The sequence below is a fragment of the Netta rufina genome (genome assembly GCF_964035555.1).
Source record: "Netta rufina genome assembly, chromosome: 2".
Taxonomy (NCBI): Eukaryota; Metazoa; Chordata; class Aves; order Anseriformes; family Anatidae; genus Netta; species Netta rufina.
The window spans coordinates 144,283,299-144,426,781 of NC_140124.1; the positions used below are offsets into that span (position 1 = coordinate 144,283,299).

The 143,483-nt window shown below is 41.1% G+C and overlaps 2 protein-coding genes across 2 annotated transcripts; one reads left to right on the forward strand and one right to left on the reverse strand.

Moving 5' to 3' along the window:
- Positions 1-29,004: 29,004 nt before the first annotated feature.
- EIF3H (eukaryotic translation initiation factor 3 subunit H) lies at positions 29,005-112,182 on the reverse strand. The gene is made up of 8 exons (XM_084281509.1): positions 112,049-112,182; positions 91,522-91,678; positions 45,682-45,849; positions 44,104-44,203; positions 42,579-42,728; positions 34,576-34,696; positions 31,769-31,901; positions 29,005-29,267 (listed from the first exon to the last, which is right to left on the reverse strand). The coding sequence occupies exons 1-8, from the start codon at positions 112,166-112,168 to the stop codon at positions 29,170-29,172; spliced, it is 1,047 nt and encodes a 348-aa protein (XP_084137635.1). The 5' UTR covers positions 112,169-112,182; the 3' UTR covers positions 29,005-29,169.
- Positions 112,183-122,874: 10,692 nt separating this feature from the next.
- UTP23 (UTP23 small subunit processome component) lies at positions 122,875-126,639 on the forward strand (the record flags this gene model as incomplete). Its single annotated transcript, XM_084282857.1, has 3 exons — positions 122,875-123,062; positions 125,061-125,235; positions 126,150-126,639. 3 exons carry the CDS (start codon positions 122,875-122,877, stop codon positions 126,528-126,530), a joined length of 744 nt encoding a protein of 247 aa, XP_084138983.1. The 3' UTR covers positions 126,531-126,639.
- Positions 126,640-143,483: the final 16,844 nt, after the last annotated feature.

Genomic DNA, 143,483 nt, shown 5'->3' on the forward strand with positions numbered 1-143,483 from the left:
GGCTTTGGAGCCTACAGACCCCCACAGAAGGAGAAGACATGCTTTAGGCCTCATGGGAGGAGGAAGGACACCAGTGGGAGAGGAAATGGGAAAGAGGGCACAGCAGGGAGACATCGCTCCCTGTCTGTGTGCCTAAAGCTGGGGAAAGGGAGGGTCCAAAGGCAGCAGCAAGTGAGGAGAGGAAATGGGAAGAATATGGGGAGGAACACATTGATGGCAGAGGTGCCACCACGACCAGACAGCTCCTACACTGACATCTTAGAAGGTGGTAGGACATTGGCACAAGCACACTCTGGCAGCCAGCAGGACAAAACAGTCCAGGGGTGGCCTTGGAGGGATAGGATCTGGGTACGTGAGCAAGCAAGGAGGGTAAATAAAGGGCTTGGCCAGGGAGCCAGGCCCATGAAGCTTCCACAGCCCGTGGCCTGTAGCACTTTCCTACCTCAAAACCTGAAATAAACTTGGACACCACACCTTCAAGAAAAGATACAACTATTTATAAACATTCCAGCTATGCTTTGATGCTATTTCAAAACCCTAAGATATAATTTAGTTAAAAAAAAAAAAAAAAAAGAAAGTATGAGAGAAGAGGGGAAAAAAAGAGTTTAAAAACAGCAATAAAGTCCTACCATCACATTTCACTGCTGACCTACAGGCCTCACTCAGCCCCAGTTTCTCAGCAATCAGATTTTTTAATTCACTGATTTATCACTGAATTTTTATACAATTAAATGTGTATTTTTTTTCAGATATAAATTTTGCACTTATCAGTTCTTAAACATGCATCCCCCTTGCCCTTTTGGGAAAGAGAATAGATATCACCATTTTACACATGGCAAAACTAAAGCATCAACACCCTAGATGACATGTCAAGTCTGCCAAGGCAAGCCAATGTCAGAGATAAGACAAGAGCACATGACTGCTTCATTTTCAGCTCTGATGCTAAATGTCAAGCTTTTCTTTTTAATCTATTTTACTGCAACCTGGCAATGATTGTAAGTCTGACTGGAGAAATAAGATCTTCAAATTGAATGTCTCTCGGTGAGCTCTCCGAGAGACTCCTACATTTATCTCACACCAATATCCTGCCAGAGATGGAGCTTTTGCCTGATCTTGACAAGACTGTAGATTAAATAATGTCTTAATTATTAGATATACCTATATCTTTTTGTAGGTCTCCTTGTTACATCACAAAGGTCACAAAGGAGCTGCAACATCCAAGATTTAGAAGTGCCATTGATCGAGATCCATGCAATGATATTAGCCACCAAAGAAGGCTCCTTTGGATGAGCTATGAAGAATTTGTGTGGGTGCAAATGGGTCATCACATTAGGACCTCTTCTGTTTACCCGTATTTTGCACAGCTTGTAGACATTCTGTTTGGTGAAGTCCTCTGACTACCTCCTTATACACAAATACACATAGGAACTCATTAGCACCCTCCCTGTCATAAGCAAAGGTATTTGAAAGGTATTTTTCAGGTATTTGAAAGCTCTCTGAAATGACACAGTGCAGCTATCCAAATGTCATTAAAGAAAGGATAGCAACAACTTTGAGACTCACTGGCTTAAAAATTACAGAAGATGGATGCACATGCTCTGAGTATTCCCATCTGTCCTGAAAACTCTCTGATTACATTTCTCTGGTGCAGCAAACAACCTGTTTGGGACTGATCTTCCCCAGCCTCTTTAGTTGAGGTGAGAGGAGAATCTGACCCAGCATGTCATTGTCCTGAGGAAACACATCAGATCTGGTACGTTTTAGAAGATGGCATTTTAACCACAGCTTTGACCTTTTCTGGTCCTGGCCTTGTGCCTGCTATATCAATCACATGCTATGAGAACAGCAGCTGGGTTTATCACAGCATACATTTTCCTCTATCTAATTACAGTCCTGCAGCCTAAATTATCTGCACAGCTTTATTTGAAGTTTATAATGCATGCTTTTGAGCATCCCTTAAATTCCCGCCGGTCTTGGAAACTTTCCTTTGATTGCTCTGGAAGGCTTCTGGAGCACCCATGATACTGAGCAGGAAACAACAAAATCAGCATCCTCAGTGAAGTGTAAGAGACAGAGACTAATATGCCAAAACTCAGCAGTTGCATCTATGTGATGCATATTACATTATGTTACATTTATACCCATTCACTCCAGACGTACAGTCTCAATTATTCTTTTCCTTTAAGGCCTGTATACTGCACTGCTTATACAAAATATAATCTTCCAGGCATCAGAGCCCTGGGAAATGCAGATGTGGCTCCACAGCTTCATGGAGGGTTCCCCATCCATCCCATGCTCCTGCATGGGGCTGCCTCCATACCTGCTAAGTTTAACATTTATGATAGACTGAGTGCATGTGTAACTGTGGGATGGAGGGGTGGGAAGAGACACCAAAATACACTGTGAGCAGACATCTCTTAAACACCATTTTCAAAATGCCTCAAGGATTATTCACCTCATTTTAAATACACAGTGTATTTTAGACCTGCTTAAATATATCTTTCAGTGAGGACTGGACAAGTTCCAACAAAGTCATCCGTGTAGTTGAGGTAAATGATACGCAATTTATGACTGTCTGTTATTTTATTAAATAAGGAGGAAAAAAAAGAAAAAAAAAAAAAAGAAGAAAAAAAACTGTCATTGACAGAAAAAAAAAAATCTTCCCAGAAGAAAACACGTATTTACTTAATATTATGGCTGCAATACAAGTAAAGAGAAGCCAAGAGATTCAAAGTGAAGGCTACCCTTTATACTTTTGCCCCAGCAGCTATATGAGGTAAGAGCCAAGTGCCAGCCATAACTTGCATTTCTTGTCCAGTGCTGGTTAATGTACCAATTTGTTCATTATGGAAACAGGCTTCCTCTGTTCAGCCAAACCCTTTCCTGCTTTGGCAGTGCCCACAATAAGCACCCAGCAGTATCCTTTTCCTGATTCTTTTATCTATCACCCTTTTTAAGCATATTCCTGCAGATTTGGACAACTCTGGGCACCAGTTCCATCCCCTGACATCTCTGGACTCAGGTACCTGGGCTTAGCGATCCTCACAGTGCACAGTCCTGGCCCTACAGACTCTAATGTGAAGCCCTACCCTGTCCTGAACCAGTTAAGGGCTTTCCTGGCCATTTTACACAGGGCCCAGCAGGAATGAGAGCAATATATGGTCATACTGGTGTCAGCAGAATGGTATTTTTCCTGTTTTCTCTGATTTCTCTCTTACCCCATAGCCCAGATGAAGCTCAGCATTTCACAGGTCCTGCTCAACCTGAACACTCGACACTGCAGCAGCTTTCAAGCCCCTATCCACAAACTCAACTATTATTTATCATAATCCTTGATAGTATGTGATATTTCATGAAATTAACACCTGGACAATGGACCAGGACCCTGCTGTGCTAGGTGTCATACAACCTCAGAAATGGTGGATGATTCCTACTCTGACAAGCATACTGGGAGGAAAGGCTGACCCTGCAGCTGCAAATGAACATCACTCATTGCCCTCAACCAGTATCACCACGTACCAGCAAATATTTCCCGATATATTTTCCAGAGCCCTGTCCAGGGAATTTGTTCTCACAGCAGCACAAGGGGAGGTGAGAAGGGTATGTGCAGGGGGTGAGAGGAGGTGCCCCTGTTAAGGGTTTGTGGGAGTAATGGCTTGCACTTGAATTCAGTGCATGCTGGCTGACAGGCAAGAGGATTAAAGGGTTGCATACCAAGTGGAATTAAGAAGTGCTAGTTTTCCTAGCTCCTATAATTTGTAAAGAACGGAAAGAAAAAAAAAAATCTCATGGAATTAATCTATTTCTTATGCTCATTCCAGCTGTGTTTAATTTACCCTCTGCTATTTCTCCCCTCTGATCGAGGAATGCTGTATCCTTACATTCATATTTCCCCTCAAAATCCCCGCGTTGAGCAGAGCTTTTCTTAATTGCTTTAATATGCTGTGTTCTGGGACAGGAGAAGCTGATCCGGAGCGACAAGGGCTGCCTCTGCCCTGCTCCCTGGCCAGCACCAGGCTCCTTGCCCTCTCCCCTCACCGTCCCGCTCGACCTAGTGCTGCACGTGCGGAGAAGAAGCGATGCCCAACGCTTGACACGGCCACACCAAGCAGCCTGCAGCAAAGCCAGAATACTCCCCTCCGCCTGGCTTGCTTTTGCTCATGGATTAAAAGGCAAGCGAGAGGCCTCCGGGCAGCCCACCACTGATGTAGCAACCTACATGCCAGATGGACCAAGCCTGGAAGAGCAGAGATTGGGGCAATGCTGAGCCAGAGAGGCAAGGGAATTGCGAAAGAGAAAAGCCAGGGAAGAGTTGTTTTTTTCATGTGTGTGTGTGTGTGTGTGTGTTCACCATGATGCAGCTTGCAGTGGGTTTCTGGCCGGAGCCCCTCGGGTAAGCTGGGCTTTGCACCCTGCATGGCCTTGTACGTGTCCCAAGGGCTGCCAAAGAAGCATCAGTAGCAGCCTGAGCACTGGCCGCTAGCACTGATGTCACAGGGAGACCTCCCTGCAGACCAAACAAGGCTCTGCCACCATTAGGTAGTGCTAGGTGGAGAAATGGTGCTTGTATCCCAGCCCAGAAGAAGGGCAAGGACAAATCCTCCACTGTTTCCATCAGCCAGCCGCCTACCAACCCATCCTGCAGACGGGGCATTGCAAGGCCACTGTTCCCAAGAGCCACCATGTGCTGACACCCATGGTTTGATTTTTTTCTCATTGGCCAAACATCTGTCTGTGTAACAGGATCCTGTACCTCGTCTGATGTATTATTCCCTCCAGCAGGATGGGGTGTCCATGCAGGGGGCACAGACCTCACCTAAGGACGAGCCACCAAGGGGTGATGTATCTGTCCCTCTTCATAATGACCAGGCTAAACATAACACAGCACTTTGCCAAAATAATCACTCCCACTGTAGCCACGCTCTCACACTCTGTGCAAGTCATTAGGCCTAACTTACGTGGCAGAACTGCGCAGGAAAATGGGAATTGTGTAGCAATTTATGGGAGCTAGGATGAATACTCTGGCCAACAACTTCCTCCTCAGGAAGCTTCCCTGCAGATATTTCTCCCTCTGCCCCAATTCTGTCCCTGCCTATGCTCCTTTCCCTGCTCAGCCTTACTCGTGTGCCTCTTTCCTGGAGTCTGCAGAGAGAGCCCCTCTGCAGGCTTCGGGGTATATTGATCCCACATTTGGGAGCAGCTCCAGGGAAGCTTGGGGCACAACGTGTGTCAGGACTCTCATTTATTTTTTTCCCTAGTTTCCCATTCTGGCCTATTCCAGAGAAAGCCGAACAACTGTAAATAGACCAAACTCTTGGAAGGGAAGAAAAATAAAGAAGAAAGGCAGGCGAGTGAGATGATGACGTGAAGTTATGCGGCACAACCGGGAAGCTGACAAAGAGGTAAATTATGTGGCCTGCTGCAGGGACTGCTCAGAGAAGCGTGCACACAGCACCCTGCCTTCAGCTTTGAGATGGCCAGCATGGAGGAGACCTGTTGTCTGCAGCGAGCTGGACTGTCTCCAGGATGCCAGGGGACACCGGCACCACCGTGCCCACTAACAGGCCGACCTGGGGTTTCCTCCTCTTGCAGCCACAGGTATGCTTCACCACCGTCTGGCTGGCTGCTGCTATTTATGCCACAATTTTCTAAAAATGTGCCTCGGCCTAGAAGCACAGACTGCTGCCAACCTCCTTCTTTAATAAAAGTAACAACAGCAAGGTATTGAAAATCACAAGGCATTTAGAAATATACAGACTCCTTTATGGGTGAAATAATCTAATAGACAAGCTGTTGTTAATTTACAGCCTCAATTTTCAGACACACTTCTTGAGTCAAAAGTACTTCCTGCTCCATAATTCCTACAGGGACACAGGTGGCCCAAATTGCAGTATACATCTACTGTACATTAAAATGTATTTCGGACTTAGCTTAAACATTTCTGAAATCTCAAGTTTATGTCTAGACTATTTTAATCAGCTAAATGTCATAATAAGCCATATGTTGGGCTTGATAGGTTACATATACCAGCCCCGCTCATAAAGTATCAAAAGGTGTTTTTAAAAAGGAGTCTGTGTTTGTTTTACCAGGAAAATGGTGCTTTTAGTCAGTCGTATCAAACCTACTGGCAAAGTGCACAGGCTCTGACGTAACTACTGGGAACGAGGGAGCCGGCGTGGCCGTGGCGCGGGGGAACAGAGATGGCTCAGTGCGTGCCACCACTCTGCTGGCCAGGAGCCGCTTTCCACCACCCTCCAACAGCGTTTCCTGGGCTGAAGCAGATGGCTGATGGCCGTACAAGAGCAGAGGACACTGGCAGGTTCCTGAGCACCCTTCACAGCAGCCCTTCACGGTGCAGGAGAAGGTTTGCTGGGAGAGAGCAGCGCTGACACAGTCTCCCTCACACCAAGAGGGCTTTTGCCCAGAGAGCTCTGCCACCACCAAATTAAATTAAGTTAATTAAGCATAGCAGTGCGAAATCTGTCATGCCTTTTCTGGTAGAAAATAGCAAAAATCAAAAGTCTCCCGAGCATTGTTAAGGCACAAGCCGAAACGCCCAGCCTGGGAAGCGCCCCGTGACCCAGGGACGCCTCATGCCAGGAGGACAGTTCCCCACCTCGTCGGCTGAAAGGGATCCTCTGTTTGCTCCAAGCCACGGAGGGCCTATGGCACACAGACACGTAGCCTGGACTGCCTCCAGCAGCGAGCAGGGATATACATGCACATGAATTCATCACACTGTCGTATGAGATTATTTCCTTATGCAGAGCTGGCTCCCTTCTGGACGCAGAAATTCCCTCTGCTTCCAGCCACTGCCACCAGGAGGTCTAGCAGCCCCTACTCGGGCACCCTGGCCACCAGAAATACTTGGCAGCTGTGGCCTGCATCCTTCTCATCCCATCCCCTGGACAGTCTCAGCTCAGAGCACTTCTTACCTGAAAAACCACATGTGGCCCCAGAAGAAATACGTGCGCCTGGTCCAGTGTAGGAAGTCCCAGGAGTTTTACGGTCAGGCACTTACACTTGGAAGCTCCCCAGAGACTCAAGGTACATATAGCAGAGCTTAAAGAGTGTTTTAATTATAGACTTTTCCTTAGGAAAAACAGTCCACACAGTGCACAGGGATCCCCAGGGGCAACACTTGAACTATGACTAAAAGTAGGGTATCCTTTTGGTCACCGTATCGTAACTCCATGGGTTGAGTGATTTGAGGTTCCAGTCAGAGTAACCCACAAGCTATACTTCAACCCCCACACACAGCCCCCAATTCTTGGGCTCCTGGGTAATTTCACCAGTCCCTTTCCAAACGTTTTTATTCTTCCTCCTTTTAACAAGCCTCAAGGGCAGAGGGTGAGAGAGAAGCTGTCGGGCTCACACTCTGCAAATAAAGCATACTGCCTCTGCAGAGTACGAAATACAGTCCAGCGAGGTGAAACCATGAAGCAGCGCAGCCTGCCCATGGTATCAGGTAAGAATACTGGCTTTTTTAAAAACATATTTTCCTGTCAGTGTCTCCACCACAAAACATAAATCCTTACGTGATCCTTTTTTTTCAGGATCCCCCTGTTTGCCAGCAGTAAACATCTGAGAGCTGTTTTTATTTCCAAAGCAGTTTATTGCTGTGCAAATACCATAATTTTCAGTTTCTACAAACAAAGAGAGATCCTCATCCACCCAGTTCGTTACTATACTTGCTGGGCAGAGGGATGTAGTAAAAGTCATGATTCCCCTCTATTTCCAAAGTGGAATTCCAGTTTTTAACTCTTTCCCTGCCTACGCAGGCTTAGGGTTATTCTCCCTAACCCTGACTAGTCTATTTGAACTCCAGTCTGAAAATCCATCCTGTGTTCCCCTTCTCATGTTTACCATCTGCAGACACCAGGGGAAGCAACAGCTAGACAGTTACTGCCCTACATCATCAATCGACAGAAATTGGTATGTCTTCATTGAAGGTGCCATGCTGAAGACATGAATTATCCGCGTTTATGGCCCTAAGCCCAAAACAACAATCAGTCCACTTTCAGGAGCCAAAAATGGCTATTTCACTTTCTTAGTTCCCAATTTCGTGTGCATAGATCCAAGACTCTGTATTGCTGCAGTGTAGGTTGGCCCAGCATCTCCCAGTCTGTCTGTATATGCCTGGCCTTGAGGAGCAAGCTCATCACCCCCAGCAAGTGTCCTAATGGTGTGTACCACAGCAGGAAGGGGCAAATCCAGATGGATTTAGGTGGCTTCCCAAGGAGTTATTGGTAAAGATGGATCAGCTCCTGTAATGCAAGCAAATATCATAATTCCACAATTCCAGATTACTTTGATTCCTAGTCTGGTTGACTGGGTACCAAGAAAGAAGAGCATGAGGCAACTAGGAATAAGTTGGGAAGAGGAAACTATCAAAGGAATTGATTTTCTCAAACACGTGGTTCTTCTGGTCTGGGGACTTCTACTTCTCTGTAGAAGCAAACAGTGATGTCAGAACAAGGGTAAGGAAAGGGGTAGGGAACAAAATGCCATAATTTCATCAATAAATACAGGCCAAATTTTGTTGCTATATCAGTGTATATACTTAGTGGTGCCACCTCAGTCACTATGATTATGGGTGAGTTTTCAGTCCCTTCTACTTGCTAATGCTTTTCTTGCCTAAAGAGTTCACAGTGGCACAGAGGCGGAGGTTGGTCCAGGAGGGATAAAACCCACTTAATTAAGGCTTCTCAAGTGCTTAACATAACAGTCTGCCAAAGCTCCTTATATATTAATTATGGAAATGAAGTGCGTAAGAGACCTCTGGGGGTGAATCCTGGCTATATCCATAACAGGGACCTAGCAAGTTTCCAGGTCCCAGGTCCAGATGTGTATCTCAGCCACAATATTTTCTTTCTTCTGAAGGGAAATCTGGGTGTGGAGGCTGGGAACAGCAGTACCCCATCTCATCTAGCTGGAGGGAAAATCAGTGCTGTGAGGTACCTGCTCTACCTGCCTAAATGAAGCTCTATGGGGAAACCAGACACTTGTTTAGGGAAACCCAGATCCATTTAGCTATACATCCATCTTTCCTGTCACATAGATGTACCACTTTGCTTCCAGATGAAGGGATTTGAGTGCAAATGGTACCTTGAAGATCAAACTTGGAGTTCAGTCTTGCACCTGAACAGACAAAGGACACTTCTCAATGCAAACCTACAGTTATACTGAGACATTTTCTCCTAACCATTTTAATGCACTTTCTTGACAGAAAATATTTTAATAAACAGATACATTTCTTTTATCATTGAAATAACCTACATGTTGTGCTTGTTGGTTGGTTTGTTGTGGTTTTGTGCTTTTGGGTTGTTTTTCTTCAAATCAGATCCTTGTGCAAAGTATTCTCATTTTTAATTTATTTCTCATAACAAGCTTTTTTCTAAAAGTAGCTCTGCTTTCATTTTTTGAGGGTCTTTTGAGATTTCCTTTTTTAAACTTCCATCTAAGATGATATTTTTAACAAGCAGCAATTATAAAACACAATACCTGATAGCTTCCCAGACAGATGGATCACAAGAGAATGTAATTGGAGGTGGGTAGGAAATTACACTCCTACCATTCACAGATGCCTCTGTTCCTTAGACAGAGACATGTCTTCTGATCTTTGAGAGCTCTTTAATCTAACAAGCACACGGGGAAGAAAATATCCTGCTTATTTCGACATTGAATGTTTTTGACTATGACTCTGTCAATCAGCACAACCCATTTCAATTAGGTTTTACATAGTGGATTTTGACAAATCACCGTCTGTTAGAACAAAGTTGCTATTGGAACACGTTGCTAAATGGTGTGATGCATTTTCCATTATTTATCCGGTCCTGACTCAAAGTCTCTATCTGTCTAAAATATGTGCTGCAGTTTCACCATAAATTGTTACGTTGGGAGCAGTTTTCATAGTACAAAATATATGGCTTGTGCAATACTAGTCAAAACAGGAGTAAATATTGCAGGAAAAAAGCTTCAGCCCCCCCTGCTCTGAAGCAACTTGGGACCACAAGCAGCAACCATTTTGTGGTAAGTTTTATGTTCCTAAGTATCAAGAAAAGACACAAGGCTGCTGCATCATTCAGGCATTTCTGGACATGCTGAAGCCATGGCTGACCTGGGGGTAATCTCTACAGTTTCTGGACAATTTCTTGTTCCAGAAACAACCTGTTCAGCCACATGATGAAAAACAAGGCTCACCCCCACCTGCGCTAAAGAGCACTGGGGGGCCCCAGAGCCCCTGTCAGAGACAGGAGCCCCCACACCAGCCTCCTCGGCCTGCCCCAGGAGAGCACCAGCCCCACAAGTCGGGTGAGACCCAGCCCCTTGGGGGACCCCCTGGGGTCCTGCTGTGGGAGATGAGGCTTATTATGGGATGCCAAGAAAGAGGATCCTAGGATTGCACACAGTACTTATTATGGGATGCTTAGGGAAGGAATCAAAGGCTGGGAAAGGATTTGTGGAGAGCAGGCGTTCAGTCTTGCTGGGAGACACGGAGCAGCAGCAACCTCCCCTCTACAGGGCTACCGGTTTTGGCAACTTCTAGCATAAGCTTTGTGGATATTTCCAGGCAAAGTTTGAAATTAAGCATCCATTAGTCTTAAATGAATTGTCAAATGTCAAACTGAAATAAAACATGAGCTGCAGTGAGCATTAGCATAGGAAACAGGGGAAAGTAAATAACAATACCAGATCCTCTCTGTAAAGCCACACTACCTCCGCTTCCAGCTCAGCCTTGAGCTCTCCTAGCAGCGACAAAGATAGCCATGGTATGGAAAACGATGGAGGGAAAGCCAAAAAGCAGGGGAGGGGACATCCTGGGAGGTCTGACGGCTGTCAGGGCAGAGGACAATTAGATCAATGTAAGGCATATTTGTAAAATATGTCCCAGCCGAGCAGACCAGCCTTACGAGGACCTGGCGCCCTCCCAAGCCGCTGACACCCGCTGACCCAGAACAGAGGCGATCAGGGAGCTCGGCACGGGTCGGGTCGGATGGCAGCGCTCCTCCCGACGGCCCTCGTCACCAGCACCAAGCCTGTCCAAGAAGCAGCATTTATAAAAACGCCGCTCACAAAATTAGAAGAAAAGGGGGAGGAGGAGGAGGAGGATTGACAACGTCAGTGTAACAACAGACAGCACTGCCAGCCCCGCTCAGGAGCATTCTGCGTTTGTCAGGTTGGTTGGCTTGTTTGTCTTCGTAATAATACCCTGTGGGTTTCTCCTTCTTCACCTTTTGGATCTCAAGCCTTGAAGTTTTTCTTTCAGGCTTTTCTTCAACAAACACTAAGTGATGCTTAGAAAATTACTCTCTTTAATACAAACTGAAACCTGAGATTTTTCTGTGCTCACAGGAAATGACACTTAAAGAAAATAATCAGCAGGCACCAAGAGCCACGAAAGAAAATCATTGCACCACCACTTTCCACACTGTTAAGGTCAATATAGGAGAGAGAGTTCACATTTCACATAGGGCAGGTACATATGTTCCTCCTCATCATCTTCTCCTTTGGCCAAAGAATACCCTAATTGCTCATCTGTGAGGGCATATCTAGTTTTCCTTAGCTATGGGACAGGTAAGGTGTGAAGAGAGCAAAGAGGCTGAATGTCTGCAGCAGCTCGGCTGCAAGTGGTGTACTTGGCAGGGCAGAAGGTATTGCTGCTCCTCAACTAGATTTGCTGTTGCTATAACCAGGAATGGGCTGTGAAGTGCCTAAGGCAAAATAGCAGGATCCCTCTATTTTAAGGAATGTGTGTGTACACTGAGTATATAAACCAGATCTGACATCCAACGCGGCAGACAAAATTAAAAGAAAATGAAAAGAATGCTATTTATGACTGAAAAAAAATCACTTTAAGATTAGGAACAATCAAAAGAGAGACAGAGAACTCTATAATCCTGTTGCCTTGTCTCTTCCAGTGTTTTGCAACAGCAACAAAAACAGCCACGACAACAGTGCTTAAAATGCAGCACATGCCCCAAATGTTTTTACAGTGGCTGTTCACAGGCAGGGTTAAGCTTTACTGCAGAGTAGCCAGATTTATCACTTCAGCCTGTTACCCACAAAACAAGCTGTATTTACCCAGAAGATCAAGCGCTGTAGCCTATCAGTCACTTCTGAAAAAAAAATGGCCTGAGCAAACAGGTTGAAAGCCCAGCTGCTAAACATCACCTGCTCACTAATTACCCTTTTCACACACAGTAATTGATTTACCTTGTCATTACCATATCATTACCCACCTTTCCTAGGCTCCTTGCACCCCTTGTTTCTCTGTGGACAGCCCCAGATGGAGGTGGAGGACCAAGAAACCACGGCTGCTTGAGACCACCAGGGCTCAGCTTGAAGCCACCCCATGGGGTGGGTGACTCCTCACTGAGCTGTGTATTAGCACAGTGCAGGCTGGTGACCACCAAGAAACACCCACCAAGCCTCGATAATTTGACACAACAGAAACAGGTGTCCCCAAGAAGGACCCCAGCTGATTAGCACATGAGGCAGCAGCACACAACTCTCTTCCTCAGGACAAGGTCCCACAGGGGTGCTAGCCAGCCTCCTGTGGGATTTTAATCTCACCAAGGACCTCGTGCTTGTTGTGAAAAAGCGAGCTCAGTAAACCAAAACCACCCCAAGCTGGTCTTAAAGCTCCTCTGCAACTTTATTTCTATGTTCAGGTAGGTTGAGAAGTGAGCATCCATCTTCCAATTTCCCATCTTCAGCCATTTTGAAGCTGACCCTTATTAATTTTTTAAAAGTAAAAAAAAAAAAAAAAAAATCCTCCATTTAAAATACAAAGATCATTACAGATACTGGGAAGTCTCTAACATTTGACCTGAAATGCACACATTACATTAAACTCTTGGATGTAATGCTTGAATTAATATAGATCATTGCAAAGAAATAATTGCTAAATTTAAGCCTATAAGAAGAAACTATTGAGTGAAGCTGGATAATTGCAAAACAAGGCATGTAAGACTAGATAGGAACACAGATTCTACTTCAGTCACTTATCAGTATCAAAGTACTCGAGACAGGCGATTGTTTCAGTGAATATATGTAACAGCACATAAATCCTTCATCTGTAATGCCTCCAGTGCAGCCCATGTGAGCTAATAAAAGTCATCCAGCCAGCACTGCTCCGTGGGGCCCATGGGCAACAGGCAATCCATAAGACACCAGAAGGTGGTCCGTGAACTGATTGCAGAAAAATAATTAAGAAACTAAACCAAAACACACACACACCAACCCACGCAGTTGGCAGGCACTTGTGTCAGCGCCTGCCCACAGGCACAGCTCGCTCCCTGGCTGCTTATGCTCAGATCAAAAAGGCTTGTTGGTCCTTTGATTTTGAAAGATTGAGAAACACTCATTTAGCTTCTGTGAGAGAGGGCAGAGCTGTCACTTCAGCTCCCAAAGCCTGCATCTTCTTGACTACACGCCACTTCCTCCCCACTGTCCATCCCTCACGCAGAAGCTACCAGCAGGGATCTCCCTGGCTGGCAGCAGAAAAAAGGTTCAGGCTAAAAAATCTGCATCTTGAGTCAAACTTCCTAAAAAAAACTTTTCCCCACCCTTCTCCCAAATCCTTTAGTGGGCAGCATCAGTAGGGTTCAGGACCAGACCCCACTGAGCTGAGCAGCCCGACGGGCAGTGTTACTGCTCCAGCAGTGCTGCTGCAGCATTCATGTCCCTCAGCATCATCCCAATCCCTGTCCCCTGCCTCGGAGCAGGGCGAGAAATGCCCTGGCTTCCCTGGGGCAACAGAGTTAATAGCTGGGAAACTGAAGCCAGGGGCACAAGTCTTGTCCAGTAGTTAACTACGAGGTGAAAGGATCCCATTATGTACAAATTTGGCACGCTGACATCACCAAATGAAAACAAATATGCAGAAATTATAACATGTATTTTTATAAATATTACAAACCCCAAGGGTTTTCCAGGGAACAATTACCGTGACCTACTGCAAGTTATTGGGCACGCATGTTTAGCTGATTGATAGATTTTATTAGTAAAGTAGATTTTTCTGTTTCAAGATCTGTTCCAGTCTGCAATTAGGGATGTGAGAATGTTGTTTCTTCCTGATAAAGAAGCCATCTTGCATATAAGAACAATGCAGGTCAGGGTAGTCGTTTTTAAAATAACCCTTTATTTGAAGAGATGTGCTTTTTTCCCCGATGCTTGTGTCCAGAACTAGGACCAGCAAGCTCCCTGTTTCTCCTTGTTTGGGGATAACATCAAAAATTGCCTGAAAGTTTTTCCTAAGAGCCAAGAAAGTCAGCCAGTAATCATGTGGGGGCTGTGTGGCCAAAGGTACATAAACTGACTGCACATGGGACCCACAGTAGATCAGGTTGCATTGGGCGGAATGAAATAAAAAAATCCCAGAAGTCTAGTTTCTTTGGAAACATACCAAAACTGTCTCGCTATACCAACCTGGCACATCATATGTAAGAAAGTGACTATTTCCTAGTACAGTATATGGGGTGTTTTATAGAAGTCAAAAAATCAGAATGGCCTTAGTTTGACATCGTAAACACAATATACTGTAATGTCATTGAGAGACTACTTGTTAACCTACTTGTCCCGAGATTAAATGTTGAAATTGAGCATACAGACCTACCTACAGTTTCCCTCTGAGCATAGACACACCAGAAAAATCTCATTGCCATACAGCTTGGAAATAATTACAATAGCTACATAATAGTAGAAACCACTTCTGTTTAATTCACCAATATTATTTACATCTGCCCAGAGACTTTGCAGCGCTGGAAAGCAGCTCTGTGAGAATGGCACCTTCCTATCCAGCAGATCTTCCCCCTGGTCTGCCTCTCCTGCTTGCTCTGAAAGTCCTCCCCTCCCTGCAGAGCTGCACCCCCAGCTCGGTGGGTGCTCCTCCAAGGGCTCTGGGTCAGGACCCCACCACAACTGGTGTAGGGCAACCAGGGCTGCAACGGAGCTGCTCGGCAGCTTGGGTAGCATCAGGTGTGCAAAGCCAAGATCAGTATTTTTATTTTTTCTTTCTCAAGACCAAGACTGCAATGACAAGTCTGTAGGTGAAAGAGTTGCAGAGGATTAACAGATGTCTCTTCCACTCAGCTGATTTTGTTTTAGCTTTTGGTGAGAATGAACTGAAACAATCTGCTGCGCGTGAGGTGCAGTTGTGGGCTTGGTGATGGGGCAGGAGTGGGAGAGCTGTCACTGAAGCCCACAAGGCAAAGTCAAACGGCAACTGTTACTACATTCTTAATCTATTAATATGTTTATTAACACAAATCTAATCTATTGCAAGATTAGATTATCTTTTCTGACAAGCTGCATCACGTATCGGAGCTGGAGCATCATTCTTGCTAAATTAGATATATCGCCTACAATGTAATTTATAGATAACCAACAGCCTGGGGGCAGGGATTACAACACTCTCAGGAATAGGAAACAGTGATAATTAAAAGGTGTTGTGGACAAAAAAATAAAAATAAAAATAATATGATTTTATGCTAATCAAGGTTGTTGCATTTTTTTTTAAGTAAACTGGTATTTGTTAAGTTTATTTTCTCATAGATTATCTTGTAAACTTCCCTCACCCTCCCTCCTCCCCCCCCCCAAAAAAAAAAAAAAGATAGTTTCACCACCTCGTGCAAAATGCCTAGCCTTTCACAGCTATGAAATGTCAGACAAAGGAATGGCAGGCTACACCTGATAACAGCAGCTCCAGCACTAAGAAAGCCAGGCAACCAGCTGACTTTTTAAGCAGCACAGGACCTGGACCCAGAAATTTCTGCCCACAGCTCCTTTTATGCCTTGCTTTCTAAATAAGTTTCTGTGGCTGCATCCAAGCGATGGCAAATCCATCATGCCCGCAGGAGAGCTGCTCCCGCAGTCAGTGGCTAATAGATGAAGTGGCCTTACTTGCAGAAGCGATTCAGGCAGCGAGGAGTCTCAACTCTACTTACAACATTCGCTCCTAAAGTCTGAAGGTGTTTCCAAAAATGTGTCAGACATGAAGATTTAATTTTTCTATTTTTTTTGCCTTGTATGGCTATTAACATGTAGCAATTAGCTCGGCCGCGTTCTCGTTGCTGCTGACTATCCACAGTGAGTGTGATCGGGTCCAGCAGCTTGCTCTCGCTGCTGCATTCCTCAGCTGGACCAGATGTCAGCCCCTTCATTTCAGAAGGGCTGAAAGCTTATTCCAGGAGAAAGTCCCCAGCCTTTTTTAACCTCTCCACGCCTGTCTTGCTACTTTTTTGTTGCTTTCTTTTTCCTTCTCTTGTCATGAAAGGACAGCGCTGATGAGCCTAACCCAGCACAAGGGTATCCAAGTTATCTGCTTGCCATTAGGTATCCAGTGAGCAGCACTGAATTATTTATTCCAGCTTTCTAGGCAGGTGTGTGGCAAATTTCCATAGAGCTTTAATGGGAATCAGATTGCCAGCTTCAAACCCAAATTCTTCATCTGCACCACAGCATGACTGTGAAGTGTTGCTGAGCAAGGGCGGGGTGAGCAGCTATGTAGAAACAGACCGCGCGGTCACAGCTGGAAGAAGTATGTGGGTCTCACTTAATAAAACTCGATAGAAAATATTTGTAGCTATTCAAAAACATTGAGAAAGCCGGCAACATGATACACTCCATGTAAGCAACATGAAGCTCTCCCCAGGACGGGTGCACGCTGCACTTTGAAGGCTGATTATCAGTGGAGACTTGGATTTCAGGGCAGGTATCAGCACACATGCACAACACCTGCTGGTGGCACACAGCTGAGGGTGGCAACGCTCAGCAAGGACACTCCTTGTGTGCAGGGTCACACATTTCCAAGTAGAAATTCAGAGTAATACACATGGATGAAGATATGGACTTGTCTATACATAACAGTGGAGCTCAGGGTACAAACATCTCATCCAAAAGTAGGTGCTGACATTGGTCCCCCAACCACCACACATTCTCTGAGCTGCCCAGATGATTGTGTCCAGCACAGGCAGCAGGAGCCAGTTCAGATGAATGTCACCATGGGCCAGTGATCCACCAGAGCCCTTTGCAGGTGGTGGAAGCTTGTGTGACCCCATCAAAAGGCTTGCTGTGGACAGCAACCAGCAAGCTGGGTGCCACGGAAGCCACAACTTCGGTGGCACCAGCTTTGCAGGATCTGGTCTAGGAGTGGGTGGTGGCTCCTGGCAGCACTTCCCCACTGGATGAATTCCTAATGTTGGGCCAGGTAGGATCAACGTTCAGCAAAGTTTCACAAGGAGCTATGGGATACACTCTCCATGGAGCACAGTACACACCTAAAATCCTGGAAAAAAAATAATTGCACAGAGAAACAATAATTGCACAGAGAAACAATAGAATGCCTATATTTATTCCTTGCCAATGTGAAACATGACTCAAAGCCAGATATTTAAAAAAAAAAAAAAAAAGAAAGCCTGATTTCTACCACCACAACAACTTTGTGCTGATTTGGTCAAAAAGAAAAAGCCCTTGCAAACAACATAAAAACTGCACAGCTCTGGAGCAACAAAGCAGATGAGCACAGAAGAACAGAAAGTAGGTACAAACCACAGTGTCTGAATTTGTTTCTTTTAATAGATAAATATCTGTGATTATCACAAAAGGGGTAGAGCCAGCAGTTTCACTGAAGGGTCCTCAACTGAAGGGCCCTCACTCTCTCCCTAGGCCTGCACAAATTGAATGACTGCAAGGACGGCTTCTCTGCTCGCCGTGCCAGCCGGGCACCAGGGGATGGTTAAGAAATGATGGTCTCAATTAGGGATGGGGAAAGGGAACGCTGTGCCTGGATGCTGCCTGTGTTTGAGATGCTGAAGCTTGAGCAAGTGCCAGCGGTAGGCATACCTTTATCAGAGCAGAGCAGACAAATACCTTCAGTACACCCCAAATCTCAAAGCTGTCTCCAATAACCAAGCCTCAAAACAATTAAAAACACATCTAAGGTCACTGTGATGTGTTCAGCTGCCCAGGGTACCATGCACCCTCAGGTGAAACAGGTACTTGTGGGCACCCTGAATCTTAATTATCCACTTAAATGATCAAGGGAACAAAATGGAAGTGGAAGGAACAGGGGGAAGAAGTTCCAGTTTGGTTATAATTTCATCGTACAATGTGGAGCTCGATAGCTGCTGCTGCCTCGTCTGGATCCATCTCCAAATGAGGTGTTTCAAACTGTGCTAAATACCTTTGTGAATTAACTCCATGAGTTACATATTGAAAATCGAATGTGAAAGTGAAGTGGAAGCTGTGCAATGCTGTTAAAGTTTACCGAGAGACTTGGACATGCAAACAGAAGAGGCAATCACTGGATAGCACAGGATAGTGCAGGGAGATACAATGAAAATGGGGCTTTGGTAAAGGGGTTGGGCTCTGTTTTGCAGACCTAACTTGTAGGGACACACTCTGATTCTCCAGAATAAGGTATCTGTGAACTAAATACCTACAACCTGGGGAAAAAAAAAAAAATCTATTCCACCAATTTCATCTCCATTTAGTATTACCTTTGCTCAGATCTCTACTCTCTCTTCCCAGCTCACTAACACTGGCCAACCACTTGCAGCAGCTTGCTCATCATTGCCTCCAGTCTGCTCACATTTGTGATTTTCTACCTAATTTCAGCTTCCTCCATGCAACACTCTTCCCAACACAATAAGAAGAAAGTCCACACTTGCATCTTCCTCACATCTTGCATCTTTCACATCTTCCTCATATACGGGCATTTCTTGAAGCCAGCAATAATTTGCCAGGGTGGGAATTAAACTCTGCACCTCTCATCCTCCCATTTCCTCTCACCTACCAGAGGGTTTCTTAAATGCCCCACCCTTTGCTTATCCTTTTAGCTAGCATCTTCCCACCTGTGTGTTTGAAGCAGCCTGCCTGCAGGATGGCCTCTTCACTCCCACCTCTGCTGCCCCAGACACACCGCCCTGGCCGAAGCACAGCCACTCACTTCCCCGTCCTCCCTGCAGCCTCAGCACTCACTGCTGAGAGCACGACAGTCATGAAAATCCCACTGCCTAAAGCAGATTTTTTATTTTTCCTTTAACACTTCCATGTCAGAAAAGACCAATACTCCAATACACTCAAATGACCATTAACCTTGATACGTCCCCCCTCCTCCCCCCCACTTACAATGTTCAGACTTCATTTAATTTCTTTTGCAACCAAGGTTTTTGGGTCAAATTGTAACAGGCACAAAGCTTACTAACACCTGTACAAAGTTCTGGCTTGGAGATGGGAAATCTTTCCATGAACAGTACAAACAAAATCATTGCTGCTGCAAAAATAAAGTTAAAAACAAAAGTTTTTAGAATAAAACTCTTTTTTTTTTTTTTTTTTTTTTTTTGTCATCCTTTTATTTGTGATATCCTAAAAACACCCTGCTGTTCTTGTATATAGCACCAATGGGATTCAGGGCAGAGAAGGCCACAAGAAGATGACCAAGGGCTCCATCTTCACAAGACTTAAGCCTAGTTTTGACACTCAGGAAACATCTCCCCTCTTCAGTTCTGCCAGCCTGAGCCCTCTCCTGGCTTTCCCACTGTCACTTTTCCCCTTCTGTTACTTCAGAGCCTTTTCCCATCCTACTACATGCCACGGCAGTTCACTCCTTGATGCACCCCTGCACCTTCTCCAGCTCCAGCCCAGCTGCTGCCAAACCCAGCGCCACTGCCCATGGGAAAGCACCGAGTACAGCCACGTCCCCAAAAGCTGTGATAAATATTGTTGAGAAACAGCATAGCCTAGCAGCAACCTCCAGCACTCATAATCTCTCTGCATCGTGCTCCCAGTAACTCTCTGGAGATGGCTCCTGGTTGTTTTGACGTGCTGCACAATAGAGGTGGGGAAAAGTATGAGCGGTCATCTCAGGGCACAGCACAGAAGAGGCAGTTATAGTCTTGAGACGCGGAGGCTTTATTCAAAGGGACAAATAAAGTCATGAATTAAGGTATCCTGGTGGCAAAGGGGCTATTACACGTGAAATAAACAACTTTAATGAGGTTGTAACCCTAGATTTATGGTCTCATCTCCATACACAGGATTTCAGGTGCAGAACTCCATTAGCACTAATGGGATGTGCACAATTAAAGCCCCCCACAACAAGATGAGAATGCTGCTATTAAAACCAGCGATGAGCAAGCTCCAGAGAGGTTCTCCCATTTAGCTCAGCAGAGCGCTCCAGAACGGAGAGGCTCATTTGTAGCAGGCCTGACTGCTTTGCAGGGTGGGCATTTCTGAGCTGTGAATCCTCTGTGTGACAGACACAAGCATGTGGATACCCTGTCTGATTTGGGTCAGATGTTACCCCTGTCCACCCACATTTGCTGGGACGTCAGCTCTCCTCTGCTGGGACTGTGCTCTGGCTTTCCACAGTTAGCAAAACCCTTGAATCCAGTCTCTAGGCTTAGATGGGGACAAAAAAGTGTCTAGTGCATACAAAATACAAAACAATGTACCTCAATATTTTAAATCCATAAATGTCTCCCCTCTGCTTAGGGGTACCACATATATTACTATGCCAGAGTGGCATTATGCTGGCTGAGACCCTGGGATGCAACTTGCTTACCCTCTATTTCACCAGGCAACGATCACCAGTTGAAAAGGGCAGCAGCTTACATTATCATGTTTTTTAGCAAGCAGCGCAGACAATATCCCTGAAATGGCTTTCTTGCCAGGGAATGGTAAAAGCTGTTTAAATCTGAATAACACTACGGCATATATGAGAGTGATGGAATAAGGTGCAGAGGCCGCAAGCAGAACTACAATGATAAAACATTAAATACTAATATGACTTTAGATGTGATATTATGCTCTCCCAAGAGTTGTAATTTTTCAGATATATGAAGCATTCAGAAGAATGGAATTGAACCCTTCATCACACAGTTTTTTTTTCCTACAATATTAAAAATGTAATTTTACCACAAGCCATGGGGACTCCTGTATTCTTAATACACTTAAAGATTTTTACAAGCTAATGTTAATACTGACTGAAGTGCCATATACATCCTCATTCTCACTTAGAATTAGTCTGAAAGTTGTTCACTTTAATTTTGCACTGTAGTGTTCGTATTCTTGTATTGTTCACACTCACCAATTTCAGCAGTGCGAAATTCTGACATCATTCCTGAAAAGTCGGCGTTCACACAGAATCCAGCAGAGTTTTACCATCAGCTTTAGTGGCAATAGGCTTAAGCCCAGAAGTCTTAAATCTGATAGACATTAAAGATGGAGAAAATTTACTGGTTAATCTAATTTAGCCAGCACAAGAACATTCTCTACAAGGCCAAGGTTATTAATGGCAGCACAAGTAGCCGCATTTATGCGGAGGCTACTTAACATTTTCCATTGTAATACTCTGCTTCAGGATAACTTTGAACAATTCAGGCTAAGCATTCCTGATGTTAGCTGTCTGACTAATGGGATCTTTTTTGGGAAGCTTTTGCTCAAGGGATTCAGCTATTTCCAAGACTGAGGTTACAAGAAAAACTGAAGTTACAGAAGAAGGAAAAAAAAAAAAAAAAGACAAAAACAAACTACAGTTTCACATGAAAAGCTCTGGTGCTTCCATGAAGTACAACAAGAGTTTCGGTAATCACTCTGCTGAAAATTCAAGCAATGACTGAGGTGTAAGGCTGAAAAAGCACAGGGCACGGCTGAAAATAAAGTGATGTGCTAATTGGAGAATGAAGAGACATAAGAAATTAAAAGCAGGTGCTAGGAAGAAATTAGGCAGCATGACCTTGCATGGCTGGTACAGTTGCAAAGCTAGGGGTGTCCACGCCTACACATGTTGGCCTCAGCACCACTTTGCTGCTCAGCAAGTAACAAAGAAACCTTTAACACCTCCTCGCTGTCCAGTCCATACGGCATTGTGCTGATGCTTTAGGCTCTTCAGCTCTAAGAGTGGATAACTGCACACCCAGGACAGCCTCGAAACAGCCAGCATGGCAGGCTACATGGCTTTGTGCAACAAATTCTGCTTTGCTAAACTTTGGAAATGTGAGTCCTCAAGAGATAGGAAAAATTTGAATTGTCAGTACAATCTGCATCCAGTTACTCAGCATACAACCTTTTAATGGCATAATCATGTATTATTTTCTCCATAGGATGTGATAATCAGGCAATTACACTTAAATTCACCAAATGATATCAAGGACCTGCTGAGCACGGACTGGATCGAGCACATTAAGCACTTCAAGTGAATATGACAGACATGGCATCAATCTTAAGGAGCTTACACTCTCAAAATACAAAAGAGCAAGAATCAGTTCTCACTGCACTGCAGGCCTGAAGAAGCACAGGGCCTGGAGGGCCTGCTCGGGTCATTAACCCAGACCTGTTGGATCCCGGCTCAGACACAGGGTTCCCCGCTAGGCTCATGCCTCCATTGTCAGGCAGGTGCAAGTTACGAAGCAGCCCGGATGTTTTGCATCAGGAAGAGCTGCTATTTACATAAATTATTCACCTGTTTCTACCAACACCGTAACTTATGATGCTCCAGTAACTAGCAAAAACTTCACAGCCAGTGTCCGGGAGGCAGGCGGAGATGGTGATGAGGAAGGCTTGTGGCTGGTAGGCCACGAGACAGGGACAAGCTTCTCTCCAGGAGTGGTGGTTTCCTCCATCGGGACTGCTCAGCCCATGGCACAAGTCCTCTTTTGCCCCCTGTGATGAGGGAAGCCCTCCTACTTTGGGTCAGAGAAAAGCAGATTCAGTTGTCCAAGCACAGACAGCAGCAGCTGCACATGGAGTGGATGAAAAATTTCAGATAAATGCCCGACTACTACCACTTCAGTAATTTATTTTTAAAATAACATAAATATACAAAAGAGGTTTCTTCTAACAGTGTTGTGATTAAGAAACATTCACACCAAGAAATGCTATGGGATGTACGTACATAATTTGTAGATGGCCACAATCCAGCCACTTCCTGAGTGTGTTACTGGTTTAGTGCCTGATCCAGAAGCCCCTTTTCTCCTTGATGGTCCCCTTACTTCCCTTGCACAGACACATGAAGTTAAAATGTCTAAGGATCCTTCCCACAAAGAAAATTTTCCTTTCAGAGTGAGGATTCATTAAAGGCTTACGGAAACCAATTAGCGACTGAGAGCGCCTTTCCCTTGCAAGTAGCTGCTTGCACTGCAGTCTGTTATCCAGCCCCTGATGGGTGCTGGTGGCGTGAGTGACCCCAGGTCCCCTGGCAGGCTTCCTCTGCTTTGCCCACCTCACACGTCCACCACGATACGAGTAGCTGCTGATATCAGCGCAAGTAAAGGCTTACGCTGAGCTTTTCCGGAGAAATCATTCACATACAGTTATGCTGTCTCAACTCCACTCTGACAACTTGTGAACTCATTGGCCAAATTCAGCGGAATCTGGACTCACACACGCTCAAGAGAGGGAGAAGCAGCAGCTCCTGGAGTGAGCTGCAGATAGTGTGGCGGTCGTGTGTGGGAGTCATTGTGAACAGCTTTTTGTGGTCGAACTAGGAAGACCAAAAAGCCACAAGAAACCAAGTCCATGAATGCTTGTTCTCATATATATAACTGCAGAAAGTGCTCTTCTATGAACAGCAAGCTTTTTTTTTTTTTTTTTTTTTTTTTTTTCTGATTGAAAGCCTAATAGCACTAGAAACCTAGATAGTCTTAGAACATGACATCAGGAGTCATGTTTAAAATTATTAAATCAAATAAGACCTTGTAGTCCGTATCAACAAGTTGTTAACATTTGTGGACCTCGTAATTGCTAATCCTTTTGGAAACGAGATTTTTCACAGCTAGTAACACTGGATGTGCCTGACTACAGTGTTAAATGTCATAGCGATTAATATGACTGTGCTTTTTGCCTAAGGTAAACTAAAATAATCCATATGGAAGTGACACAGTTAGTCAAAAGCAGAAAGTGCTCAAGTGTTACAATCTGGCGTAGTACAGGCTAGCCTTGATCATCATATTGTTTACTTCTTGTCCTAAAATATATAAATTGGTCATTATTATTTAGACTATTTTCGGGCATGTTTTTCAGCACAGCTTGAAACAGGCAAGAATATTGCCACTGCTACATTCCAGTTACATATTTTCCTGCCTTATCTGCAATCTGCAAGCTAAAAACAAAATTGACTAACATTAAAAGCCAAGTGAAAGATTTGAGAAAAACATCAAAAAAATTGTGACAGACATCCTTCAGTGACTTGCTTTCAAACGTCAGGATACGAAAGCACGCAAACACCGGCTGGGGTATGAGACCCCCAAAATCTTTCCATCAGGTTTCAGCTTTCTGACCTGTTGGGTATGACTCTCACTCCATCAGTTTTATTGAAATAGACATTAAAATAGAAATCATACATTGCATTGCTCAAATCGAGACAAAAAGAAATTGGAAGCTTGATGTATCTCTTCTGTATTTAAGGAACACCGCCCTCAATAATGGTAACAGATTAATAGATTGATCATTTAAAACGGAATGGAGATCCTCATTGCACGCGCTCTTTTCATCTTATAAAGCTTTTGAGGTCTTTAGCTATTTCTGCTGGATAAATGCATTGCTACCCTTCCTTGTTTATTTTACTGACACTCTAATGCCTTTTAATATCATTGTAAAATGCATCTGGCTATTTTTCCCACACATAAATGTTCTCTTTAATTGAAATAAGACATTAAGTTTTCTCTCACTAAGTGCCTTTTGCCAAAGCTGTTTTTAAAGACATCTTCTACAGCTCTGCACAATTTGCTACTGCTCAGCATATGATGAGTTGTGTCAACAGCAATCTGTTCTGTCAATTAAAAGATTAAAAAAAAAAAAAAAAATCAGGCCCAACTTTGTATAAACTGCCTTTCAGTTGTAAAGCTGGTATGAGAGTCACTCACTGGGGACAAGTCCCAGCTGGCAATGCCACCATCTTCTGAGCAGTGCCAATACGTTTAGCCTGCTAACACCTGAAGACTACAGTCATGAGAAAGCTGAACTCAGGAGCATATCTGAAACCTGAGCATGAAAACTTCCAAACTTCCACTGTGAATTTGATATGCTGCTCAAAAAACAAACAAACAAACAAACAAAAAAAGTATCTCCCCAGCTGCAGACAAAGCTTTCCAGAAGAATTCGTGCAAAAAGCAGCCATCAGTGGATTTAGAGCAGCATGCTCTTTTTACTTAAAAATCAACAAGCTGTGAGCAAAATCTAAAGAAAATTAAAAGCAAGTATAAAAGCTAAGGGAAGAAAATGCACAGGCATGGAAAATCACAAGGGATGGTATATCTTTCACCCCAGGGCTGGCAAACTGGCTGAGAAGCAGTTCTGCAGAGAGCAATTCAATTTCTCTCACTGCACACATTGCACATATTTACGCTGGTGATATTATTTGCATCAGCGGCTCCTAATGACTTCTTAACAGAGCACCAAGAGTTTTCTCAGTCCTTCGACTATCAAGTGAGAACCATTATAAAGCCTCTTGCTACTTAAAGATGTTTCGGCTTGTCATTGGTGATTTGTCATAGCAAAGTCATCAGAAGGCAAAAAAATCAGGCAAGAATCACTGAGATTAATGAATGACTCCAGGCTCAGGAATTCACACAGCAAAAGAAGCAAAAACAGAAAGATATCAGATGTTGTTTATACGTGTATTGGTCGCCGCTGCCAACCCCATCCAACATCTTTGCTCGTACAAAATGGGACATCTGCAGCATCCAGTCCTCCTCCACTGCGCACTCCGTGCAGATGCAAACATCCCACAAACGCTACCTGTCCTTACCTGGTAGTACCTTATAGTAACTCTGTTCAGCTCTGCACAGAAGTCCTGATTTCAACAGGATGCAGAAATGGAGAAATTCAGGTTCTAAAACATTTAGCCATTTGGAAGAATATTGTGTGGAGGTAAGAAGAAAATGGACATGATAATGTGCATAGAATAATTGGGGAAGCCGTGGTTTCCTCCGTGGGAGCAGTCTGCTGCAGAATAGTTACAACTCAGATGGAAGTTGCTCCAAAAGGAGTGTGGAATAACTTGGGAGTGTGGAATACTGCTTCGTAACTTGATGTAGGGATAACAGCATGCCAACTACGTTTGGATTACAGAAAAGTTCTTCCCCATTTGGTTTAATTTTCCTTAAATATTAATGTTAGGGATTAGTCACTGATAACAACTGTGGAATTAACTAAGGAATCGCATGTATTTTCTTAGTTTACCAAAGGATGGTCCGAAGTGCAACATCCTTTCCTACTGCCTGTCCTGAAGATAATTTCAGAGCTGTCAACATAATCAGACATTTCAGAACATGAGAAAGACTCAGTGATTATCCTGCTCCACTCTGTGCTTATGTCAGAGCAGGAGCACACAGTCCATTATGAGAGTCCTCAGAGAGGGTGTTACCTCTAACTACAGGAACTTTCTATTTATGCAATACCAAACTGCACCCACCCTACCTTACACCAGCAAAACCTTGGGGCCTAGGAGCACACCCCATTAGCAGGCAGTCCCAGCGACGTGACCAAGCTAGAGCTGCCACTTTGGGCGAAGGCACTCCCCACAGGCTCAGTTATGCACAATTAGTGCATTTTAACAGCAGCAGTGGGACAGAGGCAGTGAATGTCACAGTAAATTGGGAGAAGAACCGAAATATCAGCCAACCAGAATAAAGATGGCACATTTTGTTCTCCACGTGCATATGCAGTACCTGAAGATGGGTGACGGAGATAGGACCTCCATGCAGAGGCCTTGCTGGCCAAAAAAATGACAGGTTCACTGATGGAAAAAAAGTCAGTGCTGACAGTAAACAACTCTGTTACTGTCTCTGTGGAACTACCATGTGCAACACAGAGCAGTTCTCCTATGCAGTTCCTCTCTATGTGACTCTATGTTCATAGGTTTCGATGCACATGTGAGCTACTTTATGCAACAGCAAAAAGATTTTGTACTGCAGCTCGCTACAGATATTAGAATTCACTGTCTTTTCATTATTAATGTGGAGAAGTATAGGCAAAGAGAGCAGAGCAGGTACTCTGAAAAGAAAGCAGGTGGGTTTGTGTTTTTGTTTTTTTTAAAGCCTAAACTCCGTATGACTGCTCAAGAAAAAGAAGTTTTAACTTCTTTAAAGGTGAATTATAAAGATTTTAATGTCACTGCATATTTATTAGTATAAAGAAAAGCCTTCCACAGCCAAGGATGTGGAAAAATTGTGCTGTGATAATTAGAAATGGGAAGGACATGTCTTACAGAGAATGAGCTGCCAAGCTCACTTTAGGTAGAGAGTGTGTAAGAGCCAAGTTCCAGGAATCCAGAGATTGTGGGGAAACCTGACACAGCCCCCTTTAATTCTTAACACCCACAACATTTGTAGACTGACAGCTTCAATTGACTCCACCTCCCTGGCTCAGGTAGACTTTCCCTATTATTTTTTTCACCATGACAAATGACCCAAGTATGATTCGGAAGTCAAATCACCTCCAGAAATCTACTTTTGCTTTACCTGCCTTTGTATCTCATTTCCCTACCTGACTCAAATCCCTACCTTGAGAAGCCACAGATCTCTACTTAGGTCTTCCATATTTCTTTGTAGGCTATAACTGACATCAAGCACACTCAGTTAAGCTGTATTAAACTCACTCATCTTGTTAACCCCCAACACAGCAAATTACTGCACTCACATTTACATCCACAATTAAAGACCTGACTCAAACACTTACTTTGTTTTTAACCTATTCCAAGTATTTATTTTGCTAACACCTTTTTGTGTGGACCTAGTATGTATGTTAGTGCTGCTTCCTTCTATAGACAGTCACTACAAAGCCAGTCCTTTTTTATTCCCAGTTATCTAGAAGATAGTTTACTTCTATCTCAAATGTCCCATCTTATTCTAATTGTTCCTACTTCTCTTCCCTAGTATTTTTTTTGGTCCTTCATAAAACTAGAAAATTAACACTGTTTGAATATTATTTGTATAGGAAACAAAACAATCACTTGGCACTGCAGCAGGACACTTAATAAATCTTTGTTTTCAGATAAGTTTACTGTGTGAAAGTCAACACAAGGGTGACCAAAGTTTCCAAGTCAAAAAAAAAAAATGAGACTGGAAATTTGCCAGATATTTGAGGGCTGAAAAAAATTTGCATACATATTTACATAAATACCACAATCACTATAGTTAAGACTGACAAAAACAAGGTCCTACTCTAACCCCCAGTTTTCACACATTTCTGACTTTCCAAAACATTCACCTTGGAGGCTGAAATTTTCCATACTGGGTTTGTATTTAGAGGACGTTATTCATTAACAAAAAAAAAAGAAAAAAAAAAAATCCTTCAGCCATTTTAGGCTCTCAGAACTCATCACATTGTGACATGTAAGAACTTTTTTTTTTTTTTTTTTTTTTAAAAACGACAGTAACATGAGCAATTTGCCACATATTAAACCCTTTAATCAATGTTCTTAAAAAGTAAAGTAGCTTGAGTTCAGGAATAAATACACGTGCAAAGGATCAAGTTAATGCAGAGTGGTGTAAATGGACACAATACCTACACTAGCTACTCCAGGTTAGCTAGTTCTACAAATTTGTTCACGAAGACATCACTAGCATATCACTGGACTACAGTCCAGTTGGTGGTGACAGTGGAAGTGGGAACACAGCCTAGTGTGATATGGTGGGGATCAATCTCCAGGGAATACTAATTTCATATGCTGCAACCGTGAAGCCTATGAAATACTTGCAACATGGAAGATCCAATGTGCCAGACTGTCCAAACAGATTAAAATAAAAACAAGCAACTGTTCCAAGTGACTGGCTTATTATGGCTGTAAGTTCTCACTCAAAACTGGGAAAATGTAAATTTCTTCTGTGAAGTCAGCTATACTGAACATTTGTAATAACTTATTTTTATGTAAGATTCCAAGTTAAACCTGTATTATTTGCTATGACTAAACACAAATAACCGCCAAGCACTTAGCAAACCTGAGTGACCACAGAACATTCCAGCCCAATATGGCCAACAAATAAGGAAATACTAAAATATCATTAAAATTTGCCTTTTATTTTTCTTACAGGAGAGTTCTGCACAAACCAACATGACTGTTTTACAAGACTTTTTTTCCCAATATACCAAATTTTCAAAAGGATTATTAACAGTATAAAACTGTAAATAACTTTTTCTGTTGAGGCTCATAGCAAAGTTTCTTCAGTTGTTGTAATCTTGGAGAGCCTGAGCCATGAAAAGCTTGCCCAAGTTCTGTGCATTGAACTCCTTAATATTCTGACAGTAGGTATTAATTTGACCTGTCAAGATGAAAGAAGAAAAAACTTTTTCAGTTGTGAAATTCAGGAAAGACATCCTAGAACATGATTTTTAAAATGCCCCCCCCCCCCCCCCAAAAAAAAAAAAATCAGTAAACCATATAGGATTTACAAAGCTAAACAACCAAAAACAGATCAACTACTCTACACTTAAGAATTCACATTTTCAAAATTCCCAAATAAGTTTGGGAAAAGTAATAAACTAAATCAGCAAACTAGGTAAACTTATACCCTTCTCCCCCCCAATTTTCCTACAATTTTGTTATTTACAATTTCTGAAAAGACATATGACAGTAAAATGTACAAACATTTATTGTGGCTGTATTAGAAGCTTAATCACATTAACCAACTGTTCAACTTAGTTGCTCTATAAGTACTATAAAGCTGATTTTCAGTTTTGTTCCTATGCATCTGCTGCCCTATTAAAATACTATAACAAATATTTTCCACTAGCAGATTGAAAGCTGTAGTACTCCTGTTTGGCATTTTGCTAGCCTTTTTTTTTTCCACCTAATATTTCCCTTTATTAGCTATTTCAAAAATCATCAGGGTATGGAGACTTGTCAGTGCTGTACAAATCAAATGCACCCATCAAAACATTTTTATACAAGAACTGCTACAAGTTATTTCCCTTGTTAGCTAGGAATAGGAAAACATGAAGCCAGTTTAATCAAAATTAAGACTCTTTAGAAGGCCAATAAACTCTCAATCTAATGCTCTTTTTAAAAAGTTTTTTTAATGCCTCAGAGACAAAAGAGCTAAGTTTCATTCTTTATCCACAAACTTTACTTCATCTGAATTGAAGTGAATCCTTCAATTCTTCCCCTGACTACAGTAAAAGAATAAATGAAGCTTTGGCTGAAAACTTTTTTTTTCCTTGAAGTATAATAGTTTTTAATTCCTTCTCTTCTAGGAGATGATTCATCTGAAGCATATCAACACTACCATAACACACGTGTAAGACACGTGTGCACACAAACCTGTTTTGTATATTCTAAGCTATGCCAAAGCCAAGTGTGTAAATACGTTACTGCTGCTAGGATTCATTCACTGTTAAAAACTATCAAGACAATAGTTTTCTGAAAGACTCTGGATAGAATCATAAATCAAGAACATTACTTCTTTTAAAAGCAGCACTTATTAGCAGTGTGAAAAAATATCAATACTAATCTAATTATTATTTTTTTTAATGTCAAATTACTTACTCTTTCAATACTCTGAACTACCAGGACTTCTATTTAATTTTCTCTCAGTGCAAACCAATGGTGATAACTATCTGATCTAAAATGCCTCCTGTAGTTTAAAGAAAGAAAATTGAATTCTCATGACATTTTCCAAACTTAAATTACTTAGCAGGACATCTAAGTTTTCTGCTCTCTGTTGCCATTGTGAAATCCCAGCTACTTTTGCTTTTGTAGATGGTAAGGGGCAAACAACAAGTTTTGGAACAAACTGTGGCTACACAATGCAACACACCAGAAAACTGAAGGAATATGGGGGTAAGACAACCAAAAATACTGCTGCTTTGTTCCCGTTTACATCTTCCTTCACCTTGAGGTCTGTAGAGATGGGGGATTGTTTCCCTAGAACTCTGTCCATAAAGATTAAAGAAATGAGCTCAATTCTATGGGAAATTAAAAATACAAATTCTCAGCTTTTGCAACAGCCAGTTCAACACCTAGGGATGTCCGCGGTAACTTAGGGCTGCAGAAAACGAGGCAGAGAACTGCTCTGACTCAATAGTTCCAGCCCAAACAGCTTATTCCTGCCTCCCATCTGTACAGCCCCATAGCTTCTGGAGTTGAGGGAGGAGCTGGGCTGAATGCAGAGAGCAGCTTGACTGCAGCATTCACTACACCCATTTGCACAGAGAGCCACGCTCCGCAGGGCATTTCTCTAGCTCTGCTTTCAAATCCCACTTCACCTTCTCAGAACAGAGCCAGGAAAAGGCTCCTGCTGTTGCTCCTGCCCTTTCCCAGCAACCTGTGAAGCACATATGGCCAAGCAGGACCTAGCTACAATGTCTGAGTAAGAAACAAAAGGAGCAAGGCTCCATACATCAAGTTTAGAGCTTTACACAGCCATTCTGCTTAAACACGGTGGTCCACTTTTATAAAAACACTTATGTTCTTATCGGTACCTGTAACATGCCTCAGTTACTTCCCTAGATGGTTTAAAATTGTTCTGTGTGGAAGCTCACTTTCTAACAGAGGCAAGGACTTCCTACTAGCAATAAAGTTATTATTCTTAGATACCTTTCTTTTTGTGAATATTTCGGGCACCAGGACTATGGATCAGTTTATTGAAACCACTGCCTTTGACCAAATGAAATAGCATTTGGAATGCAATTAATGCCAAATTACCACACCATAATGTCAAAGGTAATGAACAATTAAGATGACTTCTAGGGTAACAACTGCATTTTCCCCCAAGATAACATTCATATACAAAAAGATGATTCAAAGAGCCTGCTGGGACACTACCTGCAATAAGGAGCGATTCCATTCTTGCAGGGGGCTGTGGTGGTTTAAAAAGTTTATTGATGTCCTCTTCAGGAAGAGGGGCTTCCCCTCGACTTTGACGCTGCATGTTTTCTTGCTGACGTCTCTGCTGGTACTGAAAATAAAGCAACAGAAACAGAATGCAACAGGACTTCCAAAGCACTGATAAGTATTTATTTTCAGATGCTTTTTGCCCAACTAGCAAGTGTGTTTTCAAAACTGCATTTATCCATACAGGGTAAAGAGTCAAGTGAACTGCAAATACCCCCTTATTTCAGAAACAAAATGACAAAGTGAAAAAGTAGCCCAAGCTCTAAAAGGTAACCCCAAATGCAATTCATTTTATTTCAACTCACTTGTAACATGTTTTTGATTTGTTTTGTATTTTTTAAATGCCTCCCTTTAAATACCACCCTCAAGTCAGCACCTTTAAGAAGTGAGGTGCTAGAAAATTATGCAGTGCTGAAGTGGTATGGATTGCTTTTTTTTTAAATGCTTTTTGTAGATGTAAATACTGTATCTAACGGAAAGATTTCAGCATAGTAGATAAAACCTCCCCAAGCAAAAAAAAAAAAAAAAAAAAAAAAAGACTAGGTTAGAATATGAAGACATAAGAAGCCATTACCTCAAATAGTTATATAAAGATAGAAATTCCCAGTTTTATGCAAGTTAAAGGTCAAAACAATATTGATGTGAAAGGGGAAGAGAACTTGATTAAACAAGGTATTTAAAGCCAAAAAATATCAACTCTAAACTAAGAACAAATTCATGTCTGTAACAAAGTAAAATGGCTCATTTTTCCATTTGAGTTATTTAGATGTTCTGCCATTTCCATGTCATTTCTTTGTAGGTTACCACAGGATATACTAAAGGAGCAGTTTTTAGAAATTAACCTGCTATTAAAAAATACTGAGATTTGTTTTCAGCACTTCCCTTTTCCATGTAGATTATTCAAACAGATTTTATGGCAGCTGATCATTTTTTAAGCTATTAGATAAACATTTATTCTTGCAGAAGAACATACATTCAAAAACACGTATGTGAGATTTTGTACTGAATGTCAGAGCCAGGAATTAAAGTTGTAAGCTTTGTCCACCAGAGTCCTCATACTCAACACAGAAAAAAAAAATCCTTAAAATAAACAAACCAAATTGTACAGGGTGTTTTCTCTCACTTAAATGTATCTGTGCACAAGAGTTTTGAGAACAGTTCATACTTGGTGGCATACTGAAATGAAGTAATTTTTTTTCCAGTAGTAGTGACAAATACATGTTTTTGGACATTGTTAAAAATAAAATCTTAAATGCCCATATTTGTATGTGAATTTCATGCAGCCTCTTCTTTCTTTGCATTACCCCATTCACTTCTCAGCAGTCTGCCTATTATTCTCTATTGAAATGGCTTGTTCTTAATCACAATTGCTCCGTTTTAAAAATGAAGTTAAGACCACTAACTATGCTGCAATGAGCCACTACTAAAGCAGTTATAGTTAGTAAAGCAACGAACTGGGACACCATGGAACCTACTTGGGTCTGCTTTTCCAAATAAATAGAACCTCTTGTTATTCACAAAGCCTTTGAAGTGTATGCCATCTTTCTACTCAAATTAGGCAGCAAAGGAAAATAAATCTTCTGAAGATAACATACAGGAAGCTTCTATGTCCTCAGGAATCACGATGCCAGGACAGACCACTGATCAAGCACTGCCTCCTTAAAATACTCCCTATTCAAGTTATATCTAAGTGAAAAAAGCCAATTTTGATTTTAAAGTAGTCAGTGATGAAGCATTTCACATGAACCATAGGTACTCTCTTTAATACTTTCTACAGCAATACCTGCAATATTTTATCTGCAAACTGGCCTGTCCCAGTTTCAGTTGGCCAATATTGAATCTTGTCATATCTCTGTCTGTTAGACTAAAGAGTTCAAATTTATTTTTCACATAGGTACTTCTTGAGTAAGCAGGTCACTTCGTAACTTCACTTATCACATGAAGCAAATTGCATTCATTAATATCTGCTTTCAAGGCTTTTAAATCATTCCCATAGAGCTTTTTGCCAATTTACCAGCCTTCTTCTATAATTAGACACAGTATTGCTTTATCAAATGCAGTAACAGCAATTAAAGTCTCAAAATCACAGTATGGTTGAAAGCTGGAAGAGACCTCAGGAGGTTATCTGGTCCAACCCTGCTGTTCAAGCAGGGCCACCTAGAACAGATCTCCACACTCAGTATTCCCTAATCAGATTCTTTTGGGTTTTAAACAGCTCTTTTGGCATTAGGAATTAAAAGCCAACATCACCTGATCAGTATCACCGTCTACTGATACAAACACAACTGAAATGTCATTGCTGATAAGAGGACAGTCCGCTGTCTTTTCCGTCTGGGCTGTTTCTTTACTCCCAAATGCATGACTGTACGTGATGGTATTAAAACACAGAGTTTGCTTTAGAACACTTCACTTGAGATGAAAGAACAGGAAGTACACTTACTAATCCACTAATCCTCATGTCCACAGCACATTTATCAACGATTTTGTTTATCATACATCACTAACAAACAAGTAAAATAGCAAAGACAAGCCAATCCACACCACGTGTCAACAGAACTGAATCCATTTCATGATTCCCCACTGGCTCTAACATTTTATAACTGCATTTAATGGACATGTTTCTTTAAGAATTTTATCTTGCGTAGATCCAGACCCAAACCCATCTGTCTTGGATAATACCCATCGAAACAATCTTTCATGGAAAAAGTCCTTTCATTCAGGTTTTCCGTATTACCAACCTGGTGCTTTTGCTGCTGCTGCTTGCTTACATTCCTCAGGTAGGTATTGTATTTAACAATGTCCTGGCTCATCTCATCCACTCTGTCCATCAGCAGCTGTAAACTCTTCCCAAGGTGATTACTAAAATACAAAAATCATTCCTGAAAAACTGAATTTATTAAAAAACACAAAGTATTGAAATTGAACATTCAAGTCACTTGACAAGCTTTTCTGCACTAATGGCAAAGTTTGCAATTTTTATTTATTTATTTTTGTTCCTTGTTATATTTATTCATATATATACACATGCGCATATATGATATCTTACCTGGTGTCTCCTCCTCTAGTGTCTTTGCCACATTGCAATTATAACATTTAAATGTTTTGGTCTTTGCAAGGAACCTCATAGTTATGAAAAGCCTTGCTTGAATTCACTGATATTACAGATCCAGGTTAAATGTTTAAAAGAAAACATCTGACACTTTTGTGGTGACATGCAACAATGAACGACGTTCCAGGAGATGTTTTATTTCAAGTTATTGTTAGGTTTTGTTTTTCTTTTCCCAATATTTCTGACCCGTAGCAGGGATAGTTAAATATTCTTCTGAGCTCTATCTCATTCACTAAACTATCAAACTACGCCTGTAAGTTCAGCAGACACCACTTGATTTTCGCTGTTGAGAGGGAGCGTTGCATCCAGCCCAGCCAACTCCACATTCCATACCATAGGCAACATGGAAGCAGCTAGGCTGGGCGCGTCCAGTTCCAGTTATGCGATCTACAGCCTTGGCCAGACAAATGCAGTCTGTTAAACAACTTTTATTGTAACCATTTTTAGCAATCGATTCGGTATTTTGCAGGAACTTAAAGGTATAGCTTCCAAGTCTAAGTTTTGGAACTTCTAAGGTTGGTGCCTATGGAGACAGTATTCACCCTAAATTGTGTTTACAGGGTAGTGCGGTAAAAAGAAGGATACTCACTGCACTGTATTGATCCCTCTGACCAGAACCTAGCTCGTTAGCTCCAGTCTAAGCCTTACCCAGTCCTCCTTGGCTGAAGACCAAGGGCTCAAACAGCTAAACTCCATTCTTCTCCTCCTCAACTGCAATCCGCTAGTATTCGTGGAGTTTCTTTCAAATAAAAGCTGTTTGGTGCACTTTTGTCAGAATCCTGTCATTCAGTTGTTGCTTTTCCTCATTATCTGAAATTCCTACAGCCTTTTACAATGCATTCCCACCAGCCTATGGACTGGGGAAATTAACTGGAAGAGCCAGTAGGAAATAGGGACATTATGTAAAAGGAAACCACACATGTGATACTACGCACATCCCTTTTCAAGTGCAAATTACTCACCAAGTCCACAAAACTGACAGCTGTAGACACTCGTAATGTACTGAAGCATGAGAGGATACCTGCTGAGAATATAGCTGAGGACACTTCATCTACAAGTACTGGAACAGCTATTTCACTTACCGAGCAGCCTGCTCACCCAACAAAAGGCTTTATCAGTAGTTTCCAAGTACAATTTATTTACAAGCCAGAGTTTTAAACCTCCAGTTGACTACAAGGGCAGATGGCGACAAGGACTTCAGCTACACGCAGCAGAAAGGCGCCACTATAATAATTATTTTTAAACTTAGAGTACTTTTTCCTTTCAGTTCAACATTTCAAGTATTATGATATTTAGAACCGTGGAATATTGCCATGGCCATGGGTGTGCATATTTTCAGGTTTTTATAGAGTTTATGTTATAGCGAGTTAGCGTAAGAACTGGATATTATCAGAAATGCCTATGTAGGTACACACAAATGGCCTTGTAGGGTATGTGGACATCAGGAATACGTAATTATTTTACAGATAGTGTCCGTATGAAATATAGCTGGTTACAAAGAATGATTTTATGTGAATCTCTCTGGGACCAGCTTAGCACAGCAGAATACTGAAACAGGGAGTTATTGTTAGACATTGCAGTAATATAGTGTTTGCTCTCATTGCCAGGGAAACAAAAAGCTAAAAACAGATAACTTAAACAGATGTGAACTGAGACATGAAGTGATAAGTATGCTCCAAATACAGGACAAGCTTTTTCCTCAGTTCTCATATGCTTGATACGATACCCTTTTTCATTCCATCTCTTAAAGAATATATAAAAGCAAATAGAAAGTAATTTGTAAAAATCTCTAGGTGCAATGTTTAGGTAAGTTTTATTTAGCAGAAGTTTATTCTGGTGAGATTTAGAAGGTTAAGTTGTGTTGCTCCAGCCCATAAAACTCACCATACACACAGAGCCCAAAAGCTCTTTTAGGCATCTCCTTACCTTCTGCACTCCTATAGAAAAATCTTAAAAAAAAAAAAAAAAAAAAAACACTGCTCAGTACCTAAACGTCTCCTACACTTTAATGCAATAAAAAAAAAAGTGCACATAACTGTTGCTCACGTAACCATAAAGACTTAACTTTCCTACAAGGCTCTGTGATAGTGAAAGGTAGACAACAGTTCTGCACGTGCATGTGACAAGTTGTTCTGACAGCACTGGTCACACAGAAACTGCATTTTCAATAGATGCAATTCAGTTAGCTGATTTCGTGAGTCAATGCCATCAAGATTAAATTTAGATTAGCAAGAAGTGACCAATAACACACCTGCAAAGCAAAACCAGCTGGTGCTGAGAAACCAATGTCCATGCTAGATGTGTTTCAGGTGGGATCACCTATCAAACTTGGTCACCTATCAAACTTCCAGAAATTACCATTTGATACTTATCTGTGTGGTTTGGATGGCATCATCAAAAATGAGGAAAAGGGGCACACACATACAAATTGTCAAAGGGAAGTCTTGTTCTTGTAGGGAAAACAGGCTAGAAAACACGGCCTGCAAAGTAATGGTTGGTGCTGTGCACTTCTGTAACAGCCTAATACTCAATAGGGTATTACCCTTCAACAAAAAGGGCCTTGACACACAGATTACTTCCAATTTCTTATTGAAGGATTATCAAAGATCAAATAATTCTGAGGGTGAGAAGCAAAAACCTGTGACTGTACTACCCTAATCCCTACGTAAGTCACAGTTTTTGTTATTCTGTCTGATGAGCACTGCATTTGGCAGTGTCATGGTCCAGCTTCCATGAGGAAGAAAACATCACCTACGTATTAACTGCACTTGTGTATCACTCACTGCATGAGTGCATCCTGTTAGGATACAGATCTGGCTAAAAGACCTGACTGTAAGCTTCCCTCTGCGTGCGGGAATGCTCGTACCACCAGAGCCTCCCTTTATGGATGCATTTTAAAGAGAGCAAAGGTGCGGTTTGCTCTTGCCAGCACAGCCAGTTTAAGAGGTTCCAGCATCAGCATCTTCCTGCCTCTCCCTCTCCCTTTGCCCAAGGATTACAGCACTCTCAGCTGTATGGATTCAGCTGTTTGCGTGGGCACACTTTAAACTGTTTCAGTGAAATAGTCTACTGTAAATGCAAAAACACCCTCTGTTGGGGTTTCAAAAAAAAAAAAGAGAGAGAGAGAGTGAGAGAGACTGAGGGAAAGGCTGGAAGGGAAGAAGAGTGGGAGCCTGACTTTTTCCACCAGACTATTCCACAAAGCTATTTGTGCAGCTATACTCCAAAACAGATGAGGGAATAAAAATCTTTGAGGGTGGGAGGGTTGTAGAGATGAAATGGGGGTAGTGGGGAGGAATGATGCAAACAGCTGGGGGCTGGAACCTCAACTGGCTCCGCTTCTGTAGGATTCATAGCGTGGAGCTACACATGAAGCCCACATTTCCCTCAGCATCTTTAATCGAGAAAGGACTTCAGATGTACTTGCTGAAGGCCTGAAACATCCAAAACGCAGCCCTCAAGTCAAACACCAAAGCTTAAAAAATAGGCAGCAATTCCCATTGTTTTCAGCTTCCCCTTGTCCTGCTCATCATTTCAACTTTCTCTACACACAGGGCCTGTGGGTCTCATAGTTTGCCTTTCTGGAGAAGCCCACCTACCTGCACTGGCCCAGGAGGGAGCAGAGGCACACAGCCCCAGGAATCAATAACCATGCTGATCCATGGACCTAATTTTGGACTATGGAAACACTGAATCTGGAGATATCCAAAAAAAGATGACCCTGCAAAACCATCCACAGTCACCTTAAAATAAAGTAGGTGAGCGGGTCCGTTTGTTCTGCTGGCACCCTGGCTAAAGATGATGAGAACAGGGAGCACCAAGAACACGCTGTATCTGCTACTCTCATTTTCCACTTTCCATCAGTCGTGCTGAGGCTCCTCTCAGTCGCTGCTTTTTGGGAAAGGTGCCACCCTGCACAGCGTTTCTCCTCCTGGGAAGAGCTGCTTTGTGTGGATTAGAGAGGTACTGCTGGGCAAAGCACATCTTTTTGATTAAATATTTCTAAGGAACGTTCCCACCCCACTGCTTAGCAGAAGAACTTGTTTACATCTCAGTGTTTCAGCCTGAATGCAACCTGCGCTCTTTTTAAGAGGATTTTGTTTGAATGAGATATGTAAGTCAGGAGTCTCAAGCTCCATTCCCTTTTCTACTCTGACTTTGATGTGTGCCTTTGGGCAACACATTTACCCTCTCTGTGGCAGCTTCCCCCATCTGCAAATTAGAGATTTTCATAATTATCTTAATAATCCGTTAAGCACACTGCAATTTCTGAATAAGCAGTACAATGTATAAAGGTTAATATCGCTTCTGAAAGCCAAAGTAACCCTCCTTATGTCACTTTTGCAAAAATACTGCATCTGATGTTTGAGAAATCTATCTGCCAAGGAGATGTTACTGCAGTAAATGTTCAGCACATGTTTGCTTCTACTGACGCACACTATTAGAAAAATTGCTTGAGACAAATTGAGATATTATAGAACAACCCTATTATGAAGCTAGACCACAAAAAAGCTTTTTTTAATTTAAACTAGATCATCAATAGAATAGGGAAGAGATGGATGAGAATGGGAAAGTTGGTTGTAATTATTTCTCTGAAGATCTGGAACATTATCTGACAGGATTTTAATTCTTGAGTCTCTATCAAAAGACTGGCAGTACTCCAAGGTCTTCAAGACATTTTGGTCCTTAAGGGTAGCAGGAGGATAACAGTTTGAGCAAAAGGCCTTTACTTGCTATTACTTGCTGGCTGTATGCTATTCTGCCTCTAACTTCTCTCCCTAGAATATTCCAGTCAATTCACATTTCAGAAGAGAAACACAGATTTATGCTCAAAAAGTAAACTACTGAACTACTACTATACAATTATCACAAATGTACTTCAAAAGGAAAAACATATTAAGGTGCAGTCAAAGTACCTCAAATAGGTACAGCTTCAAACTCAGACAAGGTGGGTGGCTGAACATGTGAGAATCGTGATGAAACAAACACTCCAGAGGAGAATAACCATGGGTAAATAATTTCATTGCCAAAACCATTGCTTCAGAAGATTATAAAAGGTTAAGGGATGCTCCCAAAGGACCAAAAATCCCACCCCAAACCCTAAAATAAAGTAGCCTTAAAGTTATTGCCAACTAAGTCTACAGTGGCAGTGAAGTTCAGTGGAGAAGACCCATACCGACATTAAAAAAAAAAAAAAGTTGGTATCTGAGATGTTTCAGCCACAACTATCCAAAGACAAAAACAAGGAAATACAAAATGAAAATAAGAACTCCAGAAGTGCAGCGGTTTGAACTCCCCTACTTCAGGCAATATATTCTTTGAATTCAATTACCAAGATTTCTCTATCAAGTAAAAACGAGTTAAATATTTAGGCAAGCAGTATAAGTCACCCTAACAAGAGTAAATGAGCATTTAAATGTTTCTCATTTGCCAGTTGAGTCATACCAACGTAAGATATCACTGAAGGTAACCTGCGTGGTAACTAAAAGCAGCTACAAGGAATTAAAAAAAAAAATGCACATACAATAGCCTCCAAACAAACCCACTGGTGTAATTTCCAAAGCTTTAGCCTGCTTCAAATCAAACTAAGCACCTTAAGCTCCTTCAACAGACCAGGTGAGCAAGAAAGGAATGCTGCCAGGAGAGTCCGTTCAAGAGATGTAATTCTGAAAACTGATGAATTGGTTGAACTCCCCGTTATTAGGAAGTTCTAGACTTCGGCAAGCTGAAGAAATTACTGTCAGGATATGGGATAGTAACTGTGTAAGTTCAGAGAAGCACAAAAGGCACTTTCAACCAGATTTATCAATAATCCATTTCCACGGGTGTCCTTGTCAAGAACAGCAAGAACTGGTCCTAAGAAAACACCTATTGAAAAGAAACTTCGATTCAGTAAGAAAAGGCTCCCCTTTTTTCCTTGTTGAGAAAGATTCCTAAGCACAAATGATGGAGAGTTCCCTCTTTCTCTTCGGCTCACGTTTTTCTCTCTCATCTCTGATGTGTAGACCAACACAAAAGCCTGCCTTGTACCTGCTACAATTCCAACACTGTCATTCCAGAAAGAAAAGTAATCTGTATGGTTACTACCTTCTGACTTGAGTCTGGGTAGCAGTACAGCACAGTTCTACAAAAGGTGACAAGCTGCTGAAAAACTACCTGTGGTTTGTGATCTGTTCAAACTCGTTTCCATTTCCAGGATTGTGTTATGTGACTAGTAGCAGCCTGTGTTAGGACCCAGGTCACTGGGAATCCCAACCCTTTTCCTTTTCCTTTCCTGTTCCCATCAGGAACAAACCCCCAGAAGCAATCAAGTCCAAAACTATCTTGTCACCTGGACACCTGGTGCATACTCAGCGTGGTCCTCCTTTTGCCTGTAAAGTGGTAGATAGAGCTCACTCATCACCCACATCTAGCACTCACCCTCTCCTCAGATGGCAAAAGTTTTGTGATCTTTGACAAAGCAAAGAGCCTGATAAAGTCTGGAAGTTGGGCAGTTTGGATACCTCAGCAAAAATACTTTACCAATCAATTAATTCCAAGGTGCAAAGATGCAGCAACTGTATTGAACAAAATTATTAATTAAATATCCTTTGTTTCATTAGTAAATTCCCAGGCAGGGTTAGATCTGTTCTCTTGCCCAAGTTCTCTCAGTATCAGACACCTCAAGATGCGCATGTAAGCTCTGGAAAAGGAAACAGAGCAGAAGACTGCAGTACATGGGCTGCTAGCGATACCGAACCATTAACAACAGCCTTACGTGGTGAGGTTGCTCGTGTTCAGCTAATCTGGTTGGCAGAGTAAGGAGAGGAGATCAGAACCTTCACAGATAATACCTTGAGGTAAAAAGTATTACACTCCGAAAACATACTGGTGAATAAATCCAGTTTCTATGCAACAAGATACTGCATCATTTTGTGCATCGGGTTATTTTTATCAGCCCAATAATAACCAAATTAACTGTACTGCATCGTGTAAGATTTAAGCACCACCAAATTTCTGATCATACTGCTGGAGGCCACGCCTACCTTGTTATCACAAATAGACTTTTGGAACAAAGTGTTACAAGAACAGAATTATTCTTAGATACAGTTATGAGAAGACCACTCTAAAAACTCTTAATTTCTGACACCATGAATGCTGGTCGTCATAAAAATCAAAGTGAGCATGTTTGCCAGTTTTTCAGACAGATGATTTTTTTTTTTTTTTTTTTTAAGTGCAGCCTGCAAACTGAAGTAGGACAAATGTGATTTATTTTTTATTAAAATCATATACAGGATTACCTAAGAAATACTTAATAAATTAAAGAATATTTAACAGATTAATTTGCCTTAATTTTCTGAATGCTGGTATTTTCTTGAAGTGAAGAAATATACGCTACTGGAAGAAATACACTGTTCAAGTAGTACAGGTAAATACAGATTGCAGACTGATTTTAGTCCTTGAATTTAATGCTATTGTTTTACCATGCAGCTTTTCCTTCAGCAAAAACATACGAAGGGTAAAGTCTTAACCCCATTAAAGTCAAGGCAAAGCTTCCATGGACTATAATGAGACTGGGATTTCACCCAAGGTGTTAAACTGTGGTTTGGGAAAGCGAATAAAAATACATCCATTATTGTAACAAGTACTTACCTGCTAGCCAGACTGAGCAATTCATGTCTATCGGCTACTGCGGATTTCTTTTCCAGTTCCCACAACATCACATTGATCAGGTATGAATTCTTAATTACAATGGGCACTTCTTCAAACATGTTTTCATAAGCAATATTTGCTTTTTTCAAGCTGTGAAACAAGTTAAAAATATTTATTAAAATAACCAGTAACTGCCTTGTTCGTTTTGTTAAACTGTTGCTCCAGCTACATTAAATAGGCAATTTTGTTAAAACTCACAATTTTCAGAGTTCCATAATCAAGCAAGAGTCGAGTCTTTTGGTAAGAGATGATTTGCATGGCAAAACCTCACGTTTACAAAGACTAGGAAAAGCTGCTCTAGCAAAAATTCTCAGAAGTCAAGCAGCTGCTTTGCTCACTAATACATTACTTACATGAAAAAGCCTCCAGCAAGACTGCACTGACAGGATTAACTCTGCCCCTTCCAAAATGCTTTTTTGATTTCCCTACCATCAGGGTTTCTTAAATAGAAGTGAACAGTTAGTTACCACATGACACTGAAATAGCTTTAAAGTTGTAACTGCTACGATGTACATGTAAAACATTTTCCCCAATACCTAAATAATTAAGAATTTTACTGATCAAAATCAGATTGACAGAATAGTGTTTTGGAACAATTAAATTCTATGATGGATATTAAAACATAACTTTGTAGAGTATTTTTTAAAATATATATATAAAATACTTTGATTCTTTTACTATGAAGTAGATACTGACAATCTTCCATAAAATCCAGAAATAAAGGCATGATATAAGTGTCTAAGCAAATATATCCTTAACTTCCGTGTGTGCAGAGGGAATTTTGAAACAAAAACATTTGCCTTTTTTTTTTTTTTTATAAGTACCAGATTTGTTTGTTCATTATGCAAATTTTATCTTTAGACATAGAAGAATGAAATGATTTAGTTTCTCCTCAATGAATAAAGTTTAATAAGTGCTTGTGCTTTTGCTGTTGAACACCAAGCTGTTTGGGGAAAAAGAAGGCAAATCAGTGCTACTCTACTACAAGCAACTACTCTTTTGAAACAGAGTAATTATCCTACTTTCACTCCAGAAGATTGTGTCCACATGGGGGAGTTAATTTGGAATAAATATAGAAGACCAGCTATTCCGGAATACCTGTTCAATTTTCCTTCTGGAAAAAAAGAGCTCAAAGACAGACCAGCTATTTCCCCTTCTTCCCCCTTCCCCAATATTTTTTGACTCTGTTCCCATACACAGCTACCTTCACCATGTTCCTTACAGCTGGCCCGCTGGCCATCTCCAAAATCAGTCCAAGTTCCCCCACTTCTGCCTTTAAATGCCCAAAGACAGACTTTCGTTCCTTCTTGGCACACTGTATCACTACACATAATCTATCCAGTTTCCCCAGCACACGCTATTACATGAGATTTTTAAAATACGGTATTTCATCACCCCACGTACCTTCCTGCCTACCAAATAATCCAGGTAAAGCTATGAGAAAACATTCTTTTCAATTACTTACGCTTCTGGAGAGAAGTCTTTTTCCTTGCAAACTTCCATCAGCTTGGGAGTCAGCCTATATGCCTTCAGTGACAAAGACCCTTGGGCAGTCTTAATAGGATCTGTAAACAAAAATGGCGGAAGATTGTTATAAACCCCAGACTGCTTTTTATTTCAGTATACGAATGACAAACAGGAGGCAAAAAATCTAATTCTTATTTTAAAATTCAGACAACACACAATGGAAACTATAGCAAAAGTATTGTACTGAAATGTAAAATACAGCTGAACTATATACAATGAGGCTAATTAATAAACATAACTTGACAAACACAGAGGGATATAGACCCATTCTACTTATAACATTATTTCCCCATTAATGGTATAATTCACATTTTCTTTTTCCTTCATGTGAACTATCCACATAACTCATGTAAGAGCTACTCTCATTTAAATATTTTTCCCTCTAGTTATTATGCAGTAAATCAAAATATTCGTTAAGCAGCATTTTACATAAAAAAAAAATATTTTAGAGTTGCAATAATCCAATTCAGATCAAGTTGCCCCAGTGCTTCACGCACAACAATGTAACCGGTCCATAGAACGATTAATTTTGCCTTGACACACTATACGGAACTTAGGGGGAAATTTTCTAAACAAACTGTTACATTCCTAGGACAAAGAAGCTTAACACTTGCTGCATGATAACGGCTGAAGCATGCCAACATTAGAATAAAAGCTATGTTAACATTCATGTTGTCTGAAACTTAACACAGTAAAACTTTTAGCAATCGGTGATAAAATGAAAACCAAAATAGACTGAAACAAGTGGAAAATTCATCAAGGTCTGATGATGCAATGTTTCCAGCCAATATAAGTATACTTTAACAACTTGTTCTTTACTGTAATCCAATTGTTAACATACTGAAACAATTTTGGGGCAGCTCATAAGATTGATCGTATTCATTAGTATTTTTTCTGACAGATACTCAGGACGTTACATTTACTTCTCAGCTGGAAACTATATGCAAGTCTGCCAGATATGGCAAACTGTGAGTGTTTGGGGAGGGGGAAGGCTATAAAGCTGTTAAATTGCCTACGGTTCTGATACAGCACAGAACATCTGGTCTGGAGAGCTTGAGGAAACACCATTAAATAGGCAGAAAAGAAAAAAATCTTTGTGCTAAGAAACAGTCCAGGTTTTGTATGCTTCTGTCAGAGGTATAAAAAAACTTGGCAATTCGTGTCATGATTGGTCAGTCACGTACAGAGCCAGACACGCTAGCAATCGGGGTTTGTTAGACATCTGGTCGAGTTCCACCAGCCCCTCCGACGAGGGAGGGGAGATGAAGGAATAAAAATGAAGCAGCTACTCCAGCATTCCAAAACGTACACATCAGGGCTCTGATAGCAAGAAAAATAAACAGAAAGAAGGAAACCCTGTCTAGACTTAGCTGCTGCTGAGGCTGCCGTAGACACAGGGTTGGTATTTACTTGAAAAGGCCTGCCAGGCTACTCTTACAGGCAAAAGACAGAATACAAAAATAGTAGTAATAATATTAAGAGGGGAAAAGAATAATAAAGGAAACCTCATACTAACCGTAAATGAGAACTACAGACTCCTCAATTGCGTGCTGGTAACTGAACTGGGAGTCCAGGAGGGCACGGGTGACAAAAGAGCCATAGTATGTGGACTGGTACCAGCCGACGTGAAGATGATCAATGTTTACGTGGCGAAGGCTTCGCATCATTTCCATCTGGTATTGAACTAGATTAAATACAAAGTACGTTTGAAAAGTAAACTTACACAACCCGTACTATTTCTAGAGAGAGTTTAATATTAAATGACTGAAACGTATTTTTTTTTTTTCATTGTTGCAACTGCATAGAGGTTTGTTTATTCACTACTGGACTATCTGCAGGAGAGTCCAGAGCTTCCTCAGAGAGTAAGACTAGCCTAAGTAAGCAGACTTGTTCTTTTTTCAGCTGTACTTAATTGTTAACATGATCAACAAACTGTTACGTGTCATTTACACTGTCTATTACCTTGCTAATTCATAAAAGAAATTCAGATACTGGGTTTCATTAAGCAGTAGCAATCTACCATTTTGTAAGAAAAAAAAAAATCATGAGTTAAGTTATAATGCTGTCAGGGATTAGATGATTTTTAGAATGAAAAGGAAAATTATTTAATGTATATAAGAAATAGGAGAGAAATCATTTGAGTCTTCACCATAATTGAAAACTGCATTTTCAGTATTGTAGTTTGGGGCACCAGCTATAGTTGTCAGAGGGTTTTGATTCCATTTATTCTCAACTTTTTGACACTGTTTCTTTTTATACAGAGTATATAAAACACACATCTTAAACAATAGAGAAATTTCGTTGATTGTTACACCAATAGCTGTAATATTTTATTTTACCAATGAATAAAATTTTGTTTTTATCACATGCCTCATGAAAACAGATTGCCTTGACGGAAGAGCATTCTATGAAGCAATGCTTAACATGATCCTAACAAGCAGATCCACACACCTTATCACTTATCAGACCTTTTAGACACTGTGCCCGCTGATAAGGGAGCAGATTTCTGTGTGCCCATGCTCACAGCCAACTCCTAGGAAATCAGATACAACACTACAGAATCCTGAAGTTTTGTCTGCAGCTGCAAATTCACAAATATAAAACCAACTCGACCCTGTGCATTTATTTTTGTTGTTTTTTTCCCATGGCTTCTCCTTGCACAGATGAAAATATGATATTCATTATAAAAGAGAGCAACAACTTAATTAGAGGACAGAACGTGCTAAGTGTTCAGACCCCACTTCGTATCATATCCAGGAGAAAAAAAACAATTATATTCTTTAAAGATATAAAGAGATTTTTCAAGAATGGCCAAACATTTTCCAACCTATCACAGAAAACACAAACTAAATTCTGCAGCCTGCTAGCTCTTTTACATCGCCATATCTTGTTAATTGTATTTTTAAAGAAATCTACATACATCTACATGATCACTTCCAGACTTTTTCCATCAGCATATGTTGGTGCTTGCATTCTGTTTCATAATCTCAACATACATGACTTACAATTTGTGTTTCACCCAGGACACCAATGATAATCTAGCATCCCAAACTAACATGCAAAACCATCCATGCTACAGTCTGAAACCCCACGTGCTGCATGCAGGGAAAAGGCCTGCACCTCTTGGTGTCAGCAAACCAAGGCAGATGTAAGGATGCCACTACACACCTCTGGACAGACAGGTAAATGGCTTGAATTGATCAAAACAGCTATTCTGAAGTCAGTATGAAAACCTTCCCCCTTGCCAGACTGAAATAAAATAAATTTTAATCCTCCTTTCATCACACAACTTACAGAAATACTAGCCACTTCCAAAAATCCTCCTTACTCAGCAGCCTGTGCTGCATTAAGTAGTATCTCAAGACATTTCCCACTTTTCTCACAAAAGCAAAGCCAAGATTCAGCTTGTCAGAGAAGCTCCTTCCTTAAATTTAAAAGTTTTGTTGTTTTCTCTTGTGTGCACATCAGGGGTGGGGGTGTTAAGTCTACCTTTTAAAATTAGAACTTATTAAACACAAACTTTGCCCAGAACTATAAGATTACTGCAGGGACCACAATTTTGAACAGAAAAAGCATATGATACATTTATTAAAAGTGGAAAATTCAGATGGAATAGGCTTCTTTGGTTAAAAAAAAAAAAAATAATGTTTCTTAAAGTTTCATCTGTGTAGAAAGCGAGTAAGACTTGCTTTTGAAATTACTTGCTAGGACATGAAATTATGGTTAAATGCTTTCCAGCTAGATGAAATCATGAAAAGGAAAAAAAAAAATAGATATGGATTTTCAAAAGCAGTTGGGGGAGAGAAAAAGTTTGAGAATTAAATTTAGTGTGGATTAAATTTAATGTGGATTTTTAGATAGCTGAGTTATACTGCTCCTGGCAGTGGAGACTCTCCTATAATTGAGGACACTAAGTACAGGTAGCCACATGGTGATGGAAAAAAGGTATTTTACATACAGATTCCTGTGAAATCATACGGTCAACCCATTCAGATAATTTCTCCCTTAAGAGATCTTGAGGAGATGCTGAAGACCAGGAACACCCTAAGAAAACATGCAAAACTTTAAAAACCTGAATAAGGCATAATCACACTCTTAAAGGAGAGGTAACCTGTAATTAACTTCCAGGAAAGCTTCTTTACTAAATGCAGTATAACCAGCAGCGTGTGACTGAACATAAGTTTGAGAGATATCACATAGAAGAAAAAGGACTTGCTGAAAAGCATCCAGATTCAAGTCAGCAATTCCTCCTCCGAAGACTGTTAGCAGTTAGATGATAATGAAGGCAATAGCGGAAAAAAATCTCAAAGAACCAATAAAGCATCAATAGCTAACATCTCTGCCTTGGGAAAACAACTGCAGAAATTAAAACATGATGCAGTCCCCACCAGAGAGAAATGGAAAAACTCTTTTAACCAAACATATATATTTTGTAACACGTATTAGCTGCTAGATAGCTCCAACAAGCTGCCAACTTGCACAAATGGGTAACAGCTCCCAAGTTGCTTTTGTTGTTATCATTACCGCCTTTTCTTTAAATTTTTTTGCCCAATCTACAGAATATCATCTTTCTACCTACAAGTTAAGCACAGATTAGGCAAGAGCTTTTTTCCTATCCAGTCCCCACTCTGCTAGGACTGGAGAAAGTCATGCATTTCACCAGGGAGTCCTCTGGTTCAACTCACAGGATTTGGAAATGTGGGTGCCCTCCTCCTTCCTGAGCTATGCTGCAGAGGAGCCACCAAAAAGTGCCACCAAGACTGAGAACGCCCAGAACTTACATGAGCAAGGAAAAGGACAGGGGAAGGGTCAATCAGACTAGAAGACTGTTTTCATTTAAACAGTGAAACCTGTGTTTGAAGGAAATTATCTGTTCAGAAGCTTCGTTATGATGAGGCAAGCTATCAGTCACGTTTGCACTTCTCATTGCTTCCCACATTGAGAACAGGAATACCATAACGCAGGACCCTGCCTCCATCTCCTGAGCACCTGCAAGGGTGGATTTTTTCAACAGAGCTCTTTTTATTATTATTTTATTTATAGCAAAAAAAAAAAAAAAAAAGTATTCTTCCTCTAAAATTGTATTTTTTGCATGTTTGCAAACAAATTTAACAGGTAGGCAGAAGGGAAGAAAAAAAATCAAGGCACCTAGTAAGCATAATTCTAATTTATCTACAGCTGGAAAAGAGAGCACAAAACCGTACAGAATGGGTGCTTTGCTTGAATCAGACTGCTACTTGTGTGAATTTGTACTAACAAAATCCCTTAACTGAATACAGAAACAGAAGAGACTATTGAAGTAGTTTGGTGGGTATTTTTTCCCTGATTTATACTAAGTTTTAACAAACCTGTTGTACAGGATTAAAGAAAATATTAAAATAGCATCAACACTTTCTCCTTTTCCAAAAAATACTGGCAACATTAGGAACTACCTAGGATTTAACATAGAAGAGGTATATCCCCTACATTAACAATAAGAAAATAACATACACAAATTTATTATATAAACAGAGACACAGCCAAGAACTGAGCACTGATGTGGTGACCCATTTAACACTGGGGACAACTCAGCCATATTCCTTAAATATCTTAAAACATCTTTGGTCAATAATTTTACTATTCGAGCCTAAATTCCGAAGAGGAAAAATCAACTGAGATATTATTACTATCAGTGAGATGCATTCCCAGCTGCCCATCTTCTGACTGCTGGCAAATACCAGATGTGCAATCCTGATCAATACATTTGATGGCACTTTAGATGCACAGGACCTCAACTTCCAAAACGTATTTCAAGTTGTTACATCTTAGGAAGTCTGGTTTGAAGAGTGGCAACCAGAAGAGAACTTCGTACCAGTGCCATGTGCTGTGGACTGGTTTGACGCCGCTGCTTGTCCTGCTCTCTGCAGCGCCCACGAAACACCCCTGGTTTTACCAAAGAAACTAAAAACCTCGACTGTTAGCATAACCTCTGGGCTGGATTTCACACTTCGGCGTCTGTCTTGACTCATATTCAGCAAATTGGTGCTTCAACTACAAATTCAAGCAGCAGAAGTTCCATGGGTCTTCACGGGGGCACGTCAAGTGATTTCAGGAACGATTTTGAGACCTTTCCTACACCTTTCACCCCCAAGGGCCTTCTCAAAGACTGCCTGGACTACCTGAGAATGAATATTACTTCCTCGCAGAACCTCGAGAAGTCAAAAGACAGATACACTGAAGTCTCTCCAAAGACAGAGGAACTGCCTTCTGCACCAACACGTCTCTGGATTCAACCAATGACATGGGCATGGCCGATTTTAGTTATTCTGGTCAAGCTACATTGAAAACCAGCCAAAACATCCCTTTTGTAGCACCGCTTCTAACATGGCTAGTATTTTTCAGGCAATAATTTGTCTCTTTTGAAGTGCTACCATGTGGTAGCGAGCATTCTAAACAAGTGCTATACACTCCACGGTACTTTTTAGCAGCACAAAAAATTCTGGTTTTTCTATGCATATTAAGCTCTGCCAAACCACATGTATGCTTCAGACAGTATCTTCAATGACTAAAACAAGTTAGCAGATGCTAGTTCAAGGAACTAGCGTATGCATTTGAAAAGAAGGAAAACTGATTTATTTAATTTAATTAAGCGCAGAGAATTATGGAGACAACAGATTAATTCATTTCCCTCCACACATACACTCTCAATTAATTGTCCAAAAAACGAAGAATCACACGGACTGCCTCCATCGATAACAACTCGGATTGTGAAAATACGAATGTGTCACAACAGCCAACTTATTCTGGTGAAAAAATAAAGAAATAGGAGGGGTTGGCAAAGAGAAATTAGAAACCAAGAAAACAGTTAATTCCAGCGATGGCAGTATTTTACCTGAAAAAGCCTGCAGATACCACTGAAACGTATTTCTTAAGCTTAGGACTACAACACACATGTATGCATGTACATGTATTTGCAGATTTTTATCTATATCCAACCCCCACCTTCTCTCAAGACAAATGCACAAGCTTAGGAACTCAACAATTCACCTATTCAGGGAGAAAAAAAATTAAAAGTAAATATTGCCTTCCTCAATAATATTCATTTCCTCCTCTGAAATATCAAGTCGGTTACAAAACAGTACTCTATTTTATGCATTTTTGCTATAGCAGGCTGAAAGCACCTGATCTCCTCTAGACTTGGAAGCTAAGCAGACCAGGGCCTGTGAATAGCTGGATGGGAAAAAAATCACCTGAAAGTAGGCAAAAGTCCAAGAGTCATAGTCAATCACAAGACCACAAAAACAAAAGTGAGTCAAAAGACTTAATTCAACTCCACTTCATTTGCTACATTCAGGGATTAAAGAAAGGAGGGCAGAATAAATTTGTCCAAAGTGAATTAAATTTTTTCTTAAGGAATTGTTACATTTTAATAAGTTAGGAATTCTGGTGAAAAAAATGCATGCCCTTGGAAAAGCATGAATGTTTTGGTTTCTTTTATTTTAATAGAGACTATGGGATAAACGGAAACAAATCTGGAGCAATCACCTCCATTTATGACATTGATGCTGCTGCTGTATGAAGAGTAATCCCAGCTGTCTTGAGTACATGATCATTTGCTAGTTTCTCAACACTTTTTAAGCCTGAAGACCTTCATTTTACAAGAAAGAAGGGGAGAGGAACAAAAGAGGGAAAACTCAATTAACTATTAATTGTGCAGGCTCAGCAAGCTCATTCATTTTTAAAGCCGACCACAATTCAACCTTAGTTTGACCACAGCACAGAGTGATGTCAAGTGAGAGCTGTGCAGAAAAAGCGTATGATAGATAGCTAGAGGAGGTACCTTAATCTGTAGGTGAACAGGAACAAGAACAGGAACATGATGATGGGAGGCTTGGCAGTACCTGCACATGCAAGGGTGGCTGTCCTGGAGTTTGGGACCACACCAGGAGAGGCGGTGATCCCCAACCACTAACTTGGTGCTCGACAGAGGCTGCTCCGAGACGCGGCCCAGTGCAAGGCCGCGCTTCCTACCAGAGGAAGCAAGGCAGGAAGGGACAGCTGCCAGTTGTGGGAATAAAGAAGGATACGGACGAGTTTTCAGAGGAAAGGAGTAAAACAAGGGAATGGGGAACGTGGGGATGTGCGTGACAGGACAACGTAAAGCAGCAAGTGGAAGCACACCACTTCCTGCACATGTGCTGGCACTCGCCCAGTGCTCACTGACAGCAAGCTTGGGGCTCCACTCTAAGCACATAACCACCGAATAAGGAGGCAATCAAACCAATCAAGCTATTGTGAAATTTTATTAAAACATAAGTGAATGCTCAGATAAGCCTTTGGAAAAGCTAAATAAATCTTACTGGCCACAAAACTCCCTACGCAACTCAAGGTAAAGGACACTTGTGCTGTTTCTAAACAAACACCCAAACCTCAAGAAGAGCCTGGAAGAGTTGGGCAAGACCATCAAGATGACTTCCAAAACTGTCTTTTGAAGTATGCAACAGCATTACAAAGGATAAAAGCATAATACTAACACTTCCAGAAATACTAAGACACTTCGGTCCTCTAAAAAACATTTTTTTTAATGCAGAAATCCATTCTAAACTAACATTTTGAAGTTAAAGTTGAAGTCAAGCAATACAAATTTTACTAGTTTGTTAACAATGATCTTTAAGAAGGAATTGTCATAAGACAAATGGAACACATTGTGAACGTCTTTTCACTATATATCTGGAATAGTTTTCTTGACATTTATATAGAGAGCTACATCTTCACATACCATACAAACACTCATCACTTAATCCTAAACCTCCTCCTATAAGGCAGGTAAACATATCTGGTATCTAAAATTTCCATTTGGCTTACTACACTACTATTTTTGGCTGTTGGCTGGAGATGCATCTAGTACAATGTTGAAATCTCCATCAATAAAAAAAGTTTCAATCAGCACTACATTGTCATGATAGCAGTAAATTATACTACTAAAAACTGCCATCTGGCCAACCTAATTGTTGCTTTCCTTGTAAAAGAGCAAGAAGATGCAATCTGATTTCCTAATAAAAATCAAATTCCTAGGGAAAGCATCAAATGTTTTCTATTAGGAAAGCATTCACATAAATTTCAGCACCTTGAAGCCTTTACTTATACAATTTCAGTCTAGTGAGTATGATTCTAGGTGCTAAAATGCAAAGATTAAAGGCAGGAAAGGGAGCCAGTATGGTCAAAACCCAAGCTCAACTGTTGGTACAGTAACTGATTTGATTGAACACCTCCTTTACAAAATAAATTTTAAAAACAGCGTAGTTAAGAGTCCAAATTCCCAAAGAAACTTCTTTAGTTTCTCTACTGGCCATTGATTTTTGCTTGTTTACCCACACAAGGCTATGTTAACAGTCAAAGGAGCTCACTCTTTACAAAATATTGTCAACATACCTACCTTGGTGCTACAAGTTAGAAAGCAATTACACAATAAAACAAGAAAGTGTTGTGAGAATCTAACTCCTTTTCCAAGTACCAAAAAGATTAGCAGATATAATCCAATGGATTTTTATGAAATTGTCTATCACAAAACTGTTCTAAGATCTTACTAAATTATCCGGGGAAAAAATGAAATGTTTGAAGATTAATGAATTACATGACTTTCACTTTTTTTTTTTAATTTAACACAGATTTTCATGTCCAACAGTCCAAAGCAAAATCAAGACAGACAGTGTAATGGAAACTACTCAGCAATCCACTGCATTTTAAAAATCTGTGGTGTCATGCAGTATACATCACAAGAAGGACTGTCTCATTTCGTTAATACCTTCTCAGTAAGTGAAGAAAATTGACGGTGACTTCACATGAGAGGTTTTCAGGCTTCTAAATCCCCCCACTCCCCCTTGAAAAACAGAAAGATCCTGTTTTTGTAAAACTTGGTAGTTTGTGAAACTTGTACCATTACATGTTCGCATTGCAAAAAGTTGGGGGATATGGTAAATCGGGGCATCTTCAACAGCCAGATCACCTTTCTCATCTTACCCGATACGGTGAAGCAAGGGGTTTTCTTCTGGCTGGGTATTAAGCATCCACACATCTAGTTTTGAAGAATCTCTTGCACTGTTCTCACGTTTCAAGCTCACAAAATGTGGTCCAGGCACTGGGCAGACACCCCACTCACACAACAATTTTCATGGGTTGTTCTTACCGTAAAACAGGATTTATTAAAAAGAAAAACATTGCTACAGACTATTTCTTCAGTTGGAAATTACACAAGCTATTTGTTTTCTGTGACCTCCATCAGCCCATAATGCAGGGATAACACTGTTGAAACATTTGGCAGGGAGAATCAGTCAAGAAAAGTTCTAATTTTTGGCAAAGCTTAGGAAGAATGTGGTTGATACCCCCCTTAAGCACGCCTTTTGAATCAAAATTACACAAGTATCTAGCTTTCAAATGTGTTAAGTGCATTGGGGAGGAAAAAAAGAGACAAGCATGTCTTCAGCCTCAGGCTTACAGCATCTTCCACTGGGGGCCTATTCACACAGAGCAGGATCCCACCACGTGCCAGAAGACCAGAAATAGTTACCAGGTACTGCTGCCATCATGAAAAAAGGAGGGGCCCAGGGACTCCACATAAATTCCCCCCCAAATTCACACTACCTTTATAAAGCTTCCTGGTTTTATATGGTCCACGTGCTGTTACTTGCTGATATTGGTGTTTCTTTTAAATCAATAGTTCCTAACTCACAGAGTTCCTACCTCAATGAACAGTCACAAGGACATTCCAACATACCTCTTACAATACCTGACACCCTTGTAATGCTTCCCATACAGCATGTAGCCATTCATCTGTCCACCTTGCAGAGAACGACCACGACACCCCATTCTGATGTCTTAGAGAATGGTGAATAAGAGCCACGAAAGCACCAGACAAGGGTTCCTTAGTTTGGATCTCAGCTGTACACTATGAACACTCATCATCTCTACCAGCCAAGCCCTCAAGCCACACACAACTGCCATCCGCACAAGGTACGAGTCAGCCTGATTCCAAAAAAGATGCCAAACCACCTCTCCACTATGAGACGTCAGGTCAGCCCCTCACTTTGTCAAGCACTGACTTTCAGATAAAAAAATCAACTCTTCCTGCTTGCCATCCCTGCTACAATAAGAACCTTTATTCACCTTTACTTTGTACACAGAAAGGTCTGAGTGGGGCTGGTTCAGTTCTCAGACTACAGACCCAATAACTACACAGGAGACGGACACATTCACCTACATTACTTATTATCACTGGACAAAACTTTGATTTAAAGGGGAAAGAAATGCTGATTTTTACTATCAAAATGCTAACAAAAATATCTTAATATGTAGGTTTCTGAAAGGGTAACTAACCAACCCTCCAGCTACTATTTCTATAGATGAAATGAAAGGCTTGTGTTGCACATGTGGAGGTTGCGGATCCGTACTTAGCTGATGCCTAATGAGAGCCAGAACTGAGAATAAGAAATTTCCTTTTATATATATATATATAATACAGTAAAATGTTCATAGGGAATATACATTACACTGGTATTTTATTGTAGCTTGTTGGTTACCAAGAGCTCTTCGCAGTTCTCTCTTCAGATAGATTTTAGTTTGTGAAGCAGTACTAAGGGAATTGTTTGTAGGTGGGCTGAACACTCAAAGACCGCAATTAACATGTAGGGAGACTAAAAAAACACAATTTTGCAGGACACGTAGGTAGTGGACAGTGCTCCCAAAATTGTGAAGGTATTTGCCTGGAAGTCTTGGACAACAAGACATTTTCACATCTCATGCAAACCTGTGCTTTTTCATTTTTTAATCAAGTCCTGCCTGCCAGAAGCCATGGCACAATCGTTTTGGAAGCTGCCGGCTGCACCAAGGAATAGCAGTTGAAATCAAGCTCTGAAAGAGGCAATCCCTTCCTGCCTGTGGAAACTAGCCTCCTCCAATTCCCAAAGCCAAATAATATTACGCAAATGTTGACATGATGGGCAAATGCATCAGCAGTGAACTGGAGATGTAAAATGCTGTTTAGTGACGACAGATGCTAGCAGGAAGCAGGAGCCTACAATAATGTGAAAATAGGATATTCTTACCAGAGGACTGTCATACAGAATGATGGCATGCACATTTACTTTTTAAGACACTTCCAACATCATTGCTTAGCACTGATGGGATAAAGAGAAACATGTTACAGAATCTTGGAGCTGATCAATTCAAGAAATGTTTTCTGTTTCATTAGGTGAAGCCTTGACCTTACGCCAATTCCAACACAGAGGCGTTCATGGAGAACATCACTGCTACATCACCGTACTGTTTCCTTATATCACTGCTGCAACAACATCTATTGATTACGCGGTGTGTGCAACATTTAATTAGTGCATCATCATTAAGGTACTTAAAATGTTAAGTGTAAGCTTTCAGGCATAACAGTACAGATTTCTCCTTACAACACGGATGCCAAGGAAAGCCAGCAGGTAAAGTTTTGAAAGGCTTGCCGGCACTGGAGAACTACACCATTCCAATGCAAGAACCGTGGAAACCAATTTTTTCCAGCCCCTGCTGCCTTTCTGTGAGAATGCTCTCTCCCATTTTAGCATGCCACACTTGGGAGGGGGAGGCAAAAGGAAGAGCCAGTCCTCGTTTTAACATGCAAAAATCACTGAAGTACTTAAATAAGCATTGTTGAGTCTTCAGAGGCTTTCCACACAGATGTGGAGAAAGTAAAACCTGGTATAACTAAATGACATTTCAACTGGCCACGACAGATCCAGCCCAACTGTGTCGATGCATTAACATTCTCCAAATCCCTGAACTATTTCTGTACCAGACTTCCAATCTCATCTCGGACAACCCAAGTTGTTAACTGTTGCAGGTCAAATTTTCTTCCCAAGGAAATCAGATTGCTTATCACTTACTGCTTCCTTGTTTTCACTTGTGTGTGCACGTACACATGCATGCACACGAGAGAGAGGGAATGAAGGAAGGAAGGAGAGAGCAAATATACCAAAATACTACATTTTGACAAGCATTAAAACAAGAATCAAGATGAATACTATAGCAAATGTTAACCCACAAGGTCATATTTTTGTAAGTGTGGAAAAATGGTGTTGGAAAGCAAGTAATTCAGCAAATACCTTCTGCCTTGAAACAAACTGTAAGAATATATCTATTACTACTGCATTTAAGTTCAACAATGAGTAATGAAAAGGGCACTGCCCAGTAACGAACAAGACAGAGACCTCATTGCAAGCGATCATTTGCAGCATTACATTTACCTCTACTCAAAAGCAAACACGAACAAAACCAAAAAAAAAATATGATTTCATAGCATTGCCCACATCACAAACTGACAGCTAGGACATTTAAACCAAGGCAACCCAATACTACAAGAAAACTCCACGTCACTGCATGGCATCACTGTATTGAGAAGCTTTAACACAGCAAGGTACGTACTGAGCAGCACTAACATTGGCATTCCTTGGTCCTAAAGCCCAGCCTATGGCAGTAATGCCCTATTATTAGTGCAAATTCTTCAGTGTGTCCTCAAACAATGAATTCATGATGTTACAGACAACGCAGACAAGCTTCAAGAAGCCTTTTCCATAGCACAGCAAGAGGAACAATAAAAACAGGAGTGGCTGGATATTTGAGGTGAGAGACAGTCATGTCTTCTCACAAGCAGCCTTTGGCATCTGACAACTTGAGATCACACACTATAATCAAATGCAAAGATTAACAAATAATTTAAACAAAACTCAGACCTTCAAACGCTGAAGAATATTAAATTTAGAAAATAAAGCTCTTGGCTTTTAGACTGAGCTGTAAGACAAAGCTAGGGTGAATTTCTCCCCTTTCTAGGGTCTGTAACATCATACAGCACAATTCTGCAAGCCAAAGCTAATATTTCAGCAACCTAACACTTGCAACTTTTATATCTAAGTGTGGCTTGTTCTTTTAAAGTAGCCAAGAACTAAACTCACACCCTGTTTAAACAGGCAGAAGACGTACTCTGTGCCAAGGAGGAAGTTATAAACTTCAAGTAGGTTTTGTACACGGGAAACAAGTTGGGAAGTACAAGGATGGATCCACAACAATCAGTTCTCTAATGAGTAAGAGAAAGCATGGTGAAGCTTTGGAGCTGGAGGCAAGAGGCAGCTGTTCCATTACTTGTTCAGCTGATGGACCCTCTGACAGGCACTAGACAAATCAATACCTTCCACTTGTGCTTCTCCTCTGAAGACTTTAAGCTCTTGAGACAGCATTCACCATTTATTCTGACAGCAGCCAAAGAGTGCAACACCCCAGTTAGAGGAAAAAATGAATCACTGCATCACCTGGTGGTTCCTCTACTTTCACAGGCTGCCAAAATGCCTTCATAACTATAATAGCTGGGTTTTTAAGAAGTTCATCAAGATTAATACAGTCCAAACAGACTTAAAGTAAAAGGCAGAGGGGCTGTAACCAGCAGCACCAGACATGCACGTGGGGAGGAATAATCCCAGGCACCAACATGTTTTGAGGTTGACCAGCTAGGCAGCAGCTCTGCAGAAAAGTCCCTGCGGGACCTGGGCCAGCAGCATGCCCCTGCAACAACGAGGGCCAACAGCCTCCTAGGCTGCATCAGGCATCACAAGAAGGGCAAGAGAGGTGATCCTTCCCCTCTGCTCAGCCTGGTGAGGACACCCCTGGAGTGCTGTGCCCCTCAGTACGAGGAGTATATGGACAAACTAGAGAGAATCCAACAAAAGGGCATGAAGATGATTAATGGACTGGAGGAAAGGCTGAGAGAGCTAGGATTGTTCAGCCTGGAGAAGTCCCAGCGGAATCTTATCAGTCTAAGTACTTAAGCAGGAAGGGGGCGAGGAGATAAAGAAGGAAAAAAGAATCTTCTCAGAGGTGCCCACCAATAGGATCAACGGTCAAGGGCACAGCAAATTCAACTTAAAAGCCACTTTTCCTATTGTTAGGATGAGTGAATTGCGGAACAGGCTGCTCCAAGAAGATGTGGAGTCTCCATTCTCAGAGGTAACCAAAACCTGAGCAGACAAAACCCCAAGTAGTCTGCCCTAGCTGACCCTGCTTTTGAGCAGGGCAATAGGACCAAAGACCTCTGGACATCCCTTCCAACCCCAGCAGTTGAGTGCATCTGTGACTGGAAAGATGGCTTAGTAAGTTAGAACCTTGTTAAGAGGGAGAAGGAAACATGAAAAACACCAAACACTAATCCAAGTCACAAAATATCATTGTTTGCTGTTTTTAAAAGGGACCAAGTTCACAAAAGTTCTGCTACGCACTAGAGAAAAATTATGGTGATCCAAGTTGTGTTTGAGTAAAATACAGGCTTTTAGAAACAAACAACCATAGTGTGAAATTTCATCAAAGGAGACTTTTTCTGTTTCAAAAGCAGTTATTTTCATTCTGCATTCATCTTTTTGTTAGTTATTGAAAACGTTAAAAGCAATTATGCAGAGCACTATATAATTCTCAAAGGATTCAGCCTAAATACTTTTTCAAATGCAAACAAGACACTCGTTACAATAGGTACAAAATCTTTGGTTAACAGCCACATACTATATTTATTTTATTCACTCTCAATGAATGTCAAAAATGCAACAGAAATGGTTTCAAAAAATTAACATGGCTAAGACAGTCCCAAAATATTTTTTTCACAAACCGTGTTTAGATTTGCAACTGCAGTTCAATATGGTAGGCAAACACGAAAATACAGAACTGTCAAAGGACAGAAAGGAAACAAAGCCAAGGACTGAATAACACTGAACTGCAATGTCAAGTGAACTTGAAAAGAGAGGCCTAGAGAATTCATTTTGTTCAACAGACAGGGAAAAAGGGCAGAAAGAAATATGCTATAACAAATTAAAAAGCATCTCAATACAGTGACCATGAGCACCAATGGCTAAAATTACATTTAAATCAAGAAACTTGAGGAAGACTGTTGCAGCCATCAATAGCAAAGTCAGTAAATTCCCTTGAAAAATATTATAGTCAGTCTAAAATCTAGATAAACTGCTGAATACCCTTTCTCTGCAAAATATTACAAAGAAAGCTATTTTCTGAAGTAATTAACTGAAAAAATGAACGTTTACACATGTCACAGATATATACACATATCAGAATGCAGCTCAGAATAAAGAAGTTTTATGAGGTGAACAGTGCTAACTGAAGGGTCTGGAAAGGTGATAACTCAGTAAAAATAAGCTCAACTTCTGTTTAATTGAAAATAATTATTTTAAAATTCCCAATTTAGTTTATTTTTATGTATCACAATCATAATAACCGGTGCTAGCAGGAAATATGCAAACTTCATCAGAAGTTCTCTCTGCCTCAGAGGAAGGCGATGTTTATATCGCTCTCAGTCTCCAAACACCTACTCAAAAACTGCAATTTGTGTTTCTAACACCTCCTCCGTATTTTATCATAAGAATATACCCAAGGGGACTGCCAAAAAAAGTCCTTCTTTCTGTAGGAAGACAGCGAGCCATGGCTCTGCTTGGTAGAGAGCACTGGTGCACGCACAGACACTGAGCCCTTCGCCATAAAACACTGACTACATCACGCCGGTTGCTGGCATGAGGAAGAGGGATTATTTTTTTTCCTGCCTGGTAAATCATGTTTTCCAGTTACTGTTTGGTTTAAGAGTCTAAGACACTCACTCTTTTGACAAATAATCCTTCTTGAGCTTTCACACGTAGGGTAGAGGGGTTGGGGAAACCATGTCCCACCCCTTTGGCAGGTGGATGAGAAGGCCCCATGTGAATATGCCACCAGGGCCCTCCAGGTTAGAAACACTCAGCCAACTGACAGAAAAACATCAGGTATTCAGGTGTGGGAGAGCTGAATCCACAGCAACTTCACAAATTCAGGCTTCATGAGTCTCTCAGCAACGGTAAATGGTTTCGTTTCCTCGATGGACAACTCGTCAGTGAGATTTTCAAACCGAACATTTACCTGTTCCACCGCCATCCTTTAAAGCAGGAGCCAAGCCAAGTCTGTTCACTTTCACACTCCTCAGTCCCACACGTTCACACAGCAATTAAAAGCTGTCCTCCCAGCTCATGTCCCTAGGGGTTACTTTGGAAGCGTGAGGAGGAACAGAGGAACCACCCCAGATTTAAAGATACGCCATTGAGCTTTTCCAGCAGACTTCCAAATTCTGTGTTGGGAGGAACTGCTGTTTGCACCACACTGCCTCTCACTGCCAACTGTTGCTTAAAAGACAGCTATAAATACATTAATTAGTCTCCCAATGTTACTTTTCTAGGTGAGCAATTGCAGTGGTTATAGAGAGGTTTTGTAATTAAGTCCCACAGGAGAGAGACATTTGCACAGTCACAAATGAGGAACTGATGAACAAGGGATTGCAGGCATGGAGCAGCCTTCGTTAAGATCTGCTCCACGTTACAAAGAAGTTCACAAACTCTTGATCCAAAATGTTATAAAAAATGACTGTCTTGTACTTCTCATTTCAAGGACAAGAGCAAAAAAAGATCTGCTGTTTTCCAGTGCTGCATTTCTAGAGAAGAATTACACTTGATATGTTTGAATTTAGCAAACTGACAACATTTTATTATTTTTCTCCAGAACTTGTCTAATATTCACAGAGTCAGGTTAGAATATTTACTTGGTTCCTCCTTACTTTTTAGTTGGAGTTGACTAATAATTCACTGTGCTTTTTCATTAAGCTTTTAAGTGGGATATTTCTTTTATGGGGATCTAAAACAGCGATGAAAGCAAAGACAGAAGGCAGAGAAAGTGCCTGATGAGCAAAGCTCCTAAATGTGCCTGACTTACAGGCTTGCTGTCCCCTACAATTTGCACCGGTAAGACTTTCAAAAATTTGCTTTTGTTCTACTCTTACTACTCCTGCCTTGCGGCTCAAGTGTTTCATTAAGAGACACCAAACAGACAGCAGCTCCAGGACAACCTTGTAACTCAGGGCAAGGATGGCACGTGGTTTAAGGACGTGAGCAGGCGCAGGAACACAGAAGCTGAATTTCTGACCTCCTGTTCTGCACTGAGGCAGTGGCCATCGTGCAAAGATACAGAAGTGTCCCAAAGACAAGTTTCCTTCCATGACCACCAACTGAATCGCCCTTCTCTATAGTGCCTCTTCTTGAAATTCAAAGTTATTACTGAAAACACTGAGCTTTCTTCAACCTGAAGATTTCTAACTAAACAAATTTTAACAAATATTTAAAATATTAGAACAAGCTATTAATATAGAAATACAGAAGTAGACAATGAGCATTCACAAAACACACTCAGTTTAAGACTACATTTTCTTTACAAGCAAGCTTGGTGTAAAGAAAATTGGATCAATACACGAACTTATAAAGTATCTTACTGAAATGCAGCTTAAAAGAAAAATATATTAAATATGAGACATCATAATGCTTCTTTAGGTTATAAAAGGGTTCCTTTATCTCCAATGCCCATAACATGTTTAAAATACATTCTGAATTTTGATTTCTCACAGTGTTTGATATAAAAAACAAACCAGAAGGTTGCCCTAAAGATAAATGAAACATCTGGTGAAACATGTAATAAGCTTCAGGCTCACATCTGCTACTGAAGTTAGTATTCCCGCACCATAGCTACAAGCTCTATGCAAAGCTCTATAAGAATAACTGAGAACAGGGAGGATTATAAGGAACACATTCCTCAATCTAAATTGATATTTCCTCTTCCATCTGAATCAACATTGTGCTTCCATATGTATGCATTAATGTCCAGAGCTAACCCTCAGCGGAAAATAATTCCTACAAGTAAAGTTCTCACTTAAAACCTACCCCAACACTTGATATCACAGGCAGTTTTAGACAGTTTTTACTCCTATGCAGCTATCTAAGCATATTTATACTTATTTATTTATGTAATATTATCTAGGTGCAAATGTCATTTTCCCTACTTTTCACTAGTCTTAGACCACAAGCAAGTATTCAACAGATAGTTCTTCCATACGCCACTGCATTTGACAAAGTTACTTTCAAAAAGCAGGAGTACACAATAAAAGGCACTACTGTAATTATACAAAACCAAAGCCCCAAGGATTTTCAAACAGTAACTGATAAAACTGAATGTAAGATATTTCCTACGAAATAAACTATGTGTAACTCGCATTCTTGTTTCTATAAGAAGGTTGCTCAATATTTATCTTTTTTTACCCATTCCCTCCTAAACTTTCAATTTCTTCCATAAACAACCACAGCAAAATGTTTACATTTAATGCCAACATAAATTGCTTTGTATTTGTGACATTTTAAAAAGACCCTTTTGTGCCACGGAGAGTTTAGAAAAAGGCAGATATCTGCACAGCAGGGAAAAAACCCACTTACATTTTGCAACAGCTGTGAAAGATCAGTCCTCCGGAGTAACCGAAATCAACGGCAAACTGAGAAGTGTTTAGGAAATAAAATGTTTCCATCACCTCATACTATCATTCACTTCCATTAGTACTGATGAAAGAGAGACTGGATTTTACACAGTGTTATAAATGGTAGGAACATTACTGACAGTGGAAACAGAGCTTGGTCACTAAACAATTCTAACATCAAGCCTGGGACAAAAATCAGAAGAATAAATACTCTAGTGGGCATTTTGTTAGTCCAACTTAGACGATGAAGAAACGATATCCAGACCCAAACTTATTTTTCCTGGATAAAAGTTTCACAGTAGAAATGAACATGATTAAAATGTTTAATGCCATCACAGGAACACCAAAACTTTTCCACTGAACAGACCACACGTTAACACAAATTGCTGCAGTGACCTCTCTCCGTACAAGGCCCTCCTCTCCTACTTACCTTTGCATAACAGCCTGCATTATACTAATCGAGAAATTTTACATGTACTTAATGCAAGACAGGAGACAAAAACAAGGAACAGATGAATGTAACGTGATCAACTAGGGAAAACAGAGATTAAGAACTGGCCATGGAAGATATGTGGATAAGCCAGTAGTGTCATGACATAAATCATGCACGATACCAAGAATCTATCATGTAGAAATAGAGCTGTGATACCAAGCATACCAAATTATTAGGTGTTGATATTAGGCTCGTGTCCTGCTCCTTGACACCCTGCAGAAACGTGCTGAAAGGTTCCAGAGGAAGAACGGATAAAGAAAGGGACCACCTCTGACAAAGCAAGCCGGGGGGCAGGAGGAGGGCAGCTTGAGTTTATTTGGCTTTAAAAAAAAGAAAAGCAAGATTCAACTTCTGTTCCAAATAACTGTTGCAAATAGTCTACCTTGCAATGCATCTTTGAAACACTTTAAAGACAAGAGTGATGCAAAAGCCTTTTGTAACTAAGATCAGCTGTTAAAAAAACAGTACAAATGAGAAAAATGTTATTCTGACAAAGGCACCCGTATGAAATTGGTACGCTAGGGTCTATAAATCATTATCTGCTTACAGCGCCTTGTCCATGTAGAGCAGTTTGGAGGAATCTCATGGTAAGTATCATATAAGATCCATACTTGGCAAACCTGTCAGCGAGTTCAAATTTAGTTCTCTCCTTAATGACAAACATAACAACTGCTCAGGTCTTCTGCATGGTCTGACAGATGTGTTTCTGCCTGTGATATGATATTTTGCTCAAGCTTAGTTCTGAACAACAGTGGTTAATGCATTATCTAGATATTTAGCTAAAAGAAAAACAAGTCACCCCAGTAGCATTTAGATCTCTCAATCCCTTTACGATAAACTCCCCACCGTGTTAACAGACAACAAATAAATAAGCCAGGAACAAAACTGATATTGTTGCATGTTACGCTCAATCCTATTTACCACCAATTACTGCTAAAATGGGTGGTCCCTACTCATTCCGCCTCTTCCTCCAGCTACATGAGCTGTATCAACTTGTTGGATTCCTTCTCCAGCGGATCAACAAACTCATCTGAGTCAGTCTGCGGTCACGCAATCGCCCGATCCTACGCAAGGGAGGAGGCAGGAGCAGGCAGCCAAGTGCGCAGAGGAACGGCAGGGTTCCCACCCTCGGCTGGGAGATGAGATTGCACGTCCTGTGGAAGTTCACCTGCAGACAACAAATCACTCCTTCCAGAATAACAAGTACTGGAACCAGAAACAGCCCGTTTTTATTTTATTATTTTTTTTGTATACATCAGACAAAACCCCTTGTCCTACTAAAATAACAAAGAAGAGGTAAATTACATGCTATGGTTAATTTAACATTCTCCAAACCATCCAACTTAATCAATACACTACTGCTTCCAGGCCACAATATAAACGCCTCTGTTACCTAAGATTTACTTTGCCAGGGAGCGAGCTCTGAATGACAGACGCTTGAATTGCAAAATCTAACAGCCCAGAGACTGCTGCAAGAACACATCGAAATTAAACATTACCTACAAAAGCCTCCCTGTAACAACGCTCATTTGCTTCAGAAATGGCAGCGCAATAAAGTGATCTGCTCGACTGGTAATATGAAGCTTAACAAGAACTATAACCAATTTGGGGAAGTCGCAAGAAAAAAAATAGCGTAATTATTTAAAGTAATCTGAAACTTACAGAATTAATCAGATAATATATACGCACGGCCTTAATTTGTTTTGCACACAAGAAATTGAAAAAAGGATTGTAAAACTCAAAACAAAAGCCCTGTGACGTTAACTTAAAACTATAATTCACTACAGTTTAAAATGTAAAGGAGGACAATTCTGTATTCAGTGCCCTACATACAGATGCAGGATTTATGCAGCGAATTATTAAAAAGGAGTGTCAGAATTCTGAAGGAATAAATCTTTTCTGAAAAAATAAAAAACTCTTCTGTGCAAAGAGTAAGCAATTGCTTTGTCAACTAGAGCAGGTATTCTGGGGGTAGTGTGTATTAATACAGAAAGCGCTCTAATGATAAAGGACAGCTCCAATACTGTTTGAAATAGAAACCCATGCACTGGAAGACTTTGTTAGTTCTCCAGGTCTACAGCTTGGAAGTAGCATTTCTGATTTGGGTGTTTTTAGATAAATTAATAGGAAATAGTTCCTCTGAAAATTTAAGCAGCCAAGGAGAATTTCAGGGCTCCAAAACATTGACGTACCTTGCTTTAAGCCATTCTGCCTCTTCTCCTGATGCCCCAGTGCATCCAACCACTCACCCCCATACAGTTTTGTGGTGCTGTCAGCAGGTCAAGTAGGATCAAATTGGGCAGAGAAAATAATGGTGCACATTGTATTTCACCCTATGACCAATCAAGAACTGCATGAAGTAAGTCAGGACAGGAATCAAAGAAAACATCCTCCCCTCCTGCAGAAGCCTATATAGACACGATGAATCACGAAGATGACTGCTTAAACTGCAGCTGAATTGCATTTCTCATTTTTCTTATTACAGATTTCTATCCTTGGGAGACTGGTAAAATAGCAAAACAATTAAAAGGATCAAAGCATATATATATAATTCTGCAGCAAATGCAGGATCAAGTACCCAAATTGAGTTTGATGGCTTCGGATATGATCATAACAGCATGAGACTTCCCAGAGCACCAGTCAGCGCTCTGTGCCTTCCTAGAGAAGTGACATCTTCAAGCATCTTCCTACTGAACAAACACTACTTCACCAGCTCAGGCCTTATACCAACAGGCTGAATTACTTTTTTCTCCTTTTCTCAAAGCCTCTCAATCGTCCCTCAAAATAGCATAGCTGGTAAGAAAAAAAAAATAGCAAGTATATTTTCTTTCTCTTCCCAGTTGGCCTTCCTCCTCAATCTGACCTGCCCTACTGCTTTTCTTTGCAATCCAAGCAAGCTCTACTTTGCACGAAAACCCCTCGCCTTGGAATACATCTGCCTTGATTGATCCATAAAGCATGTTTCGGTGTGTAATGAAAAGCCTAATCATATACAGTCCCCTACGTTTCACCAGAACAGTAAGTGCAGTTGCAGTTTAAAATGTGCTTAAAGGAGGATCTCGCTGGGTCTTTTGCAAAATGATCAAACTGTGTCAGCTAAAACATAGGAAGAACTTGCTTAAAAGCTAGTACATTATTTTAACAGAAGTGTTACACTGAAAGTTTGTTATACTTTGAGAAATAATTCCTGTCTCTAGCGAAATACAGGGATATCTCACTTCACCTTCTCGTTGCTTGCACATTTTTGTGAAGGTGCAACGTCGTGCTGCCTTACAAGTTTGAAATGAAAAACAATCATTCCTCCAGCAATGCTGCGAACATTGAACTGGTTAGTTATGCACCGCATTAAATATTTATTTTTACTATTTGTTGCTCAATTGCATTCAGCGTTATGCCTTTATTAGGGTCAGATCAGATGCTCACCTTCTCAGTGTGGGACCACGTTAGAGCTGAGACCTTCCCTGCCACCCAGTGAACTACTCAGCTTCTCCCTCTCTTATGTGAGGAGCAAGCCTAGGAAGATCTGTCTCCACAGATGAAATGTGGCCTCTAAGATATTGCTGAAGAACCTTCACAAGCTACTACCCCATCCTTTCTACTGTTTTGCAAACTTCTCCCTTTGGCTGCAATTCCTCAACACTTCCATGGCAGCAATAGTAGTTACCACATACCCAAAAACTAAAGGTACTAGAAACACCTACACATCATTTTAATGTAAATTTAAAAAGCTCACAAAGCAGCCTATGTTATGTAGGAATCCTTCAGTTCACAGCATAAATGTTTAGTGTGACGAGATGAGGGTCAAATCAATTTGTCAGTGTCCTGTCCCTCAGTTATCTGAGGCTGGTAAAGTTTGCAAAACTGTAAAGGTCTTGTTCTTATTCTAAAGAGAAGCACATCCAAAGCCCACTCCTCTCCTCCCCCTCCTTGCCCCCCCAAAAAACTACTTCAATCTGCCTACTGCAAGGACCAGTGCTATTACCAGACTTAACTCATCTTTTGTGAAATTTTATATAAAATAACTGAAAATCTTTTTTTCCCTCCCATTAGTTGTAATTACACAAATTATATTAAAAAATAAACCAACTTAGGAGTCATTAATTAATTGCACCTAGAAAAACAACACGTTAAAAAATGTAAGATTTCACTTCGTCCCCCTTCAGTGTCACACAGTAAGAACCACCAGCTTTATTTATTTTGGATTGACTTACAAACCATTATCCTTTAGCTGCTTGTAAGATTGCCTACTGTCTTCTAACAGCTATTAAGTCTCATTTTTTTCCAATAACAAATTATACAATCTATTAGCTGGTCAGCTGTTTTTCTTTCTTTTTTGACTTCCCTGAAGGCCATCCAGGTATAGTAATTTCCAGCAATTTAGTTTCTTCTTACTTGTAAACTTTCACATCAAACCAGATATTCCTACCAAAAACAGCAGGCAGACCAAAATTCAAATGCTGTCCCTCTCCTGTGCTTGGGTGTTCTCCAGTGGGTTTTACAATAGTTAAACATCTCAGACACAATTTTTAAAAATCAAGTGTGAGTTGGGGGAAGGGCAGCAGTATTTACATGCCCAGTCTTCAGATAAATTATCTGTTTAAACTAAAAATCTGGCCCGAAGCATCAGACTACTAGTAAGTACAGTGTGCCAAAAACACATACCACCATCTGATGGCACCTCAGACAGATTCATCTAGTCATTAAATTCGTATGTATCCTGAAGTGACAATATTTTGTGTAAACAGCTCTCTTGCTCAAGAAAATAATCTGGTTTTCTTGAGTAGAAGCAAACATCTTTCCTTCACTACCACAAGTCACCTTCACTACCATCTATATGGAGTACAAAACCCTTTGTATTTCCTGATAAACACACGTAAGGTGCAAGTACACTGTCTCCTATGATGGATCACACAATGATAAAGTGTTTTTAATAATTAAAAAAAAATCATACAAAGCATGTTCCTCTGAAAGAACAGAGAGGGGAAAACATACTTCTTCACATGAAAAACTACTTAATGCTCAAGAAATGAGGCATTTCAAAGCTATTACCTTCCCTTTTATAAAAGTAATACACGAAAGGAAAGACATGGTTTAACGTGAAGGGAGATTAGTCTATGAAAACCTGAAAAAATCTTTAACAGAAGATGCACGCCAAAAATAGAAATAAGTTATTAAAAAAAGAAGTCACCAAATGTTCCGGAGCAGATGCCCACAGTTTGATTTTGTAGTGTTTATGTAACTGAAGAATTAAAAATCAGATTAGGTGACACAAGGCAAAGGATTACTACCCTCTTCTCTCCCGAAGAGCAGATTATTACAGGTTTATGGTGAAACGCGTTCATTTCTCTCAGATGGTCGGCAATTGTGTTACTGGGAGCCGCAGACAGGCCTCTACGAAACATCACGGCTGCGCTGCTGGCATGACTAAAGGAACACGTGTATTAGGTTTCTATATGAAAGTTCTCTCTTTACTTAGGTTAGCAGCAGGAGTTATTTTAAAGAATTACACATTTACCTCAGCGTCAAAAACTGGAGGGCCCACAGGGTCCCTCGCGGAGGTAAAATAATCACTTCCCATGCAGTTCATCAAATTTCTCAAATGCTGTTTTTATGCGCCGAATTAAATCCCTCAGTTTTTTACAATCTAGGAAATCAACTTACCTATTTTTAGCCTTTATCTTTCCAAAGAAGGAGACTATGCTCAGAAAGACCATGCTCCAAAAGCCTACTACTTCGCCTGATAAATTCCACTTCCCGTAATCATTTCCCTCCCAGTAACCCCGAATTACAGCTCGCACCACGGTAAACACATTATTTCTCCACGTATAAATTCTCCTGTTCTCATTGCTGTGATCTCTCTCTGACAATTAAATCCCTCTGTTTCTTTCCATTGTCCCTGCTGCTTAAGCTTTGCCTGTTTACTTTCCTGGGCAACTCTCCCTGAGTAAACATAAGAGTAGTAAACCATCACCTGCCTTTCCTCAAGTGCTGCTCCTTGGTATGTTCTGCCAGTCCTCTTTTGTCTTTCTATTTCCTGTTGGCTACCTGGGCTAATCCATTTAAGATTTTCTCTAAGAGCCTTCTGAAGACATTCTTTTCCTTCTATAAACTGTAGGTAAACACTGCCTACTAGCCCATTTGCTATTTAAAATTAATATCCTAGCTGGCCTGTTCCAACAGCTTGGACCACATCCATTCCTCAGCAGGACGGGCTTCGTAATACCCACTGACTGCTATGGTACCAATTAATTCCTACATAAAGTCTTCGTGATATAACTCCCATTACATGGCATCAAAATGAATTGTTATCGATAAAAATATGAACATCTATTTCTAGCAGAGGTGCTTCTTAAAGAATGAAAATGTATTGATGTATTTTTAAAGTCTAAATTAATAGCGTATAATCTTCAAATCGATACCGAGCCACTGTGAGCCTACTAGTATTTTACTCTTCTTAGGGGTAAAATCTAATTAACTTGCACTAGAAGTAGCCTGTTCGGGGTTTGAAAAAAGCCACCCCCCACACGCACACGCTCCTCCAGGGCTGAATCATTAACTACCGAAAACTTCATTTCCAGCCCACTGCGAAGAGAAACAGCAAACGTGCATTTCAACTAGGTCAGATGGATTGTTCTCTGCAAAAACTGTAAAACTACCTACAAAAAGCTGAGTTTTAATGGGCATTATTATTTTCTAAACCCTTTGTAAAAGGGGCAAAGCGGATAAAGCTGTTCTTCAAATGAGCCCTCCAAGCTTTTAAGTGAGCTCTTCATATTTATTTTTTCCCTGTATCTTTTAAAAATAATTGTGTAAAGCATTTGGGAGGCCCTACGACTTAGCATGACACCAATTTAAAAGTAGGAAACAACATATTCTTTTGCCAGATTCCGAATAAACTTGATGTCCAGGCCAGGAACAAAGAACCACCATGCTCTCAGATAACAATTTAATAAAATTTGTGGCATCTGAAGTAGCAATCTTTAACTCAGCATGATACTCACAGGCATCAAATTTAATAAAATGACCCCAATAAAAGTTAATCAGAAGTGTTTAAATGTATTGGCAATAAAACAAATTTTATGGCCAGTAGAGTCAGTTATCTTCTGTGTGACAAATTAACTGAGCACTGAAAATGGGTGATGCATCAGTACCACTGCAGCAGTGAAAAATGCACAAATGGGGGAGAGAAACCCCAAGCAGAAGGAGCACAAAAATGAATAAAAGTCCCACAATGCCATATATTTTGTACTACACAGAGGAAAACAAACAAAGGTGTTATTCTTCAGATGAAGACCATAACTTCACACCAACAGGTGCCCCAATAATGCCTGCTCTTTAATTACATCCTGAATGCAGAAATACCACTATTAAGCACTAGGAGAAAACAGCTATGATCAAAAGGTCTGCAGGTATAATTACAAGACAAGGGATTAATTCTGCTTAGTTATCACTCATGCAAATTTGAACACGTACCCGTACAAACCTCTAAAATGTGTAACACACCTCATGTGACCCTAATTAGCTGACTTGGAGGTAGGATAAGCTAGAGTGAGCAGGTTAATATTACACGTTTGCAGTACATCACAGGTATCAATGCCTCATTTCCAAAAATGTTGTCAGTAGATGCATCTAGCACAAAACTACTCAGATCATTTTTGAACTCTAAAGCTTTTGAGTTTGCTCCCTGAAAACAACATATTACCTTCCCAATCACAAGTCACCTAAAAAAGCTCCTAAAATTGTCTCTAGTAATAGAGACAAGCTCTGTAAATCTCATTTTTTCTTTTTGAAAAGATCTCTAAAAACCTAGTTAAATTATGTTCAGCTCCAGTTGCTCTTATTTCAAGGAGGAGTTACCATAAAACTTTACTTAAACAAGATGCAGATGAGAAAAGCAGAACGATTAAACAGTAGGTTTGGGATAAAAATACATATAAATCACAAAAAAAAACCCCTTTGTCTATCTTGAATACGTGACCTTCTGATTCTGCCTTGCAACATGAGCTGCTTTACTATTTATTAAGTAGTCAAAAAAGAAACGTTCTCTTGTGAGGCAACAGCATCTGAAATGAACGATTAAAACCAATTATCAGGCTTGTCAAGTCCACAGTATCTTAAGGGAAAGTCCTGCTTATTTATTTTTCTTCTCCAATGCCGAGGTCAAAAATATGTTTTTCAAAACTATGTGTTTTGCTTATTGAGCGCATGGCTCATACCAGCTTCCTTTCACCACCTCTCACTCCGCGTCTTAAAAATAGAAGAAAATCACTACTAACAAGAACTGGTACATGGAATAAGGAAATCACGTTCCACGGGGGGAGCGGGGCAAGTGGCCAGTTTTTATCCACGTGCACTTCGAACCAAAATAAAAACTGTCACCGCTCCAAACGTTTTTAGGCACTCGTCTATCTTAAGCATTACTGTACTCAGTCACGTTTCTAAAGATAGAGCTCTGTACGTATTACAAAGGATGCAGCCTGTAGCACAGTTTCCCTACAGGACAAATTTAATTTTCATATTCCAACAACTCCTCAACTTAAATACCCCATATATTATTTCCTGGCACATAGTAGCTTCTCCTCAGTCTTGTCTTTATAACCAGTATAGACGAGGAACTTTATACAAGCGTGGCTAAAACAATTAAAAAGATAGCTCCGATTGCTTTATTCCTCAGGTGGAAAAGGCCAATTAGGAATAAACTAACTGCAAAAATTGTTTTCTTTGGAGCACGGAGAGGTGCGTTCCTATGCTGAATAGCACTGCCATGACTTGATGCCTGTAAGGTCTAGCAGAGACAAAGCCCTGCCTCACCGTCAGCTGCCAGACCCTCGCCCGCAGCCTGGCGAAGGAGCAGGGTAACTCAGGCACCGCTGCTTTCTGTTTGATCGCCTCTCAAAGTGGCGAGAACAAGGGGAAACAAACAGGGAGGCTCTGAGCCACCTGTATGCTGAGAAGGGGAAGAAAGCAAAAAGATTCAAAGTCGTTTCACGGCAAAACTCTGCTCTTCAGGGTCTCAAAAAGACTTTTTTAGTGAGCTGCAGTGCTTGTAACTCACGGCTAAAAGCGCGCTTGGTTTCCCCTTCCAGCAGCTCCCTTCAGTTGCCACCTGGAAGACCACAGTTCAAAGGAGCACAGAGGGGGGAAAAAGCACAGAAAAGGAGCCCACACAGCCGAAGAGCTGGAGGAATAAGAAAGCGAGGGTAAGTTATTGCCTTTTGTTTAGGGAAATTAAACACCGTGATGTTTGGCATTCCAGAATTAGCGAGAGAAAAACTTCACATGTTTCTCCCCCAACTACCCAGGCATCCCAAAGAAGTTACTTAAATTCTTCTATGCATCAGTTTTCTTTGACTGTAAACTAGTGATAGTTTACCTCACAGAGAGGTTATGAGGCAATTAACTGATCATAAAGTGTGCCAAGATCCTCAAATGAAAGGTGCTATGCAAGTGCAGGGTATTAATCTCACACTCTAGGTACAAATCATTCTCTTATCCCACCTTATACCTCGTGTTGGCAGCTTTACAACCATTTAAACTCTCTACTACACCGGCTGGCGAGGTGCCCCACAGCAGACATCTTAGACACAGTGCACTTTTGTGGTTCGGCTACCTACCCTTCGCTGCATAAAAGAGGGCATTTGGTTCAGGAGATCTGCAGCTTCGGGTTGAATGCCCCAACACGCAGCCTGCGCGCTGCACACAGACAGCAGGGTTTCAGCTGCAAGGCGAGGAGAGCCATGAAACTTCTGTCAGCTGCATGTAAGGGAGATGCTGCCAGATACCATCAAGCTCGTATAAAAGCTGTAGCGTAGGGGGAGCACAAGGATCACTGGCCATCTTTGTAAGTTTGGCTTTTAATTGCATACCTTTCAGGCTGCACCTTGGGTCTAGAACCAGTTTTAACACTTGCACTTCATTCATCGTAATGTTTTTTAAATAATATATTTGAAGATGATTTCCTTCTAAATTAATGAAACGATCTGAAGGTAGGAGCAGGCAAGAAATAAGCACTGGAAAATTCGCAGTCGAGATTCACCAGTGATATGGATCCAGCCAAAGGGACAGTGCAGCAAAGGGAGCTTTTATCAGCCTGGCCAACAGGTCAGGGTATCAGACAGAGAAAACGGTTTCAAAGGAGGAAGTGCAGGGAAAAAAAGAGCAGCAGTGCAAGCGAGGGCAAATCTGCTCTGCGTTAAGAGGAGAAGCAGTGGGAAGGAAAGAGAAAGATCAAGGAGAGAACAGAAGATAGCCGTTAATCAGCTATTACCCTCGTGCTATCATTCGGCTGGGAGATGGGAGAGACTTTGGGAAGGAGGTGCCAGTAAAAATGAATTTAGCACAAAGTGGTGTTCTACAGAAAAGACAGAAGAAAAAGCAACTCACTTCAGGAAGTTAAAGAAAATGCAGCATTTTGTAAGGTTCCAGATAGGATGGAAGAGCCACAGTTTCAGAGCCTGCACGTGTGGGTGACACGATGACAAGGAAGCCGACTCAAAGACAGCCCGATGGGGCACTACCAAGGAAGTGCAAAACAAACCATGGTGATGATCAAAGTTCCACGACACCAGCTAAATACACTTCAGTTCTGCATGCGCTAGAGCTCTGACTTCTGATTTAGTTGTATAAACAAAGCCTTTTTTTTTTTTTTTCTCTTCCAACAGCTCAGAAGCGCTTTGCCATTCCCCAAGCCTGAAGCAGAAGTCCATTTCCATTCTCTTCTTCCAAATCTCTCTTGAATGTTTTTCCCTTTCCATGGAGCCAACAGCAACAGCGTTTTATAGATGTTCAGTGCGCTATACACCTTTCTGCCATGCAGAAACAAAAAGGAACACGCATATACATTTACAGAAGCCCTTACTGCAGAAGAAAAGTATTCTGCAAGAAAAATACTGACTGCATTTCTGAGTATTTAATACATTTTTAATTAAAGGACTGCTGAAGTATTTAAAAACACCTGATCTGTTACGTTGCTCGTGTCACAATACATTAACTCTATTCCTACCTAACAAAAGTGATCGTTTGTTAATTTGGAAGGCTTTGAATTGATTTACAGACAAAATACAATTAACATTAGTAAGTAAATTTAATGAAAGCTTCAGTTATTTAGCTGTGCCTACAATTCTTTAAACATTTTAGTGCTTCTTGACAATACCAGGAAAGATGATCGTGTTTTATTGTGGTATGATCGTTACCTTTCACAAGAGTGCAAGATACTTCATTCCCTTAACAGTTTCCTGTCATTTTCAAGAAGTGGGGAAGGGCTTTTATCTGAGCCAAAGATCTGCAAGACTTTACTAGGAAAGCAAATCAAGAAATAGCCTATAAGAAAAAGTCTACCTGAGTCAAAAGACCAAAATTTGGCAGCATGTTTCCTATTAACGGCTTACACAAAAGTGTGCTGGTAAAAGTAACTAATACTCAGCAAATAACCTACCCAGGCTTACAAGAAACAAATCTGTTAATAAACTGGTTTCCATAGCTAAACACACACATGGCAGAAAGGCTTCGAATACAGCACAAGTCTGTGCCTCTTGTGTAGCTGACATAAGACAGTAAAAGGGGACGGGGGTGTGTATTCATACTTGGCTTTGACACAAAGATGAAAGCAAACAGAGGATGATTTTTATTTGCTCAATTTATTTATGTACATAGCGTTAAGCATTGTGTCATGTTTAAGCACTCAGAGAAGCAGAGGCATTGCACGAGTCAGTGCGGGTCCTGCAGTCGGTCACGAACCTCCCCAGGGATCTTACCTGGGATCTGCCACCCGCGCCACCTGCAGCACTCACTAAGCACAGGCAAGAGGATCTAGGGCCACCAGAGCCAGCCCAGCACCTTCCATGGACAGGTGTGGAAAGAGATTTGCTTAAGCCTTGCAAGCAAATCAGACTACAATAACCACGTGAATTTCTGAAGGAAGGAGACAGGAAATAAACAAGCTGGCTGCATGTACACACTGCATGTGTATAAGCTGAAAATGCTGGGACTGCAGCATTGCTTTGAATGCAAGAAATGACATTCAAACCAATTTAAAAAATTAGCCACAAAACTAAACTTGCTCTGAAAGAAAAAACATGGATTAGTGAAACAGTTGCATGTATTTAATGAACTTGAGTTTTACGTTCAAATTACTAAACGCGATAAAGGAAAACTACATACAGCTTTAACTTCTGTGTAAACAGGCAACAGAAAAACAACACAGGATTTTTTTTTTTTTTTAGTAAGGGGGGAGATTTTACCATATTTCCCCCAAGCACGCTAAAATAATCCTCCCCAAATGACCCATTATTTTCTCATGTACTGTATCTCAAAGTCATTAGGACATTATACTCTATTTACCATGTTCACATCAACTGCATTCCTCTGTGTCAAAAGGGAAAACCCTGCAACATATACAACTGAGTGAAACGCCAAATAAAAAGTGAAGCATTATTTCTTTGTATTATTCAGAGATACTTGAAATATAGCTTGAGAAACTTTCACACTACGCAGAGTTTTCCATTTCAGGACACCAAATATTTTCAGTGAAATCGAGCTACATTCCCATCGCTTGCTGTACAAAGGAAGAAGAGCACACGGGGGTGGGAGGGTATGGAAAAGATTACCACACAAGTTGATCACATTACAGATGTTAAAAGGCATAGATTTGAAAAGTTTAAAAGTAATTTAAGATCTTTCAAACTCAGGATAAATAGAATAGAATAGCAAGATCATAGGGACAGAGCTGCAAGTCGTTTGATACCCGTTTCATCCCATTTTGGTACAGCTAACTGTCGTTTCTGGTGAGGGTTTGGCTAACTCAGCCCTACCCACCTCCTTCAGCCTACTGTTGTGTTGTACCGTCCTTACATCATTCCTCCTTGCAACTCCCCTACCCCTCCGTTGACAAAAATTACACCCACTCTTTTTTTGTTGCCATCTTGAACATGCAAAAGCTTATTTTTTTTTTCCTTTTGTAGAAACCTTTTCCTTACTAGAGCCAACCAACTGTCCTTTCGCTGTCTGCTGCAAAGATCCCAAAGACCCAAGAGAACCGAACCACATCCCAGTTGAGAATTATCGTTATCCTTAGCATGAAACATCAGCTATCATCCTTAGCCTTTTTTTTTTTTTTAGTAACAGTGCTGAGTACCTGATCAACAATGCTACTTTTCTTGCTGAGTTTGAGTCTGAATAATATTCTTAGGTATCCATTACCAAATGCACAGATGCTATCAAACAAGGTGGTTCTCAGAGCTCTACCAGTCAGCAAAGCCTCAGAAAGCTACAGCCACCTAGGTGTTTAGGGTATAGTGAAGGTTTTATTTCATCTCCCTAAAACTGCATCAAAAAACATTAAGAGAAAGGATAAAGACAGGTATTTCCCATATTCAAGTTGGGAAAACAGACCGTTTTTATGAATTTGTTACCAAATGGATTTAAGCATCCTTTCCTTCACATTAGACTTTAGGTAAGTGAAGGGAAAGCAAAGAAAAAGCACAAGGAGCCAAAAAAACCAACATCACACAGAGTGCAGAAATAGAACCTGAAGCTGGACCAGGACCCTCAGCGTGTTGAGGAGCTGCACAACCACTCGAGCCGAAGCTCTGCAGCTACTCCTGTTCACCCCAGCCCCTAAGGGACCAAGCACAGAGTGCCAACACAAAAACACTGCTACGGCCGGACCCACCAAACCCTCCACCCAAATGGCAGCACGGAAATCCTGTGTGCTCACAAATCCCTTGAGCTCTCAGAGCTTATTAGGATGCTCTCCATGGCCCGATGCAGGGGAAGCCCAGCTGAAAGCTGTCTGTTGCTCCTCCTTCCAATCCCACATTTTGTCCTACAAGTGGCTTTGTTCTGAGGTGGGCATGTTGAACGAGCATCTTTCCACACCCATTCCTGGTCTGAGTAGTGCCTTGCTTTTTCTAATCCTTCCTATTGTGTGAGATTAAAATAGAAAACACAGCAGCGACAAGGAACACTGACAATATAAATGGCCAACTCCAAATGAAGTTGTAATCAAAGCATCAAGTAGCCCATAAAACCCAGGTGGCTCCAGCTTATCACCCACCGTATTCCTAATTTCAATAGGCCCTTTTATTAAACTTCCAGGTGACAACAGAAGGTTTGCTGCCAATTCCTTCATTTCTGGCTCTGCTTATGTATCTGGTGTATTTTGATAAGGAGGTCTCAAAAACAAACTTATTTTAAAGTCATACTTTTTGCCACAGTTGGCAAAATTACAGAAGCCAATGTGGCTTTGTATTATTCACTATCTACATAAAGCTAAGCTAATTGCAAAAGACGTACCAAATGACTCACGTTTGCCATAGCTTTAACGGGCCACTGTGCTTGTCCTGGGAAGTCCCCAAAAAATAATGGCAACTTGGAGACTTCACTTACAAGTTTCATTTTAAACTTTTAAGATTTTAACAGGAAGAATATAACCTCTGACAGCAAGCACACAAAAGAAATAGGACAATCTGAAATTTTTAGCTTTGTGCTTTATGCATCCAAATACATCGATTAATTTCTCACTTGGAACATCATTGTAAGTGGCTTGGAAGGTTCAAACAGCACAGACTGGAGCACTGAGTAACACGAGCCCATTTGCAAATGTCATTTTGAAAAGCGAAACCAAAAGCTCGAATTTCTACATTTGAGGATGGAGGGACTTTTTGCTTTTAATTCTGCATAATTGTATCAAAGTAAAATTTCACAAAGAACTCCCTCATCCCTCACCCTGCAATTCATTATTTCAAGTAGTGCCTTGCCTTTCTCGCCCCCTTCCACGCACATTTTAATTTCTGACCCACTATTTCAAATCCTTCTCAAACAAGACAGCGAGTAAAATTTTTGTGTGGAAAATGGGTTTAGAAGTCTAACTTTTTTTTTTTTTTTTTTTTTAAATGCTGTGCCATTTAGCCTTCTAAACCCCCCGATTTACCTGTCAGTACTACTGAAATTTCTGTTTCTGAACTAGCCAGTTACCTACAGGCCAGTATTCCACCAGGAGACCTGGCCACCTCCACTCCCGTGTCATTTCTGAATGGTTTGAGCACGTATGTGTTTGTACAACGTTCAGGACACCCGGAGCCAGCAGATGCCTCCAGGCACAAGCACAGTCAGGCATTAATCACGCTGCACTTCCCAGTTTGAGCTCCACGGCTTTCAGGACAGGAGCTGTAACCTTCTTCCAGTTTACATCTGCACGCTTCTCCTCACTCCTCTTACCTTTAGCACTTGGTGCTTATTGAAAAGGATCTTTATATGCCCAACTCTAGTTTCTGTAAGCTGATCAACCCCTAACCCATCCTACACGGTCTCCTTCAATGCAGTTTTCCACCAGCAGCATACCACCTCATGATTGTTTTTAACACTGTACTCTTTTAACAGCAATAAGCCTATGAAAAAAATAACACAAAGATGATAAAATTTTAGAGAGGCGTTTCATTCGTACTTTACTTCCAAATTCCTCTTCCTATTTCTGAGGAGAATTGTTGTATTTGGTCTAGTTCCCCTATTCCTGAACACTCGGTGCTGTAATCTTGTCTTTCTTGCACATGATGGAAGCTATGTAACTAGATAGCAAGACATCAAGTCCAGAAAATCATCCCCAGCATGATGACAGAAGAAATAAAAAAAAGCCTTGCCCTTGTAAGCTTTAGTTACTCCTCGTAGGACTGAAGAATATGTTTTTCCAACCAGATGAACCTCTTGGCTCAGAGGACGGAGACCTTCAGAATTTTATGAGCAAAAGAGACCTCCATTTTTAAGAGCACTCGTTTCACTGCACGAGGAAGGCTTTCCAGCCTCTGTGTGTACCAGGAGTGGCACCCAGTGTCCAAACTGCATTCTTACAACAGCGTCTTCAATTTCCTTTTCAAGCCGTCTTCCCTCGCTCCTTTCTCCCCGACTGCAGCCGCAGAAAATCAGCAGCTCTGTGAAACGCACGGCTTAAGCAGAAAGCACGCTTTAACTAAAGCAGTTTACACGAAGCTTTTACCAAACTGTTTTTAATCAGCAGTGCATAGATGAATCAAATTTTAAACTATTTCATACAGAGAATAACTATCAAGTCTGGTAAAATTATTTAATTAAGCTACGTAGCTACGGATTTCAACTCGGAATAAAATCAACATTTGCCTACACCATGGTCTTTCAAGTATACTCAGCAAGTGGCTGAACAGTCACAAGCTGATTTATTTCCAATCACTGTTACTACTTTAATAGCCCAAACCCATTTTATTAAATATGTCTTGTTAAAGCAGAACTAAAAATCACCTAAGGAACTATTAAAAAAAGTACTTTCATGTTTTGCAGCTATGTGGGATTTTAAAAGATGACCTGTTGTGCTTGGCTAAGCCAACTGATTAAAGATGTGTGACAAATCTAGCAAATGAAGTCCTTTTGTTTCCTCCCAAAATCAGAGGGATAAGACTTAAAAAGAGATTCAACACCTGAAGCAAGCTATAAAGAAAGCTTCCCCCAGCTTGCTATAAAAGCCCTGATTTCTACTTTTGTTCCTTCACTATCAAAAACAGTTGAGAGTTACAGAAACTGGATTAAGATAAAACACTCAATAATTAGAAAGAATACCTGATGCTTTAGGGTAATAATTTATTAGTAAGTGAGTCCACAGTACAGAGCAATATGAACCACTAAAAATCAAGATTTTTGCACAAAGAAAAAAAAAAGATGGTGGGAAGATGTATTTCCATTTACATGAGGAAGTCAAATTGCAAGTACTTCTCAGGAATTTTGCCAGTCTTTCAGCTGGTCCTTTTTCCTCTTTCACTGATGTTAAAACCTAAAACACAGAAGTCTGCCATAATCTCTCCCCCTCAACAACTCAGCCTCGCGTTGCCCATTTCGCTATTTGTCTTGTGCGTGCAAGCTGGAGGAATATTACCCGCACCTCTTGAGGAGTCAAATGCCTTGCAGCCGAATGCAATTCTGGCTTCATGCAAATGTAAGATTAGATCTCAGTTACAGCACAAAGATCTCCGAATCAGCTTTCCCTTCTAAATCAAAGGCACCGAATTGGCACAATGTAACAGGTTATCAAGAACCCTAAATTCCCGAAGTTCAGTGTCTGTTCTGTCTCCCTACCTTACCCCTCTAATTTCTCTCCTGCATAAATGCAAGCTATAAAAGCTCCAAGATGTATCCGGAGTTATTTACTTATAAACACACACACTGAATGAAGAGCACATTCAAATCTTTATTTCCACATTAAGATTTACTTTTTGTTTCAGTAAGACTTCCACTTGCAAACACACACACACAGTAAGTATCTCTCTGTTAGGTGCCTAATATGGCCAGGGAAACCATTTTGATTATTCTGCGCCCGTTTATGCATTGTCCTCCAAAACAATAAGATAGAACAGCGAGAAACTAGCAATTAAGAGAGTCTGAATGCACATCGGGAATCACTAAAATCCACACCAGCCAAGTCAGGAACAATATGACTGATGAATAGGCCATATTATATTAGGATTGTTAGCAAGTGTTAAAAAAATTATCCTTAGCAGATGTCCCTTATGACCTAAATATATCGCACAAAGAACATGCCTTTTTTTCCCCTAAAAAAAAGTTTTAAGAAATGTTTCCATTTCTATTATTGAATAAAGCTCCACAATGCTGCATGTCAGCTATAAATATCTGCACTGAGGATATCATACTAGACCTACAAAAATGCACGAGCATTTTACTGAAGAGTAAACAATCTATTTTAATGTGGATTTTTCTACTGCATGAATTTATGCTGAACTCAGGCATGTAATCCAATAAAAGAAATCAAACTGTGTATTCAGCAAACAGCGAAACAAAAGACAAGCTGCGTACTATAGAAACTTCTCAACCAACACACCACAAACCAAAACAAAGCAAATGTCTTTAGGTTTGATGGGCAGGAACAACCTTATCTCCAATAAGGGTAATTTTGTACGCACAGCTGATGAGAAGTTATATACATTTACCATTAACTATTACATCTGCAGCTACGCACCCCCAGGTCATTCTTAGTACAGTTTTTAAGTAAATTTTTACTTCCCTAATTTTGTCATTATAAAGATTCTGCACATTGACTCATCAGACTACAGCACAAAGTAAGATTTGCTCTGTTTGAGCTCTTCCCATTTCCTCCACATATTTTTGATTGCACCACTGGGTTTAATAGAATTAATCACAAATAATGATAAAATATAGATCTATGCTCTGAGGATTTTTCTCCTTTCTATCAAAGGCTGATATTTCTCCAGAAAATCATTTAAGTTCAGTAATCTTTGAATCGATTTCTTATCCCTTCAAATCCAGCACGTCAGCAGGTTTCCCGTTAGGAAGACAGATTTCAACCAAGTCTATTGCTCAAGGATTCAATTCAAGATTTGGTACTGAACCTTGGGCCAGTAACACATCTTAGTCTATTAAGAAATACAAACACTATACACAGAAATGGCATAATGTGGATTTAATGGAGTTTATACTTTGACAACTTATGATTTTTTTCCAGAAAAGAATAACACTGCTTAATTTTTCTAGATTATGCAGTCGTGGAAAATCCATAAAACATTATTAAGTGAGAAACAAGAACTGATGCCATTTCCTGCTCACTAAAACATCCTTGCTGATCTTTAAAAAAAGATTACGGTGACTCTGTTGCAATGCAAGATAAAAAGTGTATTCCTCAGGGAAAAAAATGTTATAGAATAATGAAGTTCATATAAAAAGCTACCATTCTGACAGCCCCCAAAACTGCAGGGATTCACGTTGTTTCTGTTCGCCCCAAGTGCTGTTCCTAGCCTCACCGTTCAGCAACCACTCAGCACCGGTGGGGTTCAAAGCACAGCCACCCACCATCACACACCAGCCTGAGAGCAGGAGAGGGAAGCATCGCTGCGTGCACTCCTACCTGCCTGCAGGGACCGCTGCCAGTTTAAGCTGTTGCAAGACGCAACTGTCAGCTCAAAAAAAAAAAAAAAGTTTCATGCAAAAATTACATGCAATTTCTGCAAGAAATCCACTGTTCAACGCGTTTTTCCATTTTTTTTGAATTATGCAAATTATGTCCCCAACAACGCTCTTGTTTTCAGGAAAAAGCATCTATTTTAGGTAGTAACTTCAGAACATCAGCACTTGTGCTTGGCCACAAAACAGAATACATCTGATAAGGAACATACCTAAAAAAATATCTTTTGTTTTATATTTACTAATAATAATTATTTCAACCCATTTTCTTTTTTTTTTTTTTTTTCCCAAGATTTCTTGCTTTGAATGATTGCTCAAAAGAACTACCTGCATTCCCTTTATTTTGACTCTTGGAGTAAGATCCTGGCACGTGGGGTTTGTGCCGTTTGCTGTGCTTTTCTTCAGCTCCCTCAAGTTTATTACAGCATTCTTTGGGGAAGGAAATGGCTAAATACTTGCATTAGCAGAAAAGGAAAGGGGAGGGGGGAATGGAAAGAGGCAAGAAGGTGTTAAAAGATCATTCTCTTCCTTTTGGTCCAGATGCACTGGGAGAAGTGTTACCAAAAGAACAAATGAGCTGAGAGTCAAAATAACTAGCCAAAGGCGCATGGCAACACATGGACCATGAAAAATCAGTCTCTTAAGAAAGGACCTGCTGAAGACCAAAACAAACCATGCACAAAGTAGAGATAGAGCAATCCAGGCAGTCTAAATGAATGGAAATTTCCACTCCTGAAGCACCTTGTCTAAGACCAAAGATTCATAATCAAAGATGAAGCAGAAAGTTTTACCACAATGGACACCGCTGTCTTCACAGGGTCTGGGTTTCCTTCTGGATGAAGCTCTGTTTCCACCAAACACACAGGTAGCCTAAAACTGCTGCTTTCTTAACTTTTCGGCACCCAGGAAGGCGCCTACCTCTGTTTGATAGATGACTACAAGCCTGTCTACCAGGATTTCTATATGTTCTAGCAACTGCCTGAAAAAAATCTCCTAAAAAACAAATGGCTATATCCAGACTTTTTTCATGGTACAGCAAAATTTAAATGTTTGGTAAGAAAAAAAAGCAAGTTTCACCCTTGCCATATGTTCAGAGTAATATTATTTCATAAATGGATCTGTAGTAAAGCAGCTACAAGAATTAGCCGGGACTCTGCTTACAGTAGGAACTAACACAGTAGATATTCTTTACCACAATATTTCAACAAATTAATGATAAAATATAAACATGAGGTCATTTGTATCTGGGTGATCTGAAGCATGGAAGAATATATGATGCTTTCATATTAAGTTTGCATATACCCAAAACTGAACAAATAATACATTAAATGAATTTGTAGAAATCAAAATAACCTTCAGACTCTGTACTCAACAAAAATGAGTTGAAAATACCTTCTGAGTAGTCAGGGAAAATAACCTGTACATTTTTTCTCCCCTAACAAACACAGAGCATAAGGCCGAATATTTTCAAATGACTAACATGAAATTCATAAACTAAACCAATACCTGAAATTAAAAAATATATATGCAGATTTTTAATATTTTTATTTGCTTATCCTCTTCTGTACAATTTGATTTCTTTAGTTAGAGTTGAGCCTATTGCATTAGCAAGAAAGATCAAATTCAGAATCTGTCATTTGCAGTATTTTACCTAAATTGAAGAGAATAAGAAAGAGAAATTGGGCTTTCATATTGCTGACTACATCAAAATTGCTGCATTTCTGCAAGTGTTGAAGCTATATGAAATATCCATCTAGCAAACCAAACAATTGTATATCGTGATTATAAATAAAGAACACAGTTTAGAGCACACAAAGCACGAAGAAAAATCTTTTGACTTTAAGTTCGAAACTTGCACCTCGAGAAATACTTGAACGCAAAATTTAGGTGGATACAAATCTTCCAGCTCATTTTAGTGCTGCTAAAAGACAGCTGCCTGCAGCAAGCTCCTAACAAATTACTCACTTAAAAGAGATGCTTCTCTAACCTCCTTTTTCAGACTACCAAATGCGCATTCGAAAGCTTAATTTTCAGTAAATTTCAGCGTAACTACAAGCAGCTAGAGGTTTTTTTTTTTTAGGGGCGGTAATAATATCCACCGCGTATGTGGCTTGCAGAAATCAAACCAACTGAAGCTGTCAGGACGTCGGCAGCCGCAAGGTTTGCGTGTTTAAACTCACTCAAGGAAAAGTGTCACGCAGTTTGTGTAAGATCAGATAAAGGATAGCACAGCACGTCTGTGCTTACAGGCAAAATTGCACTGCCTCCTTTTGCAGGGAAGTCTTAATGGGAGCGGACTGAAAATATAATTTTAACATCTGTCGCTTTAAAGAGCGAAATGATTTCTGTGTTTTGATACAACGTTAGATGTTGAACAGAAGGATTTATGTGCTGCTGAAGCACTAAAAATCAATTTTCAGCCCCAGAAGGGCGACAAACACAGCGTTTCGGGGAGCAAGCCCCAGAACGGCCCCGTCTCAGGGGACGCAGCCCCAGCAGCAGGGAAGCCCCCCGGGGCCCCCCGCTCTCCTCAGCGGGCACCTCCGCACGGGAAAGGGAAAGGAGGGGAAGGGAAAAAAAGAAAAAGGAGGGGAAAGGAAAGGGAGAGAAAGGAGGGGAAGGGAGGAGAAGTGCAGGGACGGGCAGTGGCGGCCGCCCCGCCGCAGCCCCTCCGGCCGCGGCCCCGACACGAGGCGGGCTCGCAGCGCCCCCTGGCGGCGGCTCCCCTCAGGCCGGCAGCGCGCAACCTCACCGGCCCCTCGCCCGCCCAGCGGCCAAAATCGCCTCAGCTCCTCACCGAGCCCCACACCAAGCCCACAAACCGCTTCATGGCTCTGTACATCCAAATAATAAAGAAAAAAAATTCTAACTTGCGGTTCAATATTCTTTTTACATAGAGCACAAACTGAACGTTCATAAATGCATGCGCAAACCTGATGTGCCTTTGCCAGCACTTCAACTGAAAATTCAGTATTTCTGTGGTGTAGTTTTCTTCACAAAATACTATTGGTACTTACAGAAAAACATGGTTGAAGAATCGAAGTAAACAAACAAATAGAGCCAGAACAAAGGTTGTGATTTTCATTCAGGAGCTTTGGGTTCATCTGTCCTGACCTTAGTAAAATAACATTTAAATTTCATATATTTAGTCATGGATTTGTTTTTTATAATCGTTCTCTTTTCTTATAAGAAGGGGAAAAATATGAATGATCCTTTCTATTTTGGCCAACTGTTTTACCTACATGCAGAAATTTTATCTAAATTATACCTGCCTATTCAGAACAGCCACGGCGCGTTCACATTTGGTCCTGCCAACAAGGACAGACACGAGACAAGAAGTCTTGTGTCTTGGCTATGATCTAATGACATTAGGATTTTTACAGCATTAGTAACAAAAGAAATCCTCCTTCACATTATCCATCAGGTCCCTATAGTTATATATGTACTGTTTGGGAAGATTCTGGCTTGACAATACAGAGGCTTCAAGCAGCTTAGGGGTTCATACCACCTCTCCAATTGTACACACAAGGCTGTTTGTGGAGCTACACTATTAACTGAGTAAAAAATACAGCCTCAGAAGATGGTAGCTTTTTTGTTAAGACAGTTTTTAAAAACCTGGGCCAGTCCACTGAGCACCACCACATCTGCACGCTGTGACAGTACTCTGGGAAGTGTAAGAACTCTCACAGCTTTCATCTTGAAGTCCCTACGGTGTCAAACCACAGGCTTAACTTCAAGAAATGCAGCATCAAGTCCTCCAACAAGACAGGAAGGAACTTAATACAGAGAACACTTAGGTCAGCCTCACTACAGTAGGCAACAGTTCAGAAGCACCCATTCAGTCCATCTTTTTATCTTAAATTACCTCTTCTAAAGCCATGTTTCTTTTAGCTATGTAAAGTCCTCTACTTCCACAAGGATCATGTTATTGCAGGTCACTGTGCTGGCAACACTGGAGATAAGGCTCAGTAGTATGAACTGCTGATACTATTGTCTGATTAAAAACCCTGAAAAAAACTCAGTATGGGGGACACACATTTCTCTATATGTAACTGCATTCACTCGAGGCTAAATAAAAGCGATAAAAAGGAAATAGTGCAACATTTTCACAAAACACTCACTGTATTATCTTTAGTTGTTACAGAGTGATGATGCAAGTAAATACAACCTACAGCACAGACTAGATAAATACAAGTACTAGAATCTTTACATACTTCTACTCTGAAAACTGACAAACAAAATTAACCTTCTCAGGTAAGGATGTAATCATGTGAGTGGAGAAGGCATCACCTTTCCATCTATGGCATTTCAATAGGATTCTGATGAAAATATTGTACAGTTATAAAATGAGAAAAATTTATGACCTTCGAGAACTTTTCATTTATGATTATACAATTGTCTCAAAGTTGCTATTGACACAATTACTATAGCACTTTAAAAGCTACGATAAATTAAGGTACTAAAATGTATCAGGTTGAAAAAAAAATCTGTGTCAAACTACCTTATCAAAATAATGTCTCAAAATTTAGAGTGAATTACAAGTTGTATACTACATCATTTTCCTGTCCAATGCTATTCATTGAGTAGCTTTTCTTCCTGTTTGAAGAAAATTTATACTCCTTGCATGAAAAGCAAGAGTTAATAACATTGATTGAACATAACATGCCCCATAAAGACAAAATTTGTAGTCCAGAATAGTATGTATTTTCTTCCTAAGAAATAAATCTCTCATGCATTACACCTTTTCCGTAAACCTTAACTGAAAGAACAGCAAACTTCACTCAGACAAAAGCTTTCAAGTGCCCTAAAGTGAAAGGAGTTCTCAGGAAACTAAAGAATCACAAAGACATGCTTGGGTACTGCATCATTTCACTGAAGTGCTTTCACCAAAAATTAGAGCAGAAATCTGATGTTCTCTAAACAGTTTAATCAGGGAGGGGGAAATCACACAAACATAGCATCTTTTCAAGCTTAAGGGATCAAGCTTTTCAAGCTTTGAGGAATCATTTCAATACCTGTGAGCATTTAAGCACATTAGGAATCAGGAAAAAGCTATTTGAAAGTAAATGGCGGAACAAGAGTCTAGACTACAGCCCCAAAATATGAAAAACTTTGTGCTGAAGCATATTTTGCTGAAGACTCAACAACATAGAACAGTTCTGCAATTTTCCTCCATTAGCTCACACATCAACTGAATTTCACGTACAGCTTTCTAACACAGGTTGTTGGGCTGAAATTCTCCCCAGAAAATACTATGCTACAGCAGGCCGTTGTATGTGTTTAAGACTTCCCTGACAGAAGAATCTAGCAAAAAATATTATACTTCATAAAAAACAATCTCAGGAAGATGACAGTACAAGAGAAACTTCCTACAATGAGAAATACCTGTGGATTCATAAGTGTTAGACACCCTTCCAAGTTTATAATAAGAAATGAATCCTAAAAAAAAAAAAAAAAAAAAAAAAAAAAAAACCTCTCCTGCTTTCTGCAGTTTCCAGAATCAGTCCAAGCTGCTCTGCAAAATCTTACACAAAAAGAAAAAGTGGTTGTTTTGTTGTGTTTTTTTGTTTGTTTTTTGTTTTTTTTTTTGTTTTTTGTTTTTTTAATCCAAAATTTCATTTTTAAAGGAATTTTGTTGAGGCTAATAGCCAAAACTTAGTAACAGCTCAGGTATTAGCCATAAAAGACAAAATGGCACCATTTTTGAAAAGCATATTTGAAGAAATACATGTAGATTACTAACTGTTGTTAGTAACAGCTATCTTCTTCCAACTGATTCTTAAATATTATATATTTAAGTACCTATTTCAAGTTTAAGTTAAGGGCATTTTCTTAGCACCCTCATAAATGTGCTTCATATTAGGTTTCCTCAGTTTAAAAAACAAATCATTAGCTTTAATGTCTCTTGCCAAATACTGAACAATTTGTTTGCTCAAGTATCACCCTCTCGTGTGCAAGGTTCATACTCCTAACAATGATCACCTCAAGACCAAAAGGTAAACGAGTATTTTTCAGGTGACACATTCCTAGAGCTCCTGCAGAATGATACAGAAGAAAAACTTTAGTGCATTAACTCAGTTCTCACCGTAGCAGATTAGGAGTTTGCCAACATATACCTGCACCCTCAATGCTCTTCCTGCAGGAGGTCAGCTGGGGTAAAATGTCCCTTCAACCTATGCTACAGTCCCCGGATTAATACAAGATCAAGTACGGCTGAAGACTGCCAAGAAATGTGTTTCTCAGGCCCAGAAACATAGACTCAACAGGATTGTTTCTATTCCAATATCTTAGATAAAGGAAAAGAGAAAATTCAAAAGATACACTACACAAGAAGGAAGGACAATATTCAGACTAAAGAGAATAAGAAGTTGAGCACCTTCCTGGGTGACGGGGCACGTAAGTGCAAGAGTTTTTCTTCTTTCCCTTGGTATCTCTGGCCCTAAATTTGTGCAGACACAAAGCCTGTCATGGCACTGATTTAACTTACAAGTCTTGAGGGGAGGGAGTTGCTTGTTTGGCTTGGGTTTGAACATCCTGAATTTCAAGGTTCTGGCAGATAAGAGATTTTCCTGCTAGGAAATTTGCACCTAAAAAAACTCTTTTGATCTGGCAGAATGCTTGAATAAGAAAACATAGCTTCAGGGAAAACAAACAAGGCATATTTACAAAACATCGCTGTTTTTCCACATTGGCAAGACAGAAGACAACTCTATATTGAGGCTAAAAAGGAACCAAATGCTCAACTGGTTACCTCAAGAGCCATTTTCTTTTGGTTTTCATCTTCCCCAGCCTCTACTACATGGGCCAAAGTGCTGAAGAGGCCCTAAGTAAAGGGAATGCAGACTGAACAAGAGTGATGTGTGAATGGTTAGGTCTGTTTAAGTATTTTACCAAGAAGGCAAAGAACTTCTCTGTACCCTTACAGGGCTCAACACAGGCAAGCCCCATATGTGGCTGCAAATTCCCTACTGATATCAGACCCATGTATCAGCATTACTGTGATAGCTGCATTTCCTATGCTGGCTCCAGTCTGCTTTTCTTCCCTGTGCCTGTAAAACGGGAACAGAAGTCTGCCAAACTAAGGCATCCTGGTGAGGGAAGCTCCACAAGCACTGGCTTTTGCACTTCACTTTATTCCAGGATCATTGCTTACTTACATGATCATAGAATCACTTAGGTTGGAAAAGACCTCCAAGATCATCAAGTCCTACTTGTCAAGAAGAGAAAGACTGGTAATGAGTCACTTTTTTTTTTTCCAAGCAGGAATAGCTGAACCTTGCATGCAAGATCACAGGCATACAGTTTCTGTATGGCAATCATCTTGTGGTGAGATTAATCCATCTCAGAAACTAATTATTTCACTCCTTGCTCATCTATCAGCTACACAGAAACAATTCTGCCTTTTTTTTTCTTCAGGAAGAAAAACTGAAGCAGTCTGCAATTAAAAATTTAGCTTACTATAGCTCTTCAAAGGCTTAGAGAAGAGAGAAACAATCTTTTAGGCTTTCATAAAACGTAATTCTGATTCTCACACCATATTACTCTAGAACAATTAATATTCCCTTGTTTTGTTATTCTTGAAGTTGTGAATTGTACAATCTCACAACAAAAGCAATAAACAACTAACAAACCCTACCAAGCTGTAAGTTTTAAAACAATCTGTTTTAAAAGGTAGAGTCTAAGATTCTTTTGAAATAAGATATTAATTTAATAATACCTAATCTTATTACAAGCAAGAAAAAGCAGTTTATACTTAAAAATTAAGTAATCTTGCTCAAACTGAATTACCAAAATTAGATAGAATCAAGCTTCCAACCACAACTACTTTTGATTATATTGCCTCTTTAGTTACTCTTGAAGTCAAACTGTCTAAGCTCTAACAAAGAAGCATTTCTACGTAGTATCATTAGATAAGCACACACAAAGATTAGAATTGGAAGCCTCTGAAATTTACTTTATAAATTTTATATCATTCTCTGTCAAGTCGACTATACTGACTGACTTTGACAATAAGGAAATATTGCTGGGCCAGCAGGGAAACGCTGAGCCAGATATAAACAACTGATGCTACTTCTGGGTCACTTGGAAAAGCAAAAAAAATCACACATTTTAAACAGTGCTTCTTAAGCTTACCAAACCCTGCCCTCCAGGCTTTCAGTGAGTACTTAATACATACAAATAAATCCACAGGCAGGAATTCTACATTCATAGGTGCATGTTTGTGTGCATACACACACAAGCACACAGGTATTTCCATAGAAATATGTGAAGTCTGTACAAATTCTGTGCTAGAAACTAATGTAATTTCCTGTGTGACAGTCTTACCCTAAAATTTGTGTGTGTATATATAATACGGTAGCACTATCAATTTCCTTATACTGCAGCTGGACGCGTAGGATGGGATTTGAAATTTATACCTCAAGTCAGACAAGAACACTGATCATATACAAGCTTCTAGTTGCTGAGAAAAAACAATCCTTATTTTGCACACGTGATTTTTTTTACCTCAAGTTTTGCAGAACTGTAACCGTTACCTTCATCAAAGTCTGCATCATCTTCTGTATGCTGAGGAAAAGGGAAGCAATTGGTGATTTCAAGTCTGTCATCCACCACAAGACCCAGCAGCACTCCCTGGACCACTTCGTTCCCCTGTCCTTCTTCTTGGTAATGTTTAATGATCTTTAACACAACCTAAAAACACAAAGACAAGGAAAATCATAATAGGTAACCATTTTTTTCCTCCAACAATTTTTAAATTCCAAATAGAAAGTCTTAAGTGTTGCGTAAATTGGAGCTGCACACCAAGTAAGCTACTGGCTAAAATAGCAGCAACTTCAATACAGGTTAAAGAACAGCCATTCTAAAATTACAGGGGAATTTAAAAGACCATTAAATGAACAGTCAAAATGCAGTTCTAAACCAATTTTCTGAAACACCTTCTAAAATGAAATATTGATTTTTTGTGGGGTTGAACTTTACTTTCTTGCTGTATCCGTTAAAAGCTGCTTGCAGGGGCAATAAGCTCCCTCCTGAGGGAAACGTTGCACAAGAAACACCATCAAAACACCTTGAAAATAGTTATGCAGAAACTGGTAGGAAATTTTTACAAGGCAGAAAATGCATGTTTTCAAATTATATCTTCTTGCAATTTTACTTCAGATGCTCAAGTAATTTGTATTTGGTAAACTGTGCATTTTATAGGATATTTAATAATGAATGATAAAAGAAAATAGGAGCACAAATTACTTATATTTTTAATAATGCATTTCTCACTTCCTTCCCTAAATTTGAACTCTATGATGAATGATTCCCAGGAGATGATACTGGGAACTGGAACAGTACGAACAATCATCACTCCAAAAGAGTCATTTGCTAGAAATGCTTTACACAAGTAAAATTTTGTTTAACAAGAACTAGAACAAGATAAGATACACTAACCACAAAACGCATACTTGAAAAAAAAAATTGTATTTGGCCCAGCACAAGTGGATTTTATTTCACCATATCCTAATCCATCCAAGCAAAATGCACCAGAAAGTGTCTGATGACCACATTGTTGTTACGCTACTGCTCTAACGTACACTGGTAAATGCCCTGGTATAATGGATTTCAGCTCAATCAATTTGAGAACAGATTTGGTGCAAACAGTGGTATTTACTGATGGGAGAGAGCTCATATTTACTTATCAGAAACATGTATTTGTCCCTGTATATTTTTCTCTAGCTTCTTCCCAAGTTAGCTAGCATAATTACGTCACAATTTTAAAAACACCCTTAATGAACCAGAGCCATGGTATAGGTTAAATGGGAGATCAAAAGTGATTAGAAAAAAACCTTTACAAATAGATTTCTTTCTTGGGGCAAAATTGGAAGTGAAATGGAAATTAATTCTGAAAAAAAGAGCAACAAACAAGAGCTAAATCATCTCAACTTACCAAATGTCTTCTATCACTGAGAAGACATAAAAAAATATTCAACTTGTGTTTAGCATAGATTAGCTAAGGTTTACCATATATTTGCCACAAGCTCCATCTTCCACAGCCAAGGAATCCATAGAAGAATATAATCCATAACTAGCCTATTAATTAATTACAACATAGCATGCTCTCAATTTGCTAAATAGCTATTTTCAGTATGTTTATAACCCTATAAGCCTCATGTTTTCCACTGATACCCTCTTCATTCATTCTCGAGTTCTCTATGCACATTGACTGGCCCCATTACTATAATTCCTGTTTTCCCACTGATTCTGCTCCAGAAGCATTATATGATGTCAATTTTATCACAGCATTTCTGATAATAATTGCTCACAGAAAGCGGCAGCAAATTAAAAGCGCATGGGCTGTCACAGAGTATCAATGATTTTTCAGGAAGATAAAACCAGGCATTCAAATGCTAACCAACTCCTCCCATACGCGATAAAGCTGTTACCTAAGTCAGCAGTTTTCCATCTTCAACCTGAAGACCGCAGCAGAGATACAGACCCTGATTTAGGCTCATCCAGGCAGATACAGACCCCAAATTAGGCTCACTTACAGGGTTGTTTTCTAAAGGAGTCTCTAAGAAAGGTAGCAGAAAAGTAGCTCATGAGCTCACTTCTCTGGATTTCACACCCGTTAACAAGCTGCAGAAGTTACGGTTTATGACTGCCCTGGAAAATACATTAGCTACTGAAATCATTTATGAAACGATAAATGATCGTGAAGTCTGAGAAATGCACCCGATGACACATCATCCTTGTTTTCATTCTGTTCTTTGTTCTGGAGAGTTTCAGTTAGCACATAACACACAAGCCTTTAGTAGAGCATGCTCTTAAACTTGGATTGAAAAACCTGCCATTAAAACACTACCATATGACCGATGTGGAAACAGGCACCAAAATGTTTCAGTCCTAAGAGCAGCCCTCCAAATGCAGAGTTTGCTAATCCAGAGCTGATCGCGGTACAAGCAGCAATGCCATGATCTAACTGCATAAACAAATGCTTCAAACTGAGTAAACCTCAAAGAATGCTAACTCATACCTAGGTGTTTCCCAGAAAGATGCTATGCTTATAAAGGATCAGAACAGGAACAGAACAGTTTGGTCTGAAAAGAATCGCACTAATACAACACACTGAACTACAAATCAGTTCTTCCAAATGACACAAATATCCCAAAGAAACCTAAATGAACACCAGTATCACCAATCTCTCATCCAATGCTGATTCACTTTCCAAATACTATAATTCCCATCTACATATTCATCCAATAAGATGTGCTGCCTCTTTGTACAATCTGTTTTAAATACCCTTAGACCCACCACTGCTTTGCCACAGCCACATGAAACGAAGAGCAATCAAGCCACATCCCTGTCATTGCATCGCAGCGACAGCACGTGCAGGGCCAGCCAGGAACGGCTACATACTTGAGTAAAAAACTTATCAATTAATTTGACTTACTATCAAAATATATACTTAAAAAAAAATCAGCTGATACCTCTGAACATACAAGTCATGTAACAATCACGTGTGCAACTTCGCAAATACAGTTAGTGTGTAAGAAATATTTAGGCATACAACAGCTCTTTAGAGGAGGTTATACAAATAACTACTAAATAATACTCAAAAGTCCTCCCTGCCTTATGAAGTTAGTCTTCAAAAATACCAAAGCAACTCAATCACTTGGAGCAGCCAACTTGACAGATTTTAACAGTCATTAATCCGTAATTAACCAAAAAACATGCTTGCAATTCAGCAGCGCTTCTAATCTTCAAAGCACAGCTCAACCATTAAAAATGAAGTCATACAACACAAAAAAAAAAACACTCTGAAACTATTAAAACGCTTAGACGTATATTTTAGCTGTATGATGCCAAATTTTAACTGTGGATATAATCCGATAGCGCAGCTGTTAATTTCAGAAGCTTGTATCTTCATACAGAAAGTACTATACCACGAACCATCAACCAAAACATCTTAAACCCCAGTGGGGATCCTGGGAACCTTCAATTGTGGTGAAAAATCTTCTAACATACCCATCTTTGTATTTCTCCAAAAAGGGAAAACACCAAATCAAAGTGCTGAAGGTCCATACATGAATTCAATGTGGAAACTTTCAGATTTCCAATACCTTTGCTGTGCTTTGCCTTAGAAATACACAAGAGACAGGACTATAGGAAATGGCCTCGAGTTGCACCAGGGGAAGGTTTAGGTTGGATATTAGGAAAAATCTCTTCACGGAAAGGGTTGTGAGGAACTGGAACAGGCTGCCCAAGGAAGTCATTGAGTTACCATCCCTGAAGGTCTTCAAAAGATGTACGGATGTGGTGCTGAGGGACATGGCTTAGTGGTAGACTTGGCAGTGCCAGGTTAACAGCTGGACTTGGTGATCTTGGAGGTCTTTCCCAACCTAAATGACTATGAAATCAAACAGAGCTTCTGGACACATGATGAACCAAGCTGATTTACATTCTTAAATCAAGTATTTAAACCTTTTTGAGTGCTTAACAGTGTTTCCCACCCAAGAAAGCTTTATCAGCACAACCGCTAGCACCAGTTGCCAGTGTCTGGGAAAGGGATGGCAAGAGGGTGTGAATAACCATTTATTACTTAGCTGTTTTCAAATCAACTGTAACAGAGATGGTCATCAAGTACAGATGGTCCCACAACATGTCCATCCCCTCAATATTTAACACTAGGCAAACTGCAATCAGTATTTAGCCTGGTAAAAAAATAAAATAATAATAATAATAAAAAAAGGTCTTGCAAGATTTTACTGCTAACAGTGTCTGAGTGACTTTGAATGCATTCTGTCACGGTCCTGCAGCCTTCCCCATGGTAATTCTTAAACCTCAAACCACGAACCTTTACATTTAAACAGCACAAAACAGGAATGGCAATCTGACTTAAACTCCTAGTCTGGAAAAAGTTACAGAGCAAAAACACGAACGTATTTTTGTAAATGGATAGGTCTGAACTAACAAAACTAACAACACACACAGCTGAGTTTCAACTGTCCTAAACTCAAAGATGTTTGTGATGCTGCAAAGCTAAAATTTAGACACCTACCTAACACCTGTTAAATGAATTTATAACACCTCTGGAAGAGTTAGTTGATGTGTTAAATAATGTCCAAATGGAGACATACCAATTTGTACGTACCCCTAGCTTCATGGCCCTGCCTGCTTTTTCTGTACACACCACACCAAAATCAAATCCACAGTCTGTGTTGTGCTGAAACCAATTAGCTACTCAGAAATGAAGTTTAATTAAGCAGTTCTGAAAGTCATCAGGTAAGCATGGAACGGCATTGTCTTTAACAAAAACCTGGAGGGTTCAGGGGGTACAGGAAGATACACTGAAACACAGGCAGCATTATCGTTTCTGAAGAGCTCCATGAGGCTTTTCCCCAGGCTATGCAAGTGCTTATCCTACACTTACAAAATACAAGTTCTGGAAGGTGACCAAGCTGAAACTTGCCTCGAGCTGATTGTCTCCTGGCTGTAGCACTGCTTGATAAGACAGTACCAAAGTCTCACAACTTTTCCTGGCAGGAGAAAAACTATGAAGAAATTAAGGATACCACTGCAATGGCTAAGAGTAAAAAGAGAGACGTGTGTGTGTGTGTGTTTTTCGAATACACATACTACCCTCCTGGATGGGTAAGGTGACAGATCTGCACCTGCATATACCAAAAACTCTGAATCTGTGCAGTCCATACAAACTTCTCCTAGAAGGTGTGGACAGACCACGTCAAAAGCAGGATTCAACAGGTTGATGTCCTGACCTTTTAGTTGGTGTACGTGAATCCTCACATGAGACTGCTGCTACAAAGTACTGCCATCAGGTGAACTGAAGGTGAGGTGGAACTAAATTTTCCATGTAATAACATTGAAAAATATGTTTATTTGTATTGATAATCAAACCTTAAATTCACTTATGTGAATGATCTAGACCATTTGATTTTTATTTTTTTATTTTATCTTATTCTGTGGTGCAGATTTTTTCACCATTTCCAACACGGAAGGTTGGAAACCACCCACCCCACCATCTTAATGTTGGAATAAAAAGCTCCTACAACAGTTAGACCACAATTTTAACTCAGAAGAAGTAAAAAAATAAAATAAAAATGATCTGAATAGACTGTACAAAATTTAAGGCCAAAAGGACAAGACTTAGTAGACCTGAAAACCAAGGTAGCTTTAAAACAAAATTATTTCTGAATTTCTGTTCAGCAAGAAGTTCAGATATAATAAGACCAACCCTCACTGCTCTGTACAGTGAAGCATAATAGCTATCCTTTGGTTCGAAGGCCTCAAAAAGCTCACATTTTACCCTTATCTTGACTGACTAAAGCCTTAATACCAACATTTACAAAGCCTTTGAAAATGCAATTCCTGGAATCATAAGCTTGCATTTTCTGTCACTCAGCAGCTAATAAATACCAGACGTTAAAGCCTCATTTCTGAGCTTGACAGAAATTTGGTGCTTAAAACCAGGAATTCCACAGGAGGCAGAGCAAAGCCACGCTTGCCATTTCAAACCATCGCAGTCAGGTGCAAGTATCAAAATCTCCCTTTTGATGGGAGACTGGAAGTTCCCTGGAGCTGAGCTGGAACTCAGCCACTACGAACAATGCAAATTGATCAGAGGCGGCCCTCCAGCAGGGGATACCATATGGGTTTTCATACTAAAATTATGAATCACAGAACTCCCTGGGTTTTGCCTCACAGAGGTCCTCAGTGCCAAATCATCTGATGGGAAACTGGATGGAAAAATACTGGATATTGAACTGTAGGTTTTTAAAAAATACCTTCAATGTTCTTGTACTATTTGAATACTTCTGGGTACTGAGAAACATACGAAGAGTATCTAAAACTTTATTCCCTGGACGCATTATTACATCAGTTGGTACCACATCACCTGCTTGGTTTATAAACCTCAAGATCTCAGAAGATTTAACTACAGAAGGGTATCAGTCTTCAAAAAGGAGCACAGCTTCAGAATAATCCATACATTGGGCTGAAGAAAGCTACCAAAACCCTAATGGATTATTGATTTGACATCAGTTATTCCGAGTCACTTCTGCTTAGTTTATGAACCACGCCACCGTGGAATTATAGGGCACCTGAGGAATCTAGATGACTTTCTGTATCATCTCCTGCCTCGTATGGTGCTTAAAGCCTCTAACACCGCTTTCCTGTGGGTTTGTTTGCTGCGGGGTTTGTTTTCGCTTGTTTGTTTTTATTTTATTTCTCCCTCAACAGAACAAAAGAGGTGAATACATCCATACACAACATTAAGTGAGAAGAATACACCTCGCCACTTGCTCAGTAAGCAGCTGAATCAAAGCACAACTCAAAGGCAGTGGCAGTTCAAGGCCATTATCACTGCTTCCTCTGCATTAACTGGTTACGTGAACTTCTTGAGGCATAGTTGGGAAACTGTATCCTATTTACCCTGTAGCTCAGTCTAGAAAAAGCAGGCCGGGATGTTAACTTTGCCTGCAGCAGCCCATGCAGCGCTGTGCTCTGTGCATGTAGCTCAAGCAGCAGTGGGATGACCCCAGGGTTGTGCCTGCTGCTGAGCGCTGCTGGCACCACATCAGGACTCCCTCCAACCCCCCCAAAGCCAGCAGGGGCTGGGCAAGAGGTGTGGAGGGGACATCAACAGGGCAGCCGGCCTAAACCAGCCGGGGGATATTGCATACCATGGGGTGTCACACTCAGCAATAAAAGGTGGGTGCTCTCGTTAGGAAGATGCCTGTCCTCCCAAACTGCTACAGGTATTGAGGCACTTCAGTACATGGCTGAACATCGCTCGATGGGAAGTAGAGAAATATTGTGTGCTTCCATGTGGCCTTTGCTTGTTTTCTCCCTCTCCCTTCTCCCTTTAAATAATTCTTATCTCAACCCATGAGACTTTTTTTTCTTTCCAGCATCCTTTCTTCTCCTCCTCTTTGTCCAAGGAGGGGCAGTGGGACAGCAGTTGTGGTGGAGTTCAGCTGCCCAGCTGGGTAAAACCAGCACACATGTTCATTGAAGACCAAAAGGTTCAACTACCCCCAGGCAATGCCCCAAGTAAAACACTTCATAAGCATCCCCTCTTCCAGTTGTTTTATTTTTCCTTTTAGCAGGAACTAATTCCAAACTGCTGCAGTACAGGAGCTCCGGAATATCCCTGCAAGCAAGAGGGGAAAGCCACCCCAACAAAACCAGGTCTTCCTCTACAGCAGGTACAGCCTCCTGAAGGCAGTGGCCATTCACACAGAGCAAGTCAGGCTCACTGCAGGCACTGCCAGGTGAATTGACACCCATTTACTGGAGGCACACCCACCTGCTGCTCACAGGTGCTAGCTTCTCATCCAGTTACTCAGACACTTCAGAAACTGAAGGAATTTAAGATTATAAAGCCTACAAAAAAAGCTGCTCCAAATTATAAAAGTAACTGATTCTATTCAAAACCAGGCATGTAACATGAAACAAAACATTAGTTAGCAAATAGAAGTAAATCTGGTAAATATCTAAAACGTAAAATGAAAAAAAATTGCTGCTGACAAACAGGTAGGTGGAATTTGGCTTGCAGAACTGAAATAGTACAGACACAAAGTCTGCTGCTGTGCAAATACAACACGAGAAGGGGAGATCACTGGGTAGAGGCTTGTCTGTTTGTCACAGGCTGTGGTTTTCTTCAGCTCTCTCAGGAACTTGAGTTAATCAGCTAATGTCTTGTAGGCACCACGAAAGACCTGTTTAAGTCATTCACTTAGGTTCAAGTGAGCTGCTTGTTCCTGCAAGGGAAGGAAGTTAAAGGCAAACTGCAACGCACCAAATGAGACTGTCATTAGACAGCAGAGAAAATAGTATTAAAGGCAGAAACACATCAAATGTAAATCAAGGCATCTTTTAATTAACAGACCAGTCTCTTCCTGATTTCTGTGTCCCACCACATTTTCATTTATCTTTTTTGACTGCACAATGGCACGGGTTAACAACCATCCCAATGGTTATCTACAAGCCATTAGTATACTTTAATTATTGCCTCAACATCAGTAAAAATGCACCATTACATCCGTGTATTTAAGCTCTCCATCGCCCTGCTCACACGCTCGTGTGAGGCGTTTCTCTGCAATGCAAAGTTTCCTAACAAATTTCACAGTACGTGGATCCATCCTTATTTCCATGGAAACCACCGGGGCCACGGGCACTGCAGAATAACTTTCTTGTAGAAACATTTCTCTAACACAGCCCCAGGATTTCAATCGTGCGAGCAGCAGGGCATTAGATGTTATTACCACGCTGTTAGGAGGCAGCGAGAGGGCTGTAATAAGATAAACGGCCCAAATCCTACTAGTTACAAGCGGGACGGAGCATTTCACCAGCACTACTTAGCGTATTACTTCTATTTCACAAGATTCACAGCACTCTAATCTTTTGAAAGCTGAAAATTTAGCATTTCAGGCAATTTTTCTAAACTGCCACCACAGTTTAGACTCATTATTTTTAATGAATTCAATACACAACCCTCATTTTTAGGGTGAGAGCTGATGAACACACTCCTGTAGAGCGCACACAGAAATAGTGAAGGCAGGCACAGTTTCAAGGCTTCGTACACCAGAGCCTTACACAACATGTATATATTGTGTAGTAGTAAACTGCCATTGTTGAATTATTGGAGTGTTTATTGAACTAGCAGTGCATTTGCAAGCAGGTTTACTCCTAAGCATCAACTTCCAGCAGTTTCCCATTAAATGATTTCAAGATGACAGCCACAAGCAGCAGCAGCCAATTTTACTAATCAATATTTTCAATCAAATTGTGCAAAACTACTATCATTTTGAAGCTGAAGAGAAACTGCAAGAAAGTTACCCTTATCTATTTGGCCTTCAAAAACTAGTGAAATAGGGTATAACTTGGCAGGGGGAGGGCTGGTTTTCACCACCAACTGATCCTTTGCAAAGTCCATCATAACCTGCTCAACACTACAGGAATACACGTACTGTTTGACAGCATGTCTTAAAAAAGATGACCTCCATGTGCATTCAACAGATGCTTTTAAGTAGGCAGTAAAATCCCTGCTAGATGTGACTTGTACGACATTTTAATCATTTATAACCTTTTGCATGACGTGTTTTCCACATTCAAGCACTTACCCTTTTGGACAAACACTTGGTTATGCACTAAAGGACTGAGATCGAAAAAGATTGTCCTAGTAACAGTAGTGCAATTCTGAGAACAGACTGGACAGGGTCTCAGCTTTCCTGGGGACTTAAAACATAAAATTGCAGGAGGAAAAAAAAAAGCCACCAATAATGAGCTATTGTTGGTAACCTTCAGCTTCCCCATAATTCAGAGAGACTTGCTTTTGTACCTCCATCTGAAAAAGGAGGTGTGAAAACCACTTCTGAAAGAGCTCATTTCTAATAATAGCTAATATTGTTAATATTAGCAGGGAGATTAAACACCATTCTCATTTTCTCACTGGGAGAACCAATGGATAAGGTAGTACAGCCTTCTGTATTATCCTCAAACACTGATTTGATAGCTGAAGTAAATACTGTGTGCCATCTTAAAATAAATTTAAAAGCTTTAACACTGCTGATTTTCAGTATCAATAATGTAACAAAAAAATGGAGTGCTAAGTGCTGAGAACTCAGCCCTATGTTAACAAAGGAGCTTGCTTATTGTCCTCAGATCTGCGTATATAGAGAATACAGACAAAAAGCAACTTATACCTCCAACAAAGATACTGAACACGAAACAGACACTTTCTTAACACAAAAAAAAATATGTCTACTACATACTGTACAGCTACAGGGCTCTGTGGAACAGGAAGGATGTGCAGCAGGCAGACAGCAAGGCAGGATATAATGTTTAAGAAAAACAGCAGAAACTGCCAAGCTTTATCTGTTCAAAGCAACATCCCAACCCTCCTTTTCCAGTAAAGGACCAAATATTCATAATAGAAGATTAGCCTGTTATTGCATATACACAACAAAATTCAGGTGCATCTTCAAACTCCAGTGAACAACAAGTCTTTCTTTATTAACTTTAAAATTAGATTAAGCCATAAAAATGAATAAAATGCTTATCTGAAACAAGCATACACACACAAGTAATTCGAGAGTATTCCTACACTTATTCCTAAATAACCTTGTGCGTGCATGTTACACAAGACATTATCAAGGTTAAATAACTTATATTGTCTTTGCTTCGCATTCTTGATTTTGGATTATTGAATAATCCTACAAAACACTAACAAGACAACTACACAAGCATGAAATTTTCCAATTGCACATAAATATGTTTACTTTCCATTAAGATGATACCATGTAACATGCAGTAACAATTGAACTGCTAAGCACTGGTATTAAAGCAGACGTGACATCTGTAATCTTAACACTTCCCGAAGATTTAAAAATGCAGCATGCTCAGACTGCCATCACTGAGAATACATTTTGAGTATGCATGTAAACAAGGGAAAATAATATGCACAGGAATCAGATCTAAAAAAAATATCTGGCAAAGAAAGATTAATAGGAAAGAAGCCAGCAGCAATAAACTGAAAATACATTATCTTTTTTCAAAGACCAAAAAAAGAAAATGACTTTCTCCTCTTCCAAAACCTTTCATGAAGTCTGTAAGATTTGTTTAAAGGGTGGAACTATTAACTAAAAACTATTAGATAAGGCATAAAAGACGTTTGTTTTATATGTACCACAAAAGGCCTTTCAGAATCTCTATCTCTTGTCAATGTCCTGCTGGATCTTACACTTCCCTGAACTATATCACGCTGCATGACAACTGCAAAGATCTAATTTTATTACAATAAAACAAAAACCAAAGGAACATGTTTAAAAATATTTCAGTGTGCAAGAGGGCAATGTACTGCCTCGGCAGCTAACCCGGCTACTTTCTCCTCTCCAGTCTTAGGCAGCTCAGTCAAAACTAACACCTGCAATAAGACACAAAGGTAATGTTTACTAGCTCTTTTGTTTCTGATGTGACACTTTCATCATTAAAACGTAGTGAATTATTTGATATTTGGTGGCAATATTCTCCTTAATATTAAAACAGCCCAGTGGGAACCAACAGAGCACAATACACTGTTTTTAAGAGCTATGCATACACAAGTACAAGGCGAGAGACCGATGTGCACATAGCAGGAACAGCAAATAACAAGGAGTTTGACTGTAAATGACAGTAGCACAGAGGGCAACATATTATTTCTCCTTGCACACAGGAAAGAAAAGGCTGTTTTGAAATTATATTTTTCCCTTCAAGTCTGAAGCCTAACACTGTTCAACACATTTAAACCACCTCCACGTTTAGATTAACTCCTTTTGTCAGCACACCAGTTTCACAGTACGAAGTGATACCAGATGTTTTAGCTTTAAATGCCTCACTGGAGTATACTTACCGTGACATTTAGTAGATGCTGAGTGCTCCAACGCATTCTTACAAATCATTTAAAGTTTGTGCTTTGTTAGCAAGTATACCTGCTACCCACTGAGAAGAGATGCTGAAATTTTAATCCTCAAACCACCTCAATGTAGGTGCTTCAGCCATTTTAAATTAAGAAATCTCAAAGGGGATAATGTCTATATTTAGGAGTGTAATTGATGGCAAGAGCAACAGCTTGGAATAAATAGCAAGTCTCTTCCACACTAGAAGAAACCACTCACAGACCAAGGACTGGAGGAACACTAGGTTAGCAAAACAACAACAACAAAAAGATTTTGTTTGTTTTAAATAGGAATGTGCCAACATAAAAAGGGGAATAAAGAACACAGATCATATTCTTGGCACACTTCATTCAACTCCCTACCACTTGGATTTATACGGCTGTTGCTGTGGTAACAGACAAAGCTGGCTGTTGTGGTTTCACACTGGTAGGCAGCCAAGCACCACGCAGCCGCTCTCACTCCCCCTCCTCAGAAGGATGGGGAGGAAAATACAACAAAAAAACTCATGGGCTGGGACAGGAGATCACTCACCAATTACCTTCATGGCCGAAACAGACTCAGCATAAGGGAGATTAATCTGATTTATTGCCAATTAATAACAGACTGGAGCAGGGAAAGCTAAAAGCAGTCTAAGAACACCTTCCCCCTTGCCCCCCATCCATCATCTTCTACCTCCCCCTCAGTGGTGCAGGGGCATGGGGGCTGCAGTCAGTCCCTGACACTTTGCCTCCGCCGCTTCCTCACGGTCCCTCTCTGCCCCTGCTCCCCGTGGGGTCCCTCCCACGGGATGCCGTCCTTCCCGAACTGAGCCTGCGGGGGCTGCCCACAGGCAGCAGCTCTTCAAGCACTGCTCCCACACAGCTCCATACCACGGGGTCCATCCCCCAGGAGCAAACTGCTCCAGCACAGGTCCCCCATGGGTGCTGGCAGCTCCCCCCAGGCCCCCTGCTCCTGCGTGGGCTCCTCTCCACGGGCTGCAGCTCCGGCCCGGGGCCTGCTCCTGTGGGGGCTCCTCCATGGGCTGCAGCGTGGAGATCTGCTCCATGTGGGACCCATGGGCTGCAGGGGGACAGCCTGCTCCACCAGGGGCCTCTCCCCAGGCCACGGGGGAACTGCTGCTGCCTGCCTGGAGCACCTCCTGCTGCACTCACCTGCAGGGCCGCTTCTCTCATGTTTTCCCACTCCTCTCTCTCAGCTGGTGTGGCACAGCAGTTTTTTACCCCCCATTTTCTTCAATCTGCTCTCCCAGAGGCCCAACCAGTGTCATTCCTTGGCTCAGCTCTGGCCAGCAGCAGGTCCCTTTGGAGCAGCTGGAGCTGGCTCTGCTCTGACATGGGGCAGCCGCTGGGCTCTGCTCAGAGGCCACCCTGCTCCTCACTACCAAAACCTCACCACCCAAACCCAACAAGTCAAACACTGCAGAACATTTTCCACAGAGTGCTATTAATCCTACCAAAGTGTTACCAACAAACTTAGCTACTTGGAGAAGGAAGGGGTGAGGAAAAAAGCCCCCAAATTTCACTGGCACTTCCATTAAGCCTGAAAAAATTGAAGGTATATTCCAGTGAGGTTCTTTCTTTTACAACTTGGTAGTACACATCAGTACTCTCCCTTCTGAATGGAAGCACTGCTTCATCAGCATGCTCCCCTCTGGGTTATATTCATGCAACTCATCATACCTGAATATTAATACAATGTGTGTATATAATATGGAGATATGTAAAATCACCCAACCAATACCAAATGTCTGCATGTTCTCCACCATTCGAGTTTCCAGGAAGACATCCAGACTTCAGTTAGCTAGACTTCACACACTCTCAGTCTCTACTTAATCTGACCTACATTTTAAGGAGACCACACTTTAAGATACCATTCAGACTTCTTTGGAAGGACACAGAAAACAAAATGCAGCCTGAAGGACACACGGTCCTAAAATCCCTTTCTGCATACAGAGCTGTACAGAGAGCAGCAAGCAGAGCACACAGCCTGGGCATTTTTGCAAAGTCTTCAGATTGGATAAGGAGAGAGGAAGAAACCAGAAGGAAAACTGGAAAAGCACAGTCTTCAAAACTTAAGAAAATGTCAAAGATTTTTAAGGCAATTCAAAACAGGCTTCTTTTATTATAAATTTTAAATGAAACATACTTAAACGCTATGGAAGTGTATTGCTTTCCTTCTGAGCATCTCAAAAGCTCTCCTTAAAAAAGTATTCAAAGATGAGTCTCGAGAACTAATTACCAGGAAATGTGATCTTGTGTTTTCATTTACTGTGATCAGACAAATCATCTTCAAGAGCCCCTTACCCCTGAAGCTACCTAGGCCTTCCTTATCAACAGCTGGGAACGTGATCCTGTTTATCATATACATGTACTTTCAGGGCAAAAATAGCTGGTAATAAGAAAACAAGGTACAAGCAACTTAAATACCATGACTGCAAGTAAAGTAACTATGGAAAAAACAGCTCAATTTTCTTTAAGGCAGGCTCACAAGCTTTTATGTAGATTAGAACATAAAAACAACAAAGCTCTTCATACCACAAACAAGAACACAAACCATTAAGCACACTACATCACCAACCCAGGGATAATGTAATGAAGCTTAAAGTAACAACCTTGGAGTAAGTCAGTCAAATCTCGTATCTACACTATGGCCACACTAGTGCAAATATAAAGCCTACAAGTATGTCTGGACAATGGCTAGAAGTTACATTTAGGCCAACGTGTTTATATTTTATTTAACTAGACAAGGATATCTTAAGATTTAGCTTGAGTTTATCACAAATTTTAAAAAAATGTGCCTCAATACATATTCAGAGAATTAAATAGATGGAATATTACCTGACACTGGAACATCATCTGGAGTATTAATAGTGCCTCTATACTTCACCTCCGAGTTTGATGGCCTAAAGATTTAGGCATGCTGCTATCCACAAAGGCTTCTGCTGAAAGCTTGGGCAATACTCACTAACTCCAGACTAGCAATTTGTTACTAGTATTAAGGTTTTCCACATTAACAACTACAAAGATAAAGGAACAGCAACCTACAGTAGTTTCAAGAAGTCTATATAAGTTTTACTACTTCCTACAACACATAAAATTTATGCATAATGGCCATAAATGTGAAAATGACTCCTACACAATGGTTTAATAAAACAGGAAATATCATTTCTTTTAATGAAGTAATAAGAGCAGCTAGCATTTTAATGCATTATCATGTTGTTATGGTTGTAATTACATCGCTACGCAGGAGCAATAAATGAGGAAGCCTTATTGTCCAGTCAATGTTCTCCAAAAGTATCTCTGAATATATATGCATTCAAAAACTATATATTCAACAGAGGTTAGAATTAGATTTAAGAAGTCATATATTGGTGTTTAAGGATTTACTTGGTTGAGAAGCTGTTTTTCTGCAAAAAACATCTCTGCAGTTACTCATTGTATGTTTATTCCTGGAATATCCTCACATAATGCAGGATATGCAAAAAATGAAACAGCTTCCCAATAACAATGTATTTCTGTGTGACTACTCAGGAGATAAACATGATAAATAAAAAGCACTTAGCTGGTCTGACAGCCAGGACACTTGCCTTACTAAAAGATCCCCGTTACCCAACCCACAATTGTTATTTTTGCAGAAGAAAGCTTCCATGTGCCCATTATCCTCATACTAATGGTCTGACATGGCCCACAGCCCACCAGATACAGTAACTATGTTGTTTAATATTAGTTTGATTTCTACATGACATCAGCTTTCATGCTTACCTAGCAAAAATGTTATTCACCCTACCTGATCTCATGTCTCCAAGAGACACAGCAACTTGTCCCCATTTTTACAGCTTTACACCTTGCCTACACTACCACTGAAATTGTGAGATGTGCAGAAATGCACAGAGGAGGCCCTTGGTGCAATCCTAGTTGAATAGGATTAGAAGTTTCACTACAAAAAGCATTCTAGAAAGTCTCCAAACCTTGGTGGAAATTCAGAAGCTCTTATTAAAGCTACAGCACACTTCATGAAAAATTTAAAAACTGGATGATCTGTAAACTTTTTCATGGCATGCCTGAAAGTTTCACTTTGTATAAGCTTACCTGGGAGTGCAAGTTCACAAGATGAGGCTATGAAGCAATGGAAAAACAGCACACAAATGAAGAAACACAGGGTCACCCAACAGCCTGCTGCAGGCAGGAACACAATGTTATGCTGAGCCTAAATAATATTGGCATGCATACGATTACTTTATTTAGAAAAAAAAAAGGAATACTGCAAAGATTAAATGCTGAAGAGTTACTACAAACTTGAAACAAGGTTCGGCTGCAGACTCCCATTGCAGTGATGCGCCCAAGTGGAACACAGAGCTTCTTAAGGACAAACTTGCTCCAGTTCCTCTCACAGTCACGGTGCAGTTGTTTTAGTATCTGAGTTTGTCCTCTTCGCCTCATTTACTCACTTTGTTGTGTGAGATACACAATGCAAAAGCCCTGCAGAGCAAACAGCTGGCACTTGCACAGTTAAAGTCTATATTCTAGTGTATGCGTAAAAGACCCCAAATAAAAACTGCAAGAGCAAAACACCTATTCTGAGAAAGACTTAAAGAGATAACAAATCCAGCAAACACAGTTCTTCACAATATTTTTATGGTAGCTCTTATTTAAATGTCAAGAAAAACTAAAGTACCTCGACCATTAACCCAGTGGGTACAACAATCATTTCCTTGTCAACCTCTCTCATTTTAAATTCTCACCTGAAGATAAGACAGTAACAGCATTCTGAAGAAGCTAGCAACATCCCACAAGTGTACTTACATGTACATCTGAAACCCTGCACCACACAGGAGCATCTCATGGTATGGTCCTAACACTGATCACGAACAGAATTGTGTCATGGAGATAATATAACAAAAAGTCAGATCCCATATGAGTACAGGACTTAAAGGAAAAAAGAGTAAAGATGGTGTTTGTTAGCATTAAGGAAACAAACATGAAGATTTGGAAAGAATCAGAACATTTAGGTTGGAAATGAGCTTCAGGATCATCAAGTCCAACCATCACCTAACACTACAAGTCCACCATTATACCACATCCCTAAGCCCCACTTCCACACATCTCTTATATAGGTCACTTAATTGCACAGGTAAGTAACCATAAAACTGCCAGCTCTACTCAGCTAGTCCCAAAACCTTTTTCAACAAAGGAATCAGTACTACCAATATTCCAAAATTCATCAGCTTACAGCTTGAAGTTTACTGAACCTCATGGAAGCAAAGTATCAGGTCAGTGAAACAAATCAGATTAATTACAGCAGCTGAACTCTAAAAATTCAGACCAGCACCCCCAAAGAATCTGAATGACTGCGATAAACAGGAAACCAACAGCATCTCTTTGGGGGGAAAAAAAAGCAAATTATGAAATTATGGCATTGCTTTACATTTATTTCAGATAGGGTAAAATAATGACTACACCTCTGGGGTCAAATCATGAGTGACAACCAGGGGGGGTTGCTATACAGAGCCATCCACCCATGGAACTGAAAAGCTACCAAGCTTAAAAGCATGGGAGAAATACAAGTTCCCAAGGTCAGGCACAGCCTTGTGCCTACACTACACCCATAAATTCTGTCAGAAATGCTCAAGTGTTCAAGCTTCAATATGGTGCTCATGTATCTGGACACCACCATCTACACAAAAATCCAGAGGCTTCCAGCAAACATACAAGGCTACACACTGCTGCTACTTCTCCATTCAGCAAGGAAAAAAGGGATCAGACAACCTGTTGAAAACAATTAACTGGGCAGAAATCCTTTGTCCTTTCCTTCCATGCATCCTTCCCTCCCCCACATGTGCACCCCCCAGGTCTGTGCTTCTCTTCCTCCTCCATGCCTGAAGCTTAGGAAAAGCATGATATAATCCCTGCTTCCCATGAACCAGTGAGCAGAGAAAACATTTCATTACCTACAAGGGGCAAGACATCCTTGGTGTCTGGTCACAACCACATCTCTTTCCATCTCTAAGCAATGCCCCTGCCATTAAAGGCAGTTACAAGCAGCTGTGAATGCAGCTGGACATCCAGAACCAGCTGCCCTGAGCCACCACCAGGCAGGTGACTGTGCACAAGTTCCAGAGACAATCAGAAATCTAGGCAACTTTTAGTCTTTCCAGGTCTGAGTTGTTTAACATCCCATTCTCAAGTGGCAAAAGGTGATAAGGTGACCTTAACTCTGTCACAAAGAAAAACTAAACCAGATCTGCTCAAGCTAATAAAACAGAGTAAGATATTTTAAATCTCATCATCTTGCAGCCGAGCAGCTAGTCGTATGTAAGCATCACTTGACACTTGAGTTCTCAGCTGTAGTAGCAGAAAAGGGTACAGACTTGTGCTCTTCTTCTTCCTGTCAAATTGTGAAGGCTGGAAAATTACATCCACATTTCATTTCAGAACGACTTCATAAGAAAAAGCACTCAGGTGCTTCATTCAAGTTACCAAGTGTCTATAATGTGACACCTTCCTGAATCTTCCTAAGCTTTTGTACTATTATTTTGTGGAGCACACTAATAGAGTGCTAACATTTTTTTTAAAGTTACATGGACTTAGCCAATCTTAACAGTCAGGATTTCTTTGTTCACTTTTACTTCCACCATGACTGTGGTTTTTAATTTACTCTTGCACTACCTGAAACAAAAATGCACATGAACTAAATCCAAATGGCACCACTGCATAATAAAATAAGGAAATCATCAGATTAAAATGAGAAAGAAGTTAAATTAGGCACAAGTAGAGTATTTTGTAGTTAAGAGGAAGCCAGACATTTAGAACATTTAGAAGCTGACATTTAGAACTTCTCCAGTACCAGTATTATTTTCTTTTACTGTTCTGCTGAAATCCTTCTTTCTGGAAGTACTTCTGTATTCTCACACACACAGAAGACTGATGCACCTTCTATTTTGTATAAGCAAATCCAAACCAACCTACGTGTCTGTGCCTTTGTTTTCAAAGCAGCTCCATCTGACAGCATTACTGATGTCACCAGCAGGACATGTGGCGCCAGCAGAGGGAAATAGATCACTGACTGCCTGACTCCCACCACTTCATCCCCAGTTCTGGCATGTCATTACTCTGGTCAAGGCTAATTAAGGCCCATTAGTTTGTGAGAGAACAGACGAGACGTTTAAATCAGCAGGAGGCTAGAAAAGTTTTTAGCAGAATTTGAGTAGAACAAGCTTAGGACTTGGGAGCCACTTTAGTTACAAGGCAAGTAGATTTATGCTTCTCTTCACCCCAGGCACCACAGCAGGTCGTGAATCTCACTGCTAGCATCCCAAGAGAGCTCTGTGTAAGATCCATTGAGATCATCTGCAGGTGGAAGGGTTAAAGCTTTCCAGTGCTTTCAGTAAGCCACCTTCACCTCTAGACAAGAGACACCAGCACAGTGTATCTGAGTAACAAAGACAAGATTAAGAAAATAAAGCAGAAAGCATTGATGAACATGTGTTGGACGGCCAGAAGTAGACCACCAGGACCACTCACCTCTGATGTGAATAGGCTGTAGATCACAAGGTAAATTACACATCTGAGAGAGAACAGTTTTGAAACATCTGTTCTCTTTAGTTAAGATAGAGACAACGAAAATCAAATCTAACAGTTTAAAATGTTGCTACACTCAGAGAAATGGAATTACAGGTACCAACCTGTGTTCTGCTCACTTTTTTTTTCCAACATTCCCTCAAGCTTGTTAACAAAAAGATACACACACATACACTGGGGTCCATCCTGTTTGCAACGGCAGCAGCCCACTGTCAGTTGGTGATTTTAGGACTAAACATAGCAACTGGCCAGTATTCACTACCCCTTTGGATAAGCCATGTGCACCAAAGCTGTAAACAACTGGACACTGTGCTGCAGAAGTACTCTCAGCCATTACTTCAAATGCTCTCTTTCCAATCATAAGAACCTGTATAGAGAAATACATTTTTATTTATCTTCCCAAACATTTACTTAAGTGTAACTCTGGGATAATAAGGGAGTCTATCCCTAATTAACGCCAAGCAGGTTTTTGAAGGCTTGTCCCAAAATGGTAAGCTTCTCCCATTACTATTATATCAACCCTACACAGTGCTCCAGTGACACCTGGCAAAGATAATGAAAAAGTAAATGACGTTTATGCTCTTAAACGCTCAATAAATTATTTATTTTCCCCACTCTGTGATATTTCTGAGTACTGCCAACTGCTGATAGGAGCTGACACAGAAAATGCCAGCTGCAAGACTGAGAACCAACTTCAGCAGACACTTCTGCTCAAGGTCTGAGTGGTCAGTTCAGAAACAGCCCCGCTAGAACAGCTTCACTCTGGCTTTTTATCTGTTATTCATAAAACACGGTAAGTTGTGGCCAGCCGGACAAAGAAGGTTCAAGGCACAAGGGACGAAGGCAAACCCAGCACGCCTGCCAACACCTCCCACACCTCCCCGCAGCGCTGGACACGCACGGAGGAAGCACCAAGCGAGGGCCCTGGAGCAGAGCAGGGTTAGGGACAGAGGCAGAGGCTGACAGCCGGGGAGGCGCTGCGGGAACGAGCCTGGGCCGCGAGGCCGCCGCTGCTCCCCAGGGCCGCCGGGGCGGGCACTCACCAGCCCGTCGATCTGCACTTGCTTCACGGCCGCGTCCCCGGCGGCGGCGGCCTTGCCTTTGCCCTTGGAGGCGCCGAAGCCGCCGCCGGCCGCGCCGGAGCCCTCCTTGCGTGCAGCCATCCCCGCCGACACCCCGCCGGAAAGAGAGAAGCGAAACCCCGGAAGCGGGGCTTTAAGGCGCGGCGGTGCGCGGCGAAAAGGCTCCGGGCGGAAACACCTCGGAGGAGGGAGGAGGGGGAACGGGGCGCGCATGCGCAGGGTGTGGAGGTGGTGGGGGGAGCACCTCCAGGAGGAGAGGGGGTTGGGAGCGTTGGATTTGAGCTTGAAAAAAAAAAATAAATAAATAAATACATACATACATACATACATAAATAAATAAATGGAGCTACATGAATAGCTGTCTCGAGCGTGAATAACACCCCATGTTCTGAGGCAGGATGCAAAAACACGACGTTACGTACAAAGCCCCAAAATATCAGCCTCTCACCTCAGTCTCAAGAGAGGGCTTAAGGGATACGTGAACCATCAACTCATGTTATTTGCTTTTTTTTCCACCTTCATTTTAAGTATTCCAAACCCCACTTTTCAACTTTTCAGGTGAAAAATTAAATCGTCTGTGAAAGGTAGGTGTACCAAGCACCCCAGCGCTCTCCAGATGCTCTGCTGAGTATGTAACCTCATAAAAGTCCACCGTGAACCTTTTCAGTAGTGTGATTGATGCCAACTTCTAGCTGGGGAGGGGGAACATACCAACGCCAATACTAAAATTATCTGTGTTTTCCAGCAGACAGGCCCGGCACTTGTCTGTTCCAATAAAGTGGACTTAGCATCACTGAGAAGGCTCCCTACCAGCTGCCTGCATGAGGGCTAGGAGAGATTCAAGCAAAGAATCTCATATAATAAACATACCCAGCAGGGAAATCAAAACCTAAATGCCACTGATATCACTGACAAGATCTGTATTGACAATAACAACAGACACAGATGCCTGGCTTAGCCATGAACACCTCACCACAGATGTCTGAAGATAGGTGAGATGAAGCCCACTTCAGATTTCCCATTGGGGAATATCCATCAAGTGGAGTTTGAGCGTGAAGTTCAGAATTTGCAGCATCAAGGAGGTCAAACGTGCCCCACAGAGACTGAAGCGTGCATGTGCAGCGGGATTAGGGTGCTGTTTTGAAACAAAAAAATGCTTTGCACAAAGGCTGATGCAATACCAACCCGGAGTTTCACAGCGGTGTTGTGTGGCCAATGAGCTCAACCATCACGTAGGTGTTGCAAATTGGAGTCCTACCCTTAGCAGCTTTCCATGAGTTGTACACCCACTGGCACTGCCTTTTGAAGTTTTTCTAGAGAACAAAGTCACTTGATTCAATATTAATGCTTCACGGTGCTGTTATATACACATGCATACCCAGATTTAATTTACAAATATAATCAAATAGCTTTAATTGAAGAAAACTAAGATTAAGAAGCAATATTATGGTAATGTAGTGGTTCTCAACTACAGCCTTCGGACTCCTGGAGATCTGTGGGCTACTTCAAAGATGTTGGTGAAAGGTATCTACAAAGAAAAAACACGCAAATGCTTTTTATCGGTATATCGGTAAACACACAGAGCTTTACCACTGGCAAATTCCTAGGGATCTGAAAAGGAAATGAAAACCCCTCGGATAACATAAATGTGATTCATTATTCATGCCTATCAGTTTTTAAACAGAAAGTCCACATAATTAAAAAAAAAAAATAGTATCTACAGCACAGAACATCAGCATGTTCAAAGCCATTGCTGTGGGCACATAAAAAAGCCATATTCTATGGACTTGCACATTATTTAGTGCACTGCCAGAACAGGCCAGTCAATTTGGTTAATTATGATTAACATGAAAAACGAAACAAAAATATCAACTTCCTACAATATAGAACTAATCACACCACTGTAGGCAAGAGGTCATAGAAAATTTCACCACTGGAAATACCAATTTTTTGAAAAAGAGAACATAAAAAGGATGTCAAACTTGAAAAAAAAAAAAAAAAAAAAAAAAAGAGTAGCATCACCCAAGCTGCTCAGGAAAACCACAAACATAAGACTTCCATCACAAAATAGTTGAGAAAACTCAAGTGGTGCCTGAACTCCATTAGTCATTTTTAAATGATAGTCCAAGTCAGAAGGCAGATGGAACCAAACAAAGCCCCTTTATTCCTCACTCCTGCCTAAGTAAGAACCTTGATAGAAGTCAGATGTGTCATCTCCCTGCACAGCCTCACCGCACCGTATCAGTGCAACGAGCAGGAGGAGTGCTGCTAAATGGAAATTATCTGATTAAGGCTTCAAAGATGTAATCCCTTCCAAATAGGCAGACTGGCTTTACCTTAAGGGCTAAAGCAACCTGAATTACTTTTGTACATGCTGCAGGCTAAGACCATCCACATGAATAGTTACCAGAGATCGGCTAACCTGCAATGACTTGTTACCAGTTGGTTAATGAGTTGTGTCTGAGATTTGTGTTGTTTTTTTTTTTTTGTTTTTTTTTTCTCCCTACCCTCAGCAATTCCAAATATTTCTGAGCATAATGAATGCCTTAATTTCATTATCACAAAGTGTACAGGAATACAAAAGAATCACTTGGGATACGCAGATAGCAGTCTGTACTTGCATTGAGACACAACAGCACCCCAAATACAAAGCAGCATTAATAGCTCCAATTGCCTAAAACAACATTAATTATCTACAAACAGAAACCATGTGCATTAAAGTAATCTCAACTGCTCAGTGGCAAGAGATTCTCCTAACACCGAGTTAAAATTGCCTTGTAATATCTTGTACCCTCACAGAAGTTTCCAGTTCAGTTATCTGGAGGAGATGAAGTATTTGGGCCTCTTCTTTTAAGCGCGGTGGAATGCAGGCACCTGGCACGTCCCAGCAGAGCTGCCCCTCTTCAATGTGCCATTACATGTAATACCGACGCTGCCTTGGGTCAGGCGTACATCGCTTGAAAGAGAAGTCAGCATCTAACATCTTCCCCTTGTGGAGCCAGGTTTGTATCTGGGAGCGAACCGTACGGCTGTCCTTAATGGCTGCGTACAACAGCAGAGCTCATTCCACATAACTCTGCCCGTGCTAAATGGCACGGTCTCTTCTCTCCTTTTAAAATCCCTTTTGTATCCACAGCCTGCCTTTTGATACTATCCTCTCTGTTACTCACCACTCCCTTATCCCATAAGATACCCACCCACCCTCTTGCTCCCCCATAATGCCCATCCATCAACCGCAGCTGTGCTCAGAAGCATGGAGCACCACGTGAAGGCAATTTCAGAAACTCACAGCTCCTGGAAGCAGAGCCGTGTGTAAACCCTCTGTAATTCAGGGTTTTCAGCCATTTGTGTTCTGCTGACCTCAGCATTTCCATTCTATGGAAATATTCCCTGGCACACCAGCTCCAGGGAGACAAAGGCTATCACTGATAAATAAGGTAGCGCTCTCCACCCTCTTTGTTCAGATATAAATCCCTTCACCGAAGTCAGGCCCTTTGCATACTTCTGTCTACAGCATCTACAACTGCCTGTCTCACTGATAAATAATAAACTTCTACAACTGCCTGTCTCAATGATAAATAATAAACTTCGGAAGGGTCAGGTATTCATCCAGTGCTTACTGCTGCCCACAGAGGAGCTCAATGCGAAAATTTAACGTCACGTTATATAGTTGTATAGGCATTTTGCCCCACTTCTAAATACTAGGACTTGTCACGTGGCTGACTGTGATTTTAGACATTATTGGTGCCAATACTGAAATCCATTCCTTACTTTTTTCATAATTTTCTCCAAGAGAATCAAAGTGAAGAAATTGGTTTTATTGGATTTTTTTTTTTTTTTGAAATAAGAAATGGAAAGTAATAAGGTTCAGCAGTGATAGAACAATGGTGAAGGTGGGAGCTACAGCCACATGGAAACCCCTGGAGACAAACATCAAATGCAATAAAGAAACTCCAGGGCCAGAATGTGAGCTCTGAAAATTCAATTTCTTTTCAAGAAGAATGGAGGTTTCAGAGGTCATACGTGGTTTTAGCCATGCTCTTAAACAGATAACCTTTTAGCATTTGTTTGAATAAATGTAAAAGCATTACATTAAAAAAATAATAATGGAGCAGCTATTCTGGGCAGTAGCATAATAAGATATTTCTGCCCATGAAGGAAATGTTTTAAAAATATGAGCTCTTCTCTTGGAACACTTTTTTTTTACTGCTCAAGTTTTTCTCTGCCTTTTTTTTTTTCAATAACTGTTTTCCAATAACTGTTTTCAGTTACCTTCTATCCTTACCCACTCTTTTCACATTCAAGTTGTTCATAGCTACTTTGTGTTATTACTAATGGATCATCACTGTAGCGCCTCAAAATCTTTAGCATGCAACTAACAGAAACAAAAAATGACACAGAAACTAACAATAAAATTACCTAATCTAGCTGATGAAAAAGACTTTTTGACATTTTAACTGCTAATTTGGGCCTGCAAATCAAAGAAAATAGTTATTTGCACAAACTTATTGGAAGTTTCTAAGCAGATCCAAACTCTTACTGTAGTAGAAGGTTCAAGTTAGAAGATTGTGTAAGTACGGGGAATATGTATCATTTTTCTCCACATTTAAAGAGTCCATTTTTCTGTTTCTATTTCTACATGAAATCAATGAAAGGGTGAAAAGATATGTTCAATATCTCATGCAGCAGAATGGAATTCTCTCAGACAAATCAGAATTTTGGCCATAAAATTAATTTCTCATCTCAAGTAAGAAATTAAAGAAATTAACCATGTCATTTCACTTCTGATGTAATTTGTTTAGCCTTATCTTTGTAATCAGCTAATGTACCTTCTGAGTGTTGATGACACGCTTGCTATCACATGCAGAAGATAACAAACTTCAAGAAAAACAAGAAATCAGGAAGCAGATGGAAGTAAGCATACAAAAAATATAAAATATTTTGTCTTCCAACTTCCTCCAGTCTCCAAAGTACAACAGTGAAGTCATCCAAAAGAACTAAAGTGGACCAGATATATTTATTTTCTATCACAAAAAATGAAAGAGGGAGAGGGATGCTCTTCTGAAAAAGAAATAATGAGTACTTCCATAGGCATAAAGGAGACAAAGCATAAAGCAGCATAAAGACATTCTTCCCCTTCATCTACTTTTCACATCAGCTACCACACAGTGTTAAATACCAGTCCTGTGTACTCCACAGACCTTTTATTTTTATAGACTATGGCACTTTGATATCACACTTTAGTTCAAGTTTGTCTACAAGCTCTGCAAGTGCAGAGGGAGTGGTGCTGCAAAGTCATGCGTGGAACAGAATGGCAACTAAGGAGTGCAAGTCTTGATGAACGGTGCAGGAGGCAAGGCTGCCCCTGTGGATGCCCCTGTGTGTACTTGCAGCAGCATGAAGATTTTTGTTTGTATGTACATGCACATCTTAACAAGCTCCATCAACCAAAAATGCTGCATAACCTAAGTGATGTGCATTAGTGTATCTATTCTGAAAGATAAAAGATTTAGTTAGCTGATGTAACCCATTTTGTTTAGCACCCATAGAAATTTAGCTCAAGGTCAAAAAGAGGGAGAGAGAGATAAAAAGGTTGGGATAATATTTGAAAAACTGTCAGGAATTCCACTGATTATTTTTAGCCCTCTAATTTCTTTCTGCCCCAGTAGGAAAGCTAAAGTTTCCTGTGAAATCTTTGTTCTCCAGAGCATTCTCCACATATTTGCTACTAAGCAGCCACTTAAAAGCCCACATAGATGTCTGCTGGATTCTTTTTCTTACCCATGGAAGCCACCAGTATGTAGTGAAACTAAATATCCTAACCTACACATTAAATGTGTCCTTTTTATGATAAACAGTTTACAAGATCGTTGATGTGGGATGTACCGTGATGGGTAGTTAGGGTATTTAAGCCAGAAGTAATTTCCAGTTAAGGAGTACAGTAACAATAGGACCAGAAGGGTTCTGAAGGCTTTATCACATGGAAAATTCTCATCTGCTGAGTTCATACCAATCCATAAAGAAAAAGCAGGGATTGCCACAGCCGTGTTTATTATAAATCCAGATGCTGCACTCCCAAGAGATAATAGAAAAATAGGTACTGTAAAAGATGAATGTACATGATGAAGGGTAAAATTCAAAAGCTCAAAACCAGCCTCAAGGTGATGAAAGGAGCAGCCAGCAATGAATAATAAACATTCTGACAAATAATAATTTAGTGTATTAAATGCTGCTGAATCTTCTTCTGTGGCCTATTTATACCTCAGGAAAAAAAAAATCTAAAATACCCCTAGGAAAGTATTTTCAGACATATTCCAACCATGCTTTACTGTCGTGTGTTTATTTATGATAGTTTTGATTCCAAATGTTGTAAAGGAAAACCCTACCCCTTTCATTTTCGTAAATCAGTTCATTTTTCATTTTTAAGTATGTCTGGTGCTAGGACTTATTGCAGATAACCACAGAGCACAACATGTGCCCAAAGGCAACACATTCAGATTAAAAAGGTCTGACACAGGACAAGTTTGGGAGAATCAGGAGCTGAGATCTTTTTTCCTGCCAAGCTACAAGCATTTGCCAAGTGCCAGCTATTAAGGCAAATCTTTGTTATTAGGCCTACATCAAAGCTTTTTTGATAAAGAACAGCTAAACAACAGCCATAGCTTCAAGTAATCCACATGTCACAGCAATTTTCTGTTACTTAATTCTACTCTTGCCTTACCTCGTATCTCAAAACAAGAGCTGAACTCGTTTATGCCAAGAGACGGTCAGCTCTGCAAGGAGCTAATGCTCTTCTGGTGCAAGTCATTCTGCATGCAAGCGGAGAAGCCATTTCCTCTGAAGCACAGCTTATCATTGCTCAGGTTTGGGAAGTTGAGCATGAAGCTCTGCTCACACTTTTGGTATATATACATGTATGTCTCCTTCTGTAGTGTGACAGCTTATTTTCATAAAATTTGTATATTTGTAAGTACTTATTCTCATAAATACTTACCCATAAGATATTAGTATTATTGCAAAAGTCATAGAAGCTGTTTTGTTAGATCAGAATTGTATTCTCGACTTTCAAGTATTCCAGCAGCAGTCAGGGCCCCGTGTTTCAGACAAAGAAGTTCCACACTTCAAATTCTGTTTTCTGTCTTTCAAAAACAGTTCCTGCGAGTTAACAAAGCTTACAAAGGCTACAAAGTGCTTCAGCACTTTCCACTCTCTTCACCTTCTTTTCCACAAAGATACTCCTGGAAGGCAGTCTCCTGTTAATGCCAGTGCTTCAACAAAATGCTCACTTTAAAATAAATATGTAAGTAAGTAAATAAATAAATAAAGCTCTTAATCTTATAGTAGTGCAGCCAGATTTTTGATGAAACTTCTCGACTATACAAGTATAATAACAAGTAATTTCAAAGGGGTATCTTCCACTAAGCTTTATGACAAGTTTTGTTGTGCTGCAGACGGCCTCTGTAAGAGTATGTGGAATATGAATGAGGGCATTTGGTTCACTAAATAATGTGGTTAAGGACAATTCAGTACAAAAGAAATAACAAATAACAATTTAAGTGGTATGTTACACACACAGAGATACACAGAAATTACCAACTGGGCAGGTGGTAACAAAGACAAGAGTGAAGAATAGCACTCTTAAGTGATAAACTGATGGGCCAGTAAAGGAACACCCCAAAAAGCCACAGTGAAGAGCATCAGTCTGTGTCATTGATAAAGAGGGGAAAACATTATTATCTCAATAATTACAAAATATTTGAGAGGGCATATGGAACTGTGCAAAACTTTTTTATGAGGTGTCAGCAGCGGCTTGTGAAGTTATGTAAAATTTACAGGGGGGTGTTCACAGAAATGGCCAAAGGCAGGAAAGGAAGGATCAGGGTGGATCCAGGAGCAAGTGTGGAAAAATGGGGGCAGGAAGAGTCTTCTTATTAAAATTCTTTCTTAACTATTTCTTCTGTATAAACTCACTCTCCTAGGCAAGGATGTCAGATGGGCTGGGGGACTGTGCCACTGTGTGAGGGATCTGCAATGCGATGTGAATTGGGAATTCCAGTCCTGAGCAGCCAGGCAGGGAGAACAAGACTTTGCTACCTTATCTACAATTTCAGGTAGTGTTGCATGTATGTCTGGCTGTGTCAGTGTCCCCTCTATGTGTATGCAAGTGTAAATACTTGTCCAGCACCTGGTTGTCTCCTACAAAATGTACATGGCTCCACTACAGCAACCAGGAAGGAACAATCCCCAGGTCCTGGTGACCACAGGATTCAGCAGTTCCTATAAGAACCTTCAGTTTCTTGTTAAAACATCCACTCTATGGAAGACTCACAGGAATAATAAAATAAGTGAATGTAAAAGGAAAATGCTGAGTTTTATTACATCTACAGTTTTATTATATATATAATTTTATATTACATAGAATACTATCAAAATGTTGAAGAAAAAATATAGTACTCAACTGCTACAGTGTTCTTACAGACACTACTTTTAACATTTAAAATGTATCAGAAAGGAAATTTTAGAATAATTGCACTGAAGTGAGATACAATTCACTGAATGGTATTGCAAGTAGCCTATCACGCAATTAATGCTATCTTCCACACAATGAAGGAGAAATCTGTGCTGTTGGTTTGCCTGCCATCCTTCTGAACATCTTTTACCATACCAATTGCATTACAACTTGTCTGTGATGATACTATTTACCAATTGAGCTGTGGGAAATATCTCATTGCAATGGTATTTAACAGCCAACTCCGGATTATATCTCCCTTTGCATTTAGTGCAGAATTATGACTAGTTCAAGCTCTCATTTACTTGCTTTTCCTTTTTATCTCATTGTGTATTAGCAGCTGTTATCATTGCAGTTCTGTATTCTAGCCGACACCTCTAGTGTGTGATGTGCTGGCAAAGTGTTCTTAATGAGGAATAACTGCCTGTCTTTGGCAGTTAATTTTGTGAAAGAAAAAGAAGGGGGAGGAGGAGATTACTTCAAGAAAAATAGAGTTCATCTACTAAGGTTTTGCTTTGGAGTCTTGCTGAGTGGTTTTGTCTGATTTTTTTTATACAATGAAACTAAGAAATTAGACGAACTGGGATACCATGCCAGTATGAGAATAGGTCAGCAACACGAATGAAATGTAATAAAGCACAACAAATTCAGCATATCACTTAGCTCACACAACAGGGCGAGTACCCACGTATGCCCATGACACTCATGAACACATGGAGCTGCTCCCTGAATACTGCTGGAAAGGACTTAACAGCAAAGTACTGCCAAAAGCACACTCATATCCCATGGAAAATACTTTCAATCACCTGTTATTTGCACTTTTCATCTTGCAAGCACTTTTTGTCCCCATTTAAACATTTTAATTTCTAGAACAGTAACTAATTGCATTGCTTTTCAACTTCTTTTAACAGTAAGTAACTTTTTTTGGAAGCAGACGTTCCCAATACCTATTTGTTAACACAGAAACAACAACAATACAGTATGACAGGTGGGTATTTGCCTAAATGACCTTAGAGCAGACTGACTGTTTACAATGAGCAAATTGGCAGGTACCTGCAGTACCTTGCTTGTAATACAGTTGTCCCTGGCATTAAGATGTCTCCTGTTGGACCTGCACAGAGCCAGATGTCTCTAATTATCATTTCGATGGTGTTAAGATATCACATCCTCTTTGCATCCGTAAAATACTGGCATTAAGTTCTGTTTGTTAACTGGCAAATATCTGGTGCGCTCAGGTTTTCAGATGAACAAGGAGAGGTTTGTGCCATCCAGCTTTCTGAATGACAGCTGTTTCCCCATGCCACAGTGAAATGGCATTGTTTATGCGTCGTGAAAAAAAAAAAAAAAAAAAAAAAAAAAGTATTAAAATGCAGAATACATGCTTTTCGACTTTAATTTTGTGCACATAGAACTTGATATACATAAAGATATCTACTACAGCCAAACGTTACAAGGAGGAATTGAATAATCCTGCCTAAAAGTATGCCAATGCATGACTGAACTACACTGACATTGAATTCTCTGGGACTCTAATTATGGTTTAATGATTATACTGATTTAGGAAAAAAAAAATAAATAAATGCGTATTTCTGCTCTTAACAAATGGTAGGTGCTAGAACAGCGTCCCAAAACACAGAATAATGAACTAGTTTACAGGTAATCTGCATGCCTGAGGCGACTCGCTGTCCTCATACAGCTGTCCTGCACCATGGGCAGGACACCCAGCTGGCTCTCCTCAGCTACACACCCGGCACAGCAGATTACTGGAGGTGGAGAAACACATGGGAGTGAAAAAACGAGGCTGAGAGAGCTGGGCCTGTTTATCCTGGAAAAGAGAAAAGTGGGGGGAGACCTCATCGCTGTGTGTATATATCTGAGGGGAGCGTGTTGAGAGGATGGAGCTGCTCTCTTTTCAGTTGTGCCCAGTGACAGGATCAGAGGCAATGGGCACAAACTGAAGCACAGGAGGTTCTGGCTGAATATGAGGGGGCACGTTTTACTGTGAGGGTGACATAGCACTGGGACAGGCTGCCCACAGAGGTTGTGGGGTCTCCTTCTCTGGAGATACCCAAACCCCGCCTGGATGCCATCCTGCACAAAGTGCTCTAGGTGACCCTGCTCGGCAGGGGGGCTGGACTAGGTGACCTCCAGAGGTCCCTGCCAACCTCGACTGTGATAAAGGAGAAGGAGACCCGATAACGCCGGACACGGAGGCGGGCGGCACCCGGCGGGGCGGGGGAAGCGGGGCGGGCTCAGCGCGGCTTCCGCCGGCGGCGCCATGAAGCTGCGGCGGCAGAAGCACGCCAAGAAGAACATGGGCTTCTACAAGAACAACTTCCAGTTCCGAGAGCCTTTCCAGGTGCTGCTGGACGGCACCTTCTGCCACGCCGCGCTCCAGAACAAGATCCAGATCCGCGAGCAGCTGCCCGGCTACCTGGGCGGCCCCACGCAGCTCTGCACCACACGGTCGGTACGGCCGGGCAGCGCGGCGCATGCGCGGGGTGGGAGGTGCCCGAGCGGGCTCGGCTCCTCCTCAGGCACCGGCGCCATTTTGGGAGGGCGGTGGGGCTGGGGGCGGAGGGGTGTACTCAGGGCGTGGAGGGAAGGGAGCTTCTTTCAGAAGCAGCTGCTTTTTTTTTTTTTTTTTTTTTTTTTTTTTTTTTTTTTTTTTTTTTTCCTTCTCTCCCAGATGACAAATACTGCGGAAGGGATGGTAGGGCGGGGGTAACCTGGTGTGTCGCTGGCACGTGGCTCAGTTTCTCCCAGTGCCCAGCGTGGTTTTGGCAAAGTGAGGTCAGCAGAGGCAAGCTCAGTCTTGTATGAGGGTTGGAAGTAGTGCTGGGCTGGAAATTCAGCCTGCCAGTATCATACAAGCAATAGACGTGGAAAAGACCTCCAAGATCATCTGGTCCAACTACCCCCCTACCACCAATGTCACCCACTAAACCATGTCCCTAAGCATCACGTCCAACCTTGCCTTAAACACCCCCAGGAACTCAACCACTTCCTTGGGCAACCCGTTCCACAGAGTGGCTGCTCTCAAGGATGTGCTAGACAACGATGTGGAAGCAGAGCGTGTAAAATAAAAACTTGCATTGAAATTGCCATTGTTCTTATTTGACTTTGTGTAATGCATGCTATAAAATCGCTATCACCTATGGATGGAATAGCCTGCTGCCCATCACAGAGGCACATACTGAAAATATCAGAAAGATGTATACCCCTGAAAAAAACATTAACCACTCTGCCATCCTATAGCACGCGTAGAACTGCCCCATATTTCTAAACAGTTGAAAGTACCGATTCATACCTCTAGTTTTTAAAGGTTTGCAAATCACTGATCGAAATGTTATTCCAATTGTTTAAATGTCACTTCATCCTTTTTTAAGCAATATACATGGGTATTTTTGACCTGTTTTTACTTAGGACAGCAGAACAGAGTCATTTTCTTCTACTGTAAGCACACTGTAGTAGGTGAGGAAGTGCACCTATTGCATGACCCGGGCTTCCCTAAGGAAGTGATCTTGCTCATTGCGGCTGTCTTTACAAAAAGAACAATCTGAAACCTCCATACTTTCCCCAAAAGCTTAACATTTCTTCTCAGGAGAGAAGAATGCTGCTATTTAATATCTTGGAGTTATTTCTAAGATAACTGTAAAATAAACAGTTATATAAAAATAACTGTAAAGTAAACAGTTATCTTAGAAATATCTTACATTCTTAAAGCTGTATTTCAGGGCCATACATACATGTGGAAAGAGGTAGGAATGTAATAGTAAGACTCAGTAGTCAAAGTAAGTTAGGTAGATTAGGTTTCATCCCCTGCTCATTTCTGAATTTCATGCAGTTAGGATCCAAGATAGCATCCTTATAGACTGCTGTGCTGTCCTGTACCCATGTTAGCTCTAAGCAGAGTCAAGAGGAGGACTCCAGCTTTGCATTTTATTGTCTTATTGGAATGCTGTGAAGCCATAAGCTTCCAGATTTTTAATTATGTGGAGAATCTTTTAGCTTCTTTTGCGTGAATCAGTTGGATTCTGACGCAAGTTTGAAGCGAGGTGACGGATACCAATGCAGAGTTTAACTTGCATGTAATGTTTAATCAATTTGTGCTGATTCAGATAATTTTATTTGTTAAGTAGTGGTTCAGGTGCATAAACATTAGGATTTAGCATTGTCTTTGATACAAAATATCTTAAAATCCATTTAATGTAACTTAGTGTTGTTATCTGTGTTCCTTTGTTTGGAACCAAGGAAGTGTCAATGAAGCATTTGGGGTGGTTAATCCTTTCAGATTACTGGGTGCCATTTACAGATCACAGAGCCTTACAAGGTGGGCATTGCTCATTCCATACTAACTCACATGCAACAATTAATAATGTCAACCTTTTACTGTTGTGTAAAAAAAAAAAAAAAAAAAAGTTATTTCCTTGTTTAGAAATCATTGTTACTTTTATTTTTTAGATGTGTTCTGAAAGAATTGGAATCATTGGGGAAACCGCTGTACGGAGCAAAATTAATCGCCCAAAGATGTGAAGTTCAAAACTGTTCTCACCAGAAGGATCCTGTGAGTGGCTCGGCCTGTTTACTTTCCATGGTTGAAGAAGGCAACCCTCATCACTTCTTTATTGCTACCCAGGTAAATGCTCATGGGAAATGTAATACCATTTCAATTGAAGTTATCCTTTGATACCTAAGGATAATGAAATCTACGGAAACCTCGATTACGAGATTTTTAAATAGCTTGTGGAAATTAATCTTGTAAAACCTTCTTCACTCTTAAATGTAATTGCTAATTATGAAATAGAGAATATTCTGTATTACTTGATATTACCTGAACAATTTGTTTGCCTTACCCAAGAAGCATGTTACTTAGTTTAGCAGAAAGTGGAGAAAATGCACTGACTGCCTACTGACATGTAAAAAAAACAGTTGAATGTCAGTTTGCCTATTGCTTGTGTGTATATGTGCAGCCCTAAACTGCTGTGCTCAGTAGTCTGAAAAGTGAAATGATATTGTGCTAAAACACCGTATAACTGCAATTTTAAGGATTTTTTTTTTAAACTAAAGAATAAAGGTAGAAGTTGTGTACAAGTAAGAAAGGCAAGGTGTTTTTTTCTTAGATCTGGTATTGAGAATGTAGGCGTAACATATATGCAAGATATTAAATGGTTAACAGTAAAATTATTATCCCTAGGTATGATACAGAGAGTTTTAAATGGCTTCGTATAGAATGAACCAAGTCAGTTCTTTGTGAAATCATGGAATAAATACCAGTGAACTGGGACTTTTTCTCAAAAAATCCATATATGCTTACACGTGCAAAAAAAAAAGGAAACAATAAATTTTCCATCAGAAGTACAGCTAATCAGAAGGCAAAAAATTTAAATTTAAATTGCTCTGAAAGACTCTGCCAGTTATATCTACTAGATTAGGTTTCTTATCTTTTTTGTAATGTAATTTATCTTTATAGTTTTGTATTAAAAGTAGGTGCATTTGAATTGCAAATATTGTTTAATCCCAAAATATTGACAAAAGTATTTAATTTTACAGGACCAGGATTTAGCAAACAAAGTGAAAAAGAAGGCTGGCGTTCCTCTCCTCTTTATTATTCAGAACACTATGGTGCTAGACAAACCCTCTCCTAAGTCTCTGGCATTTGTTCAAATGTTGCAGACAAGTCAGCTTGTTCCAGAGCACCAAAAGCAAAGCATTGTGCAACTTAAAGAAAAAGAAGGACTAGCAAAGCAAGAAGGTGAAAAGAGAAGAAAACGTAAAAGGGCAGGAGGTCCCAATCCTCTCAGCTGTCTGAAAAAGAAGAAGAAAACACAGGAGAGCAAGGAGGCTTCAGCTGAAAAGAAGAAAAGAAGAAGAAAGCGAAATAGAGTTAAAACAAAGGCTGTGCAATCAGTGCAGAAGAACGAGGAGGAATAGATCCATGTTTGTGCAACAGTGCAGGACTAGAGCATTGTTTGAACTTTGCAAAAAGCGAGATTAAACTGCATAATTGCAATTAAGTTGTTAATATTAAAACTTATTTTTATGAGATGGTACTGCTTGTTATTGCATTTTAAACATTTTGAGGTTATTGTCCTAATAATTTATTCTGTTGTTTAGAAATTGCATGTGCAACAAAATATTTAGGAACCCTTGAGTTTCATTGTTCTCTCCAGCTTCGTGATTCCTGCTGGAGCATTCACATGATCATTAACAGTTTTTAGAAATATTTCTTTGACTTCATATGTGTTTTTTTTGTAAGATACTAGACTTCTTTCTAAATCTAGTTTGCTGTTCTTACTAAAACTAGTTTTGACAGTTGTTCTGTTACAGAATGTGGAAGTGACTTAAAAGAGCATAGTATTTTCAGAGAATCATAAGGGTTGGAAAGACCTTCAAGATCATCTGTCTGGTCCAACCATCACCCTACCACCACTGTCACCCACTAAACCATGTCCCTAAGCACGAAGTCCAACCTTTCCTTATTTATCAGTATTATTTGAATGCAGATCTGCTTTTACAAAAGGTAACACTTCTGCAAAATGACTAGGTGACCTCAACAAGTCACTTCAGGCATGAATTACTTTGTAAGCTCCATGTGAACTGGTATGTCTGTTCATCATCTTTATTAAGGGGATCCTGGAGTGCATGTGATTGCATTGGTATACCTGACATTATTTTAATAGCATCTAGTGTTTTTTTTTCCTTTTTAAATGGGAAGAATGCAAATTTAAAATGCTGAAATAAAGCACTGACTCATAACTAGAGCCATCACAGCACAGCATGGCTGTGGAGGAGCCCTGAGACAAAGCAGCTGGCCCTGATGGGACTCGTGTGCTGTTGCTCTTGTTTCACTGTTCTATAAGGTTACAACCAGAATAGAACTGCGCTGGGGGAGGGAACTGCCAAGAATGTTTTGAGTATCCGACTTAACTGAGTAGCTGTTCCCTGTACCTTGCATGTCTGGTAACATTAGGCAGAAGTGAGTAACTGAGATGACTGATAACTGAGTACAGGGATCAGCCATATAATGCGTATTGTGCCATGGGTGCAGTGTTATGTGTTGCCAGCCATGCCTTATCAGTTGTTAAACTTTTCTCCATGCATTTCTACTTAACAGATACATAATTCTTAAAATGAAAAGTTCCTTCCCCTATGTGAGTTTAAGGCATGTTTGTAAACAATCCCTCAACATGTGCATCATATGTTTGTAAAAAAAATTCTCACCTGTGCATTATCTGCACAGATTCTTAAATATATAGGGTCTGTACACAGCCATAACAGACAATGCCTTCTATTGGCTTTTCAGAATAGAAGGGCAGTTACTTCATGGAGTTTAAGAAACCAGCCCGGGTGGTTGGATTTGGCTGGTGTTAGTGGAAACTGCAAGATCAGTCCCTAGAGTCTGCAGATTTCCCTCAAGGCCATGCAAGAGAGGTTTATCGGTGTGCTCTGCTTACAGCATGGCGTGCTCCCGCTAGGGATGCATTGCACCTTTTATTTTTCTGTATGAAAGAGTACGTGCACCTTGGGAACTGGCTGCCAGAGATCAAAACAGCAAGGAAGGTTAATGTGCTTGAGATGAAAGCTTTAATTAAAACAGTCACACTCATCGTGGCATTGTTCTTCCACTGATTGCTAATAGTGAGTGCTGAAGAGAAATCTAATAATTCCTAGAAATTCCTTAGTGCAGCATGTTTATTTAATGCGTATCACCTTTTGCAAGCTGCCCTATTCCCTTCCTCATTTATTTGGGCACAGTGCCACGCTAATGTAGTTTGCTTCCTGTTCCCCCTTGAGTGTTGTTTGTATTTCTTCCCTACTCCCAAGCCCAGCTCCAGAAAGCGCTGCTATAAGTAAAGTTTGGAGCAGACATCAGAGGTGGCTCATCTTTAAAATCTCCTTCTGAGTAAAAAGTATATTGAAAACAATGGCTTTGCTATAAATTTTATTAAAAAAAAAAAAAAAAAAAAAAAAAAGAGGCAGAAAATAAACACTTATTATTTACAACAGTCCCTTTCAGTGCAGTTGGACCACAAAACTTAAATACACCTTTGTGAAGATGAGGCAGACAAAAAAAAAAAAAAGATTAACATAATTACTGCAAAAAGAATATTGTAACAGTCCTCGAATGACTCCTACCTTAAGAAGTTTAAACAAATATTTCTCTCTGTTTCCTTAGTGTTTTGTTAACACAGACTGAGTCATGATGCCATTGGGAAGAAATAGGATGAAAAGGGAGTGAGCTCTTAGGAGAAAAGCTGTAAAAATTCGTCTGCAGCATAACAGCAGCTCCCGACCAGCATGGTAAATAATGCGCCTTCCAGTTCTGGAGGAGAGCTCCTGCCCAGGCAGCAAGCAGAGGCAATCAGACCGTGTGTTGTTACCAGTTTGAAATTTAAAAAGAAAAAAATTTAGTTTCCAAGTAAAACAAGTGTACCAGGCCAAAACCGAAGGGATGTATTTATGTTATTAAACCAGGAGTGCTCCAAGCAGTCTGTAAGGCAGCCCTGCTGGCAGGGACCAGCCTGTACTGGGCGTTCACAGCCCAAACTGGTGGGGCTGGGCTGGGACAGGCTGGAAACGGTGCCAGGGTCCCCTGCTCATTTAGCCATGCCCATCACTGGGGCTGTCCCTAGGTGCAGCCTGCAACACTCCTGTGGAAGGAAGGATCTGTTGGGCTGCTCACATCTAGTTGGTGTAAGCAGCTCAGCTCCATGCTCTGCCCAAAGCCACAGTGGCCGGTCCCATTCCCCTTGTTATTTAAATGGTCTCAGGCCTGGCCATATCTCCCCTACAGACAGGGTCCCCGGTGTGACTTTTCTGATAAAGATTAGCGTTGTTTTGCGGCAGCATGTCGGACAGACTGCTTTTGTTTTCGAGCCTACAGAAAGCTAGAGGTAAATGAAAAGGAGCTTGAGAGAAAACTTCTTCAGGGCTATTGATTTCTTCTTTTCTCAGACAAGATAAATACCTGCCCCCCATCCTCTGCAGCACCTCACTAAATCTTTTCTTCTAAAAGAGAGAAATAACCAGCGTTGCAGAGTACAGCTCCGTGTGCACAGCAATAGAAGGAGAAAATAATGCTCCAGCCCCAGCCTGCAGAGCATTAATAGTGCATTTAGGACAGAGCGTCATCCACCAGCAGCCGAAGATATTTACCCAGCCTGCCTGCCAATTCAATTGGCTGGATTTATACATTGGTGCGATCCGGTATTGTACAATAAATCACTCCCCGAGCATCTGTTAACAGCACTAAATAGATGAGTTAATTAGAAGCTTCTGGAACCTGGGCTGTTTATGAACCATTAAAGTAAATATGAATGCAGCATGACTCGAGGAATAAACACGCGCCGGTGCTGAAAGGAAAGTAGGGTGTCCAGAGCAGCCCTGCTCATCTGTTTTCGGCTACGCTGATACAGCGCGAATGACTTCTTGATCATCTTTAGTGCACTCCCGTAGTTTCCCGAGCGCGTTGTGCCAGAGGCGAGGTGAGGGATGTCAGAGCTCCGCCATCCCCTGCGCTCCCTGCTCACGCAGAAGATCCCCGGCACGCTGCAGCATATTTCATCCCTCCGTGTGGGCGGTAATATCTCACCCAGGGAGCAGCCAGAGATACGGGGAACGAACAAATCAGAGCCCCGCAGGTGTTATCATTTACAATTTCGGGGAGAAAGATTGCAGCGGAGTTGGGGGGGAGGATGACAGAAAGCAAGGTTTTCGCACCCAGAGCGGCAGCAGAGAGACGGCACCTGATGGCTGAGGGGGGACTAACGGATGCATTTCGGGTAATTACTGTGTCTGTGTGCTCCGAGTCCCAAATTTATCTTGGAGAACTCAGCCGCCTGCCCGGAGAGGCTGACATTTCTCAAAAAGTTGCTTCAGCTTGTTAAGGAGGAGAGAGGCTGGGCTCTCTCAGGGGACTGCGCTGCCTGCTTGCTCCGTCGGCAGCTGTGTGCATGAGCGGGGGAACAAGCAGGCAGCTAACGAGGGCCCAGGCACAAACAACCCAGAGCCAGGATGTGGGAGGAGGAGAAGAGATGGCGAATTAGGCACTGGGGTTTCAAAGAAACCGAGGAAGAGAGGAAAATGTATATATGAAGCTTTCCGGGCGTTAAGCTGAGGAGAGGATTGGTCAGGAGGGAAAAGTGAACCAGAAATGGCTTAGCTGTAGTTGAGAGTAGGGAACAAAATGATAAACCATAAATAAATAATAATAAAAAAGAATCTTTCTGATTCCCTTAGGAAAAAGTCATTGCCTTTTCTGACTCAGTTCCTGCATCCTTAAAACAGGGAGCTGGACTGACCAGCCCTGCTGCAGATCCCACATTTGTGGCCTTAGATTTCCAGCAGAACAAGCCTCTCCCTGTGCCAGAAGCACCTCGGCTTTATGTTTTTTCAGTGTTACACTTTGCAGCACTGGCAGGTTTGCAGCCAAATCCTTCTTCTGTAGAGCTAGCCTGACGCTGCGTGTGGCTCGCCGCCCGGCAGGCAGAGACGACGTCCAGGAGCAACCTTCTCTGTGCCACCACTGATGGGTTGAATCTATGGAGTTAACTGCTCCCGAGAGTACTTGCAGCGAGATGCAGGCTTCTCTGGCTGCAGAAATCATGACCCAGAGCATGGTTTGTATTTTTAAAGTCTAATCTTCCAGGAACCCCACAGGGGACTTTGAAGATTTTCATTGCAGTCCTGACTTCTCGCTGATGCAGAATGATCTTTTGGCCATGTTTGCCCCGTGGGGACCAGAGATGCTGCTGGTCTGACTCTTTGGGTTGGTTTCTCTTTTGGGATGTCGTGGATATATTTCACTGTGTGAATTGGCACCTGTTTGACAGGCAGGTTTTGCAGAAAAAATAAAGAAGAGAGCAGTTTTCTAGATTTACTGGCTCCCTCTTTCCACCTCTGACCTCTCCGGCAGCTCCTAGGAATATGAGCATGCCTGCTCAGGGACAGTCCAAAAATCTGTTGAGCCCAGCATCACGCCTCCAATAGTGGCCAAAAGCCGTTCCCCAGGAATGGGATGGAAACAGATAAAATGTTTCTTGGTATTTCCCCAGATTACTTTCCAAATTTCTGACAATCTGTTAGGGAGTTCCTGACCCAGAAAAAAATGTTGTTTTTAACAGCACACAAAAGCTTTCAGTTTCACTAATTTGTCCAGTCTTTCCTTGCGAGACCATGTCAGGGTTTAGCCTCTATTATTTTCTGTGGCAAGAAGTTGCACAACTTGAGAATATTTTGTTAAAAATACCTTCTTTTGTCTGCTCTGAGTGTGCTACTTACTAGTTAGCCTCTGTAATAGAGGAAACATTACACAGGCATTCCTTAGTCATCCTTCCCATGCTACTCATGACTGCACAGAGCTCTGTGATTTTTCCCCTTCCATCTCTTTTCCAGGTTGAAGGCAGAGCATCTTCCTCTTCTTGCCACCAAGCAGCAGCACCTAACAGGACAACAAGTGTCATCTTTTTCAGGCCCACCCAAAGACCAGCATGTCTGCTGGATATTCTCCGAGTGACAGCATTTTCTCTGAGTGAGAGCACAGACAAGAAAAGTCTTGTGAGAAGAGGCTCAGGACAGGAGCTCTGCATTTATTTCTTCACTTGCTACGAGCCACCTGGGTGCCTGAGCTGCGTGCCCTTGGATGTGCATTGCCTGGGGACGTGCCTTGGCTCCTCACCTGTGCAGTGATGGTGTAAATGTTTCCCTCAGCTCCCAGGCTCTGCAGAAGTTATGAAAACTAGAATACGCAAGTCAACTAACACTACTGTAGGAGACCAATCTTAATCCAACAGTCCATAAATCTTTAATAAAACTCAGCTGTACACTTACCACTTATACCCCCGTATCCTAAAATTAGTATTCAAATGATAATTTGAATGAAATTATTCTCCCAAACCTAGTGACTGTATTCCTATCTCACTTATAGACCTCACCTCTCAGTATCCAAAATGAGTTTTCAGAATTAGAGCTTCTTGTTTACTTGAGATACTTTTTATCAATTAACCATTAATTAATTAATGGCATAAGGTTTCTGCATCACCAGTAGAATGCTTACAGAACTGTGTTTCCTTTTGCATCATGCAGAAAAGGAGTCAGATCTGTAGCTGTCCTAAACAAGAGCAATACCATCAGTGTCAAGCTTGAGACAGAGAGAAATTTGCACAAGAAATCCAAAATCGGTGACCAGGATACTACAAGAGCCCAGGCAGGCCAGCCGAGCTTCTGCACTGTAGACAGTAAAACTCAGATGGGGATGCGACATTCATACAAATCACCTCTTTGTGGTACTTGGAGAACTTGATTTCTTGTCTGTATTTATGCTCTTAGTGCTAATGTGAGCTAGAACATTGCTATTACATATGCTTGACCATATCAAAATGGTAGGTAATTAGTTTCAGTTATGTAGAATATCTGAGGGATGTTTAATTTATTAGATTTTTAATTGGTCTCTGTGTGTAATGGGCTAGAAAAAAAGGTAAGAAATGAGGCTGTATAATTCATCTGAAAAAAATCCTTTTTCCTCCCCTCATTCCTTCCTTTTCAACTGTTGAGATTTCTTTTTGTTATTTATAACTTATTTAATTATCTGCTTTGGAATAATTTTTAGTGGATACTTGCCAGTTTACTAATATTCACTGCCCACTACCTGATGCTGTCAAAAACATACCATCTGTTCACTTGTGCCTTCCAAAGTCTCTGAAGTAGCTAGCTGACTCAAGCTGCAGGTGGTAGGATTGCTCAAAGTACATAATCTCCAAACTTTTTAATAACAAAACTTTTCTTTCATGTCTGCTTTTTTTTTTTTTTCTTTTTTTTTTTTAACTACATTCACAACTTGATTAAGGCTTTCTCAGCCACCCTTCTGCTGTACACAAACCTGCCTCCACCACAAACACACCTGGTACCTCTGTGCTGAAGAAGACTAGTGCCCTACTTTCACCTTTTTTTTTTTTTTTTTTTAGTGTCTTTTTTTTTTTTTTCCTGTTACACACACACCACCACGTTTCCCTCCAGGAAGGATGTCTCAGCATTTTTGCTGTGCTTGGGCCAAGACTATGTGTCCCAGTCCCTGATCACATTTCTCTTGATATCCTACTCAATTCCACAGTGGTGACAACCACTTGTTTGGTATTTTTGAGAGACATGAACGCAGCTCCTCTTTGGCTGGACCCCTGCACCATCCTCACTGTATCAAAGCTGGATCCCCCTGGCCTTTGCAACTCTTTTCCCCTCTTCTCCTCTCCCTCCTCCTTCCCCTACCAGGTTCTCTCCTGCCTGGAAACCAGGGAGAAACCTGTGGCATTTAGGTGCAGATGTCTTCTGCATGGACGTACGAGGTGTAACAGGCTGTGAGCCAGGCAGAGCTGGCACTTACCAGGTGGAGATGAAAATCTGGGGAGGGTACAGGGTGCATTTACATGTCCAGGTAGACTGGACCCTGAAAATAAGCTCTAACCTAAAAATTATTTGATAACCATAACAGTTCCTAAGTTTAAGTAAGTTTATTTAGTTGCTAAATTTAATCTAAGTTAAAGCTTGAGACAGTGGAATTTCTGTGGGGGAGCTGGGAGCAAAGCAATCAGCTGAAAAATGTGGAGCCTGAAAACATTCACTGTTCAGTAATGCCCTTGGCTTTATGACTACCCTTATCTGGCTGTCTTGCTGGTAAACTTTTGCAGGAACAGGTTTGTGATCAGCATTTCTTTCTTAGAAATCTCAGAATCTTAGATTTCTTAGAACCACCTGGGAGTTTCCCAGTCACTCTGGGAGATGACCTGCTATGTTACCTTGGAGGAGCTCCCCAAGGGTGCTGGGCACCTAACTGACGTTGCAGGACTCAGGCGTGGTAAATGACCCTGTAAAACCCAAACGTGGTTCATCATTCTGCCAAATTAGGACTGGGAGAGTGGATCTGAAAGCTGGGAATCCTGGCTCAGCCTGCTCCTTGTACAGGACAATCACTCATGAATTAATCCCTGTTAAAACATCTTAAATTAAGAGCTATCAATAGGTTAAAAGGCTAATAATACAATAAAAACAGATGATTTAAAAAGGGAGAATACTTCAGTGTTTTTGGTGGGAGAGTGGCTATCTCTGCAGGCTTTTACTTAAACTCCATGAAACGCCCAGTGTTATTTTTGCCACTGAAGATTAATTTCAGTGCCATTATCAAACGTAACCGTTGAGGAATTAATTGCATTTATATCTCATATCTAGGTTCTATTTATATAATCAAACAATCTGGAACAGATAAGCTCCTTCTTGAGAAACCTCTGCTGCTCAACAGCATTTGACTTTGCCTCAGACAGGTTACGGCCCCCCGGGACCTGAGGAGCTCACTAAAATGCCATTTGTAATGCAGCATGACAAATCCCGGAGCCAGGGCGATAATCTCCAAGAACTCTGTGCAAATCGTCCCTCTGTCTCCGCAAAAGTGATTAATGGGCTCTGCAGAACCAGCATACGGCCCTCTGTATTAATTACTTCAGAGGCCTGCTACATGCAAACCCCAAAGCCTCACAGGGAGCCTTGGACTGAAGCACTGAGCTGCTTCCCAAACATGGGCTTGCAGCTCTGCTCCCTGGGGGACTTCGTGTCCCCAAGCCAGGACTGATGGGCTGGTGGATGGATGGGAAAATGTAAGAGGAGCCTGGTGTTCACGTGAGGACGGGGAGGACGTTCAGGTGGGGACCAGGAGCCGGAGGGAAAGGGATGGTCCAGAAGGGAGCGTGGTTTTCAATATTCCCTCTGTCTCTGCCATAACTGACATGATTTAAAATGCATACGCCCTCTGTAAATCATTGCAGCTCTACTGCAACGAGTGAAACTATGCCAATTTATCTCCAGGGAAGATCTGAGCCTAAATGTTTTACAGAGAGGGAAAGGAGATGTGGAGAGAAGTGTGCATTTATCTTACCAGTACGTTCTCTGGGCCTCATCCAAGGGGAAAATTTCTACGTCTTGTCTCAGGACCTTTAAATCCCGGCTGTGGGATGTTGGTTAGAGGCCCCACGGAAAAGTCTTAATGAATTTACCATGGATTTTTTTTTAATTCATTAAAAATATGTTGAATCCTATAAAGCACACCAGTCTGCCTGCGTATTTTTCACTTGTCCTGTAGAAGCCCATGGCAGGGAGATCACTGCCTGCTTAGCCCTTAGGACTTACCCGGTGGTGGCACAACCCCGACTGCCCTGCCAGATAGGCTGTATTTGTGCTCTGCAGTCTTAGCTCCCAGTCATTACACAGTAAAAAATATTTCAGCAGGAATAAATCACTTGGCCGTTCCGACTGTCCTGCATGGTCTGGTGACCACACGGAGCTTCCCTGCAGTGAGACAAGGATTGTGCTGATTACCTGTGGTGCTGCATCAGGTGTGGGGCCACCTCGACCAGGATAAATCTGCCCCTCTCTCCCCTGTAATGCCACGTGCCAGGGATGATGGGCCACAGCAAAGGAGGGCCCCAATTCCCTCCCTTGCATTATGCACGTGGAAACAAAGGCAGAAATGTCTTTTCTGTGTGAGAAAAAAAAAAAACCATCCTGTGCTCATTGTAGTGTCCTAATGAATTCCTAAGGACCACGTTTGTCTGATGATCACCCTCTAGACTGAAACAGTACAACAGAATGGATAAACATAGAAAAAGACACCCACCTGGCCACCCTGCAGCTAGCTGTGTAGTACCAGAAATATTCTTTAAGCATTGGGAAATCAAAGAACAATTTTTCACTTAGTCATAGCACCCACTCACTAGGCATTAAACCTGATTTCTAAAGGCACTGATCTCAGTGAGAGTTAGAAACTCAAAGAATTCACAAATCACCCATAAATTGGTAGTAAATGTCTTGCAATTCATCTGCCGATATCTTCAAGCGTCAAAGCATCCTTAAAAATCTGGTTCTCAAAACTTCACTGGTGAAGTCTGAACTGAATTTCCACAGATAAAAGCTCACTTTTCCCTGTACTACTTTGTCTTGAAAGGAGTGTTTGGAAAATGGCAGAGCATTTAGTTTTGCAGGGTATGCTCCCCTAAAATTGCCTGGATAAAGGCAGTGCAGCGAGAAAGCCGCAGCCACACCGAGGAGGCTGCGGTCTCTCTTCTGAGAAACAAGACAGCTGGAAGTTAAAGGGACTTTAAGCAAAACAAGCAACAACACAGAATAATTATTCCAATCTCTCCCAAATTCTTTTTGCTCAGTTGGCTGATTAGCGGGCAGGGAGCAGTGGCACTTGGTCCAAAAGGTCTGGGTGCAGGATGCGCCGTGACATCCACATGAGGGGCTCTCTGTCTGCCAGGAGCGCTCTGGTGGACGTCTCATTCTGGAATAACAAATTCCGAGTAATTTATGTTGACTTGTGGATGTACTCAAAAAGCAAAGCGTCTTTAATCTCAAGTAACTTTTCCATTGCAGAGCTACCCAAGTGGAGCAATTAGTGCAGGATCTGTTTACCTCTGTGCTAGGGCAGCCTCCCCGCAGAGCAGGGGGGGTTGGACGAGCACCGCCTGGCCTTCTGCTGATGGGAACAAGTGCCCGGGGAGTGGAAAGAGATGTTGGTCCGGGGGTGGCAGGCTCCTCTTCGTATCCCTTCTTCTCCAGCTCATGGAAGGAGTCTTGATTCTTTTCCGAGAAGTTTCTATCCGTTGTGCTGCTCAGAGAGAGCAGTTAACCCGTAACTGCTAGCAGCAGCCAAGCATGAAGAGGAACCGCTGAGAACCTCCTAAATTGCATTTCCTTAAAATGAAACAGGATGGGATTACCACGTCTCCTTGGCATGGGCCTCAAACCAAAATGATTCTTCACCGGCTAAATGATTTCATGCACTGGTTAGACTGCAGCCTGCAGCCCTAGATGGAAAGGAAGCTGGCTTTTCCTTGAGTTTTGTCTCTTCTCTCAAGAGAGCTTGAAACAGAGCTATTACCACGCCATTCCCTGCATTGCCAGCCTGATTACCTGATGCATTAATGTAGCAATGCCATGGTTTCAATCCATTGGTTTATTGATTTAGCCCTAATTGGAAGCCTGATGTAATCACTGCGTTGTTCCATTTTTAATTAACTTAGCAAAATTGTAGCAGGTTAACCCTTGCTGCCTTCACAGCGTGCTCCCTTGCTCATTGTTTTCAATAAAATCCATTTAAGTGAAATCCACCGCACCAGTTTATTCTGTCAGACTGCACCATGGGTCAGAAACCCAAGTGCACATGTAATTTAAAATAAGGTATTTGCAGGCCTCTTGGTTCCTCCCTCAGATTAGTGTGAATCCCTCACATAATACTTGGAGAGTGAAAGCAGCACAGAAGGGAGCATGGAAAACAAAGATGAACAGGAAAAAAAAAAAAAAAAAAACAAAAAACAACTCTTTTCTCATACTGCTTATTTTTTCCAGAAACACACTGTTGAATCATGTAATTATTTCTAACTTAACTACTTACAGATTGAAAATGCTCAGAAATATGATTTCGGCATGGACAAAATAACTGTTCTTATGGGTAGATGGATTTCCAGGTATCAGACTATTCAGTAGGGTGGCTTAAAATAGTGGTCATAGTTCACACTTCTCCAGTACCTTAGAGTCTGCTTTGCCTTCTGTCATTTTTGATAAGGAAATAGTCCATTTAGTGTACCGAAATTTCAGCTGCAAGCCTCTGGTGTGGAGAGTAATCAGACATTTTTAGAGCATTTTCCATTCTGGCTAACTGGTGCTATTACTGAACTTTTCAACAAGTTGTCCATGCTTTTTGCAGCATGAGCATCCCTTTTCTATCTTCCCCAGCAGGCTTTCTGTTAGCTGTTGTTCACAGAAATCTCCAGTACCGAACACACAGGTGCAAAGCAAAGCTGCACAGTCCAGGACCTCTGTTCTTTTTGTCCCCACCTCTTAAACAGAGAGCTCCTGCACTTGCTGTGTGCCTCCTGGCACTGCCAGAAAGATCATAGAATCATAGAATCATAGAATATCCTGAGTTGGAAGGGACCCTTAAGGATCATCAAGTCCAACTCTTGACACCGCACAGGTCTACCCAAAAGTTCAGACCATGTGACTAAGTGCACAGTCCAATCTCTTCTTAAATTCAGACAGGCTCGGTGCAGTGACCACTTCCCTGGGGAGCCTGTTCCAGTGTGCAACCACCCTCTCTGTGAAGAACCCCCTCCTGACGTCAAGCCTAAATTTCCCCTGCCTCAGCTTAACCCCGTTCTCGCGGGTCCTGTCACCGGTGTTAATGGAGAAAAGGTCTCCTGCCTCTCGACTCCCCCTTACGAGGAAGTTGTAGACTGTGATGAGGTCTCCCCTCAGCCTCCTCTTCTCCAGGCTGAACAGGCCCAGTGACCTCAGCCGTTCTTCGTACGTCTTCCCCTCCAGGCCTTTCACCATCTTCGTAGCCCTCCTCTGGACACTCTCCAACAGTTTCATGTCCTTTTTATACTGTGGTGCCCAGAACTGCACACAGTACTCAAGGTGAGGCCGCACCAGCGCAGAGTAGAGCGGGCCAATCACCTCCCTTGACCTACTAGCGATGCCGTGCTTGATGCACCCCAGGACACGGTTGGCCCTCCTGGCTGCCAGGGCACACTGCTGGCTCATAAGATGTTGTTCTGCTTCCATTTCCCTTGCCCTTCTGGTATTATATTTACATCTGGTGGTCTTGCTTGGATGAACCAGGGACAAAACAAGTCACCATAGTCTGAATATGTGAATCTGTATATTAAAAGCCCAATGAGATTGTTCACAAATTTCATTTTCTTATTTAAACAATGCACACAAATAAGGGGGATAACAAGTGTCTTGGTTGCCTAGAAAAAGTAGGCTGTCTCTAAATGAAAAGATGGGTAAGAAAGCACCAGAAATTACCAGAATGTTGGTGCAGCTCACTTTGAGTCTCCAAAACTACAAGCAACAAAATGGGCTGCAACTCAACAACTTGTAAAAGAAACTGGGTCATTGACTGCAAGGAGCCTAAAGCTGCTCTAATGGAATCATTCCCTCAGATGGGTGTAAACAGCTGGGAGAGGAAAACAGCTGGTAGAAATAGTAGAGATCCCAGAGCCTGGGATAAATTGCTCACCAAAGTAATAGGAACTGCAGAAAAAAAATGTCGAATTTGCTCAAGTTTCAAGGAGAAAAGACAGCTGCTGACCACACTGGTGCAAAGGACAGGGTGGCTGCCAAGAAAAGGCAAAGGTTATGAGCCACGAAACGTCTACGGCGTCAGCAAAACAGATCTGCTCCTTTCAGTGGCTCGCGCTGGGAATTTTGCCACTGCTGGGAGCTCAGCAAACAGAGGCTGAGCCCATTCTGGTCCTGCACAGCCACAGGGAAGGGATCCTCCACTGCCAGCAGGGCTGCTCTGCTCGCACAAGGCCCTGCTGGTGGTGCTGGGATGTGCTGGGAACTGGTGGGATCCACACTGGGACTGTGCTGGGACAAGGGGTGGTAGGAAGGGAGGTGGCTCTGCTCCCCCCGTGGCGTGGTTTGCCAGAAGCTGGAGCGGCAGGCTTTTGTTTTCCTGTGTTCGGCGTGTTATGCTGTCAATATTTGAGCTAATTTTTGATGCAGAACAAGTCCATCTGCTCTCTGCTAACGGGAGTATTTCATTTATCGTCACGCTTTTCCCCAGTTTTCAAACTTGCTCTGCTAAAAGAGCTCAGAGGTAATCCCGTGCATCTTGTGAGTGGGATAGAGCAAACAGAAAGGCCACAGCTCTGCTAGCTCACCCACTCATCCCTTTGTAAATCTGCGCTTTCCTGATAAAGTGCTTTACAAACTAATATTATACACCCAAAAGATTAAGCTTTTGAAATGAAGGAAGCAGCTGGGCTGCAGCTCAGTGTGCAGAGTGTGAGTGGCAACTGGAAAAAAGCCTGTTTAAAGTCAAATACAATGGGATCTTTGCAGCGTCTTGTAGGAGACGCTTATTTTAAGTCTTATACAATGGACCTTCCTTCCTCTGGTCACAGACCCAGTAAACTGGGTGATCCCTAATCTCCCATGTCTCCCATAAGAGAGGAGGAGGTTGGATCAACTCAGCGACAAAAAAAATGTGATTCCAGAGAGTCCCCACGGCTTCGATTCAAAGCTCGGATCAATAAGGCATCCCTGTGCCTCCGAATAAAGGCTTGTAAATATGTACTCACCACCTGATTCTCTTTGTAATACGGCCAGGGGGTATGTCTCAACAAGTGATAATTGGAAAACAACCACGTGTGAGAAATCGCCTTCTTTCAGCAAGGAGACGGCCAAAAATAGAACTGAGCAGATCACAGCCCAAGGCGCTCCAGGATCTTTCCACATGAATGAGAGCAAGTGGAAATGAAATGGCAAGACCAGAGCTGATGACAGGCTGCCTGCCTGCGAGATGTGACCTGCAAATGGATTTTAAAATGTTCCCAACTACTATCACGATTCAGGCTGCCTGGTCCTATTACCTGTGGACATTTTAGAGGGAAAGGGGTAGGTTTTTCCTGGCTCCCTCTCAGTAGGTGTGAGGTATCCCCAAACTCCTTGGCTTGATCTATGCTATCTGTCATGCATCTTTCTGTGCTAAGCACCCCACTTCCAAGTTCATCAAATCATTTCAGGAATAATGAAACATTTCCATCAGACATGAGTGCTGAGCCAGCAACAACTTGGTGCTGGGAGGCAGGGTCTGAGGTGTGGGCTGGAGCTTGGGCAGAAGAATGGGAGCAGGATGTGTTTCAAGAAAGAAGCAGGGTATTTAAGAGCAGGATACCCAACCCAAGCCCATTCGGTCCCATACCCTGCTTCCAAGCACAGCCAGGGCTGACCAGAAGATATCTGGAGTGTAGGATTCGAGGACAGGCTTCTGGTAGGGGCCCTCATTGCCCTCCTTCACCACATCAAATATCTTGAGAGGAGAATGACTGAGAACCTTGTAACTGGGCATGGAAACAGCTAGCAGACAGCTAGAATAGAACAGCAACCTAGTAGAGAACCCTTAAGAAAACAACACACTGGTGGTCAGTACTGAGCTGTGATGCTCACCTGGCAGCTAGTCTCTTCCTTCAACCATAGGATCACCGAATCATTAAGGTTGGAGAAGCCCTCCAAGATTATCTGCTCCAACCATCCCCCTACCACCAATGTCACCACTAACCCATGTCCCCAAGCACCACGTCCAACCTCTCCTTGAACATCCCCAGGGATGGTGACTCCACCACCTCCCTGGGCAACCCGTCCCAGTGCCTGACTGCTCTTTCTGAGCAGAAATGTCTTCTCATTTCCAACCTGAACCTCCCCTGGTGCAACTTGAGGCCAGTTCCTCTAGTCCTATAACCTGTCAGAAGAGACCAACCTCCAGCTCCCCACACCTTCCTTTCAGCAAGCCCTTTGCCCATGTCTCCCACCTATCTTGTTCAACCTGCCAAAAATAAAAACCCCTCTTCCTTCTCTGGACTGCTGTTGTAGTTGCTCCAATCATTTGTGTTGCTTGTTAAGTTTCTCCTAGGGGAAGGAGGAACCTCTGTGTGCTCCTGCTTCCAGGAGCAGTCATGACATGGCTCATGGCTCATGGGTCAGATGAGGAGGCCCTGGTTTGGACTCCCCCAGCCCTTCCCAGTTAAAACAAAAGGGCAGCATGTGAGTTAGCTGACCAAATTGGCACGTGGCTGTGTAGTGATAATGTCTGGATGCTAACTGTGTTTCCTCAGCATAAGAAGCATCCATCAGTTCCCTTAATCCTGACAAAACAGCTTTTTATTTTCTCACAGTGTCCCTTTCTGGTCTTGTTGTGAACTACCGTGTCTATAAATATCCTTTCAAGAGGAACATTGGATGCTGTCTTGGATGGATATCAGGGTTAAATTACTAAGCCTTCTCTGGCACTGGGAGGAATAAGGAGCACGTGAAACTCTGAGTGAGTGGGCAGCCACACCACCATTTCTGCTCCTTCCAGCACCAGAGGTGAGTGAGAGACAGCAGTGACATGCAGCCAGCCCCCAGGGGACACGGCCTCCAGCATTTCTCCAGGGTGTCCCCTGGGGAGCCCAGCTCCATGGTCTCAAAGCCCAGGGTGAAGCACCAGCTTCACTGAGATCCAAAGGGAAATTTCCTTTCCCTTCAGCAAGGCTGGCATTCCAACCCATTTCTATTTCATGTGACCAGATACCACTCTTCTCCATTTGTCCTGTGGTCTGAGTTTCATAAGGGAAAATAAAATATAAAAAATAAAAAGAAATAGAGGAAGACAGAGCAACAGCCGAGGAAGCTAGGAGATGTGAAATGAGAAACTCCCATGGAGATGGGGTATTAGGAAGACAATAGGTAAGAGCTGCACGATGAATTTATGACCAGGCTGTTATTTTTTACAGAGTTGTGTCATCCATCACAGGGGTGTTTCCTCTACATGAGTGAAGTGTATGGCAAGCTCCTCTTACAGTTACAGGCACGGAGAGGAGTGAAATACCTTGTCCTAATTTTCACAAGAACTTTCTGAATTTCCTAAGAATGCAATTAGACCTTTTTTTTTCTTTTTTTTCTTTTTTTTTTTTTCTCTAGGACCATTGTGCTGTAGGAACATTTTCCCCCACTTTACAATAACCCCGCTGTGAAGGTGGGACATCAGTTGGATTCATTGTACTTCATTTATCAGGTTTGCAGTGATACACAGAAGATATCCCTCGAGGGATAGGAAGTTCTGATACTCACAGAAATAAAATTTAATATCTACTTTGCTGGTGTAATGGAAAATTTTATTACTTTCAGAAATATATTTCAAGCTGGGAGACAAAGGTTTTAGGCAGATCTTTTGGAGAAAATTGTGTTTTATTGAAAATGGATATAAAAGTAGATTAAGCCTCTTCCCATACACTAATGCAACATTCTTTGGACTGCTTGAAGAAGTCTGGCCAGCTGGTGAAAAATCTG

Excerpts from the sequence above, each read along its gene's own strand:
- EIF3H (XM_084281509.1), bottom strand. The coding sequence starts at position 112,168 with ATGGCTGCACGCAAGGAGGGCTCCGGCGCGGCCGGCGGCGGCTTCGGC. Across the intron at positions 91,679-112,048 it reads AAGTGCAGATCGACGGGCTG|GTTGTGTTAAAGATCATTAA; the intron begins GTGAGTGCCCGC and ends TTGTGTTTTTAG. Across the intron at positions 31,902-34,575 it reads AGCAGCAGCAAAAGCACCAG|TACCAGCAGAGACGTCAGCA; the intron begins GTTGGTAATACG and ends CTTTATTTTCAG.